The 144,179-nt window shown below is 36.3% G+C and overlaps 10 protein-coding genes and 1 pseudogene across 12 annotated transcripts; 8 read left to right on the top strand and 3 right to left on the bottom strand.

Moving 5' to 3' along the window:
• The first annotated feature begins 38,337 nt into the window (after positions 1–38,337).
• LOC110730783 lies at positions 38,338–43,617 on the top strand. 3 transcript variants are annotated; one of them, XM_021910612.1, is made up of 6 exons: positions 38,338–38,734; positions 39,146–40,604; positions 41,074–41,416; positions 41,492–41,680; positions 42,036–42,750; positions 43,145–43,617. In XM_021910612.1, exons 1-4 carry the CDS (start codon positions 38,348–38,350, stop codon positions 41,580–41,582), a joined length of 2,280 nt encoding a protein of 759 aa, XP_021766304.1. In that variant the 5' UTR covers positions 38,338–38,347; the 3' UTR covers positions 41,583–41,680; positions 42,036–42,750; positions 43,145–43,617. The 3 variants fall into 3 exon arrangements, with proteins under 3 accessions (XP_021766304.1, XP_021766310.1, XP_021766298.1); XM_021910618.1 differs by having other exon boundaries at positions 42,036–42,209; XM_021910606.1 differs by having other exon boundaries at positions 42,036–43,617.
• Positions 43,618–50,344: 6,727 nt separating this feature from the next.
• Positions 50,345–53,062, top strand: LOC110730826 (cationic peroxidase 1-like). The gene is made up of 4 exons (XM_021910651.1): positions 50,345–50,903; positions 51,619–51,810; positions 51,893–52,058; positions 52,456–53,062. The coding sequence occupies exons 1-4, from the start codon at positions 50,685–50,687 to the stop codon at positions 52,845–52,847; spliced, it is 969 nt and encodes a 322-aa protein (XP_021766343.1). The 5' UTR covers positions 50,345–50,684; the 3' UTR covers positions 52,848–53,062.
• A 3,133-nt stretch (positions 53,063–56,195) lies between these two features.
• LOC110730815 (cationic peroxidase 1-like) lies at positions 56,196–59,826 on the top strand. Its single transcript, XM_021910642.1, has 4 exons — positions 56,196–56,518; positions 58,160–58,351; positions 58,561–58,726; positions 58,990–59,826. The coding sequence occupies exons 1-4, from the start codon at positions 56,288–56,290 to the stop codon at positions 59,382–59,384; spliced, it is 984 nt and encodes a 327-aa protein (XP_021766334.1). The 5' UTR covers positions 56,196–56,287; the 3' UTR covers positions 59,385–59,826.
• Positions 59,827–59,900: 74 nt separating this feature from the next.
• LOC110730808 (cationic peroxidase 1-like) lies at positions 59,901–62,639 on the bottom strand. The gene is made up of 4 exons (XM_021910632.1): positions 62,354–62,639; positions 61,802–61,993; positions 60,896–61,061; positions 59,901–60,688 (listed from the first exon to the last, which is right to left on the bottom strand). Exons 1-4 carry the CDS (start codon positions 62,585–62,587, stop codon positions 60,237–60,239), a joined length of 1,044 nt encoding a protein of 347 aa, XP_021766324.1. The 5' UTR covers positions 62,588–62,639; the 3' UTR covers positions 59,901–60,236.
• Positions 62,640–64,730: 2,091 nt separating this feature from the next.
• On the bottom strand, positions 64,731–68,479 carry LOC110730799 (cationic peroxidase 1-like). Its single transcript, XM_021910623.1, has 4 exons — positions 67,790–68,479; positions 66,887–67,078; positions 65,537–65,702; positions 64,731–65,340 (listed from the first exon to the last, which is right to left on the bottom strand). Exons 1-4 carry the CDS (start codon positions 68,021–68,023, stop codon positions 64,883–64,885), a joined length of 1,050 nt encoding a protein of 349 aa, XP_021766315.1. The 5' UTR covers positions 68,024–68,479; the 3' UTR covers positions 64,731–64,882.
• A 9,079-nt stretch (positions 68,480–77,558) lies between these two features.
• LOC110730843 (cationic peroxidase 1-like) lies at positions 77,559–80,231 on the top strand. Its single transcript, XM_021910675.1, has 4 exons — positions 77,559–77,805; positions 78,735–78,926; positions 79,195–79,360; positions 79,641–80,231. The coding sequence occupies exons 1-4, from the start codon at positions 77,602–77,604 to the stop codon at positions 80,042–80,044; spliced, it is 966 nt and encodes a 321-aa protein (XP_021766367.1). The 5' UTR covers positions 77,559–77,601; the 3' UTR covers positions 80,045–80,231.
• A 13,828-nt stretch (positions 80,232–94,059) lies between these two features.
• Positions 94,060–97,123, top strand: LOC110730852 (cationic peroxidase 1-like). The gene is made up of 4 exons (XM_021910686.1): positions 94,060–94,351; positions 95,128–95,319; positions 95,492–95,657; positions 96,368–97,123. Exons 1-4 carry the CDS (start codon positions 94,148–94,150, stop codon positions 96,769–96,771), a joined length of 966 nt encoding a protein of 321 aa, XP_021766378.1. The 5' UTR covers positions 94,060–94,147; the 3' UTR covers positions 96,772–97,123.
• A 10,307-nt stretch (positions 97,124–107,430) lies between these two features.
• On the top strand, positions 107,431–109,884 carry LOC110730835 (cationic peroxidase 1-like). The gene is made up of 4 exons (XM_021910663.1): positions 107,431–107,788; positions 108,335–108,526; positions 108,664–108,829; positions 109,260–109,884. The coding sequence occupies exons 1-4, from the start codon at positions 107,585–107,587 to the stop codon at positions 109,661–109,663; spliced, it is 966 nt and encodes a 321-aa protein (XP_021766355.1). The 5' UTR covers positions 107,431–107,584; the 3' UTR covers positions 109,664–109,884.
• A 659-nt stretch (positions 109,885–110,543) lies between these two features.
• On the top strand, positions 110,544–113,377 carry LOC110732691 (nexilin-like). The gene is made up of 5 exons (XM_021912672.1): positions 110,544–110,723; positions 111,413–111,673; positions 111,753–112,010; positions 112,580–113,101; positions 113,147–113,377. Exons 1-5 carry the CDS (start codon positions 110,544–110,546, stop codon positions 113,375–113,377), a joined length of 1,452 nt encoding a protein of 483 aa, XP_021768364.1.
• A 12,373-nt stretch (positions 113,378–125,750) lies between these two features.
• Positions 125,751–129,068, bottom strand: LOC110730861 (annotated as a pseudogene).
• A 10,020-nt stretch (positions 129,069–139,088) lies between these two features.
• Positions 139,089–140,458, top strand: LOC110730871. Its single transcript, XM_021910704.1, has 2 exons — positions 139,089–140,229; positions 140,419–140,458. The coding sequence occupies exon 1, from the start codon at positions 139,237–139,239 to the stop codon at positions 139,954–139,956; it is 720 nt and encodes a 239-aa protein (XP_021766396.1). The 5' UTR covers positions 139,089–139,236; the 3' UTR covers positions 139,957–140,229; positions 140,419–140,458.
• Positions 140,459–144,179: the final 3,721 nt, after the last annotated feature.

Consider the following 144,179-nt stretch of genomic DNA (forward strand, 5'->3'; position numbering starts at 1 on the left):
TTGAAGTCTGGACTCTATTGTGCTGTGGATAACAACATTGTCCCATCTACTTCTCAGTCTGGTGATCATCTAGCTACTGCTGCCTGTAGTAATGCATCTTCTTTAGCTTGTACTGTAGATGACAATGTCAAGCTTTGGCATCTTAGGCTAGGCCATATGCCTTTTAGTCAAATAAGGCATGTTATGCCTTTTGTATGCCAAAAGGGCACACCTGACAATATTTGTCAAATTTGTCCAAAGGCAAAATAGTGTAGATTACCTTTTCCTAATAGTGAAATAAAGACTTTGAGACCTTTTCAAATGATTCATGCAGATACCTGGGGTCCTTACCACTACTAGAAATAGGTCGTTTTCCGACAGAATTGTTCCGACGGATTTAAATTCAGTTGGAAAATTCGAATTTTCCTACGGAATATGGTTCCGTCAGAAAAGTCCGTCGGAAAAGCTGAGTTGCAACGGAAAATCCCTCGGAAATATTCCGACGGATATTTTTTCCCTCGAAATTTACTGATTCCGACGGAATATTCCCTCGAAAAACTTCTTCCTACGGAAATTTTCGTCAGAAGCTGAAAATTCTGAAGGAAAAAAATCCGTCGGAATATAGTAATTTCCTACGGATTTTAAATCCGTAGAAATTTTCGAGAGATTTTAATTCCGTCGGAAAGTTCCGACGGAATTTAAAGCCTTTCCGAAGGATTTTGACTTTAAAAAAAAAAAAAAAAAAAAAAAAAAAAAAAAAAAAAAAAACCGGAAACCCTACCCTTTTCATTTCTGTTTTCTTTCTACTCTCTTTCGCCTCTTTTTTCTTTTTTCTCCTCTCCTCTTCTCTTCCTCCTTCCTTCGTTCTCCTCCTTCATCTCTCTGCCTCTTTTCTTTCTCTCTCCTGTCCTCCTCTCTCTCTCGCTTCTCTACTTCTGTTAGTTTCTATTCTCCTCGCTTCATAGTCGTTGAAAACCACCGTCAAAGCAAAACCACAATGCATCGTCGTCCACCATCGTTAAAACGAAGGTTTTTGGGTCAAATTCGACCATGAAAACCTTAGATCTAGAGTTTTCATGGTCGAATTTGGCCTTGTAAACTCAAATTTGAGGTTTTGTGCGGTGAAATCAAGGTATGAATCTTTTTCTTTTTCTTTTTTTTACTTTGTTTGTTGTTGTTTTCGGATTTTCTGGATATTTGTGGGTTGTTTATTCGATTTTTTCCGGAATTTTTTGGCTTTTCTGGTTTTTTGGATTTTCTGGAAATTTTCGGATTTTCTGGAGGTGGGCAATGGGGTTACGGTGGTGTGGTGGGGTGGGGTGGTTGGTTACGGTGGTGGGGTGGGTTAGGGGGTGGCTAATGGGGTTACGGTGGTGAGGTGGGGTGGGGTGATTGGTTACGGTGGTGAGGTGGGTTAGGGGGTGGCTAATGGGGTTACGGTGGTGGGGTGGGGTGGGTATGGGGGTGGCTAATGGGGTTACGGTGGTGGGTTACTGTTTTTTTTTTTTAATAAAATTTCTGACGGAAGCATAGTTTTTCCGACGGAATATTTTGTCGGAAGTTTACTCATACCGACGGAAAATGTTCCGTCAGAACCTTGCGACGGACTTTCCAATTAAGTCAAAATTGACTCCGACAGAACAAAATCCGTCGGAAATTCCGTCGGAATGGACCTTTCCGACGGAATATTGCAAAATTCCTACAAAGTCTAATGCCACGGTGCTTTCCAACGGAATTTCAGGGTTTTTCGAGGGATTTTTTCCGTCGTTGATTGGCTGTTTTCTAGTAGTGTACAAGCATAAATCACATAATGGTTTTAGAATGTTTCTTACTATAGTAGATGACTTCAGTAGACTCACTTGGGTGTATTTGATCAAACTTAAGACTGATGCTGTAGAAATTTTGGAAAACTTTGTGGCATTTTCTGAAACACAGTTTGATTGTTCAGCAAAATGCATAAGGACAGATAATGCAAAGGAATTGTGTGAGGGAAAAAACTTGACCTGTACAGGAATAAGGGCATTAATCATCAAACTAGTTGCAGTGGGACTCCACAACAAAATGGAGTTGTGGAAAGAAAACACAGACATCTCCTAGGGACTGCCAGATCACTTTTTTTTCAGTCTAGATTACCTGAAAGATATTGGGGGGAATGTGTGTTATGTGCTGATCATTTAATTAATAGGTTGCCTATTCCAATTCTTCACAACATACCACCCTACCAAATTCTTTACAATAAACCACCTTCACTTGAGCATCATAGAACTTTTGGGTGTTTATGTTTCACTTCTACATCCAAAGTTCATAGATCAAAATTTGACCCCAGAGCAGATCCCTGCATCTTTATTGGTTACAGCCCTGCACAAAAAGGATACAAAGTCTTGCGCTTATCTGATTACTCAATCTTTGTCAGTAGAGATGTTTTTCATGAACAACACTTTCCTCTCCATGTTAATGCTTCAAGCTCAGGAACACCATTTCAATATTTGTTCCATCCCAAAACAATTCCCACATCTTCATAGATCCTTTCATTGAAGATTATCCACCCATTCTTCACAATATTCCTCAAAATACTGCCAACTCACACTCTGATAACTTTCTTTCTACACCCTCCTCTTCTTCCTTTGAATTTTTTTCTTTCAATATTGATTCTCCTTCTACTTTTGTTCCTACATCTCCCAGTTCTTCTCATTCCACTTCTATTAGCACTCATGACAACAGAATACAGGATCTGTCTGTTGACTTTCCCTCTACTGATATACCTTTGCCACCTAGACCTAGAAAGCCACCTTCATGGATGATAGACTATGTGTGTAACACTGCTATTACTGATAATGCTAAGCCTAGTACTACTCATTGGTGTAATCTGGTGAGCTTTTCCAAGACATCTAAAGTCCACAAAGCTTTTGTAGCTTCTTGTTCATCCTCACTGAACCAAGAAGCTATACAGAAGCAAAATCTGATCCAAATTGGATCTCAGCCATGAACAAGGAGTTAGATGCACTAATGGTTAATCATACTTGGGATATTGTTTATCTTCCTGCTCGTAAAAAGCCTATTAGGTGTAAATGGGTTTACAAGATTAAGCTAAGAGCATATGGTACCATTGAAAGGTTCAAGGCTAGGTTAGTTGCTAAAGGTTACACTCAGAAATTTGGGGTGGATTATGAGGAGACCTTTTCTCGTGTGGTGAAGATGTCAACTATGAGAGTTGTGATTGCATTGGCTGCTTGCAGAGGTTGGGATTTGTTTCAACTAGATGTCAACAATGCCTTTCTTCATGGAGATCTCCATGAAGAAGTTTATATGAAGATTCCTGAGGGGTTGACTTCTGTTCCTGGAAAAGTCTGTAAACTAACCAAGTCCCTATATGGCCTGAGGCAGGCATCTAGGCAATGGTTTGCCAAATTGCATACTGAGCTCAAGAACCAAGGTTTTATTCAGAGTAAAAATGATGCATCTCTCTTCTTCAAGAAATTTGATTCTAGATCACTATTACTGCTGTCTATGTGGATGGCATTATCATCACTGGTAATGATCCTTCCATTATTCAAAGTTTGAAGCAACATCTACATGACACTTTCAGCATCAAGGATCTTGGCAAATTGAATTATTTTCTTGGTATTGAGGTTGGTTATCAACCTGATGGGATCATTTTGATTCAAAATAAGTTCACAGGGGAGCTTCTCTCTGAGTGTGGCCTATCATCTTTCAAGCATGTGGTTACTCCTCTGCTTGTTAACCTCAAGTTGCAGGCTTCTGATGGAACCTTATTGCCTGATTCTTCATTATACAGAAGCTTGGTTGGAAAACTCAATTTTCCGACAAATACAAGACCATACCTCTCATACACTGTTCAGACTTTGAGCCAATTCATGTAGCAACCCAGGACTTCTCATTTGTCTACATCATACTTTGAACTATGTTTCTACTACAGCTGGTCAAGGTATCTTAATGAAGGCAGGAAAATTGATCACACTACAAGCATTTTCTGATTCTGATTGGGCTGCATGTCCTGATTCAAGAAGGTCCATTACTGGTTATGTTTTGCAGTTTGGAAAATCTCCTGTTAGTAGTAAATCAAAGAAGCAACCAACAGTTTCCAAGTCTTCTTCTGAGTCAGAGTATAGGGCAATGGTTAGTGCTAGTGCTGAAGTTACTTGGATGGTTCGATTGTTGACTGAACTGGGGGTGACTAATTTGCTGCCTGTCACACTACACTGTGATAACCAATCAGCTATTCATATTGCCAAAAACCCAGTATTTCACGAAAGGACAAAACACATAGACATTGATTGTCATTTCACTAGGGAAAAAGTTATGGAAGGCTTGATTCAACTCACTTATCTGCCAACTTCTTCTCAGCTTGCAGATGTTCTAACCAAGATTCTACCTTCTCAGCAGTTCAATGATCTTCTCAGCAAACTTGGCATGACCAAGCCCTGCCATGTTTGAGGGGGGGTGTTGAGTATACACCTCATCACAGGTTAGTAAAAAGTTGTTATAACAACTTCTTACACGTCAGCTACTGCAATTAAGAAAAGCTAGCTAGTATTAAATAGCTATGCAAGTTGTATTTTCATTATTCATTCATTTGCAAACTTTATTCCTTAGTTTTCTCTCTGTAAAACTTCTTCTTTTCCATTAATGCATTTTAGTTTTAGGCCTGAGCTGAACTTCTACGGATGCAGCAATGATGGCAAAAAATATCGGTGTCCTGTTCTTCCTGTTTGCTTGATTCTGCTTTGCTTGTGCTCATTCGGTTTTTCTTCGCTGCACACTTTGACACCTATAAGCCCACAAAATGCGAAACAAGTGAACAAATTCTCAAACTTGCAGCCACCTTATTCCCACGCAAATAAAGAGCAGTCAGCAAGAAAAGGAAATGAGGATTTCCCTTTAAAATCCACGCACAAAGTCAGCAGCAAGAAATCAAGAATGAAAAGGAAAGAACTCTTCCTTTCCATAAGAGCACCAAAGCACACGCAAATAAAGAAAATAAAAGGGAAGAAATTATCCTTCTCAGAATATAATCCCACAAAATAATATGGCAAAGATTGGATCTTGGAGAGGAAGATTGAGACTACAATTATAAGACCCGTGAGGACGAACAACAGCAGGGGAGTAGCGAAACAGAGCAACAGCAACAGCCTTGGACGGTGACGGTCGCAACATCGACTCGGTGTGAAGTTCTTTGAGGCGTTTAATGTTTTCTCATATCTTGGTGATGTATGAGTAGCTAATTTCTCAATTCTAGGGCTTAGATTAAACCCTATTATTATGATTTGATACTCTAATTGTTTGAGAATTATTATTGGTTTTATGATTGTATGACTTTGTAGATAATTTTGGGTGATTATTGTTTTCCAATTTTCGTTAATAATAATTCCTGTAGAATTATCTATTGGCTTAATTGGTTGTGAATATATTAAGCATGGGGTTGGAGAGGGCATCGATGGTGGTCGCCTAGAATATGTTGGCCAAGAGTATAGTAGTATAATTAATAGTACTATGATGAACTTTGATAATGTTATTGGGAGTTCTAGCAATAACATTATTGGTGGTGGTAGCAGTGAATATGATGACCATGGGTTTGGAGTGCCCGACATTGGTGGTGGTCACGGTGAATATGTTGACCAAGGGTATGGTAGTGTAAATGTATAGTTAATACTACTATGATGAACTTTGATAATGTTGATAGTTCTAACTATAGTACTATGATGAACTTTGGTAATGTTGATAGTTCTAGCTATGATAGTACAATTAATAGAACTATGATGAACTTTGATTTTGAGAGATCTTGCAATAACATTGGTCATGGTCATGGTCACAACATATATGATGACCATGGGTGTGAATTGACAGGCATTGGTGGTGGTCACGGTGAATATGTTGGCCATGGGCATGGTGGGGTATTGGTGGTGGTCACGCCGAATATGTTGGCCATGGGCATGGTGTGGGCATTGGTGGTGGTCACGCCGCATATGTTGGCCAAGGGTATGGTAGTACAATTAATCCTATGATGAACTGAGAGTTCTAGCGATAACATTGTTGGTGGTCATGGCTTATATGATGACCATGGGTATGGAGTGGCCGACATCAGCGGCGGTGGTGGTAGTGGCCAATACGTTGACCATGGCTATGGAGTGGGAGACATTGGTGGTGGAGGTGGCGGATATGTTGACCATGGCTATGCTAGTACAATTAATAATGCTATGATGAGCTTTGGTGTTATTGAGAGTTCTAGCAATAATTATAATGATAATAGTTTACTATTAGAGTATAATGATGTATTTGAAGGTCTTCTGCCTCCTAATAGTGCTCAAGATGTTGAGTCAATTGATGAGCTTCAAGTGATGATGTATTATCAACCTTATATCAAAGAATGTATGAATGATATTTAATAGTTACACGAATAAATTGTTGGCTTTTTTAAGTGCTTTAGTTAAGTCCAGTTTATATTTAGTTTATTTGATTACTTTTACGTATTTTCTTTTGTGTCTTGGATTATTTGATAGTTCCAATTAATTAGTTTATTGTTGTCCATGCTTGTAGAATAAGGCCTATACAGATTGAGATCTTTATTTGGCAACTGTTAGATTTCGGGAAAACTCCTCAAATTGGAGTGTGTACCATTGATCACACCCCCACAGTCGAAGCGGTAGGAGGACGAACGTAGAGACTGAATCTGAAGTCTAAAAATAGCTCCCTTGATAAGCCCTTAGTGAAGATGTCCGCAAACTGAAATCGTGAAGGCACATGTAGAACCCGAACTTCACCCAACGCTACCTTTTCCCGAACAAAGTGGATGTCCAATTCTACATGCTTGGTGCGTTGGTGATGAACCGGGTTACTAGAGAGATAGATTGCACTGACATTATCACAATAAACGATAGTAGCCTGTCGAAGGGGACAATGAAGCTCCAATAATAAATTACGAAGCCAACAAGCTTCAGAAACCACATTTGCAATGCCTCGATACTCCGCCTCTGCACTTGATTTAGACAAAGTAGGCTGACGCTTTGCTGACCAAGAAACGAGGTTGTCCCCAAGAAAACAACAATAACCCAATGTGGAACGACGGGTGTCGGGACAACCTCCCCAGTCAGCGTCAGTATAAGTAATCAAGCGAGTAGGAGCAGAAGGATATAAATGTAAACCATGATCAATAGTACCCTGAATATAACGCAGAATGCGTTTTAACGCATCAAAATGCGGCTCCCTGGGATCGTGCATGAATAAGCACACCTGTTGTACCGCATAAGCAATATCTGGACGAGTAAAAGTAAGATACTGAAGTGCACCTGCAAGACTGCGATACAGAGTAGGATCCCGGAATGGAGAACCCGAATTGGCACTAAGTTTAGACTTAGTGTCGACTGGAGTGGCGGCAGGTTTACAGGAACTCATACCTGCACGCTCTAAAATTTCCTGTGCATATTTCTGTTGAGACAATAACATATAAGAGGGTGTGCGTGTAACTGCAATCCCCAGAAAGTAACTCAGTGGCCCTAAGTCTGACATAGGAAACTCTGTCTGTAAGCTAGAAATAATTTCCATGCGCAACCTGTCAGAAGAAGTGACTAGAATAATATCATCAACATAAAGCAGTAAATATGCCAAATCGTTCCCTTGCCTAAAAGTGAAAAGAGAAGTGTCACTCTTAGCAATGACGAACCCCAACTTGATCAAATAATTCGCAAAATGTTGATACCAAGCCCTTGGAGCTTGTTTCAAACCATACAGAGCCTTGCGAAGACGACAAACATAGTCGGGTTTACTCCGATCATAGAAGCCCGGAGGTTGATGCATATAAACTGTTTCCTGTAAGTCACCATGTAGAAAAGCATTTTTAACATCTAAATGATGTATGGACCACTTTTTAGCCAAAGCTAAACTGAGTACTGTGCGAATAGTAGCTGGTTTTACGACGGACTAAATGTCTCATCACAATCAACTCCAATTTCCTGCGACCTGCCATCACACACAAGACGAGCTTTGTGCCTTTCAAGGTCACCATTAGCCTTGTATTTATGCTTAAAAAGCCACATACAATTAACAACATTCACCCCCATAGGTTTAGGCACCAAATCCCAAGTTCCCGTTTTAATTAAAGCACTATATTCATCTAGCATCGCAACATTCCAATTATGGTCTTGGAGAGCCTATTTGTGATGTTTTGGTAAAGGGGATTTATGCTCAATGGTCAAGTGAGCATATTTGGGATTTGGTTTAATAATGCCATGACGGGATCTCGTCTGCATTTGAGGGGAAAAGAGAATGTTGGGTCGAGAAAGAATGGCAGATTGGCGGGCTGGGGGTGTAAAATGGGGTGGACTGTGAGCTGAAAGTTGGGAAATGGGTCGTATAAGAGGCGAGCCCATTTGCGGAGAGCTGGGTGATCCAGCGCCCAAAGGAGGGGACGCTGGACCTGGGCTTGCTCGGTCTGCCTGGGCCGCTGGGTTTCCAGCGCCCAATGGGGTGGGAGACCCAGCGCCTGTTGGCTGGGCTGCTGGTCCAGGTCCGACACCCACTAGTTGGGCCGCTGGGCTTCCAGCGTCCAATGGGTTGGGATGTTGGACTTGGGCTTGATTATGGGAAGTGGGCTGCTGCAATAACACATGGGTTAACAAAGGTGATATGTCATCAATGCCCAAAAAATCATAACCTTTTAAAGTGAACTTGTCAATGTCTTTAAAAGGGAAAAAAGACTCATTGAAGGTTACGTGTCGAGAAATAATAATTTTGCGGGTTGCAAGGTCTAGACATTTGTAACCTCGATGATTAGAGGGGTACCCTAAGAAGACACAAGGAGTGGACCTAGGAGCAAGTTTATGAGGAGCAATAGCCGAAAGATTAGGAAAACATAGACATCCAAAAATCCGTAGATGATCATATGAAGGGTTTCTACGAAACAAAGCTTGAGCCGGGGTCATGTGCTTAAGAGATTTGGTTGGCAAAATATTAAGGAGATAAGTGGCCGTCTCTAGAGCATGGGACCAATATGAAGGTGGCAAAGAAGCATGGAATAATAGAGTTCGGTTGATATTATTGATGGTTCTAATCATTCGTTCGGCTTTTCCATTTTGAGATGAAGTGTGAGGACAAGAAAATCTAAAAACCAAACCAATGTCAAGGCAGAACTTTTTGAAGGGGTCATTGTCAAATTCGCGACCATGGTCACTTTGAAAGCATTTAACAGGACGTTCAAATTGTGTTTGCACATATTGCCGAAAATGTAAGAATGATTGGAAAGCTTGAGATTTATAAGCAAGAGGGATAGCTCAAACATAATGTGTAAAATCATCAAGTAGAACCAAATAATATTTATGACCATTAATACTCCGAATAGGAGAGGTCCACAAATCAGCATGAATAATATCAAAAGCAGAAACAGTATTATTATTTGAATCATGAAACGGAAGTCTAACATGTTTTCCTATTTGACAAGAACTGAAAAGAGAGGGGTCGTGCTCCTTATTAAAAGAAATAAAATTATTGCTCCTAAGAAACTGTAAAGATGAAGGCCCGGGATGTCCTAGACGATCATGCCACGGGTTGACTGCAGTGAGAGAAGTGGCTAGACATGTGCTTGGAATATGGGTTGTGACTGGATAAAGCTCCCCCGCACTATTGCATCTCGTTATTACCCTCCCCGTACGAAGATCCTTCACAGAAAAACCATTAGGGTCAAATTCAATAGACACCGAATTGTCAGAAGTAAATTTTCGCACAGAAATTAAATTTTTGATTATTTGAGGTGCAAGTAAAACATCATGAAGCCTAAGGTTATTATTCAGAAGGGATGTATGACCATAACCAGTAATTGGAATGCGATGCCCATTGCCGACTAAAATATGATTATTAGTGCTTAAATTAAAAAGGGGAAGAAGAGTACCGGGATTGTTTGTCATATGAGACATTGCACCCGAATCCATGTACCATCCATTCTCCGGAGTTGATAAACTCATTGATGAATACGCACTACCTAGCTCGGTTGAAGTCATCGGTGGGCCATAAGTGGACGGCCCCATAGAGTAGGCCTGCTGAGGTGGCCTATTTAGAATCGGCCGAGGTTGATATTGAGGTGCTGTGGGGAACGGTGCAGGAGGAGCAGCCCATGTTTGCTGTTGTGGCCAGGCCTGTTGCTGATTGGGCCATTGCTGCTGTTTGGCCCAATTAGGCTGCCCAATAGGACTGGGCTGAGGTTGCCAATGTTGCGATTGTTGTTGATTGTTCTGCTGCTGTTGCAAGTTGGTTGGAGCACCACGACCACCAGCTTTACCTCGGCCTTTCCCACGGCCTTTACTGCCACCGCCGCGTCACTTCCCGGAGACACCACCGCCCTTGCGGCGGTTGTTTGCTGTGTGGAGTCGGTCTGCTGTCCCGATTGGTGCTGGGCAACAAATGAGGTTTGTGGTGGTGAGGAATCGTAATTCCGGCGGGTTTCTTCCAATAAGAGCCGAGAACGAGCTGTGTTGAACGATGGCAGGGGTTCGGATTGTGCAATCATGGTGGCCACCGTGTCAAAATCAGTTTTGTTCAAACCCGCGACCAAGTGAAGAACCAATTTCTGATCGGAAACGGGTTGGTCGACGTTGGCTAATTGATCAACAATGCTTTTCAATTGTTGACAGAACGAGGTAACATTGGCAAAATTATCAAGATGAAGAGTATTAAATTGATTCTCGAGGTATACCGCCCTTGTACTCTTGTTATCTTGAAAAATATCCTTGATGCGATCCCACATTTGCTGAGCCGTGGCTTTCCTAGACAACACAGTGTTGAGAAGATCAACAGAAATCGTTCCATAAATCCAGTGCTTTACAATAGCATCCAATCGAGTCCAAAACGCATCGGAGATGTCAGTGGGTTTCGGAGTCTTGGGATCGATATGATCAAGAATGTTATATGCACAAGCATGGTTCTCAAACAATTCAACCCATGTGAAATAGTGGACGTTCGCGTAGTCAAGGGTAATCGGGATTGCTGTCTTGATATTATTGACCGCGAGGGCCGGGTAAAATTCATTCACTGGTGGTTTTGGCGGTGGAGGAGGTGGTGAGTCGCCATCTTTTGACATAGTTGCAAGCTAGGTGAAAAGATCAGTGAAGAAAGGTTGGGCGGCAGTAAGTGAAGCGGAAGCAAGAAAAAAATAAAACTAGGATCGTAACCTAAAGCTGTGATACCATGTTAGATTTCGGGAAAACTCCTCAAATTGGAGTGTGTACCATTGATCACTTTATATAATGTTACCAGGCGATTCCTAATCACGTTAGGAATCTAATAAGATAATTATACAAAATATATACAAATATATCCGACAAATATTATCTAGAAAATAATATCTATCAGCAACCTTGCATGAAGTTATACAAAATAAAAAACTACATCAATTAAAATTTGTAAAGTTTTCATTATATTTTCTTCTCTTTCAATTCTTTCCTCAAAAAATAATAGTTTCTTCTATTTCCTTTGGTCTGAAAAACCCTTGTTTTTATTAAAATTTAAATTTTATTTGTCTTTTAAGGGAATTAGGATACTCTTTATCTATTACTTCCTCCGAATTTATTTAGTTGACGCATTTAATTTAGACATACATATTAAGGAGAGGAGAGAGTGTGAGAGAACGTAAGTGGGGTACACTAATAAATGCAAAGTATAAAACTTACCCATAAAGGAAACGTGTCATTTAAAAATAAACTTGTTAAAAAGAAATACGTGTCAACTAAAAAAAACAGAGGTAGTATTAAATTAAGTTCATTTTAATAAACGTATTGTGATAATTTAAAAAATTATTAATAACTATATTGTGATACATATACAATGAAAAAAAAAGATAAATATTAAAAAATGAGAACCAAATAAATATAATTCACAAATATATTAGGATTAAAAAAGATTTTTCACATATCATGTGAATTTCACTCTCTCACTTCTTCTCTTAAATAATAGAGATTAATGGTTTAAAAATCCTTTTTTGTCCTTCCCACAAACAATTAAAAATACGCTCTCGACTCGTTATTTAACTGTACTCACTCATAATTAGTGTATTCATTTTTATGTATTATCCACATTTTCCTTAAAAATTACGTGAAAATACAAGTGTTGCAATTATAATGAAACAAAAGGAGTACGTGATAAACAAAAAGACTTTAATATATAACTAATCTAATAACCAATCCAGACTGTAACAGATAATAAAGTATGTTAAACACTTAAACCTTATTAATATCGAATCTTGACTGGCAATAAAATGAACATTATGTTTATTTCTTTTTTTTTTAAAGAGATCTGGTTCTCATTATTTAAGTTTGCAAACAGAAAGAAACCATAATATGAGAAGAAAATAATGCGACTATGTATGTTCTTGCTTTTCTTCTTCGATTTGTTACTCCACCTTTTTTTCACAAGACTTCTAGTATTTAGATTTCATGATATAAATTGGAATGACTTATAATTTTAGTTTACTGTTTAAATTAGTAACTTTATTCATATTTAATTCATATAAGTAATATATATATATATATATAAAGTTGTTCAACTGATTTTGTCTGAAATTATTTTATTTAAACGTATACTCGTACTATTTTATCTGACTTCTATGAGTTTACTACATTTGTCTGAACTTATTTAAAATTATTTTAATATGTGTGAATGGAATTTATTTGTATTTGATTTTAATTTGAAATAATTTTGTCTAAATTTATTTTATTCGGATCAGGAGTTCGGATTTCAATTTATTTGGTATTATTTTTTCTATCTGAATTTATATTATCAGAAATTATTTTTTCAAATATATTATAATATAATTTAATTAAAATAAAATATAATAAATTAAAAAATTTAACTGACCTTAAAATTTCAAATAAAAATAAAAATAAAAACAAAGATTGTGTAAGTGAAATTTGGCCATCAATTTTTACTCATCCATGATTTTGTTTTTCCATAAACATAATATTAGGATAATCTTATCTCAAAATCAAAAATTTTCTCATTAATTCGATCTTATGCCGTACATTTGCATGAAAAATTGATTTTAAAATATGTGATTAACATATTCACGCAGGAACCAACCCACTACAACAAAATAAAGCTAAGGGAACAGTGAAAAACTATTGCCTAGTATAAAAAAATATTACCTTGTAGCTAAGGCAACACATATGAGGTGTAATTTATGCCCCCGTTGTCTATTCATAAGACAACAATTTTTTATTCAAAGACAACACTTTAAAAAGTCAGGGTAAAATGATACATAAGGCAACATTTTACAACAACAACAAGTAAAAACTGTGGCCACCTTAGAAAACAATTCAAAACTATCTCCTTATATGATTATATACAACCACCTTTTCACTTGTATTTGGTAGTACTAATACAAAAGCGTTGCCAAATATTTTAAAGGCAGCTGGTCTAATGGAAAGTTGAATATCAATATAGATATAAATTGATTTATAACATAATGTATATGACCTCATCAAAATCCAAAATTAAAATATTCAATGAAATAACACTACACAATGTAGCTACACTTAGAAATCCTAAATAGATTAACAATTTTCACTATTAATACTCCTAATTGTTTGTATCTAATACATTATACAAGAGGAGGATTGTAACATCCAAAGAATAGACAATTTAAAGCTCCAATGGATCAACTGTTCGTTTCTTTCTTCAATATATATCTTACTTCCATGTACTTTACACCCTGTAGTACAAATAAAATATAAAAGTTAAAGAGCTATATATTTTTTCAAATTTAAGAAAAACAATTGAAATTCTAAACAAAGATAAAGAATAAAAACCCTTGGCTAGTATGACAAAAAAAACAAACATACATCAAGATTCATAGAGCAATTTTACATTCATCCAAGATCAAGGGAAGAAAATAGACAAAAACCACGCCCATTAGTGATGTAATATCTTAGATATTCATCGAGCATAGAATATGAAAATAAAGACCACATAACTGAGATATCTAGCCAATTTTCAAAATAGCAAAAACAATGTTCTGAGCCTTAAAGGTTGAGTATTCAATTTAAAAAGTACGGATTTCACCCTAAGAAACTGGAATCTAACATATATATGCATCAAATAAAAACTTTCATAATTTGAAAAAGTTATTTATGATACTTCTTACATCCATTTGAGAGAACTAACAAAATATAATAACAAAACATAATAATATTTTATAAATCTTCCATTAATTTTGTAGTATATTTAGAGCATAACTAAATCCAACTAAATCCATCATCAAATTCACAACAGTTATTAATGCAACAATTTTCATCTCTCCTACTTATAACTAATCGCCACAACCATTCTTGAATTACCCATAAAATTATACCTTCTAATTTAGACAGCAATGATGAAAACAATAACCCTGCATCCAAATTGCATTCTCAAATAAACCCATATAACAAAAACTTACCCAAATTGCTGAAAAATAAATGGGTCAAAAACAAATCAATTAATTAAAATAAAACTGACATCAAAATTTGAAACCAAGAGCAGGATTTATACCTCAGTAATAAGGGCTTTTTTGTAGGGAGATCCACCTTTAGTAATAGAAGAAAAAATAGGAGTAAAATTGGGCTTTCTAAAATGCTTTGAGTTTTAGAGCTAAACAAATGGTGGGGTGAAAGTGAGAATGCACAAGTCCAGCTATTGGGCATGGGAGCACATCAAAAAAGGTATTGTGATTTATATGATGGTTGTCATGGTAGAGTACATTGGTATAAATAGCTTGAACAGGGACACATCCTGCTAATCTTCCACTCAAAAGAAGTACATTACCATCACAGGAAGCACTTTATGAGAAGTGGCTACAAGAATGAAACTAAATGATAGGAATAATCTTGAGGAGTGCAGAAACAGATGGGAGTATTTAGTTAACTGGAAGATATTTTGAAAGAGAGAAATAGAAATTAGATACTTCCTCTGTTCTAGTAATATTGTAACAATTGAAATTTTACCTTGTTCATCACGTTTGTTTGACCACATATTATGATTTATACGTAAAGTAAAATATAGTCACATGGGATCTTGTTAGATTCGTCATGTTAAATACTTTCACAATATCAACTTTTTATAATTTTTACTCTTATATAATTATATATATTTAGCATACAAAATGTGCTTTGGGATGCGTAATTCCATCTTTATTGCAATATTTGTGGAACATAGAAAGTATTATTTTGGAAATTAAATATACAAAACAATGCCCTTCTAGTAGGGAGGGAATTTGAGAAAAGGCATTAGTGTTAATCACACTTGCTCTCTTTGCTGCTCTAATGAACAAAACGAAAAGATAGAAACAATTGAGCATTTATTTATACTGTTTGTTTGCTAAACATGTGTGGAAGGGTGGAACTTTGGGGGTCAACTCTGACAACTAGAAGGCACAATTGAGGAAATAGAACGAATGGAATAGACTTCTACGGAGAATAGTATTAGGAAGTTTAGCAGCAACGAGGATACAGAAGAAGCCCCAGGGGTTAGAGAAAGAGAAAAGTCACAACATGATTAGACCAACAATTTATGTATGTTTGAATTCATACATTGAGGTTCTCTAGCTAGAATGCATAAAATAAAATAAAAAAAAAAGAGGTTTTCGACTTCATCTCAAACATGTCATGTATATTGGGGTGCATATAATCACTCAATTGGATGTGTATAACATCTAAATTGCCCAATTGGTCAAACAATAATTTCATGAGATGAATTAACTTGAAGTTGGCTAGCCACATAAACAAGTTTAGATAAATACGGTGTACTTCTTTTATTCTTAATTTTTTGTTGTATTTGACTTTTCATGATTCTCGAAATTTTCCTTAAAACATAGATATATCTAACACACAAAAACTATAAAACATAAATTTATTTATTTATAGTTTTGTCTAATTAAATTGTTAAAATAAATTATAAAATATCTACGTTATCAAATTTAAAATTTGAAAATAATAAAAAAGTGCTCTGTAATAAGTTTAAAGGATACTATGATAGGGCATTCACTATTACTTTAGGCACCATAGTGTCCGTAGACTTGTAGAGTCATGTCAACAACTAAAAGCACAAAAACGGAGCATTTGATTCAATTGTTACCTAAATACAAGTACTCGTATATTTTAGACTTGCTTTGTATAAATTTCTTACTCCATAAATAAATATCGTGTTGTTAAATATGGAAGAGAAATAAAGAGAGATAAGAGAGAAATTGGGGAGAGAATAAATTAGTCTACCTTACTCCATAGAGTGGAGCATATATATACATACAATATAACTAGGGTTTGATTAGATAACAATAAACCCTAGATCTAGAATATTTTGGAATGATAAAAGGAGGATAATGGATATCCACACAATATTTCATAACACTCCCCCTTGGATGTCCATTATTAAAGAGTATGTCTCGTTAAAACCTTATTAGGAAAAATCCTATGGGATAAAAACCTAATGAAGGAAAAAGAGTACAACATTTTTTGTAATAGGCTTGAGATGCCGCCTCATTAAAAACCTTACCAGGAAAACCCAATGTAGGACAAAACCATAGTCAAGGAAACAAGAGTGCAGCGCGTATTTTCTTCCCCTGATGAATACATAACTTGAGATCTTCTAGTGCCGCAACAATGAATCCGATATGGTTGGATATCTTCTCATATGTAGTAAAATATCATTCGTTGGTCTTTGATCCTCCTAAACTGAAATTGCATCTTCAAGTCTTCACGTGAACATGTGAAGTGTCTTCATTTTACCATACATGTGTTTATCTCTAATATCATTATTTCAAATCTCTATTTAATAGTTGATTTAAAAGTTAAACTTATGCGGTCATGACTTCTTCTGGAGGTCGTGAAAAATAGAAATTGATGATCATTATTTGATCAAACATTCATTAATAATAATTTGATGACAAAACTTGATATTGTTAATGTCGTTCTTCAATCTCATCTGAATTATAATATAACACATTTAATTATATATGCTAATGATGGTTCTTCTGGACCATAAAAAAACATTCTCACATATAAATATTCCATTGATATTCTTTAGACGTTTCATAATTGACACGATAGCTATCTTGCAAATACAAATAATAAATCTCACTAACTTTCATATTCTCAAACTTTAGGTTGAGATGTCAATGATGTAGTCACGTAGACTTTTCAAGAGTTTGATAATAATTGCAATATTCAAGATATAAACTTTGTAGAGCTGGATATTTAAATACATCGTATATAAGTTCTTCAGGAACTCTTCTTACATGATTCATAACATGCAATTAAATCGGCGTCATCAATAATTTCATCACAATTATAAGTCCATTGGAATATAAATATCTCTTTCTAATTTTCACATATAAATATTTATCAAAGTTGTAAATATGCCTTACTATACTTTGAACGAACATTCACATACACCACAGTTATTGTATAGAAACTAATGCATGCAATATGAGATATATAAAATATGATAACATATTAAGCAAAATATACAATAAGTAATGCATCTAACAACTATTGACATATGTAATGAACAATCCATTAACTTATGACTCATACATGCATATGAACATACATAGGACTCAAAATAATGCAAGACACTGTACAATGTGGATTTAAAAATCCATCTTTCATTGGACTTCGGTTCATGATAAACTTTTATTTATTATCATTAAGTCGACATTAAATGGACATATATATTTCAGATCCCTTATTCACTAGTTCATTTTATCATGCATATGCATATTATTTATCGGTTCCATAGTATACCGGTATTATAAAATTCAGTAAGATACAATTTCGCATGCTAATTTACTGTGATATCTAAATACATCTCCAATTGGTACCATTATAACCTTTTTTCATATCATAGGCCATCTATAATAATTCTCAGAAATCTATATATACCACTTCTATTTGGGGATTTTCATACATTATGGTATTAATATTAACTGTACTATCTTGCCATATATCACATATATTGGAACCGATCTTACAATCTACACTTCATGTGAGTGATTCAACGAAAATAGGCAAGATCCATCTCAATGTATGCACATTCTCACTATGACCAAAATATATCTCTCTATGCCTTTGAATGGGTCATAACGGTGTACAAATCAAATAATAAATGTGCAACCTATCTTGATACAAGAGTTGGCATAACTTTACAAAGTATCATTATAGGGATCAACTAATTATAATTTTGCAATTTTGCCAACTTACTCCAATTCTTCTCCCCCTAAGCTGGTAAAATATCTCAAATATTGGGGAAATTCTTCACCAACTTAGAATATAATGTCAAGTTCAACAAATTTCATCTCGCAGGATAATCATATTCAGCTAATTTTCACCTCTTCTGGAGAATAATGTAATTTCTATCTATTCTGAAGATCAATCTTAATAGGGAGTCATGATTTGTGCAGTTATCTATTTTCTTATTCTATTTCGTATGTGCTGACATAAAATAGCTCCAATCAAGAGATTAATTTACTATTAAATCACTTGTATGAAAAGTCACTATATGGTGATCTTCTAATTCTCCAAATACTTTAATAGTGAATTTCTAGTTACTCAGAATCTCTACACATAGAAGTTGTTTTAGTGAGCTTCTAGCCACTTAAAACTTGTTCACATGCAAAAGCATATAATCTATTGAAATTTCTTCAAAATAAACTATTCAATCACAATCTAAATATAGCTCAATCTCAACATTATATCTTGCCATTCAATTCATTTCATAATATTTAATATGAGAGAGCGTCAGCACATTATTTCTTTCATATCAAGTGAAAGTTCAAGTTTCCATGACGGGTGATTATAAAACCCGGATGGCCTAATTTAATTATCACATCCAATCACTTCTCTAAATTTGAACTCTGGTCAGTTTTTCAACACTAGTGATCACTTTATTAAACTTACTTTATGCATGGCCATGAATATGATGTGATGTTAGAACACTAACATGTGTTTCTTTATACAATTGGCAAGACAATCGACTAATAACTGATTCAATAATAACTCGTACTCTGCTGGAGCATTGATTATAATTTTGATACATGTTAATCTTGTTGGACATTTCATACTCTTCTAGAGTCTTTTATATAATCATGGAACATATGAATTTTACTAATTAAAAGTGATTTCTTCTAGAAATGTAATGGGATTTTCATTTCCTCAAATTTGTCATTGTCAGTAGTGACTCCTTTTCTTTTTTAAGATACTTAATTATCTTTAGTATCTATTGATCTATCACGCTTCAGGTGTGCTATAGGTTCATCAGCAATTGATGTTGTCCTTCTGAGACATCAATTTTAATTCGAGCATTTACAACTAATTTATTATCAATGACATTTATTTATATCCATCTTCAGGATGGTATCATTTCTAAATATTTAATTAACATGTGGCCACTTCTATTATATAAATCGTTGATATTTAAGTTAATGTGTGTACCAAACTGACCATCAATATATTTTATTATTTATGTGCAAGGATTACATAAAATAATGGAATAAATACAATCTCCCCCCTAATCCTTGCATATGGGGCATGAAATGAATCCAACAACCTTTAAATCTCTTCCACCTTTAAATCATTCTACCTTTTAAGGCATAAATTCTTTTAGCAATGCATGTATCAAGCATAATAAAATTATTCTTTTAAACTCGACTCGTAACGCTTGCCCAATTATATTAATCTCTTATAAGTATGAGCATAATAAATATATTTTGTAAGTAAGTTGCTTATAATGTCACGATTAACCTCTTGAACTCATAACACTATTTCTTGTTCAAATATATATATTCTTATGAACTTTTCCATGAATAATATAATCAATATAAAGAAAATCATGCAAACATGCTTAGTTTTCTTTCAATCTTGCAATTTCTCATTCACTTCTGGGAATAAGCTAGTGAGTCTAGTTAGCTGTCATTTACCAATTTGATCTCACATAGAGTTTGCTATTAAAAATATCCAACCAAAAGAAAGATACATCAACTCTTTAAAAACTTTTTATATATATATTTTAACATGGTGGATAATCTAGTCAACATACTTTAGAAACTATATTAGTCATTTCTATTTTCGTATTATTCTTGAGGGTCTTTGACTATTGCTTTCATAAATTTAGGTAACTTTAGATCCATATATATACGAAATTACATGTTTAAATAATTTTATCATTCCAATAATCTAATTTTATGTAGACATATACTATCAAATACTATTGATATTGATCACACATCACACATCAAACATCATGACAACATATTTATAATACTATAAACTTAAATAATTATATGACCATGATACTAAGTTCAATTCAATTGTAATTATAATGCATGTACGTGAAAAATTTAGAACTTCTAATCTAAGAATGATGGAAAGATGTATGCAATATATTATACTACCTCCGATTATTTTTATATGCAACTTTGGAATATTTTATATCTCATAAATAATACTCCAAAGTTGCATATAAAAATAATCGGAGGTAGTAATCACTAGATTGTAAGTTACTAGCAATACACTACATATTTTTTCCCATTTCATTGAAAATCATGTAATAGTTATTATTATCATCACAACTAAAATTCATTAATCAACTACTTTCATATTTAATTGACAAAATGAAGAATTGTACTCAAATTCATTTTTAACATTAAAAGATGATCATTGTGATTATGTAGCATAATTTCTTATCAACATATTAAAACATCCACGCGGTCAGTGTATTAAATTATGACATCAAACATAAAATAGTATGTTTCAAAATAGTGCAAAGAATTTTAATCACAGTGACATAAGAATATCACAAATCACTCACAATTACTTGTGATTCTCTATCAATTAATCGTCCTATATAATACCAGAAATCGAATTATATCAAAATTTTGTCAACAAAAAAAAATTCACATTGGACGACCCTTAAATAATAAGATGTAATAAACCAATGTAGCATATGATTACATAGTCGTATTAATCAATATGGACTATTAACTAATACGGAGAATATAATTATTAGACCAAACAGTAATCTAGGATATTTACCTAACCTTGCTTCAATACTAACAATCTAATTAACATAGTATGACAATTTAAATTAAGTAAGAAGTAGCACACTGAAATATAACTAGATATTGTAGCAAATCTTAAAATATCACTAAAGAAGTAATAGTAGGATCTTCGTCCCGATTCAAATTATTGGTGGTAATTGAAACACAAATCTATTGAATTACATCATCGACACAAGCTTTCAAAGTAAACAAATAGGGTACTATTTAATTAGATATAAAAATTATAATACTAGTATAAATCATATAATGTGAAAATATGATCATGAACATGCTATCAAGCACGCACAATATGTTATATAATCGTTAAATTGTTTTACAATATCAAAATATTAAATGCTAAAGATAAACATGTATGATCTATCATGCAAAGATAAGTATTGAAGTGGCTAAAACTGACACCTAATCGGTTTTATCATGCAAAAATAATTATCATGCAAAAATATCAAATTATGTGAAACATGTACATAAAGTTATCTAAAGCAACTGACACCTAATCGGCAAAACTCTTCATATGATAAATAATTACAAAACGAATCAATGAATGTTTCATGATAAACAATATTTGATTACAACATGTCACAAAATTATATTAGGTAATTGTACTCATAGAGTCTAATGCGAATTATTGGTAATAATTAACCTCTTGAATATTCATACTAATTTATATATCAGATCAAAATAACATAATATAGTATATGCAGATCTTTGATAGTTATTGAGATCTAATTTAATTGGTTGCGAGATAAGGTAAATAACCATAGTTCATAAACATTTTTATCATGTATAAACAAGATCCAATAGAAATTGAGGCAGTGAGTATATATTCCTATGCAAAATCATGTTCATACATTGTTTAAAACGATACTATACAATAATCAAATGATGAATAATATAATTAGCAGTGCACACAAGTCAACAAAGCTATGGAATTATATATTTTGCAAGCCAATGTCATCGTCAAACAATCCAAAATTTATCATAAAATAAGTGCCAACAAATAAAATAAAAGCCAATTACTATGTAATCAAACAATACAAAAAGATTTTACAATAATCTTTACATGACAGTTATCATCTTAATAGCTTTCAATCCTGATGCCAAACTAAATCCATAAGTATAATAGATATTATTACATAAATTATAAGGGATAGCCGCACGTACTTGTTTGGTGGTAACTAAACAAAAAAATTAATGAACAGTTCAAAAACAGAATCATATGAAGGATTATGTGCAAAGCAAAATACGAGATACAACATAATATTTCGGCCACGACTAATACGAAAATTTGTGGTAATTGTATAATAATCATATTAAACGTAACTGGTTTTAGAGTAGGATAACTTGATTCAATCGGGTAGAGCTTTGGTGCTGATAACGTGTTAAATATGGAAGAGAAATAAAGAGAGATAGGAGAGAAATTAGGGAGAGAATAAATCAGTCTATCTTATTCCATAGAGTGGGGGATATATATACATACAATATAACTAGAGTTTGCTTAGATAACAATAAACCCTAGATCTAATTAAATTGAAAGACAGAGTAGTATAATACTAGTAGTTAAATAAATTATAAAATATATACGTTATCAAATTTAAAATTTGAAATCAATAAAAAAGTGCTCCGTAATTGTAGGGAATATTTCAAACATCACCTTTGAGCCCCACTTTGATCATGCACCTAAGCATGGTGGCGTCCAAAGGGAAAGAAGTTAGAGGGATAAAAGAGTCGCCAACAAATTTTAGGAACTTGTAAATCGTTCACGAGTGTGAAGGTTACACCCCATTCACGATCACGGAGATCGTTAACTCCATAGTGGTCCAGAACCATGACTGGATATTCGGGGATGATGGTACGAATCCAACCTAAAAGAGATTCAACCCACCCTAAATAGGCCTTTACTTAATTCTTATGATATTCATGTGCGCTTTCCAATCAACATACATACAACAAATTAGCACTAAACCTGTTTAATCTACGTTGGTTGATTATTAATGCACAATCAAATCTATCATTGGTGATCACTTGAATTAAAATCATATTAGCCTAAATTCAAATTATTAATTATCTTATCAGGCGTGATTTCAAGTACAAATTCCCTTTAAACCTGCAAGAAGGGGAGTGATCAAGCAATAACAATAAATTATGAATTATCAAGCAACATAATAATTATTAATTGATACAATAATCATCATCATGATTAAATAATCATCAATATAATCATAATCTCATCAAAACATGATTAAAACATGATTAGCAAGATCCTAGGCATGATACTAAACGGATTAATAACAAACCCTAACATGTCACTAAAGATCAAAGTTTTATCCTAAACATGATACTAGAAATCATAAGAAACATCCTAACATGATACTAGAAATCATAAAAGCATCCTATCATGATACTAGGAATTAAAATAATATTCTAAGCATGATTTCTATATCAAAAACAAGGAATAAATATAGTAGATCTACTCACTTTGATGCCTCGTATCTCTTTCTATCAAAACAATACACACGTTAGTAACTTCAAGAAAGATTAAACAAATAAATCAAATAATAATTGAAATATAGATTTGGGACCAAACCCTCAAAACTATCAACCTTTCACGTCGAGGTCGAAGGCAATTTTGAGAAGGGATTGGAGTATTCAAGTCTCGCAAATGACGTATGGTGTTGGGATGTGTTTAGGCTAAGGCTAAGAAAGAGAGCGAGAGAGAAAAGCTTATAGCTTAGAGAGAGATTAGATGATGATTGTTGGTGATCAAGCATGATTGAAAATGGGGTGAAACGACCTCTATTTATAAGAAAAAGAAGGCCGAAATATCATAAAAGAGTCAAAATTTGACTCGGAGTAAAACAGGTTTCATTGCGACGCGATAGGGATATCGCAGCGCGCTGGCTCCATCGCGGCGCGATAGATAGCAATTTTTTGCGATTTTTTTTTTATCATAACTTTTGATCCAGTAATTGAAATAAGATAAATAATATATCGTTGAAAATCTCTGAAAGTCTACTTTTCAACCCAATTAGAATCAGATTGATATCTTTTGTATAATAAAAGATATGGCCGAAATAGTGGGACAGTGTCAGTTTTGGATAGAGTTTGGTATTTCGTTCATATCTTTTTCGTTGTTGCTCGGAATTGGGATTATGATATATCATTGGAAATATAATTTCAAGGGCTATCCAACCATTTAATATTTAGATAAAAATTATGAGGCACAAAAATTATATCTGAACATCTTTGAATTTGAATAGAGCAAGGACTTTCAAAAAGAGGAGTTTTATTCAATTTCAAACTCTTTGATCTTTATCTTTCAAAAAGGATAGATTAGAACTTTCTAGATACTTCTAGAAGTTTCTAACGAATCCTAATTGGTTTAGGAATGATATTAGGTTAATGGACCCTCCACATGATCATTGGGTCATAGGTAAGGTGGAGCTAGGTTTGGTTTGGGCTTGGTTTAGTATTTTGGCCATAACTTATTCATTTGAAGTCAGATTTGGTCTTGTAATATATTGTTGGAAAGTTCTTTTCAAGACCCATCCAACTACACAATAATTATACCAGGATTATGGACCAAAATAAATTGATTTGGCGTTTTTATTAAGAGGACACAAAATGAATGATTTTCAAAGACACAAAATGAATGATTTTGGGTTTAAAGGCACGAAATAAATGATTTTGACTTAAAACATTTAAGGAAAGGTTAGAAATATGGTCAAGGATTAGGAACTTCACGAGACTCTTCAACTCTTCACCTAACTCGATAATCAAAGACGTGAAAGGTACTTATCACTGGGTTTGGTGTTTAGGGAGACACAATCAGGTGTCAACAGTAATAAGTTTAAAGGATACTAGGATAGGGCATTCACTATTACTTTAGGCATTGTAGTGTCCGTAGACTCATAGAGTCGTGTCAACAACTAAAAGTACAAAAATGGAGTATTTGATTCAATTGTTACCTACATACAAGTACTCATATATTTTAGACTTACTTCGTATAAATTTCATACTCCTTAAATAAATATAGTATTGTAAAATATTGAAGAGAAATAAAGAGACATAGAAGAGAAATTGGGGAGAGAATAAATCAGTCTATCTTATTCCATAGAGTGGGGGATATATATACATACAATATAACTAGGGTTTTCTTTGATAACAATAAACCCTAGATCTTGAATATTGCGGAATGATAAAAGAAGGATAATGGATATCCACACAATATTTCATAACACGTATTAACTTTTTTTTTGGGAAATTCTCTTTGGTAACACCGTATTTTTAAGTTTTTTCATTGGTAAATCGCAAAAAAAATTATTACTTTGATAGACTTGTATTAATGATTACCAAAGCGAAGTATTATTTTAACTAAAATTCTTAACCATATAAAATTCTTAATTTTGGCTAGTTTTTAACCATTTAATAGTTATTTTATAAATAATTAAAAGAAACCACCAGCTGCCCCACCAAGCCACCTAGGCAGCCACCCTCCCTCTACCCCAAACAACTGCTGGAGCCCTCTCCATCCCCCGTCAGTCGTCCACGCGCCGGCGCCCTCCCCCTCCATTTTCCCCATCGCGAGCCGCGCCCACCAAACTTGAAACACCCACCCGAAAGTACCCAAACCCTAACGAATTCTTAAAAAAACAGGCTGCTGCAAATACCCACGAGTTCCCGGATCCGCATTCAGCTTGACCCACATCTCCAACCCAGAAATGCATCCCAAAGGAGAAGTAGAAGAACAACTGAGTCGGGCACCCCAAGAAGCCGGGAATTGAGCGTTGGAAAGCCCAGATTTAAGGGCTTCGTTGTTCGGGTCGAATTCGAAACCTATTTTGTAATCAGAATTAACGTCGGTAGAATACGACGTTTTTCTAAAGAAAACCTTTCACCGCGCGTGGATCTTTAAGGGATGGGGGAAAAGGGAGGGGTCCGGGTGTTGGGATGGGGGTTGCCGGCCGGGAAGAGGACTGGCGCCGGCCGGAGGAGGGGGACGACAGATGTGGCAGTGGGAGGGGGGAGGGGCGGCAGGGCTGGGTGAGGGGAGGAGGCTAGGTGTTTCTTTTAAAAAATTATTTATAAAATTAATTAATAATTATTAAAAGTTAAATAAAAGATTTAACCTTTTTTTTTATGGAAAAAACTTAACTATAGTTAAATACTCCCTCCACCCCCTAATACAAAGCCTCTTTTGGTTTTTGCGCGTGAATTAAGAAGGTTGTAAATTCTTTAAAACTAATGATTAAAAGTAAATATGTGCATGTGGGGTCAAAGAGAGATAGAGAGAAAAAGTAGTTTGGTATAATTGAAGAAATAGAGAGAGAAAGTGTTGGAAATTGATGTTAAAAGTACAAAAAAGTAAAGGAAAAAAGATGACAACAATGTCAAAAAAAAATACAACCTTTAAATAGAAAGAGGCATTGTATTTTGGTTTACCCAAAAAGGAAATGAGGCTTTATATTAGGGGACAGAGGGACTACTAGGTTAATCTTAATAATTAAATACTTACTTGTACGTGTGTAATATAAATGTTTTAAGCAAAACATAATAAATCGTGATTGATCCCTTTAGTTATATTTATTAAACTAAAAAATATTCTAATTAATTTCATAGTTATAATAAAATTTTAAAATGTTAGCATTCGTTTTTGATTCATTGTAGAAAATTTGAAGGATTAATAAAGATGGAAAAATAATCCAAACTCTACTATCGCTTATATATTTTGTGATTAGTCATTTAGTTATAGAAGTTTAGAAAAATGTATAGTTAATCAATAATTTTCAAACATTAGCTTTATCTTGAAAAGGAAAAAAAAAAGAAAAAACAAGGAGAGAATGATGTCACAAATAGTTTAGGAAGGAATTTTTTTTATAAAAAGGCGACACATGTACAGTGGTGATGTCAGCGTATACCAACCTTGTAATTATATCTTCAGCAACAATCGATTTGTTGCATTTTTTGCAGAAGAATGTAGTGGCTGACTTTTCACCATCATTGTCAAATATTTTTCAATGTTTTTTGTTACTTTCTTGTTGCACTGTTTTGCATGCTAAATAATACTATCCATGTTCCAATTGAAGACTTACAATTGTGGCCAATGCAATACAGTACAGTGGTTTGTCAATTTCAGGTATTTCATCTAATGTTTTTTTGTCATGCAATTAAAGAAATTCATCACTCATAGAGATTGAGCTTTGAGTTGGTTGTGTGAGCCTATGAACAGAAGCATTCTCTGCATTTTAGCCAAGTCTGAAAGAATACAAATTACATTAACAAAACCAATATACGTCTTTAATTAAAAATAGTAAAGGAAAAGCATCATATGATAAGTTTATGCATGAACAAACCTTTGCTTGAATAAACCAACATCATCAATGTCATCTGCGTTTAAAATATTCGCGTAGAAAGTAATGTGTTTGATAACGTCATTTCACCTATAAATTACCACACGACATACATTTATTTAGATAATAATATATGTAATCATTTTATGATCGAAATATAATTGAATGTTTTTTCGGTACCTCTTCATTCCTTAATTTTTCCAAATTGAAGGATAAGAATAGCAAGCATTGATCATTATTTTCAAAAAAGTTGAAGACATCTTCTGCATATTGATCCCATAAAGTGCATATCAATTTTGTAGCCCTGCATTACATGTTATATAAATCGGCAAAAAATATAGTTTGATAAAATATATCAAATGCCAAAGGTAAGAAAATATACCTAATATCATTCAATTCTATAGTAAGCCTCTTAGTTTCCTTTCCATTTCGTTCAATGGTTTCAATGGAACCAACTACCACAACTTGAGCAATAATGTCTAGAAAAAAAATCCAATGATTATTAAATTCATCTTATAATATAGTCATATTATATAGAATATCTTTAAAGATTAGTAAATAGATTGAGTTATATAGCTTACCTATCAAGAACTTATCATCCAATTTTTTGATAAAATATCATCAAATGATATGAAGTTAAACCCATGTAGAGGGATGGGTAAGTTTTCTTCACAAACATTAACAGTGGTTGAGTAAAAAAAATTAATCTTGTAAAGATAGTGTGTTGGCCTAAAATCTCCGGTGATTTCCCCAACACCAAAATTACTAATGATACGTAACTGGCCTTCTGCAAGCATGTCCGAAAATTTTCTAATCAAAGACTTCTTAATTGTAGCTTGAATTCTACCACCCTATATATGCAAACAAAAAAATTGAGTAAGATGATTAGTGTATATCGTTTACATGATATATGAGTTATTTAGTATTAGATATTTTCTTACCTTTTCATCTAAAAACACCATTTCAATACTGCTATAACTTAGCTTGGAGGTTTCCACAACCGTACAATTCTTATCTTGATAGTCATGATCCCCCTCATTGGTGTTATTTCTTCTACGAAATTGGATACTTCTGCCATTTTAATACTTGATTGTCAACCTTGCAAAATTAAATGTAAACAATAAAACAATGTAAGTGATGGTAGATAAAAGTTTTTTTAAAATCAAGTGTATGATAAAAGGAATTTATTTTCAGTTAAGAAAATAAAGAATAGAAGAGATGCATACTTATGTTTGCGAAACAATGGTACTACGTATTTTTATAAAAAGGATAAGTTATGATTTCATAAGATGCCCATCTATTTGTAGTAAACATTAGTTGATTAAAAATTTTAAATTATGGTGTTGATATTTTTAATATTTTATCAGTTCATAAAATTGCTAAAATTCAAAGGGTCGTGTACACATATACATTCTACATATTGGAAAAGTGCATTTAATGAGCCTTTTTTTGTTTTCAACTCTTTCTCGTAAATGATTAAAAGTATATAGTTTACACCCAAAAAATTGCAAATTCTCTAACTTTATTGGGATAAGTTACAAAAAAAAAAAAAAAAAGGGAAAATTCTATATGGTGGCCTCATTGTTTTGAGTTTTCTACGTGGAAGACGAACTTTTTTCCAGCTCTCTTCAGTGGCACCAAGGTTTAGAAAAATTTACATAGTGACCTTTTTTAGGTTTATGGCTAACCTTTTTAGTTAAAATGGTTAACCTTTGATTTCTTTTATTAAAAAATTATTTAAATTATATTTTAAAATAATAAAATTTAAAAAAAAAACAAAAAAATAAACAGCCACCCCATAGCTCCACCACCTGCAAGCGTCCCCTCCCCCTACGCTGGTGCCTATAACCCCAACCTACGTCCCCTCTCCTCTCTCCTTGCACCGGTGGCACCACTCCTCCTTCCCCTTCGCCGGTGCTTAGATGCACCTCCCCCATCCTCCTCCTTCTCCCCCGAAAACAACCTAATTGCCCCACCTGAACTGACGAAAACCACCAAATCGCTCCTCCTCCACTCACGAAAACCACCAAACATCCCTCCCCCACCACCAAGGAAGACATATCAAGAAACATGAGGTCCAACAATGGTGGTTTTTTGTTCAATTTGATCGACAAAAATTACAGGAAATCAGAATTTAGGGTTTTGCGGTGGGGTGGCGGTGGTTTCGTTGGACTTCGTAGTTGTTTTGGGAATCAGGGTGGTGGTTTTGGGGGTCGGGGCTAGGTCAGGTGGGGTTGTGGAAGGCCAGCCGGCCCGTTTTGGTGGTTTCGGTGGTCGGGGGTTGGGCTGGAAGGTGGTTTCGGTGGTCAGGGGTGGCTGAGAATTTTTTTGTTTTTTTTTTAAATTTTATTATTTTAAATATAATTTAAATAATTTTTTAATAAACAAAAAAAAAATCAAAGGTTAACCATTTTAATTAAAAAGGTTAGCCATAAACCTAAAAAAGGTCACTATTAAATTTTTCTAAACCTTGGTGCCACTGAAGAGAGCTGGAAAAAAGTTCGTTCTCCACGTAGAAAACTCAAAACCATGAGGCCACCATGTAGAATTTCCACAAAAAAAAAAAAAAGGATAAGTAGATTAACAACAACTACATATATCCCTTAGTAATTAGTATTCCTACTTTTTAGGAAAATAGTACTTTTACTTTGAATTTAAATTATTGATTGAGGTAAAATGTATGGTTTGGGATAAGAACAAAAATAACTATACCCATTAATATCACTCAATTTGGAAAAAGTAGTTTATTATTGTACATTTAAATTATTTTTTGTAGTATATAATGTGTATAAAGTATTATCAAGTTTCATTTTTTGTATAACATGCAATACAGCTTTGGGCGGGAAATTTTTTTATAATAAGTTGACATGTGTCCAGGTTTGATAGAAAGATGACGTCAGCGGTTTCTACTTTAGTTATAGTTAGCTTAATATAAAAATTCAAGTCTACCAAAGATAATAAGTTTTTTTGCAATTAACTAATAAGAAAACTTAAAAATACAGTGTTACCAAAGAGAATTTTTTTTTTTTTTAATCAATTTTGTTATATTTAATAAAATCACAAAAAAGTCCCTGGGTTAGGGTTTGTCGTCCTTCCGCTAGGGTTTGTAGTTTTTCGTTTTTGGTCTGGTTTTCAACAGGATTTTTCGATCTTGATCTAGTTTTTTGTGCTAATTACTCTGATGGGGACGAATTTGGACTTAATCAAAGAATGGGAGAAGTTCAAATTGACTGATGAGGAAACCACGGTTATTGGAAACTCGGGTGAGACTAATGATGGAGATGGTTCGCTGGACCAAATCAGTTTGGCTCTTGTTGGAAAGCTCTGGACGGTGAAAACGTTCAACGTTGAAGCCATGAAACGTACCTTGACTACGGTATGGAGATTGCAGGATAATCTGGTGATTAATTCGGTTGATACAAACCTTTTTGTTTTCCAATTCTTTAAGGAGGAGGATAAACAAAGAATTATTGATGGAAGCTCGTGGTTTTTTGACGGGGAGTTGCTGGTCCTGAAGAATATTGAAGGCGAAGAACAACCATCGGAAGTGGTTTTTCATAATTCACCCATGTGGATTCGTTTGATGGATGTGCCGTTCAACAAAAGGAACCAGTCAGTAATGTATGATATTAGGGAATCTCTTGGAGGTTTTCTAGAACTGGATGATTCTAACCCACTTGGTTTGGGGGAATTTATGCGAATGAAGATAATGGTAGATGTCTCTAAGCCATTGAGGAGAGGGATCTTTATATCGACGGGGACAACAAAGACAAAGTGGATCGATATCAAGTATGAGAGATTGGCGGATTTTGCTTTTTCTGCGGAAAATTGAACCACACTAATAAGGACTGCCCCGTGAAAGCTGAGGAGGGTACAAATGGTAGCGAGATGGTGTACCAATATGGCTCATGGCTTCGTGCTTCCCCATTGAAACCTCAACAAAAACCTTTTGCTATAAGGGAGAAGGAGAGAATCTGGTCTGAAAGATTGAGTTCGGTGAAAGATTGGTGAAGCACAGGCTCTAGTACTCCAAAAGAAATTAGACTAGGTCCGGTGGGGGCAGCGAGAAAGTTGCACTTCTCAAATTTTAAGGAACATAATATTGATCAGCAGTCGAAGGAGAGGGAAGCAACTTTACCCTTGGTGTTTGATGAGAGTAGTTGGAGAGATGTTCTGCGTCCTATTAGTGTGAAGGAAGGGGAGAAATCTAGTATGGGGGTGGAAGTACAAAGGGATGTAGGGGTAGTAGAACATATACGGGAGGAGATTATTAATAGTGGGATGTCAGGTGTTGAGGGGGGTCATTTTGTTGGGGATGTGAATGAAAATATATGCTATTGGGTGGGGGTGGGGAAAAGGGGGGTTCTTTTATTGATATGGGGTTGGTGTTGAATGGGGGTGATGGTAGTGGGAAGGGGATTAAAACATTGGGGAGTGAAAATAATAAAAGGGGACAAAAGTGTTGGAGGAGGGTGGAAAGAATCGAAGTGGGGTATAATGGCATGGCAGGTGGTTTGGGAAATAGTAGTGTGTTGGATATGCTCTCCGGTAATAAAAAAAAAAGAAAAACTGATAAAGAGGGTGATGAGATGGCAAGTGAAAAGAAGAGAAAAATAGTGACTGATGGTGTTCTTGGAGACAGGTTAAATCAAGTAGAGGGTAGCGGTGTTGACTGTACCCTCGAACAGTAATGAAAATATTAAGCTGGAACGTTCAAGGGGTTGGCAACCCTTGGACGGAGAGGACTCTCCGGAATTTATGTTGGAGAGAGAGGCCGAATGTGGTCTTCTTAATGGAGATTAAGATTGACAGTGGTAGGCTTGAAAAAAAGAAAGATGTGGTTATGATAATGGAGTGTGTATTAGCTGTGATGGTAGATCGAGAGGTATGAGTTTTTGGTGGCGTGATGCTAATGTGAATACTCTTTCTTTCTCTACTCACCATTTTGTCGTGGATATATGTGGTACGAGTGGAAATCCCATGTGGAGAGCAATTGTTGTTTATGGGTGGCCGAAGATGGAGAATAAACATAAAACTTGGGAGATGATGAGAATTTTGAAAAATGCTTGTGATATTCCTTGTATCATGTTTGGAGATTTTAATGAGATTGTGAGTATGAGGGAAAAAGAGGGAGGGGTAGTAAGGAGGGAGTCCTTGATGGATGCTTTCCGAAATGCTACTGATGATTGTGGGTTAAGGGATTTGGGGTATAAGGGGAGTGTGTTTACATGGCAACGAGGGAAGACGAGTGAAACGGTTGTGAGGGAAAGACTTGATAGATTTCTTGGCGATGTTGCTTAGTGTGATTTATTTCCGAATTATAGGTGCAACATTTGGTTAGGGAGGAATCGGAACACTCACCCATAATGCTTGACAATCTGAATTATTAAGAATGGGGTAGGGGAAAGAAACTTTTTAGATTTGAGAGTATGTGGTTATCAAGGGAGGATTGTGCTGAGGTGGTTACTCGTGCTTGGTGTGAGGGAGCTGGCAATGCTCCACATGTGCAAATTGCTTTGTGTGTGGAGGAGTTGAAAAGGTGGGCTGCTACTTTGTTCGATGATACAAAAAAGAAACTAAAAAACCTAGAAGGGGAATTGCAGGGTGGCCATATGGATGCGGTGATGCTCTCTACGTGTGAAAGGCTGTCGGGGGAGATTAGTAAGCTTAGGAGGTTGGAAGAATCGTACTGATATGCCTGGGCCCGAGCTAATGAGTTGCGACATGGGGATAGAAACACTGCCTATTTTCATAGAAAAGCAAGTCAACGAAGAAAGAAGAACCGCATCGATGGACTCTATAATTTAGATGGTAATTGGGTGGATGATGAGGATAGGGTACGAGGCACAGTGGCTGCATATTTTTTAAAATTGTTTACTATGGATGATCCTTCGGGTTTTGACGAAGCAATGGCAGGTTTAGGAGGTGTGGTAACGGATGACATGAATCGGGTTATGGATATGGAACCGACGGCAAAGGAAATCAAGGAAGCTTTATTCCAAATGCACCCGAACAAGGCACCTGGAATTGATGGTATGCATGCTTCATTTTTTCAAAAATTTTGGCATGTTGTCGGTACTGATATTATTACTTTGGTGAAAAATTGGTGGAATGGTTTAATTGATATTTCTGAAATCAATAAAACTTGTATTGTTTTGATCCCGAAACTCAATGAGCCGAAGTATATGTCTGAGTTCAGGCCGATAAGTTGTTATAATGTAGTATATAAAATAATATCTAAGACTATGGCAAACAAACTTAAGCTGTTTCTTAATGATATTATTTCTGTAAATCAGAGTGCTTTTCTTCTAGGTAGGTTGATTACTGATAATGCGTTGATGGCTTTTGAGATTTTCCACTATATGAAAAGAGGGAAGAAATGGTACGGTAGCCCTGAAGCTTGATATGAGTAAGGTCTATGATAGGGTGGAATGGATTTTTCTGGAAAAAGTGATGGGAAAAATGGGTTTTAGTACGACTTGGTTCAAGCGTGTAATGACTTGCATTTCCAGTGTTTCATTTTCTTTCAAAGTGAATGGTGAGGTGTCGGGTAATGTGGTGCCTTCTTGGGGTCTTAGACAAGGAGACCCTATTTCTCCATAATTATTTTTATTGTGTGCAGATGCTTTCTCGGCTTCGATTTCGAAGGCTGTTCATGAGAAAAAAAAAATACATGGTGCAAAAATTTGCAACTCTGCACCTAGAGTTTCTCACTTATTTTTGCTGATGATAGCATACTTTTTGCTAAAGCTACTCTGCAGGAATGTTCGAAGATTGTTGATATTATCAATTTAAGATTGTTGATATTATCAATTTATATGAAAGAGCATCCAGTTAGAAAGTTAACTTGGATATGAAAGAGCATCCAGTTAGACAGAGGTAGCGTTTAGTAAATGTGTTTCGAGTGATCAGAGGACTACTATTATCGGGACTCTTGGTGTTAGAGAAGTTGAGAGACATGAAAAATATTTGGGATTACCAACAATAATTGGTAAGTCCAAAAAAGCGATTTTTGCCTGCTTGAAAGAGAGAATATGGAAGAAGGCAAATGGGTGGAAGGAAAGATTGATGTCGAGGCCGGGAAAGGAAGTTCTTATAAAAGCCGTGGCTCAATATATTCCCACTTACATGATGAGTGTCTTTAAAATCCCGGATGGTCTTATTGATGAAATTCACATCCTTTTATGCAAGTTTTGGTGGGGGACAAGAGAGAATGAAAAAAGGTTGCATTGGCAGAATTGAGAGAAATTGTGCTTACCAAAGGCTAAAGAGGGAATGAATTTTAGGGACCTAAAATGTTTTAACCAGGCTCTCCTTGCTAAGCAAATTTGGCGGTTGCACACAAATGAATCCACACTGCTCCATAAGATTACCAAAGCAAAATACTTTAAAAATTCCTCCGTTCTTGAAGCCCTTAGGGGTTTTGACCCGAGCTACGCTTGGCAAAGTATGTCGGGTGCAAAAGGTTTACTGCGGGATGGTTTAGTTTGGAGGGTTGGGAATGGAACCAATATCAATATTTGGGTGGATTCATGGCTGGTTGTGGATGGGAAACCGTGTTTTATTCCTATGCCGAATGGAAGGGATGAGAATGCGGTGGTGAGGGACTTGATGGATGCGGATGGTGGGAGATAGGATGCTACACGAGTTATGAACACAGTTGGGAGCGAGTTTCAAGTTGTTGTTCTTGCTGTCCCTTTGTCTTCCAGAAGCGGCTCTGATATGAGATATTGGGGTTGGACAAAGTCTGGGATTTATACTGTGCGATCTAGATATTGGCTTGCAAAAATAGGAAATAATGAAGGGTTCAATGGAGGGGTCATTGATGAAATATGGCAGTCAATCTGGAAGGTGAAAGGGCTGCCAAAAATGCAACATTTTCTATGGAGTGCAATCAAGGGAAATATGCCCGTAAAGGCTAGGCTTGTGCAACATCACATTACGAGTGATAGCGTGTGTCAAATATATGGGGCTGCTGAGGTAACGATAATACACACGTTGTTTAAGTGTGAGGTTGTTGTAGCTATTTGGGAACAAAGTGAGTTGAGGGTTAATTTGGTGGGGGCTCCAATGGACTCTTTTGTTTAGGTGTGGGAATGGCTGGTGAGGAAGTTTGATGCCGAAGTGATATGCTCGATGGCTGCTCTGATGTAGGCTGCCTGGAGGTGTCGCAACTTGTTACTGTTTGATGATGAGAGGCCAAATTATGTCATGCTAGTTGCTAGTTATTGCAGGCTTGCTCATGATTATAACTCATATGCTCAGGAAGTGTTCAAGCAAGGGGTAGTGAGTGTGGATGGTGGAAGCATAACAACCTGGAAATGTCCCTCGCAGAGCTATATTAAAATCAATACGGATGCTCATGCCCCTGCTATGGGAAAGGTTAGTCTTGGGGTGGTTTTTCGTGATTACTCTGGGAAAATTGTTCTGGCAGCAGTGAGAAAGGTGGACAACTCAAGCCCGAAATGCCTAGAAGCTATGGTGGTAAGATATGCCTTACAACTTGCGTGTAGGATGGGATATAGGAAGATCTGGGTGGAGTCGGATGCACTGTCTGTGGTCAAGCAGGTGAACGCGAAGGATTGGGGTTTGTCTTTAATTTTTAGCATCTTTGATGATATTAATTACGATAGGGCATATTTTGATAGTTGTAAGATTTCACATGTAAAACGCTCATGTAACACAGTAGCCTACTTAATTGCTAGATGGGATGCGGGTGATCATATGGAGTATGTTTGTTTAGACTCCTTTCCCCAGAGCATAATAACTTTGGCGGAATTGGATCTCTTTTAATTTAATAAAATGCTCTGTCGGTTAAAAAAAAAATAATAATAAAATAAAGTAAAAAAATAATTTTTTGATGCTTCTTAAAAAATTTGAAATCCTTGTCCGCGCTTCCATCCTTCACTTTTTTGCAAATTTCCCCCAAATTTCCTGGAATTTCACTGAATAAACCCTAAAATGTGGACGACTGAGAAGCTGTTTGTGCAAATTTTCGACCGAAAGAGGCAGATTATCGAGAAATTGAACCACCAGAAGCAACTCTACGACCAACATCTTCTTTCGAAGCTCTTAATTCAAAGCATTCCTCCTCTTTCTTGGCTCCTGAATTCCGATAATCAATTTTCAAATTCAGATTTCACTGGTATTTCTTTGTTTCCTCGATTTTTGGTGATTTTTTGTGACTTTTCTTTTTCGTAATTTTGAGGTTTTATGCTCAAAATTTGGGGGTTTATGGTTTGCCGGAAGTGTAGTTTATAAATTAGGGCTTGAAATTTGTTTATTCTTCAGTATTTTTAGTGAAATTGTGATTATTGTAGGAAATTTTAGCTTTGATGTTACATTTGTTGCTAATTGATTAGGTTTTGATTGATTTTGTAATTGGCATCAATTTGTCGCCATTTCTTCAATTTATTGAATCGCCTGTTTTAGTACGTTTGAAATTTTAGATTGCAATTTGGAATTGTAGATAGATTTATGAGTTGTTAGCTAGGAATATGTAGTCAATGCGACTGTTAAGCAGAGAAACAGCATAACAGCAGTAAAATGTGTCATTTTGAATGTTCTTTTGGGTCATTGTCGCTTCAAGGGTTAGTTTCGGGTGTGATTGATATGATTTATAAGAGTACAGAAATTCTTTCTCGAATCTCCAGTTTTACTGCTGGTTTTATGTCCGTGTTTTTGCCAATTAACCTGCATCAAGAAAGGCAATTCACATTCTCGAGTTGATTTGTGGAGTATGTATCTGGTTAGTTTGTATCAAAATCTGAGGTTAATGACCAAATGCAAATCTGTTAGCTCCTTGTAAGTGTTATAACAGTTTAGGACTTTTCGTTATAATTGACTTACAAAATGATTCAGAAGCACTTGTCACTTGTTTTGAGAAGTTCTGGTGAAATCGACAATCTCAATTGAAGTGGAAAAATTGTTCTGAAATGGTGTATGATTGTTCACATAGAACTATTTGTGTTCTACACTTCTACCATGGTAATTGAAGTTTGAAATTATTAATTGAAGAATTAATTTGTAGCAGATGTGTTGGTATTGTTGGAAGATATTGTTCTAATTAATTAATTGCTTTCTAAATGAAGAACTTTTGGTTGTTTATCTTACTTTGCTAATGTGCTTAATTATTTTTTCAGCATTGAAAAAGGAAGATCTTATTTCAGGACTGTTGCTTCCAAGACCAGGACCTTTTCTCTCTTACATCAGTGGTCCTAGTTTTGTATATGATCAGCCAGTTGTAACAGAAGCAAATAGTGGCATACCAGTTGAAACTTGTGCTGGTAAATGTGCCTCTAGCAATGGATTTGATGAAGATAGTGTTGCTCCACTGCATCATGTTGATGGCACTGAAGACATGGATGACATTGTTCCTCCGAGTCATGTTGATGGTGCTGAAGATATGGCTGACTTTATTCCTCCTTGTCATGTTGATGGCACTGAAGATAGGGCCGGCATTGTTCCTCTGTGTCACGTTGACGATACTGAAGATACGGCTGACATTGTTTCTCCATCTCATGTTGATGATGGCATGGACACATTCAGTTATGTCCCTATGTCTCCTGAAGAAGGTTCTCAAATGTATGTAAACCTGAGCAATCTCTTGCAAGAATACAGAGATCCAGGTCCCGTCAAAAGGCATTGGAGCTTCGGAATTGTGCAAAAGCAAGTACTAAAAGCCGTTTAGGGATGGAGAATGATGTTGGTTCTTTTCATGATGGAATAATATGTAGATATGATGCACAATTTGATTTGAAAAGATCTCTTGAATTGGAGGAGCCTTCTGCAGGACCTACTGAAATTCGATCCAATGAAGAAGTAGCAATTGGAAATTACTCATTACTCAAACAAAGAGGGTAGTGTTGATGCTTGGGGTGGCTTTTTGGCACAAGCTACAGGATTTGATCATCATATTTGCTCCAAGGAAGAAGCAGTAATGGAAAATTCTACACACAAGGAGAAAAGTGATGATGCCTCAGACGGTCCTGTTACACATTCATCAGTTAGTGAGGCAAATGAGGTAGAATTGGATAGTTCTTGGCCATGTTTTAAGCAAAGGAAAATCGAATATCAGAACCCCAACAAATCTTCCAGCCCAACTTTGAGGACAAGTTCCTACAAAGCTATCAGTGAAAGTATATCCAATATATCTGTTTGGGGTGAGAAAGAAAACATCTGTCCTATGCCTCAGGAACTGTCAATTTCTCATAATTCAGGCGCCGCTTTATCAGATTGTGCTATTTTTATCAAGGTGATTGATCAGAGTGTCCCTTCTTTACTGAGTAAGGAACAAGTGTTGACTCCTCAGGTGGGGTGTGGAAAGGTACTGCTTCACCCATGCTATCTATTGTTAACCTTCTAATGTGAGATAGTACTTCATCACAACATGTTTGACATGTAGCATGTTCCATGCATTTCTTTTCTTTTTTTACCCCGATTCTGGTTGTATTTAATACACTCATCCCAAAATACATTTCTCATAAGTATGTACACTTATAAAGTAGATAGTTATTGTATTGATTTTTAAATTTAACAAATACTATTGCACTGTTATTCTATAGTGATGCATTGATATTTCAAGCGTTAAATAAGATGAGAAAGCTCAGCTACTTAAGAGGGATAAATAATTTAGAATGGAGTATATAGTAAATTACCTCTATCACTACAATAGAGTTGACATTTTGTCTAATGTTATTTTACCTTGTAGATTAATCTCTCAATGTTTATCTGGCAGGATAAAGCTAGCTTAGGGAGAATTGATCCATCCTCCATACATGAACACCAAAAACTTTCAAAATCTGATGGTTCAAATGTGAATCGAAGTACTATTGCAGAGCCATCAGAATTTTTGACTTGGGATGGAAAAGTGAAAACAAATGCATTAAGTGCTGCAACTTGCAGTGGAAGGTTGTCTCGTGGTTTGGTGAATGATCAAGATCTTGTTGATAATGACACTCTATTAAAGTTGATGGATACGAAAATGGCAGTGGATCATAGAAATTCTCATCAAAGAGTGCATGAATTTAAGTTATCTATTGGTTCTCCACTAATGGAGTGTATGAACGTGGCTAAAGTGGATCAAACTATACCGGAGTTTATGAAAGTGGCTGAAGTCGATCAAACTATACCAGAGTTTGATCGTTTTGTTATAGATGAGAACACAGTTGATGCACAAAGTTCCAGAGATAAATTTGCCCATGAAGAAGCTCCTGTTCTGGATTACAAAGTGGATAGGAACAGCTATTCTGAGATAATTTGCAAATCTGCAACTTTTGGTACCCCTGTATCTCCCTTTCCTACTGGATGCAAAATGTACTTAGTACCAGGTATCTACTCTTCAGTACCTATTGGGTTGCTGGAGAACATTGACCTACCAAGTAATCTGCTTCCCAGTGGAAGTGCTTTTCTTGGGAAGTCTCATTCCGATCTCTTTTCTTTTCCTGGTAGGCATGGGTGGGAAATCAAGAAACCTTTTCTGTCTCCAGTTGGGAAGCGCTTTGAAGGTGCTACATCAAAATCTGCTAGTTCAGATAAGCTAGGTAGCAGTAATCTGGAGCTTACTTGCTTCCCCATTCAGGAGGATCCTGAAAGTGGCGAGGAAGTGAATGATGCTGTTGACACTGGTGTGGAAAAGACCTCATCAAATATGAAAAATAGCACCAACATTGAACCACTGTTTGATATTACTTTGCAGTCAACTAGTTCTCTGGCTCCAGATCATGCGGATGAGAGTGATTGTTTAGAATCTGTGAGCACGGATGTCAAGAGAACTGATCCAATTACAAGAAGTGGTGGCTACAAGGAGTCATCTTGTGATATAGCTTTGCAGAATGAAAACTTTCTTGCTCCAGATGATGCAGACAAGAGGCGTAGTCAAGGATCTGTATGCACAGAAATCAGCACTTTTGAAACACATAATGACAGCAAGAAAAGTAGCATGGGTCAGAAAAGAAGCATGCAGACAAGGTTTGGGAAGGAGAACAATGGTTTATCAGTTGGTGCTTACAGCAGCAAGAAGCAATCAAAACCACACAGTAGCAGGTTCAGCAAACCAAAATTATCAGGTAAATCAAGTTTAAGAAGCAAAGGACAAAGTTTGTCAGAGAAGGAACAGAAGCGCAATAATATTATCTCTAACATAAAATCCATTCTGCCACTTGTTCAACAAAAACAAGCAGCTGCTGCTCTTCCAGGTAAGACAACTACACTTTATTTTTAAGTGTTGATTTAAAGGAGTTCAATGTAGTAATGTACGGTGTACTTATTCTTGTTGCATACCCACTGGTAATTAGATACTACTAGCAAGCTCATATGACAGTTTATGGTATTTATCTCTATCTGTCTTCATTTCATCTTCCCTATCCTTGTTTTTTAATGGCTTAGAAGTTAAAACTTCTTGTCCATATGTTAGTGCCAAAGTATGTACCCCTTTATCCTTCTGAAAGTATTTACTTTCGAGGCGATTAGTTCTGGTCTTTTATCTTGCAGCTGATTTTGCAATCAGGGAGTTAGGTGCTACTATGAAGCATTCTGTTATGCCTTATGCATTTATTTGCTATAGGGATCTAAGTTCTAAATAGTATATTGAACTGTTAACATTCTGACATAGGTTATTTGCTATTTTCAAAGCTCATACATGGATCTCTTTGTATTGATGTGCAGAAAAGAGAGATGTAAAAGTTAAGGCTCTTCAAGCTTCTGAAGTTGCCAAATGTGCTGCTGAAATAAGAGAAAATGAACGCAATCAGAAGAAAGAGGCAATGAAGCTTGAACGAGCAAGAGTGGAGCAAAAAAATATGAAGGAAATGGAACTGAAAAGAAAACTTAAGAGGAACAAAGAAAGAAAAGGGAGGCTGAAAATGCAGCTAAGAAAAGACAGAGAGAAGAAGAAGAAAAGAGAGAAAAGGAAAGGAAAAAACAGCGTATTGAATAAGCAAGGTTACAGCACAAGCAAGCAGAGGATAAACTTCAAGCTTGGAAGGAGGATTCAAGATGTGCACCAGAGGTTTGGCCGTGTCCTTGTATAGTCTCAAGCATTATTTGTCTGTCACTGTTGGCTTAAATATTGTTATCATTATAGGAAGGAGGAGCTCATCAGAGAAAGGACTTTAATGAGAAAACAGAAAAACTTGACAAAGGACATGAAGCAGAAGATTCAGAGAAGGCAGTGAATGATTTGGTCGCTGTTGGAAGTGATAAAAGAGAAGCTGATGATGGACTTTCAACCTTAAATGATCACAAGATGTCTACAGGATCTGCCATTGGAAAGGTTAAATCATTTTTCTGTTGCACTGTGAACTGTTTTAATTGGTTTTGACACACTCATCATTAAATACCAGTACAGTGGCATAGGGTTGATTTGGAATGTGATGGTCCATGAAAGTGAGATAATGTATTAGGGTCAAATGAATATCTAATTGCTTCCCTCACAGGCAAATGAGGAAATAAATTGGGAAATGCAATGTAGCTAAAGCTTTTTTTGTTGTAGCTAAAGAGGGGGATGCATACTGCATTAGCATAATTTTTTGGGCATATATGTAGATATATATTTGGCTCATCTGCCTTTCAGACGCCTTGGTTTGTGGTGAAATCTCCCTTTTTATAAGCTGTGATGGTCTTTACAGGTAGGTGCAGTTGACGTGGCCGAAAGTTCAACACCTAATGTTGACCAAAATGACAAGCTAACTCATAGAACCAGTGCGCCAGTCATATGATATATCACCGTACCAGTGCTCAGATGATGAAGAGGACGAAGTGGATAAAATACCAAACAAGAAGTTTGTGCCTACATGGGCCAGGTTTGTATCTCAATTTTAGTTCCTTGAAGTTGGTTTCTCTACATTGTAAGCTTTTTGGTTCTTCTTTCTTAATGGTAGAGGTTGTATCGTATGGGGAGTTGGACTCTGGTTAATCTGCTGCAGGTTGGGTTTTGGTTTGTTGCTATGGTAGTTGTTACATTTCACAGTTCACACATCTCCTATCACGAATCCATGATATGATCATTGTAAAATTAGTTTCCATTCTGAATCTTGAGGTGTTGCTTGTTGTCTTCAGTAAAAGCTGTGTATCATTGGCTGTATCGTCTTTGCAACATGTAGATCCAGATGTGACTTTTCCTCTTGGAAGTTTTTGTAGCCTGGAAGAAGGCAAAGTTCTTTATATGCCTAGTTATTGATATAGTTAATTAAATTGAGCTATTTCACACAATTAAAAAAAAAAAAAAACCTATTTTCCTCCCCCAGTTCTTATGCCCAGAAGATTACAACAGAAATTGAAGGGAGAGTCCATGTTTATATGAGAACAGAGTTGGCAGAGGATTTGCTATTGGTTTGCGAGCAGGTAAATCCCCATTCTCCGCTCAGGCCTTCTCCCCCTGTTAATATTCCTGACCAATTAGCCTTATTCAATATAAATTATAACTCTAGACTGTAGAGTTCTTTGCATATTAAGCCACAACTTAAATGAGTAGCAAATTAGCAATATTCGAATCTCTGGTACTTGTTCCAATGTAGTTTTATTTTTACACCCCCTTTTCACTGTTAATTGTTGATTAAAGTTTGGGAGTACATACATGATCTATTTAATTTTTAGATGTTTGATATGGCCATCGTCTTTACTCATCACTTTTATCTTATTACAACAGTCTGCCGTTTGCCTTTCTTCTATAAAAATTTGGTAGTAGGCTTTTTATCGTTCCTCTAAGTTATACTTAACCACTTGTGTGGTTCAGCAGATTTTTGAAGGGCAGTGTACGCCGCTACCTCCATTCATCAGCTGAAAGAAGACTTCTCGCACTCGTAAATGCATTAAGAGACTCTTGGATCATAGCTGTATATATGTCTGATATTTTACACGTAATTTTTTAACAACCCTTAGTATCTTAGCAGCTAAATGCTAAGTTAGGAACGATTGCCAGATTCCACTGGCGTAATCTTTTACATTTGAAGAGTTAAAGGAGCTTTCAAATTTCACAGGAAGCCATTAGCTCTAGCAACTAATGCTCATATATTGATTCTAAAGTCTTAGGCATTTTCAAACTTTCACCAGTCTGATTAGCAACTCTTGATGCTTTTGCTGGATTATAATAGAGAATATTGCCAGTCATCCAAGAGTGTTTGGATAAGAATAGAGTATCGCCTTTTGTTGTAGAAATTACTCTGTGCTTGTGTTATTTATTTGTATCCAATATACAGTTACGAAGTATGAGTACTTATTTAACGATTCTATATATGAATGTATGTAGTCTAGTTTTAAAATACGTAGTTGCACTTGCACAGAAATATATGACATATACGTGGTCTACCACCCCATGATATGCAGCAGCAGCAGCGGCAGCAGCAGATAATTAAAACAACAAAAGAGACTGAATTTATATATAAGGCTCTCTTACCTTCCTACTTTCTCAGGGCAACCATATAGACAGAGAGAGATCCATCATTTTATTTGTTTGATCACTTCCAAACACATACTATACAAACAGCTACTCACTACAGAAAGACAAACAAATAGATTGTTCATTGTTCTTCGTTCGATTGATCATATCTAGAGTTATAATCATGTCATCATCTAAAGATAAAAAGAGGGCTGCTTTGGAAGAGAAATACCAGCTCCTCAGTTCAGTCACCAACTCCAACGCTGTATGTGTATTGTGCTCATTTTTATTCTTTTTTCACATAAACTAGCTTAGCTCCTTTTATATGTTGTTTCTCTATCTCTGATCTTTGTTTTTTTATCTATATTTATTTTGATTCAAGTAGAAAAATAATTATTTATAAACAACAAATAATTAAAACACAAGCCCTTTATTGACATTTATTTTTTTCATCAAGTGTTTTGAGCTAATCATTTTGTGGAAGTGCGCCAAAAATTATGTAATTGAAATTGAAGCTTTGAAGAGAACGCAAAGCTTCAATTGGAGTTAGAGTACGTAGACGACGATTGTAGAGTAATGCATACGTACTCACTCTACATGTCAAAAATTGTTGTTTTTTTTTTTTTTTGCATAGCTGTAGGCTCATTTGATTATGTTGCATAGCATGTTATGTGCTACATGTATTCATTAGGTTATGAGTCAAGTGGATTTGCAATGACAAGTTTCGTTGTGATGCCTTAGCTCTCACTCACGACATGAAAGCTATGCAGATCTATCGTATGTAAGTTAAAGTAGGCCTAGTTATTGAACGGGTTGGAGATTTTCATGAATCTCTTGTTGTCCCTCCCGCGGTTAGCTTGAAATTAAGCTAAGTGTACCATTACATTATGATGTTTCAGTAATGATGAGTACTAGTTGGTACTTGCTAATTAAGTAAATGCATGCCACCAGTGCCTTAACTCTATGATTTGCTCTCAAGCCTCTCATTTGTTCAACTTATAGAACTAGTTAGAAAGTTTAAGGTGTTTAGGAAGTCTGCTGGAGGAAGTTTAAGGTGTTTAGGAAGTCTGCTGGTTTCCTCCACCTATTAGGATGTTATGTTGGTATTGTATAAGTAGTCTATTGATGATCAACAATAATGAGAGACTATGCGAGTAACCTTTACTTTGTAATTTGTACTCCTTCCGTTCTATAATAAATGATACAATTAAACTTGACATACTTATTAATGCTAGAAATTGTGAATGTTCAAGGGTGGGGTGGGTGAATAACTTCCGATGTGTTTGTGGGAAATTGTATTCTCATGAATTGTGACTTCCTTCATTTTTACGTTTTTAAAGTCAACCAAATATCATAGCTAAAAGAAAATTTATGGGAAATTAGAGTGCCTATTGGAATTAAGGGCAACCAAATGATACGCAAGTGTGTCAATTATCACGGAGGGCGTATCTATTTAAGAATGGTCGAATAAAACAAATGATGCATGAATACATAGTATAAGATTCGAAGGAATGTACTCGGTATATGTATTCTCAAAAGTTGTAATATCTCTATAGTCAAACAAACTCAAGTTGGAACCAATAAAGTCTTGACTCACTTGGTAAGGTTCTTACTTCTAATCCTAGAGATTTAGGGTTCAAATCTTACCAAGTGAGGGTACTTGGACGTAGGGATTCCCTTACCCTCCCCTTGAGTCTCGTCAGGGTCCTCTTTATCAAAAGAAAAAAAAAGAGTATTATGTTAAGGAGCCCAACTTAAAAGCCTACATGAATATGGGTCATTTGTAACGGGCCTTAATATCCAGCGTATTAGTAATATGAATGTTAGATTTTTGCATTTAATTAGATTAAAGAGTACAGCCCAATTTCAGAAGAATATGTTGGAACTAAAATAACCCAATCCTGCTCAGAATTCCCCTTGCTTGCAGCCTCCGGTCCAAGTTTTTGCTCACGCAGTGGGATTAAGAGCTGCCAAATTAGGTTATTGATTCAGGTTCAAATACGTTATGGTCTTGTGGACGGGTTGGGTCATCTTGAAATTGGATTAATGTTTGGTCAGTATTTTCATTTGGTTCAAATTAGCTCGGTTCGAGACCAATGGTGGATGTAGAATATTTAGTGTGGAGGGATGCTAAATAAAAAAAATAAAAAAAATGCTTGTATGAAGACTTGAACCTAAGACTTTTAGTTCAAACTCATTGCATTACCACTAGACAAAGTTAATTTAATGTTATTTATTGCATTAAAATTGTATTTAATCTATAAATTTCTACCTTTACCAAAATAAAAAAAAATAAAAAAAATCAATTTTTGGCGGGGCCGGTGCCACCCGAGCCCCTTAATAGGTCCACCTCTGTTCGAGGCACTTCAATATGGGTGAAACTTGATAAATTATTGTTTCAAGTTCTATTCAATTTAGTTATGGGCTGTATTTAGTTCGGGATACTCATGGTATGGCTTGAGTTGATATTGGACCGGAAGTTTTGAATGAGCTTGTGACGTTATATTTTGAGCTCGATTCAACTTTAGTTCGGTTGAATACATATTGGATTCGGATGAACTTTTGACCAAATTACTACGGGTTCTAATCAAAGTTCATATTGTATAAGTCTCGAATATTGGTCAAGTTCATATCACATAATTCTCGTGTATGGATCTAATACAGATCAGTTGATCTTCAAGTTCGGGTCAAGTTTGGATAAGACAAATCTCATGTTTAGAACAAATTTTATTAGATTGGGTCAATTACATTTTTATCAGTTTACTTTCTTATTATCAGGCGGGTATAGGTTCAGTTCAGTTTAAATGTATATTAGATACAAATTAGTGCCTAAAGTCAGTGGCGGAGCCAGGATTTTCAACTTGGGGGACAAAATCGTACACCGAATCTTCCTCTAAGTATTGGACTCATTTTCGTTGGACCCATTTTTATTGAGTTTCGTTCTTTTAAACAAGAATTGTCGAAGATCGGGTTGTTTAGTTGCCTTGGATTTGTTTGAATTTGGTGAATCTTTTGACATTTCCTAATTAAATTGAAAATTATATATCAATTTCCACAATCCACATCATTACATAATAACAAAACCTAAGATTCTAATTTCTAAATTTCTAATTCAACTATACATTTCAATAATTTAAATTCTCAAAAACAGGGGAAAAAAATTAAATACCAATAATTCAGAGATTAAACAATTCAATTTTCAATAAGTTCAATACTTCAAAGTTCAAAACTTCAATACCCACAAATCAACAAATGACAAATCCACAATCATTCTCAATCGAAATTAAACAAGTTGATATATACAACAATTTCATCAATTAAACAAGTAATAAGTTGAAATTCGTCTTCAATACCCACAAATGACAAAATCGTCAAATCCACAATAATTCTCAATCGAAATTAAAAAAGACTAACAAGTAATAAGTTGATATATACAACAATTTCATCAATTAAACAAGTAATAAGTTGAAATTCAGATTTACATACCTCCATTGATTTGGGTGAATTGGGTCTAGCGAAGACCGGAAGACCGAAGACAGCAAGACACCCGCCACCAACACCGACACCGCACACCGGCGACACGAACTGTCGTCTGTCGAACTCCAAGTCGCGAACTGGTGATTTGGGTGAACAGAACCGGCGACGGGAGCAGGGGTGGAGCCAATAAAGGGCGGAAGACCGAAGACAGCAAGACACCCGACACCGCCACTGGACGGGAGAAGACGCGAACGAACCAACGAAGTGCCGCCGACGAGCCTGACTGCCTGAGAACTCTAAGTCTCCAACTTTCGAACTTCGAAGAGAGAGAAATTGAGAATTGTGAAAGTTAGGGTTTAGTTTTGCAATTTCTTTTCTTCTTCTTTCTGTCTCACTTCAGTTTTTTTTTTAATTTTTTTTCTTTAATTTTTTTTTTTTAAAATTTTTTTTTTGAAAATGGGGGGACAAGTGTCCCCACATGTCCCCTTCTAGCTCCGCCCACTAAAGTTATAGCTTTCTCTCTCCAATCAGCCACACGGTAATAATGTAACATCAAACTTTAATCTTTGGCATAATCCGGGCAAGTTATGGAACAAAAAAACGCGTACGTAGATTAAGGAGACAATTAAGAAAGGTCCAATGATTAATATCAAGATTATTAAGGTGGCAATACACATGCGTAAGTACCCCACCAAGTGACTAAGATTACATGTTTCAGTAGATAAAGCTATCTCCTATTACACTAATTAAGTAATTATCATCTTTATTATATTTTGTAGGGATATATACTTCATTAACTAATTGTCTCAACTAACTACCCTTTCTTTCAGTCTTTCTTTTCTTAGAAAGTGTAATTAGTCTCTAGTTAAAGTCATTGACTTTGTTTCTTTCTACATGCTCAATTATTTATAGTAATCTGACGCGGTTAAGCTTACATGAATCCATTTTCCTAAATATGTAACATTATTATCCTTGTTACATTTTAGCGAGATTACCTGTTTGTATGAATTATCTCGATATTTAATACTCCATTTGTTTCCAAAAAAAAAAACTACCCATTTTCTATATTATGTGTCTCAAAGTGTACCTACATAAACTTTTATATATAATGAAAATTGTTACTCCATAATGTTTAAAATTATACATTGAGAAGCGTGTCCAAAGAAAGACAACTCTATATTGTTATACCATTCTTTAGCAAAGTTGTTTTGCATGGAGACAGTACAAATACAGCTAAGTTACAACGAGTAGGATTCTTTGGCCACATTCTCTTTATCACAAATTGATACGTGTAGCTAACTAACTTTTTAATGAAATGCTAGCTATAGATCTATTAATTAAACACGATAATAATATATTATCACTAATTAATTAGAACATGAAAAAGCTTTTCTTATGCCCCCCTAAAGATTAATGAGTCACTTAAATAATTGATTACAAGCATAATAAGTATTAGTTTACGTTATTTTAAATACAATCCTTCTCTTAGTCCATTTTTTTTTCGTTGTTTACATTTTGTAGGGTCTTTATATCACATTATTTATCATTAATATCTATATTTTCATGTTAGTATATAAAATTTTCAACTTGCATATTTACTTTCTCTATATAATTACTTCATAATACATTATCTGATCTTTAGAATTTGATACTAATAATTTGGCGAAAAACCCACATTTTTACTTGATGAGTGATGTACAATTGGTTTTGCCTCCACTCAAGCTTGACAAAATTAGACACTCCCTTCATTTCAAACTAGGTATTCTATTTTACTTATTAATGTCAAAGCTCATCAACTCTTTAAATGTATCATGAACCACGCAACATTGTAGCATACATAATCAAATTAATGATCAAATATGTGTAATGAAGTTTATAATAAGACAAGTGGGGCAACTAACTATATAGAAAGGGCCCATAAATATAGTAAAATACATCAATTATTGTTTAGAATTACAAATCATAGTTATTTTGAAATATTCATTTTATAAAAAAGGGCCGGGGAAAATAAGTAAAATAACAATACGATTAATATAGAATTATAGACTACTCCCCTGAAATTATGGTTTTGGTGAAATATCTTTAGTTTACATGTTGGAGCTTGTTAATTGGAGAAAAACCATGAAAATTGCTTACATTTATATAATGGACTGACCACGCACCCACGAAAAAAATCCTCTTTGCCTTTTTAAATTCTTCATTAAATCATCAGTGTGCGTACGTGTAAGAGTATTGGCAGGCGGCAGGGGAATATATATATATATATATATATATATATATATATATATATATATATATATATATATATATATATATATATATATATATATATATATATATATATATATATATATATATATATATATATATATATATATATATATATTTTTTTTTTTTTTACAGGAGGCAGAGGAATACAGAATCAATGGCTTTGATAGGAGGCAAAAATGCGTTATGTTGCAACTTTATCCGTTGAAGGTAATTAAGGGGGTGTTTGGTATTGGGTTTTTTATAGGGGTGGAAACGGAATCAGATTACCGTTTTTATTAGAATGTGTTTTATTAATGAATTTAGTAACAAAAATCGTTTCTTGATGATATCCCATTTCACCACTTTGTTTACATAAAAGAATTTACATGATGTTGAATTCTTTAAATTTAATTACCATAAATCTCTATTTCCAATGGGTAACGTACGTAGATAGAATTGCAATTTGATCTACTTCTTTTATAAAGTACTGTACTATGTAATGAATAAGTTGAAGGAAATGTGTTTAGCCGTGAGCCCACAATATCATGGGGATAAAAACTACATGTATCGATTTAGATTATATTAAGTCTTGATCAGTCTATAGACTTAGCGTTTGGTGCATTTCGATCAAGTTGTGTCAAATACTATTTTGTATATCTTAGGGAGACACGTTAAGCAACTATATCAGGTAATATCAAAATGAATATATGACAATAGGACAAGTATTCTATAAACCATGAATGTAAAGTCACCTTCCAACCAATCTTTTGATATGGAATATTTTTTTAATCACCCATACGCGACAAATATATAAGAAGTATATATGCGACTACAGAGTACTCCCTATATATCAATTTCGGTCTAAATTGGGGTACAGTCAGTCCGTAACTTCACTTCTATAAATATAAGCCAACACAACGTAACTTATTATTTAGCCAACCGAATAATTTCGTCTTTGCTGACTGGAATTGTTCACATCTTTATGTTGTCACCCATAATTATTGTTCAAATAAAATTAAAAAAAAAAATTATGTATATTTATACACGCCTCAAACCAACCACTGTTATCACAATCACTTAAGAGAGCAAGCAAATTAAATTTTCTTTTACACAGCTTTCTTAACTTCGTATTACACACTTTATTTATAATATACCATCTCATACCATAATACAAATGGCTTCCACATCAAAAATTTCTAGTTTTAAGCTTCAGTGTTGCATGTTTTTAGTACTAATTGGTGCAGCTACGGCTCAGTTATCATCAAATTTCTATTCAAGCTCGTGCCCAAATGCGCTCTCCACAATCCAATCCGCGGTTCAAGCTGCTGTGAAGAATGAGTCTCGTATGGGAGCATCCTTGCTTCGACTTCATTTCCATGATTGCTTTGTTAACGTAAGTCTATATTATTCAACACTTGTTCCATTTATACAAATAGTTTTTTTTTGTTTTTGTTTTATTTGTACATGCAATTTTCTGTCTTCTAATTAAGTTTATAGTTGATCCATGATCATTTTTCATGCAATTCTAAATGCTAAATTTTCGTTTTGATATGATGATACGATCATATCATTATTATATAAAATCAATAATTCAAAGAATCATTATTATACAAATTCAGTACTTCATAGAAGTATTAAGACATATATGGTTTATATAGATTATATACTTAATATAAATTTAATATTTTAAATAAGTTATTAAGATTGATTATGACATATATGGTTAAAGTATAGTTTGTACATGACACCTTGAAATGAATGATTGGAAATAACTATGACTGAAGAATTAATTATTATTGGCCAACTAATACCCCATAAAATGCTCAAAGAATCAAGAATTTCACATTTTTTTTTGTTGCTCCAATTCAGTCCATATTTTGAAATAGTTAATTAATTGACTTTTAATATTTACATAGTGATGGATAACAAATATAGTAATATCAAAATGTTACACGAATTATTATCTATTTAAGTGTTTTATATTACATTGCATGCATGTGTAGTAGGATGTTCATTGGAAGAGAATTATACTTGCTTTCTCTTTAATTTGACGGCCTTAACTTTTTTGAAACAATATATTTACTTGTCTACATGTGGATGATCAATAGGGATGTGATGCTTCAATTCTACTCGATGACACTGCAAATTTCACCGGAGAAAAAACAGCCGGGCCAAATGCAAACTCAGTGAGAGGTTACGATGTAATTGACACAATAAAATCACAAGTTGAGAATGTATGTGCCGGTGTTGTATCTTGTGCTGATATCTTAGCTGTTGCTGCTAGAGACTCCGTGGTCGCGGTAAGAATTTTATAAATGTATGTTAAAGGAAAGTGACGTACTTGATCTAATCATATTATTTACTTTTGTTCCATAATTTCAGCTTGGTGGGCAAAGTTGGACAGTGCAATTAGGAAGAAGAGATTCGACAACAGCAAGTCAAAGTGCAGCAAATGTGAATGTTCCAGCCCCAACTTTGAATCTTTCCCAACTCATTACATTCTTCTCCAACAAAGGCTTTACCACCCAAGAATTAGTGGCTTTATCCGGTATTTATTCAATTTTTATCCCCCTTTTTTTTGACACATTACTTTCTTACATTCTTTATATATTAGACACACATTTTAGAATTTTTTTTATCCTTTGATAGTTTGATTTTTACAACTGTACCTATTACGAAGTATTATAATAAAATGCTAAAGATTTAAGGCATAATTAGCAGAACGCCACACTGTAATAATAGTATCTAAGATTCTAAATAAAAACTTAGGATGTTTTGCGAGCTTCTAATACTAACAGGTGGCATATATACACTTTATAGTATTAATCTTATCAAACTTTGCATGGGTGATGAGTGTAGTATTACTTAATATATTCATCTCATATCATGTATACTTCTTTTTTTTTTTTTTTACTAATGTGCTTTATTTCTCCATCATATTGTAGGTGCTCACACTCTAGGCCAAGCAAGATGCACTAGTTTCCGAACACGAATCTATAACGAAACTAACATAAACTCTACACTAGCAACATCTCTACAAGCAAATTGCCCTAGTAATGGAGGCGACAACAACCTATCACCTCTCGATAAAACAAGCCCTACAACGTTCGACAATGCGTACTTCACCCTCTTGTTGAGCCAAGAAGGTCTTCTTCACTCCGACCAACAATTGTTTAGTGGGAACGGTGGAACAACTGACTCTCAAGTCTCATCTTATAGTTCGAGTTCTTCGACATTCTTCACGGATTTTGCCAATGCTATGGTTAAGATGGGTAACATGAGTGTTCTTACGGGCACAAGTGGAGAAATTAGAACTAATTGTAGGAAGACTAACTGATTTAAAATTTAAGTTTAAACTCAAAAAAAAAAAAAAAAAAAAATTACTTAAGAGTTTTAATTTTGTGCTTGATGTATAGTATATATATTTTTAAGAAAAATGGGAAATATTGGGGTGATTTATGATATTTGTATGGATTACTGAATTGTGATATAATTTTAATGTAATTATTGTCAAGCTTCATCATTTTAGTAAAGATTGGTTATTTTTGTGAAGATTATTTTGCAAGTTAACTCTTTGGTATTATAAATTGATTGTGGTCCAACTAGTTTGGTATGTAACTATTGTAGCTAACTACATACAAAGGCCCATTTATAACACTATTTTATTGGGCTCAATGATAAAGGCTACATGAATCATCTTGAAAAGTTTGACACTACAAGTGCAAAACCAAGTGCATTTTTTTAGGTGAAGGGTTTAGAAAATATAAGTTTATCTTCATGATAAACAAAAAAGTGTTTATCTATTGGTATATTTGTAGATAAGTTAACAATTTTTATTTATGAAAATGTCATGTTGACTGGGATATTTTATTGATTTATTTACAGAAATGATATTAGATAAACGATTTTTGTTTATCATGAACATAAATTGGGGCTCCCTCGAAGGGCCCAATACTTTTTAATGTTCCAAAAGTTGAAAAGTTTGTAGAAATAAACGAATCTATATACCTATGTTAAAATAGAGTTTTTTTTGGAGGAAATTTTACCTTTTAAACTCTACTTTTTTTTTTTTTTTTTTTTGTTAATTTTTTTAAATTTTTGCAAAATTATTAATTTTCCTATAAGTTTTATTATTTAATTATTATTGTTATGATAAACTTTTATTTAATATTTTTTAAGAGACTACTATATTTGAATTTCAATAGCATTATTTTTAAAACCGAGCATGGCTCGGAAATTATTTAGTGGAATATATATAATGGATTAACATGACGTTCTATGTTAACTTGAATGCCTGATAACGCTCTTTCAAAAAAAAAAAAATGCCTAATAATGTTTTTTTTAGCTCAGTATACACCTCATGGGAAGTAATTCTAATATGGGTAAACTTAGAGCTAGGTATACCTTACACGGGTTACATGCACATGATGCACATACTACATAGACGTATAATGAACTCTCTACACAAGTTTTAAATTGGCAAAAACATCAAGTTTTGCAAAAATCTTAGTGAAATATCTAATATCCAGCAAATTATAAATTCAAAATAACGCGTATATAAAAGAGATAGTTGTATGGGGCCAATGAATCAAGAGTTTATTAGTAAGTTGTTCAAAACATGCGTTAGAACACCACAGGTGACTACATGACATGTTTTGATTTGTTGAAAAATCTACACCGAACCTAGTCCTACTAGGCTACTACATCAATTAAATAATCTAAATTTCCAATTTTAGGAAGTGTAGTGACTTAGTCTCTAATCAAAGCTCTTATTTTACTTCTGTTTAACTACTTTTAGTAATTAATTAATGCAATTGCTAATTATAGGAAGAGTTTTTGACGTAGTACCAAAGTACTGATTTTTCCCCTGCCCAACCATTTTTTTGTAATTGATGTGACTAATCTTTATTGCCAAAATTGGTAAGAAATATTATATGAAACGTATCTTAAAGACCATGAAAATTTAAATAGAGCAAAACATATATGAATGGACGGAGGAATATATACTTCATAACATAATTTCAGAAGCTACTTTAAGTGCATACTATAAGACCGTGTTGATTATGAGTGCGTACTATGAGACTGTGTTGATTATAAAACGAAAAAAAAAAAATTAATGTATTTTTAACTACTTAGAACAATTGAAAACCGAGCGACGCATAATTACAACAATTATTACAATAAAGAATCTAGTTAAACAGTAGTATATAAATAACGAAACAATTATTTTAAAATTATAAAATCAATCAATTAATCAATCAATCAAAACCTTAATCCTATAAGTGTGGTTGATTACATGAATCAAAAGTGATAATTTCGCGTAGTCATCGACAAAAATCTTCCTCCTCCATCCCTTACGATCCAGTGCCTCATCCTCATGCAAATCCATATACTTCATATTCTTCTTAACTCCTTCCAACCAGTCATTTTCGGTCTCCAGGCCATCTCCCTCGTTTAACCCCACCATGGTCCCACTCTTCAACTCTTTGCACCGGTGCACCCTCGGGTCTCCGTCTTACATGCCCAAACCAACGCAGGCGATTTTCCCTTAGTTTGTGTGCAATGCCCTTACACACTTATATTCTTGCGAATAACTTCATTTCTGATTATATCTCTTAAAGTGTTCTTGCACATCCACCTTAACATGCACATTTCCGTAACCTCCATTTTTTAAATGTGCTCCTTTTTAGAAGCTCAACATTTTGTACCATAGAGCAACACTGGTGTTATGGCAATCTTGTACAATTTTCCCTTCAACTGTTAGGGAATGCTTCGGTCACATAACACTCCCATGGCTGCTCTCCATTTAAACCACCCCGACTTAATCCCTTGGGCCACGTCTTGATCAAAGTCACCAATCTTCTAGATGATTGACCCAACATGTTTGAAACATTCACTCATTGTCAAGTCCTTTCTATCCAAATTCACCACATCATTATTTTAATTTAAAATTATACTTTGCCTTTTATTTTCCCTTTCTTTTTTCATCTTTAATAATTTTGTGCACTTGCGTAGTGGATGTTTTTACTTTGTTGTAACAACAAATCATTCTTTGATGAGTAGAAAGAATGCTACGTGTATACAATATGTCCACTCATGAAATCCTCTTAGAAGTAAGAATTGTAAATCATTGAGCTATTCATAGTTTGCATATTGTTTGGTCGCAAATTCTTTATTGGAATTATTTTTTAAACTTTATGCTTAATATTCTACAGTAATTTTTAATTCTTAATTGAAAATTACACAGATCTACTGTAACTAAATCACAAATGAAATATTTCATCCTCTTTTGAGTATATTACTATTTACTAATTTTGGTTCCGTTAGTTACAAGTATTAAAAAATGTTTGTGGTTTTGATCATGCCTCTATGCATCATAATCTTACGTTTAGAAATAGAGGAAATTAAATAAAATGGAGATATCATGTTCAGTATAAATAACTTCAATTCAGTAAAATTAAAGTGAATAGAATATGTTCTAATTTATAAACAACTTAAAAAGAATATAAACATATAATTTGATTTGAAAGAGTTTGTCATGAATTATTATTGTAACACAACTTGCATGGTATTTATTACAAACCTAATTTAGTGAGCGATGAAATATTGACTAGAATAATTCCTCTTGGTATTATCACACACGTATATATGTACGCATTCTTCCTTCGAAATCAAGCCAACTACAGACAATAACAATAATAATAATAATAATAATAATAATAATAATAATAATAATCTATACACTTATTTTCTCTTATACACTTATCCATAACACAAATGGCTTCTCTATTGTCTTCCACATCAAAACCTTCCGGCTTTAAGCTTCAATTTTGCTTGCTTTTGGCACTTATAGGAGCTGTTACGGCTCAGTTATCATCGAACTTCTATTCAAGCTCGTGCCCAAATGCGCTCTCCACAATTCAATCTGCAGTTAAAACTGCTGTAGGGAGTGAGGCTCGCATGGGAGCATCTTTGCTTAGGCTTCATTTCCATGACTGCTTTGTTAATGTAAGTAGCTAAGTTTGAATATGTGTTTCAAGGATCAATATAGTACGTACGTTGATGTTCATCCATAAGATTTCTTTTCATCTACTACGTAGTTAAGTTTATACTACTATATGATTAGTTCAACTCTTGAGCTTGAAACAACTCTTTTCTTAACCAAATAAAAAAAAATCTCCATGGATGTTTTCTTAGCTTTTTAAGCTTAAACAAGTATATGATTATAATTAAAATTTTAAGTACTCCGTAACATCAGTAAAATTTTTGAATTGTTAATTGGTTATGACATGCACACGTACCATACTCCGTAGTTATTATTTATTTGGGTTTAGTAACGGTGTGCTTTTTTTATATTTTCTATCTGTTTTTTCTATTTAATTAGTTGCAACGATTTGACTTTTACTTTTATCTTCAAATTTTGAGATAAGTGTAACAAGATCCCACATACTTGTATATGACTATGTTTTCTCTTTAGTATAAATCACAAAAGGTGATTTTCCGGCCACAATCAAGTGAATAGTGCAAAAAACAAAAAAAAAAAAGTCGCAACTAATGAAAAAATGAAGTAACACAATAAGTTAAAAGATAAAGTAAGACACAAATGACTACACGCACAATACTTAAAATAGTTTTCCTTTTAGGGAAACGTTTAAGTTTCTGGATAGTTTTCAAATCACAACCGTTTAATTTTATTGACTAATGTGAACGGTTGATATAATTTATATTTTATTTTATTTTGAAAAAATTGTCCAAAACAAATTTTTAAAAAAAATACTACTCACGTTCTTATCGGTTATGTTTAAGTTTCTTCTTTATTTACTCTGTATTTTTTCCCCTTTACTTCTCTTCGATCGTGATCCATGTATAGTACGTGATTATAACGATTGACTCCAAGTTCAACCATTATTGTCGTCTTCACTGTAATTTTCTTGAATCCACCCTTCGCTTTACTCAATATTTTTTCCCCATTACACTAGCGAAATCGCCACACAGTGCTATGGATCCATCGTTATGAGAATTAAATTAATTAAGTGAAAATCATTGACGTACAATAAGTATAAGGATAAGAATAATAGGAGCTTACCTTTTTTCGAATTTTGCGCATAGGACTACTGGATGGCATTTGATCGACTCTATTTTAGCCTATGAATATGGCATTCAAATAGAGTTGATTGAATTAAAGAGTGCTACTGTTCGATTTTTTCTTGATTACAAGTACTTGATGCATTGGCAATATTAAAAATTACAGGAATTTGGTCTTTATACTTTAACTGACAGTATTTCTAATTGTTTGGTCAATATATTTTTTTTTTCTTTTTTTTTATTTTTTTTTTTATTTTTTAATTTAGTGTATCCACTCTTCACATTAGTCAATAGAAATAAACAGCTGTGATTTAATTTTAATTGTGGCTACTCAAAAGTCATCCTAAGTGTCTTGCATTCTAATATATACACACTAGATCAATTAAAAATCGTCCAACTATAAACTTTTAACGTATATATGTGTATACAAGTATATAGTAGAGTAGTACGTTGGAAGCGAGCCCATAACGTCATACACGCTTTAATATTTAATTTGTAGCCTATAATGATAACCTTAATTAATCAAGTTAAGAAGTTTGTTTGTCTTCTCTTTGTGATTGACAGGGATGTGATGGTTCAATTTTGCTCAACGACACTTCAAACTTCACCGGAGAAAAAACAGCAAGACCAAATGCTGGTTCGGTGAGGGGTTATGAAGTAATAGACACAATTAAGTCTCAAGTTGAGAATTTATGTCCCGGGATTGTATCTTGTGCTGATATTGTAGCGGTCGCTGCTAGAGACTCAGTGGTTGCGGTAAGTATGTGTTTCAATTGTTTTCATCGATCATAAAGAAATTTCTAATAATAATTTGATTTAGCAACTTGATTTATTTCTTTTTCGAATCACAATTATAAATTCATCCATCAACCTTATTAAACATGAAATTTCCAATTGTTGCTTTTATTATATGTGACACTCCAATAGTCCAATGACCAATCTCTAAATTATTTTTCATTTTTCAGCTTGGTGGACCAAGTTGGACAGTACTGTTAGGGAGAAGAGATTCAACTACAGCAAGTCTTAGCTCGGCTAATTCCGATATTCCTGCCCCAACTTTGAATATAAACGAGCTCATCAAATCTTTTTCAGACAAAGGCTTTACTACCCAAGAAATGGTGGCCTTATCTGGTATTTTATCCAATTCATTATTTTTTTTTTTAAAAAAAAAAAAAAAAAAAAAAAGGGTACGAGTCAACTCTGTAGGGAAATGATGTACAAAAATTGAAACAAACGTACATGCATGCATGTGCTCATGAACTTAATATTGAATTAGAATATGCAATAAGCCAATAATGGACATGTATTATATCCTATCATGAAATATATTCAATGTGGCATTACTAGTGAAATTTTATTTCATCTAAAGTTGTACCGTATTTCTTTCATTGTAGGTGCTCACACTATAGGGCAAGCAAGATGCACCACTTTCAAAACACGTATCTATAACGAAACTAATATAGACTCCACATTTGCGACGTCTTTGCATGCAAATTGTCCTCAGAGTGGAGGAGACAACAACCTTTCGCCACTTGACAAAACAAGTGCAACAACGTTTGACAATGCCTACTACACCAACTTGTTGAGCCAAGAAGGTCTTCTTCACTCCGACCAACAATTGTATAATGGAAATGGTACCGGAACCACGGACTCTCAAGTCTCGTCCTATAGCTCGAGTTCTTCAACATTCCTCACTGATTTCTCGGATGCAATGGTGAAGATGGGTAACTTGAGTGTACTTACTGGCACGAATGGAGAAATTAGAACTATTTGCAGCAAAACCAATTGATTTTACTACGTATATGGTTGACACTATGAATATTTTTGTATACTTACTACAACTATTGCATTTGAGTTGTAAGGAAAGATGATATCTTTTTTTTTTTTTTTTTTTTTTTTTTTTAAAAAGTTATGTATTGTGATATTGATTTCTTTACCTTATTTTTTTTGGCCTCAATGAATTGTGAATTATTGCTATGTATTCCTATACTCGCATTATTGGTAATTATTAATGAAACATATTAGTGTGATCTTGAACGATATTTTTTTGAAGTTTTTTGTTTTTATTTATGTTTTGGATCTATTTGTTCCTCCTTTTTTTTTTTTGATGCAATTATGTGTTCCAAAGTTACGGCCACCTAAGTGTAATTGTATCATTTAGCTATTTACATTTTTAGTTAAAAGAACACGCTACATACAAAATCGTCTTAAATAGTTTGAAGGCCTTGTACTAAGCTATTTATAAAATCGATCATTCCCTGAAACTGAAAAAACTTGCGCAACGTTGTATATATTACTCGTAATATATAAAATTATATTGGTCCATATTATTTATGATAATACTATCTTGCTTTACAATGAGTATCTACCAAGTGTTTAATACAAATCATATACCATGCATATTGGTATATATATGGATGATACCTTGGATAATACCATTGGTAGGTTATTCCTATTTCTTAGTAGCTAGTTGTTTCACATATATACATTGATACATAGTATGTCATATAGTCTTAGTTTACTAGAATACACATAGTCTTCCTTAGTTTACTAAAATACACCACACCTAAAGCACAAGTAGAATCCTTTTTATATATATATGTAAGGAAGTTTAAGTTTCTTTCGGTAATCCCATATCTCCTTAGACATCAAAGAGAGTTGTGATTATATCGAAAATCTTCTCTTCAATCAAGGTTGAAGCATCAGTGTTGGTCTTCCAACAACTGGTTCTGATTTCTCCATTTGTGCCCGTAAGAACATCTATGTTGCCCATCTTTATCATTGCATTGGCAAAGTCTCTGAAGAATGTTGAAGAATTTGAACTATAAGACGAGACTATAGAGTCTGTTGATCCGGTACCATTGAACAATTCCTGGTCGGAGTGAAGAAGATCTTGTGAACTCAACAAGTTATTGAAGTAGACATTATCAAACGTCGTTGGGGTTTTGTCGAGTGGCACGGTGTTGTTGGCCCCTGACCCATCACTAGGGCAAGTTCCTTGTAAAGATGAAGCAAATGTGGGGTTTATGTTGGAGTCTTGTGAGAGGCGATTTTGGAAATTGGAGCATTTTGCAACACCAATAGTGTGAGCTCCTACAATAGATCATCAATAATATAAACAAGATTAATCGATTGAAGTTACTCGCTTCATTTACTTACACTTGTTTCCCATTGACTTTCACGCTACATCAATATAAATGCATAACTTTGATTATTAATATATACACCGGTATTTGATAATTTACACGTAGAAAAAGTGTGAAATAAAGTAGAGATGTTGAATTATTAGTCGATAAAAACCTGATAAAGCAACCAAATCTTGTGGATTAAGTCCATGGTCAGAGAACATTTTAGTGAGCTGGCTTATATTCATAGTTGGAGCAGGGAGATTGACATTAGCTGCAGTTAAATTTGCTGTAGTTGAATCTCTTCTTCCTAGTAGCACGGTCCAACTTGGTCCACCAAGCTGAATAATAATGACGCAAAGTAATTATAAGTTTATAACTACTACGTAATACGATTAATAATAAAACAATCTCACATTACTGACTTTTGTACTATTCACATATTCTCATTTTTACCATAATTTTTTTAGGAACTAAGAAAATAAATTACCGTTACTTAAGGTAGGTTTTTAACATACTCAATATTTATCAACTTGCAAAACCTTAAGCGGAGGTAGTACACTACTCCAAGTAAGTAACATTTTTTTCATACGAAATACAAAGTAAGTAACAACAAATATCAAAATAAATGACAGCCATAATTATATGCAAATGACAGCCATGTACTTCTACTTGATTAGTGATTCGTTAGTGATAGGCATCTACGAAGTTGCAAACTACCTATTTCAAAATAAATGTCCAAATCAAAGTCATTTGACGTAGTTGAAAAATTCTCTAACTTTTTAATTTTCCCTTTACTCAAATGATATTTGTCCTCAATATATACTTCGTACATATGTATCGCTAAAAATGACAATTTTCTCTAAAGTTATGTTTACCTTGATTTATTTAACTAGATTAAATCATTCATAAGTATTTATAATTTTATGTAAAAAACATTAATACGTTATAGATGTATATAAAATTTCTAGTATTGTTAGGATGATGGAATCGTGATGATATATATTCTATTGACGACAAGTACTCAAGTAGTGAGTACAATATGTTTATAGAGAATATTACTACGAGTATAATTTTATACCTCAACTACGGAGTCTCTAGCAGCAACTGCTAAAATATCGGCGCAAGAAACAACACCGGCACATATACTCTCAACCCGAGCTTTTATGGCGTCAATCACCTCAAAGCCTCTCACGGAATTAATATTTGGAGCTGCAGTTTTTTCTCCAGTAAAGTTGGCAGTATCGTTAAGTAAAATCGAACCGTCACAACCCTGTTGCATCCACATAGAGTGCAATTCTTTATGTCAAAATCATTTGGTGTATTATTAGACGTAACAACAAAGAACATGCATGTGATAATAAACCATAAATTGAAGAGGATGGTGAAAATAGAGGGAGCCCCAGTTTCCCATTATGAGAAACACTTTTGTTTCTCATAATGACATTTTGGAAAATAATGTGATGTTTTTCACTGATGAGGACTGCATATGTGTCATGAGTGGGAGCTCCAAATCTTGACACATACCCCATGAAAAACAGAGAATTAGCCGTGAAAATATCATAAAATCACATAACATCATATCAACTGCACGTTTATATTTGTAGAAAGTGTTCGTCGATTGTTGCCTTACATTAACAAAGCAATCATGGAAATGAAGCCGAAGCAAGGATGCTCCCATGCGAGCCTCGTTTCTCACAGCAGATTGAACAACGGATTGGATTGTGGAGAGTAAATTTGGGCATGAGTTTGAATAGAAATTTGGTGTTAGTTGAGCTGAAACTCCTCCAATGAGTACTAAAAACAGGTAACATTGAAGCTTAAAACAGAAAAACTTGGATCCCAAAGATGATAAGATAAACTTCATTATATTGGAACTCTAGGAGAAATAATAGTTATTATTGTTTGCTTGAATGCAATGATATATGGGTGGATAGTAGCATGTACTTATATATATATAGACAATACAAAGTGGAGTATAAAGTAGGGCGAGTAAAACTATTCGAAGATCCGATCCAATGTTTTAGGATATCTAGTTCGATACTAATTTCAATTCAGATCAGATATTCGATCCAAATTAAAATTTTAAAAATTAGATATCTATTTGGATACCAATTTTTGGATTTTTGGATATCGGATATATTCGAATAATATTTACAATATTTTGAAATTTAGATATCAGATAGCGAATATTCAATCCATATATCCAGTCGGGTATTAGATATCTGATCCAAATATCATATCTAGAAATCTGGGTTTTATTTTATATTTTTCTTACAAAAATTCTAAATTAAAAATCATTATATAACATTTCGGATATCTCATATTTGGTATATCTGATCGAAAAAATTTCGGATTGAATTCAAACATTCGATATCCCAAATTTCGAATATCCGATCTGAAATTCCCGTGCTCACCCCTACTACTCCTTCCATGTTTTTTTAAGTACTGCACTTGATTTTTTTCACTACTCACATAATGGTATTGACTTAATTATTTTCTTAATATATAAAAAAATGTTATTGTATAACACATTGTTGGATAATGTATACTTTTATTATATCAATTTTCTTATATTTTTTACTAGCATATAATTAGATAAATTAATAGTGAAAGACGTGCCTCATCATTCATGTTTAGTCAAAGTGTAACAACATTTAAAAAAACCGACAAAAAAAGTATAAAGTATGAATAGTTCTAGTCAGCATCAATATATAGCACGAGAAGAATTGGTTTACAAAAAACCAAGAAAACCTTTTCAAGTATGTGGACAACTCGATCACAATATGATGATACACTTACAATTTCGAGTATTTTGATTCATTGTCCTATTTAAACTATCTGGCTGGTAGTTTGTTCATCATTCTGACGTTAACTTAACAAACTTGATCATGTTCATTGTTATGCAAGAAAAATAATTATATTAAACAATCAAAGTTGTTGATTGTTAAGGATACGGTTTATTATAAATTTAGGTAGGTATCAAGGATTCACGGGTCAAATCATATGACACTTAGATACTTTGTTACTTTGTAGTTTGTATACTATATATGTTAATCAAGGTATCCAAGAATAGTTTAGATACATTGTTTATTTGTTTTTTTATGTGCATAACAATAGAGCATCAAGTCATTTCAAAATATTAAATTACTCAAGTGAAAAATATTGCTTATTTTAGCTTATCACAGGTGCTCCAAACTTTTTTTTTGTATGCCTTGTGTTTGAGACTATTCTTTGAACTTTTTTTTTTTTTTTTTTTTAATAAAGTAAAATTTGTTTAATTATTGAATTAACTTTAGTTCATTAGATATGAAAACCAAATGGCCAATGTTAAAGTTAGAACATAACTTGAGAAATCTCATCGTAGAAAGTTACAATAATTAAAGATCAGAAGAGTAATGCTTACTACTACGGAGTATCTCTATATGTTTGGAGTATGAACTTGTACTTAGGGGGTCACACCATTAGTTTTGGAATTTAATAAACTCGAGGTTTCTGTGGATTATTTTTCATTGAAATAAAAAATATTGGATTTATATATCATCTATGCTCATTTTAAATTAGGTTCTTGATCTTATGCATTTGCTTTTACTAATTTTTATACGTATGGATTAGTTACGTTAGTTACACACTTACTCAGTGTAGGATGTAGATAGGTTGCATATATATATATATACAGGATATATTTAAAACCAATAGATTTTACAAAATGATGAAATTTGAAACTTATTTCATACTTTCTCTGTTTTTATTAGTTAATATGTTTCTATTATCACTTTTGCCAATGTACAACTTTAACGATTGATATATCTAATTATCAAAATTGCAATATTATAAAAAATGGATATAATTAAAAGTTATATCGAGACGATGCGATTCAAACAAGATCCATGTGAATATGTTTCATCGTTACATCGTAGATATAAATAATAAAGCACAAAAGCTGATCAAAGTATAATTTATAAATAATGCCGCAAAAGTCAAAACGTGTCAACTAAAAAAACGAAGAGTGAAAATAAATTCTCTGTATATAAAACTCAAAGCCGTTACAAGATTACAAAGCATATCATAATATTCCTTAGTACATTAATTAAAATATTTAAAAACATACTAGATTATCATAAAACACACATATATGTATTTATTTTTCCTTAGCAATACCTTACATATTAAATATAGTTGTGATTAGATCGATAATCTTACTATCAATCGCGTTCAAACCAGCTGAGTTTGGCTTCCTACAATTTGTTCTTATTTCTCCACTTGTACCTGTAAGAACACTCATGTTACCCATCTTTATCATAGCATTGGAGAAATCCGTAAAGAATGCCGTCGAATTCGAACTATAAGCCGAGACTTGATTATCCGTGGTTCCAGTAGTATTACCACTCCACAATTCTTGGTCCGAGTGAAGAAGACCCTTTAGGCTTAACAAGTTGGTGAAGTAGGCATTGTCGAACGTGTTTGGGGTGGTCGTATCGAGTGGCGAAGTAGTGTTGTCACCTCCGGTACGAGGACAATTTGATTGTAAAGATGAGGCGAATGTGGAATTTATGTTGGTTTCATTATAGATATGTGATCGGAATGTTGTGCATCTTGCTTGCCCTATAGTATGTGCACCTGCAAGCAATACACAAATGTACGATGTTTTAATATATCATACATATGTAACAATATGAACTATGCATATAAAAAGTTTATTACCATATATATTTTTTAAACGTCGTCTTCAGAGATTTTAAATGTCACTCTGATCTTACAATAAATTATTATAAACGTGTCCATGGTTGAGCCAAACTAATCAATAAGTATATACCTGACAAAGCAACCAACTCTTGGGGATTAAAGCCATGGTTGGAGAACAACGTAATTAGTTGGTTAAGATTCATAGAAGGAGCAGGAAGATTGGAATTAGCTGCACTTGCATTTGCTGTTGTGGAATCTCTTCTTCCAAGTAGCACTGTATAATTTTGTCCACCAAGCTGAATTATGGAACAAATATTTAATAATTGTAAGTATACATGCCTTCTAATGTAAGTCTTGAAAAGTAAAAGTAATAAACAATAACATAATCAAAACCTTAATTTCATTAATTATGATATTTGAAAATTGATATTGCTTCCATCGATACGAATCTAAATATTTTTTCGTTTTATTTTATTTACTCGCAACACTTTAATATTTACCAGTATTTAATTTATATATGGAGTATTTTTGTTTGCCTATCTTTAATAACTGATATGTATGACAAATTATAGTCAAGGGGATTTTATTAGATTTGTCTTAATATATATTTTTATATTGTCAACATTATTTTTTTTAATTTTTACATAATTATAATTAAAATATATAATAGTAAAAGTTATAAATCGGCAAAAACATGCATGCATGAAAATCAAATGTACTATTGCAATTCGCAGGTAAAATGTAACCGAGGAAGTAATAAATCGAAGTGTATGATTAATTAAAGAGGAGTATCAAAGAGGAGTGTTGCTTGAGTATATATGGTCAAAAGTGAAAGCTAAAATAATAATCAGTATTATATGGGGGAAGTATTTTTTAACGTAACTACATTAGCTTTAAATTTTTTTTATTTTTTTTATAACTTTATCACAAGATAATCAGAGTTCTAGCTTTTTAGTGTTGTTTTTTTAATGATACGTCAATATATTACTCGTTAAGTCATCTTTTACAGCTATTTAGCTATAATAATGTATTCCTTTCATTCTATATAATACTACTTATGGTAGTAATATTCAAGAGAACTACTTTTAACGTACACTTAATTTTTACTATTCACCCTAGCTATTACTAAATATTACTCTTCTGCCCTTCTTTTAACACAAAAAATAATTAAATAAAAAAATAATACACGGAAATTCCATGTGTTTTTTCATAATGAAGTCACCTTCATTAACACCTACTCCATAAGATTTTTAAGACTTTATTACATGATTAATTACTTTAAAATGTGTAACCATGTGAATTGATGACTTATCGTGCTTACTCTTTATTTGAAGCCTATTAACTTTATATCTGACTACTATACATGAGATTTGACAAGTTTGGTGGATGTTCATAGGTTCATGTGTCAAATTAAATGATTGATATGAAAAGTAAGGAAATTTAATTTAATTCCAAGAAGACTAAATAATAGCATTTTTACCGCAACCACGGAGTCTCTAGCAGCAACAGCTAATATATCAGCACAAGATACAACACCGGCACATACATTCTCAACTTGTGATTTAATGGTATCAATTACTTCAAAACCCCTAACTGAACTTTGATTTGGAATCGCTGTTTTCTCACCAGTGAAATTCGCTGTATCATCGAGTAAAATGGAACCATCACATCCCTGTTCACCGTATAAAGTATAATTTGTCAAATAGTTTAACATGCAGGTAGTTTTAATCCAAATGAAAGAGTATATCTCTTCCTATAAAAAATTATATAGAAATTGCTAAAATTTCATCAAACATTCACTAAAATTGAAGTACGAAATTGTCTAGGGGTGACTTGGAATGAACCTTTCTTGGTGGAGGAAAGGTGTGACCTCTATAGTCGTATTTAGGGGTGACTTGTTACGCGTTGAGAAGACTATTTATTGGTATAAGTAAAAAAGGACTATAGCTTAGTAGGACCACTTAACGTTTGATATGTAACATTTTTTTTTTGTTCTTACTATCTATATATACACATTCGATGTGACAAGTAAATTAGGTTGATATAAGCATATAGAATAATATGTAGATATTTTTCTACTTTTTCGTTCAATGTTAATAATGGTATAAACCAATACATATGTTTAACCAATTCAAACACCTTAAACCATTGAACACCTTAAACGATTGACGTCAAAATAGTTCATGACGAAATTGGACCGACAAAGATGATCAAACGCAAACTTGTTGAACATTCCACAAAAATTAAGTATACTTGGATGAAATGATCAACTAATTCAAGAACATTATTAAAGGGTATTACAAGCATACATATTACTTCATATATATATATATATATACGTACTCCGTGTACTTTGTACGAAAAGTATTCAAGTGTTACTTACATTTACAAAGCAATCATGGAAATGAAGCCGAAGTAAGGATGCTCCCATGCGAGTCTCATTATTTATAGCAGATTGAACGGCCGATTGGATTGTGGAAAGCGCATTTGGGCATGAGCTTGAATAGAAATTTGGTGACAATTGAGCTGAAGCTACACCAATTAATAGCCAAAACAAGCAATATTGAAGTTTTGAATTGAAGAGCTTTGAACTAGATTTTGATAAAAAGGAAGTCATTTCTGCTATGATTTAATGAGCCTAGACACCGTTTTTGAATAAGAGGGAGGTGGAGAATTGTAAGGAAAGCAAAGGACTTAATTTATAGTAGCATCTAGTCTAAATTAAAGTGTGAACAATTTGAGTAAATTAAATATTCTAAGAAGAATGTTAGGTTAGCTCCAAATTCCAAGCAGAACCATAATTGTAGAAGTGGACAAAATGATATGTACTGTTTTGGATTAAATCATTAAGAGCAGTTAGATTTTTTTTTTTTCTTAATTATATTATTAAGGTGGCTTTATTTGAAATAGCTAACAACTAGCTAGGGAGTAAAATATATTTTCTTTTTTTAGGAAATGGAGTAGAAATATAATAATACTTATATTAGTACATACAATACGAGTATGTCTTTTGAGCTTTGTTTAGACTTTAATCAACTAAGCTACTCTCTCTTTTTTTCGTTTAGGTGTAACAATTATTTTATTTATTATTTTTTTTACACGAAGATACAACAATTTGACTTTTACAATATTCATATGTTTTACTTTGATCATATTATTTACTAGCATATAAAAATAAATATTAGTGTATAGATGTTTTTAGATTATTTTTTGATGTATATTTTCAGCAAATTCAATTTACATAATTTTATTAACAAATAATTACAAGTATTAATTGTCAAGATACAGATATTAGTAGTCAAAATTATACATTGATAAATATATTAATTAAATTATTGCACTTAACCTTAAAGTCTTAAACAAATATTGTAAGCCGAATCCATCAAATCAATCGCCATATAATTCCTACTTGGAACTGCTTTAAGCATGTGTCTTATTGGACATCAATTAATATAATTTTTAAAAGTAAACATTTATACATTGAGCATATTTCCACTTGAATGAGTACTTTTCAAATCAAATTTCAAATCCAATAACAACGTTTTACGAAATTTAGCCAGCTAAGAATTCATGAGAAATGAATCCTGTGAAAAGTCATTACATTTGTTAGAGACTTTGAGTATTCCTTCTAGAAAGGGAGGACCAAAATATTTGATAGGGTGTGTTTTTCTCCAGGTTAGATTCCCATAGTAACATTGTTTCTTTCTATCCTTGCTTTAAATTAAACATATATTTTTCATATATTAATATAAAAGTAATATCTTTAGAATATTTTATATTATTAAGAAAATGATTAAGTTAATATTATGTAGTACATTTAGGATAGTTCCTTAATATTATCTTATAAGAAGTCTTAAAGTGTTAGGATTGTTTCCTAGCTAATAGCCGAGATCTATTAGATTATCTCTTTTATATATATATATATATATATATATATATATATATATATATATATATATATATATATATATATATATATATATATTAGATTAACTTTGCAATTGTGCGGTCTCCAATAAACATTTTTTACCATGAATAACTCGGGTTGTGTATAAGTGAAAATTATAAAAAGTTGATATTTGGATTCTTTATAATAAGGGGAATCTAATAAGATCTCACATGCTAATTCATTTATATAGTATAACTCATAAAATGTGGTCAAAGTTATTTTATTTTGACCACATGAATAGTAAGTGAGTCGAACTCTCAGAAATGGCGGTAGTATATATATATATATAGAAATGGGATCATATAAGACCACATCCCTTATGTGAGAACCCTATTATATGTGAGGACTCATTATAACCGTTGGATCAATTACATCCAACGACCACAATTAATCCCGGTCAAACAAAACAATTTAATTTGAAAACAAATTCTTGCGTTTTTTCTCTCTCCTCCTCCCTCTTTCAAGCGTTCTTTTCTCTTTCCTCATTCAATTTCTCTGTTTTCTACTCTCTTTCTTTCTGCTATTCTCTCTGATTTTTCATCACTACTTCTTCAATCTTCATCAATTCTTCATCAAAGTGAGTTTATTGTTTATATTTTCGTGTTTTTCAATTCATTTTAGGTCACATTCAGTTACATTCATTGTTGATTTTTGTTTTGATTTTCGTTTGAATTTCGCTGATTTTAGCTCACATTGTTTATTAATTAGTGTCAATTCTGTTTTACTTTGTTTTTTTTTTTGTTGATTTTAGTTTGATTTTCGTTTTTTTGAGTAGTTATTAAGTTGATTTTAGTTTTATTTGAGTTTTTACCTTAATTTTTGTTTGATTTTTTGGCTTAATTTCTTCAATTGTGTTTAATTTTTCTGCTTAATTGTGTCAGTTTCTGTCAATTATTTTAGCTTAATTTTATCAGTTTGTGTTTGATTTTTTCAATTTCTTCATCAATTTTTTGAAATTTTGTGTTCAATTTTGTTATCATACATGTATTCTAAGAAGATGGCATAATTGTTTCAGCAACTCGACCTAAATTTTATTGTTCTTTAATTTGACCACAGAATCTGAAAGTTCCTGACAGACTAAGGTAGCCAAGTGTCCTTGCAAGCTCATTTGTAACTTCAATATCTGTAAGACTTTCTGAACATAGGGTTGTGTTCATATTATGTTCAAATATGTTCAATAAACTTGGAGGCATAAGGTTGAGGAATTTGGTAGGCTTTGTCATTCGCTCAGGTTTATTCTTGTAATAAATTGTCTTTGCTAAGGGAAACAATGTTGCGACACACTTTTTATGCATAGGATTCAACGTGCCTAATAGATTGCAAATGAGTCTTGTGACTATTGTATGAATAGTATTGGTTTGTAATCTATCCTTAAAAATTATAGTTTCACTTGGAATATGAAAGGGCTTTTTTCTCAGGAGTAATGTTTAGTCTAGGACTCTGGGGGGATTGGTCTATTAGTAGTTTTCTATGACAATATTAGTTGGTTAGGATTAGTGTAGAGAGGTGTAATCAGAAAATTATGGGGAGTTATTTTACAAAGCCACATGAAGGTCTAGGATATTAGCCACTTTTTGTTTAGCAAATCACATCAAATTATGATCATCTTTCATTCTCTTCTTCCTCATTTCTATAATTCAACTTTCAGATACATTAAAGCCTAGAGGTGTGCCCCTAATATGATGTTGTGTTGTTTTCCAGCTACTTCTTTATTTCACTTTAAATAGCACATATTATCATATTGGCTTCACTCTATTCACTTTGAAACGCTTAATTAAATGTAGTAACTTTTATATGAACCTATTTTCCCTGACATGACCCTCATAACAACTTTGTTGAATTTACATTTCCTCAATTTTTAAGGTGTAAAAATGTAAAGGTAAATATCTGATTCCTTGATTTACAATGATGGACAGGATATACAAGCTCGAGGTTGGTTGACATCATACTCCACCGTTTTTACTACATCCATGATGATATTGTTTCTGCTCTTGAGATAATGATAAAGCTACAGCGTGAAATTTTATTCAAATATTAAACAAGTAGCAAGTACTTTTTCGAGTTCAGTAAACTAATCTGTTGTGCTAATATTAAACATGTTTAAGCATGATTCCATCAGCCACAGATGATTTTTGTAACTTTTAAAACACTTGCTAGATGAAGCTGTTAATATTTGTTAAGATTAGTAGTATATATCATTTTCCAATTAGCAGCCTTTCTGTTTAGAGACGTGACATGTGTAAAGAGGCATTAAAGAAATCTCCTCCTGGGAAAGCTTTGGGGAACCTCATCCCTTTCTAACTCTCTCTACTATTTTCGCCAATGATGTATGAACTTTGATGAATGGTGTTCATTTTATTTTAATTTATTCATTTTAATTTGCTCATTTTATTTTGACATGAATGGCCTATGATGATTCCTAAAGGTTTCATATGAAATGGCATTGGTGTGTCTTGAGTTGCTATAAAATTTTACTTTGATGTTTTGAGGAGCTGAGAAATTTGAATTATGTGGATTTTATATTGTCGAAGGAATTTAATATGTTCTGATTATTAACAAAGGTTTGTTTTATCAAATGAGCAAATAATTTTTTGCTCATTTATCAAATGAGCATAAAATTTTTGCTCATTTATCAAATGAGAAACAATTATTTGCTCATTTAAATGAGCATTAAATAATTTTTTGTTCATTTGTCAAATGAGCAAATAATTTTTTGCTCATTTATCAAATGAACAAAAATTAAAAATGTGCAAATAATTTTTTCTCATTTATCAAATGAGCAAACTATTTAATGCTCATTTTTCAAATGAGCAAATGATTTTTGCTCATTTTGTCAAATTAGTGCTCATTTGTGAGTGTGTTTGAATGTTTTAAATACGTTAGCCTACTAGCTCAAGGGTAGAGCATTGTGCAAATGCACAAAAGATGTGGGTTCGAATCCCACGTAGGTTCATTTATGTAATGTGGAGACACAAGTTTGTAGAGTGAGCAAAAAAATGAGCAAACTACACTCAATTAGTCTAGAAACTTAGAAACCTAAAAGGGGTATATTTGGGGATATTAGAGAAAAATAATGGGTGGTTTTGAGAATTTGAGGAAGGTTTTTAATTGATATGCCATGTTTAAACATTATAATTTCAGTTGCATATCCCCTGTTACAAGATTGGAGTTCCTACTTATATTCCTCCAAGATTATCAAAATGGGGTTGCTCCAAGATTTGAGGCTCATGTAAGGGAATTAGTAGATAATATGAAAAGTACTTCACTTGAAACTGTAATAGAAGCTACTTCAGAGCTCAAGATTGCAAACCAATAGGGTTCTTTAGCATTTGAGAAACCTACAAGCAGCTTATAATGCCAGGCAGGCAGATTGTATACCTGAAATACTGCAAATGTCGTCTGTGATAACTTCTATTTATGAATTAGCTGAGGGATACATACATATTAATTTAGTTCTTCTGAGTGGTTTAATCTTCTGTGGATATATAAAGAAAAAGTATTGAACAAAGCATAGTTGAACAGAAAAGGAGAGATGATCAAGTTTTTTTTTAAGGTTTTTTTTTATATAGTTATTTATAAATACAGCCTATGTAGGATTCGAACCTACGTTATCTATGCATTTGCATAGTGCTCTACCATTTGAGCTAATAGGTTTTTGATATAAATCAACACCCTCTCATAGAAGCAGAGGAAAACAATCACATGTAGAAAGTGAAATGCCTCCATTATTACTACAAAAGCCACTATAGCTCACAAATTACCCAACACATGCTCACCCAACACAACTACTACTAGGAAGTATTATCAATTAAATTAGTAACAAGTGAATATGCACCCCATTAAACACACTTACACACACACTCTCAATAATTAGAACTGAAATCAGATTCTTAAATAAGAATGTACACGACCAGGAGCAAACACACACACTTACACATACACTCTTACAATCACACACACAGACACACACACAATAATTTCATAATCTAAAATTAGAACGGAAATCAGTTATTGAAATCAGAACTACAAGCCGAAAGATGATGGGGCAGGGGGGATAGGTTTGTGGAGGAAAGTGGAAGAAAGGAGTTTGGTTGGTGTGCAGGAAACATACCAAGAAGAAGGGGGTGGGGCTTGTGCATAGGCAAGCAGACCAAGGAACTCAATGCTCATTTGTGAAATAAGCAAACAATTCTTTGATCTTTTGTTAAATGAGCAAATAATTGAATGTTCATTTGTCCAATGAGCAAATAACTCAATGCTCATTTGTCCAATGAGCAAATAACTCAATGCTCATTTGTGAAATTAGTAACTAAGTATTTGCTCATTTGGCAAATGAGCAACTAATTATTTGCTCATTTGACAAATGAGCAACTAATTATTTGCTCATTTGACAAATGAGAAACTAACTTATTATCGTTGCTCATCACATATTATCAAAACAAGCAGCTAAAGAAACTTATACATCACATATTATCAAACCAACTTAATTCCATTTTTAGCACTAATTATACATGGCAAACATCTAATTCTACCAACCACATTCTCCTTAATCCGAGTAATCATTTGATTAGCATTAATAGTCCCTTGTTCAATTCCATGTGATAGCATTCCTCAAACAACAAATAATTACCAAGCATTTTCTAACAAGCATTTCATCAAACACCTTGTATGCACTATCAGGATATTCAAAACAAACTCATTGATAATTACCAATTGTTCAGTTAGTTGATCAATCTCTACCCTGGCAATGAAATCACCCTTAGGCCCAACCAAGTCTTCGACACCATAGTTCTTCCTCCTGCGGACCTACAAGTCCAGCTCGTCTGCAACCTCCTCGATGGTGTCAAGGATCTTGTCTACCGTCAAAATTGAAAATCTTATTGAAAATTTTAACGAAAATCCTAAATTGAGAACACTCAAAGTAAAAAAAATCGAGCAAAAATTAGAATGTCAAACTCGAATAACCAAAATTAAGAACATTCATATTAAAAATTTTCCAGAATACTAAAATCGAAATTAAAAAATGTGAAACCCAAATTTTTGTAATCAAAATCGCACAATCTTGATTTAAAATTCAAATTAAATCATAGACAACAACGAAAATCAAAATCAAATTAATAGTAAAATCGAATCTTAATAATTAATGCAATTCGAAATTTTCAGAGCAGTAAAATCGAAATTGAAAAGTTGAACAAACCTTGATAATTATCGAGCCTTCGTATTCTTTAATCGAAGTTATTCGCACTTGTGAAGAAGAAGATGAAATCAAAATTGTCAAGCCTTCAAATGGATTAATCAGTCGCCATTGATGAAGCTTCTTGGTGGAGAGAAGTCACTTAACTGGATAGAGAGAGAAGACAGTTAAGTGGTTTGTAGGAGGTTTATGTGCTTAATCACAGCCGTTCGATTTAATACAATTTAATGGCTGAGATTTGTTCTCACATATGGGATGAGTTCTCACATAGAAGTTGGTTCTCACCGGATCCCGTATATATATATATATATATATATATATATATATATATATATATATATATATATATATATATATATATATATATATATATATATATATATATATATATATATATATATATATTGATAAATTCAAGAATACGATACGCTAACCTATTATACTCTAGACTTATCAAGACTCATTAAGCATCACTTTGTCTTATGCATTATTCAATACATTTTTTGACTTTAAAGTTTTGTTTTGACAAATGTGTCCAGTGACAAATTTTGGGTTCAAAAGTTGGGAGGTAACCTTTCACCCATAAATAACAATATTTAACCATTATGTCATAATTTGAGGGTGGTCGGGCTCGGGCCCTACCCGCACGCCCAGAAATTATCAGATTTTCATATGCTATTTTTTATTTTTATTTTTTTTGGGTTAAGATACTACGGAGTATCATACATACCATAAGTCTTTAATCTGAAGCAATAGAGTGAAAGTAGCATTTTAAAATTTGGACCAGCCTTTTGATTTTTGTCATTGTCGAGGGAACATGGTAATTTTCGAGTGCATATCAGCGTATAACACCTATTGACAAACGAAGTGTATATAGGAGGGAAAAAGCGTAATTTACCAGGCATTAGAAAACTTGAATATTTCACTTAACTGTGCTAGTGGTACATTTAATTCTCCGAAAACGTACCATTGAAATCACATTGGCACAAAGTGGTACGTACGTTTTGTATATTGAATTGTACCACTAAAAAATCAATGTCATTCTATACATTTTCTAAGCACACAGGCGCTATGCGCTAATACTTATTCATAATTTTCTTATGGGCTAACACGTGGGTTATTCCCTCAATAAAAGCCAATTTACTTGATAATTCTCGGAATCTGATCGTGACATTCATTCAAGTACTGAAAATTTCCGGTGATATTGTAGTTTGTCAAGATGTGACATCATGGGATGTGAAGATTTAATGAATATTGAATTATGAAAAAGAGAGATTAACTACTCTATCACTCGAAGTTTTTGCTTTTTGACGAGTCAAATTTACCTTGGATTATTAAGAAAAATATATTAATAGTATTTTATATAAGAGAAAGTATTGGGTGCGAACTGCCGCACGCAGATGCGTGCGACAGTTTTGGTTGATATATATTACTTATTGGCTTATATGTTTCATGTGTTGGCTGATATTTTTTTTTTCCTTTTATTGGCTGATATCAGACATCATTTGGCTCATATGTTTCTTTAGTTGGTTGAAATATTTATTTTGTTGGCTGATATGTATATTTTAATTGTTGGCTAAATGTTTCATTTTGTTGGCTGATATGTTTATTTTGTTGGCTTACCTTGTTTTTGTTTGCTGATTTCATCCTTTTGTTGGCTGATATGCTTCATTTGTTGGCTGATATGTTCCTTCTATTGGCTGATAAGTACCTTTTGTTGGCTGATATATTCCACTTGTTGACTGATATGTATCTTTTGTTAGCTGATATATTCCTTTTGTTGGCTGATATGTTTTTATTAATGTCTTTAATGTTGACTGATATCAAACATCAATTGGCAGATATGTTACTTTTATTGGCTGATGTAAAAAGTATATACAAGTACAAACTATTTTTATTTCCTTCTCTCTCCTCTTTCCCCCTCTTCCTCTTCCTCTCTTTCTTTCTATCTCTTGTTAGCAGCTCCTCTGTCCCCCACTTCCTCTCTTTCTCTCTAAAATCAGCCACAATCCTCACGTGAACCCACCGCACCCACGAACCACCAAACCCACCTGGCCACCACCACCTCTACCTTAAGCCAAACCCACCGCAAATCACCAACCACCGAACCCACCAAAGCAGCCCTAGCCACCCTCACCCAGCCACCACCAGCGAAGACAACCAACCTACTCCCCAAAAACAACCACAACTCCCACTGTCCGCAATTGAGCCTCCACCAAACTCGCAGTCCCATTTTCGATTCAAAGTGTCCACCAATCAGTCACAACCAACGAATCGCAGCCGCTTCTTCGGGGAAACAATACTTCCTGTTGAAGCAGAACGTTGATGCTTTAAAAATCATTCAATTAGGATTGATGTTTGATTTATTTTGTGGGTGTTAGTGAGAATTATGAATGGAAAAAAAAAATCGAAGGAGTACAGTAAAAAGGAGGAGAGCAGAGAAGAGAGAAAGAGAAGGGAAGAGAGGATTGAGGTTGCTGCACAAACACTTGGGTGCGGCTTGCCGCACCCAAGAGTTTGTGTTTATATAATATATTGATAACATAAGACATTGGATGAGATTTTTCAAGTTTTCAACACATACATACTGTAGTTTTTAAATATGTTGATTTTATAAAGTATGAACATTAACTTTGAATTAGTGGGCTAGACACTTTGAAATGAGATTTTGACTTATGAAAATTGAATTACTAGTCTCAAAGTTGAATTGAAAGGTATATTCCTTACCAAGCACATATTATACATAGTACTGAACTGGTTAGGTTAATTATTTCTTATTCGTACGATATTAGAGAACTTTATTAAATGAAATATGTTTTGTAAGCACAAGCAAACAAAGCTAACATTATTTACGCTTTGTCTAAAAATAAGGGATTTGCATTGCACTTTGCATGCATTACCATAGGCAATGACACAGCACCTTAAAATAGATTTTAGATCTGGAACCATGCCTATTACTAAATTATAGCTGTATATTATTATGAACTTTAAATATCTAACGTAATTTACTTCAATTCTTTTCTATGTTTCTTAGCTTGCTTTGATCTCTACCATGGCTTCCTCCTTATCTCTTCAATGTTGCTTGATCTCTATCCTTTTCGGGTCTGCATTCGCTCAATTGTCTGAGAACTTCTATGTAACATCATGCCCTCAAGCAAACTCCATAATTCAATCCCAAGTTAAATTGGCGGTAGCAAAGGAGGCTCGTATGGGTGCAGCATTGTTGAGACTTCATTTCATTGATTGCCTTATTGGTGTAAGACTTTGATCTTAGGAGTTGCATTTAAATATCAATAACTTGTGTATATCATGAATTTTTTGGTGGCTCCTAATTATATTGATCCTAGAAAAAAAATTGGAAAAACAAATTACTTGTACTAGCTAAAATTCTGTGAGGTAGAGGATTATCCTAAAAATTGAAGAAATAAAGTAAGTCAATTGTCTATGCACATCCATATGTTATTCCACATCTTTTTCAAGGCATATGGGAAAGGGGGAGAATGCATGTGATAAAGAGGATGTACCAATGAATATGTAAGAAAGTTGAGGTGGAATAATTTGCCACCTTTATATATAACAATGTTCTCATCAATTCCACTTAAAAATAATATTACTAACTTGTTATTAACATTGCTTCAAAAAAAAAAAAAAGAAAAAAAAAACTTGTTATTAACAACTCTTCAAAAAAAGACAAAAAGCGTGGTATTAACAAAAAAAAAAATAAAAAAAAAAAATTAAATAAATGCATACTTCGAAGTATTTATGGGCCATCTTTGGAAATTGTTAGATGATATTAACTAGTAATTGATGATCGATTGTGTAAGTTGGTTTGACAAACTTATTAAATTAAATAATTTAACTACTCGTAGATGATAGCGTAAGTATCATATATTCATATACAATATTATTTATGAAAACCTTTGGTATAATAATTAATTGAAAATGGCAAATGGGGTTTGTTAGTGTCCTTTCAAGATGTAATTTTAAAAATATCAACAGTTTTCATTTTATTTAATTCCTAATTTTGATTAAATTAAATGCATTAATAGCCAATGGTGTGCTTTTAGGGACTTGGAAAAGGCAAGTAAAATCAATAAATTTTAAAAGACTTCATTATGAGTTAGCTTTAATTTTAATTTAAGCTTGCACCATGTGTAATATTTTCTATATCTTTGCCAAAAACAGGGATGTGATGGTTCTATTTTGCTTGACGACACTCAAAGTGCAATCGGGGAGAGGACTGCATTAGTAAATGGCAATTCAACAATAGGATTTGAAGTCATAGATGCGATCAAAGCTCGGCTAGAAAAAGCATGTCCAGGAGTGGTCTCTTGTGCAGATATCCTAGCAGTGGCTGCTCGAGACTCTGTTGTCATGGTATGATTATCATCATATAAGTCTTTTTCAATATTCCACAATTGTATTTGAACAATTTATGTTGATATTTGACTACATATACTAATTTTTCAACCAAATATTGGGTATAATTACTGTATGAGCCACTTGTCACACGTTGAGAAAAAGATAGATATAAAATGCAAAATAGACCAAGATTAACTTCAATACATGTAAATATAATGTAGAATTGTAGACTTAAATTATATACGAAGTAATTGTTATGATTTATGTTGGGTTTTTTTCCTAGCTTGGTGGACCAAGTTGGACGACGCCATTAGGAAGAAGAGATTCAACCGAAGCACATAAAGATTTGGCTGACACCTTAGTTCCTGTCTTTCTTGGAGATGTTAATACACAAATTGGAGCCTTCGCAATGAAAGGCTTTAGTAAGAATGAATTTGTGGCTTTAGCAGGTAACAAGCATTTTCCTTAGTTACCACTCTTTCATTGCTAATTGGAACAATACTCCACATCAAAAGATAAAACTTTTGGGAATCACTCTCCGAACAAATTATGTTGGGCTTTCAAGTCTCGAAATAGGGACCTTGGTTTAGGTGAAACAGATTCTTTATCAGCTGATCCAAACACTTGTTTATAACAACTTTTATTTTCAACCTCTAATCGTATTGCATGAGTTATTTCTTTTAGGCGGATAATCTAAAGTCATTTTTTTGTTCTCTCAACTCCTCATAGGTAGCCACACAGTAGGCTTAGCAAGATGTCAATTTTATAGAAAACGTGTCTATGAAGCTAAAAACATAGACCCAACCTATGCGGCGTCATTGCAAGCTAATTGCCCTAAGGAAGGAGGGGATAACAACACAGCACCAATTGACTCTACAACTCCATTTGTGTTTGATAATGCATACTTTGTCAATCTAATGAAGCAAAAAGGTCTTCTAAACTCCGATCAACAACTATACACCGGAAAAGGAGGACCCACCGACGCCATTGTTGCTAATTATAGCTCGAATCAACAAGCATTCTTCGATGATTATGCCAAAGCTGTTGTAAAAATTGGTAAAATGGAAGTTCTTACGGGTACACATGGAGAAGTTAGGACTAATTGTAGGAGGGCCAATGGTGCAACGAATTAAAATTAATGAGCTTTGGATATTAATTTTGTTTTTTGGATATAAATTTCATGCTTAAATTATTGTTAATCAATTTTTCAATTTGATCAAGTATTGATCTATACAATTTTTATATCATGTAGACTAAACAAAATACTCCGTATGACACTCATTATATCTTCTCCTCAAATTTATATCTAGCGAAATGATTAACACCCTCTTTGTTCTTAAATAAAAATCGCATTCATTCGATGCACACGTATTTTGGAGAGATGAATAAAAACAAGATAGTGATGAGGTTTGGTTGAATGGAAACAACAAAATAAAATTAAAAAAGACGTTTGTATTTTTTTTTTTCTTTTAAAAAAGATAGCTTGGACATTTTATTAAATTTACAGCAGTACGATAGGCTGGTCACGTACCTCTAAAAAATAAACCTATTTAGACCACAAACTATGTAGGTCGGCAAGCTCAGTAAGGGTTGGATCCCAAGAGACACTAATTATAATGACTCAATAAATTACTAAGCAAGAAACCAATTCATATAATGATAATTCTAATTTAAATAACTATATATAGCACAATTATTCTGAATAATAAAATAAATCAACTTATAAAAACATCTAAGATCAAGCCTTAGCATGAATATAATTAATGCATAGTCGTTCTACCCCTCACATATAGTTCAATCAACATTAGGAAAAGTAATCCCTAGAAAATACCAAAGGTCTCTCTCGAATTATCGATGGCTTTCCTAATCACAATCAAGCCTACTCTCGTGAAGAACTTCAAACCCTTAAATGATTTATTCAAACCCGACCCCGTTAAAACCCAACTCTCGTTGTGATACTAACAATCATATTCATGCATCAATCATTTTAATTGCAATTATTATTATTAGAGAATTTAAAGAATTAATTATTACATCAATCATATTTGGGTTCCTCTAAATCTTAGAATAAGAAAACTACTCACTCATAATAATAAAAACAATAACAAGAATTAAAAAAAACATAATTAAAAATCAAGGGAATTAAAGAGAATAAGAAAATACCGAATCTTGAATTACGAAAGATAAATGAAGAATCTTATGTGCATAATCTTAAAGTACAATGAATATAAAGTCTAGAGAGAAAACTAGGGTTCTAAGATAATGAATTATGAAATAATAAGGCTAGGAAGTATTTATAATAAAGCTAAAAGATAGGATAGAATAAAGAAATAAATCGGAGTAAAACCGACTATATATATTCGTCCAAGCATGGGAATGTCACACGGGACATGCCCGTGCCTAAGATCAGAAACTAAACTTCTTTCATTTCCAGCGAGACACGGGCATGTCAAATTCTGACATGGGTGTGTCGCCTTTAGTGGCACGCATCATATAGCATCATCACTCGTAAAGGCATGGGCGTGCCTTGTTGGAACTTTTTCACTCGATGGGACATGGGCATGCCCACATTCAACATGGGTGTACCTCACTTAGAACTTCAAAATCAAACCTTTTGCTTCTCTTAAAATACACTAGCATGCCATGCCCTGTGTGACATGGGTGTGCCTAGTGTAGACACCTACTTTTAGCCTCTTGTCCCGACAAGAAGTGCGATGATGTTACAAAAACCTGTTCTTCATGTTCGATCAAAGTTGAAGTGTTTATGGACTCCGAAATGCATTATGAAGTAATATATTTTAGACCAAATTATCTTATAGCCTTGTTTGATTACTAATTAGGCCAAAAACGCGCTCATACATGTTTAATCTTGATTAATAATGGACCCAAATGAGTCAAATGTAATGATTGGATCAGAAGGATCTTACATTGTTGATAACCAAGCCAATAAGGGCAATGAACCACATAATATTCGTTCAAGTCCTGAACATATAGATATCCCTTTCAAAGAGCTTTCCAACGGTATATTATAAACCCAATTCCGAGTTAAAACAAAGAAGATATCATCAAAATACTAAACCGGGCCTGAAAACCAACACCCTTGCTCTCAAACAACCAATATCTTTTGATCCATAAGATTTTAACCTAATTCTAATGGCATTAGAAAGTAAACATTCATAGATTTCCAATGATATCTCATTTACCTTAATCCAATTCGTAATCAAAAGTTATGGAAGTTTTAATAAACGCGTTTACGAATATGGCAAACCGCGCTGCGCGCAACTTTCAATATTGAGCGCGACTGCCCAGCGCGAGTCTTAAAGTTGCGCTCGGCACCCGAGCGCAACTTTGAGAGTTACGCGCGCCCTCTGACGCTGCGGTTCTAAAACCCTAAAACTAGATTCCTACACCTATAAATAGGGGGTTTTTGCTTAGACCTAAACACAACAGAAAAATCAGAAGTTAAAACCCTAAAATTTTGAAAACCCTTATCTCTCAAATTCTCTTGGTATCATGCTACTTTTCCCCTCTCTTCCCAAATACTCTTCAACACTAATTTATTCTTTTGAAGTCTTTGGAGGTACGAATAAGGAGGAAAGTCCATAAACGCCTAAAGCGGAGATCTAGCAAATTTAAACAAAGGATAATGGTTAGTATCCTAAGCACTTAGATAAATCTCTTTTCTTTTCTTATTTTAAAAAAATTTCATTAATTAATTAGTGTTGTTTTGTCGCATTAAATAAGATTAATTAATTTATTCATATAGTATTTGTTTTGGGGTTTTCTGATGTCCTGCGGGAGAGCTACAATTCCGAGACTGGAACCGGACGCCTGTACCTGCAAAATAACGGAGACTCCTGAGAGCTCCGCCTCCAACGGTCAAGTTAGTACCTGATTAAGGAGTAATTAATACAGAAATTAAAGTAATAAGGTCTCTCTAGGTGAGAGTATTTAATGTAGGTAATCTGCTTTGCTAGCGAGATCAGCCGGTTATTAGTGTGTTCCGTAAATTATTCGGTCCCTTGATTAATGAGGATTAATCGAGTATTTATAGCCTTGGGAAGCGTGCAACTCTCTAGGTTTAAGGTAAACCTAGGGCCGATCGGGCTTCTAGACTGAAATGGGCCTTGATGGCCGGTTGTCCCATTTGGCATGGGTGGACACGTGGCGTGTCTTAAGTGGTCCGTGGAGGACGCGTGGCGGAACCTGGTTGGTCCACTTGTCAAACGGCGCTTGGTGGATAAAAATCCCCTAATCATTTGCCCCTCACAGGTGGCACGCGACTGGTCACGTGTCGCCTGTGACAGGCGTCGCACGGTGACAGGCGACGGCCCGTTACAGGTGTCACCTTGCAGACGGCCGGGAGACTCTCCCGCCCAAATTTGAATTCGGAAGCGACCCTTCGCCTTCTCATTTTGCCTATAAAAGGAAGTGCTGACTTCGGTCATTTTCACATTTGAGAATTTTTGCGAGAACATTCGGACCCCTGAACTTGCTCTGACATTTTCGGACTTTTTCTGCCTACCGCCTGTTCTGACAAGCCGACTGACCCGAACTTTCAGGACTTCATCAACTGTCATCCGTTCAGGTAACTCAGTTCTCTTACTCTTAATTTTCTTTTTATTTTTTGAAATGGCACCATGGAAGCACACGACACGCCCTAAGTTAGTGATCAGCCGGTCACCGGGGACGGCTGAATCTAGGACTAGGAGTGCCGCCTGCCCTTTTCTGGACCCATCTTTGCCCTTTATACAAAGTCCGACTGAATCTGTGTCTATGCAGAACGTGATGGCCAGAACAAAAAAGACTGCTAGAATATCAAACTCAGACGGCTCCTCCCAAAGGGTACTCCTTAGCGAAACATCTGACCAGGCGCCAGATGTGGAACGAGGCGACTGTCAAGCTGACAGTTCTGAGAGAGGGACCAAGGTGTTCCCTTCTCATCTAACCGTGGACATGTCTAATTTACCTTCTGCTCCTTCTAAGGGAGAGGAGGCGGGCCCCTCTAGGAGAGGGGAGGCGTCGTCCTCTTCGGACTCGTCAGGGGACGAGTCCGATTCCAGCTCTTCTGACCATAGTTCTTCTGACTCAGAAGAGAAACATAACCGCCTACAAGAGGCGAGAAGTTCCCATGCAGTGGAGAAGGGGGATAATTGGGCAGAGCCGTCCGCCTCTTACAGAGAGGAAAACACCCCCTACTACTGCAGGGTGCCCCGGGGCCGGATCGCAACCATGCGAGACAACGTGGCGAGCTTTATTGCTAACCACAAAATGGGCCCGGAGTATTTACTGTTTGTGCCGGATCCAGAAGATACTGTCGTCTGGCCGGCTGGTACCAGCTATGGTGACGGCTGTTTTGGCTGCTATGTGGCGGCCATCAAAGCTGGTCTGCGCTTCCCATTACATCCGGCTGTTCAGCGGATTTTAGATGGGTATGATCTGGGGTTATGGCAGTTAGCCCCCAACTCTTGGGTAAACGTACTCGGCTATGTGGCCGGGTGCGAACTGAACGGGGTGGAGCCAAGTTTTGAGGCTTTCGCCCACATGAACTATCTCAGCCGGACCCCTAAGTCGGGAGGTACCGGCTGGTATCAACTAACAAGCCACAGGGGTTACCTCATGACGAGAGGTAAGGCAAACAAATGGAAGGATTGGCGGAACACCTTCCTTATTATCGAGAGTTCAGACACGGAGCTGAACAAACGTTTTAACAAGTGGAACAGGGATCCGCCTCTTCTTGCAGGCGGCCGCAACATGCCGCCTGTTCCCCCAAAGGCTAAAAGAGAGATCCTAGACAAAGGACTCTTCAAAGTAGAGACTAGGGTGAACTCTACTTCAGGGGTACGAGAGCAAGTACCCCTACACTGCGTCCCGAGCTTCAAGTGGCTCTATGATGAGTACTTCTTGGCCGCCTGTGGCCTCGGCAGTCGGTGCTCTAGAGGTAGCCGGCCTGACGAATACTCCGTTTTTTCACGCCTTGTTTACTTGGGATTTTTACTAACTTTGCTGTTTATTTCTTTCAGCCGACGCCATGAGTAAAATAACAGCATCTAAGACTGCGGCGGCCATGCTGCGGGTTTCGCTAATGAAGCAGTCGTACGCCGACTCCCCCAGCAAGGAGGCACCCTTGGTAAGCTTTGAAAACTCTTCCCCTTTAAGTTGTATTATGCATATACTAACTCTTTTTGTTTTCAGTCTGGCACTCCAAGGGCTTCTTCCTCGCAACAGCCGGACCCCAAGGCCCGGAGAACGACTGTTGCAAGCTCTCCTGGGTCTTCCAGGAAAACAGTGGCGGCTGAGAAGCAGCCGGCCACTTCTTCAAAAACCCAGGCGGGGCCGCCTAGATGTATGGACACTTGCTTGTAAAAACTCACTCTTGCTTCCTTCTTGATTAGGTCTAACTTGTTTTTCCTTCTGCTTAATGCAGCCGGCCCCCAGGGACTTGACTTGGTTGAGGTAGCCAAGTCAATGGTTAAAGTAGTTCCTCCCTCTGACAGGGAGGCGGTCAAGGGTGCCGGCACCCTTGACCTCGATGGAATTTCGGGGATCCTAGCTGAGGTATACCCTTTTGAAGTTCCAGGACGCCTGTTAACCCTTATGATTGGAAACTGACGCCTGTTTTTCTTTGTACTTAGGCCCTGCTCCGAGTCAACAGCCTTCGCAAGCCGATTGATCGGAAAAACAAAGAGGTAAAGGCCGCAAAGGCTATGGCCGCCTCCAGCTGTGATAAAGCAATGTTTCAAATTGCCCAAAATGAAGTACTGACCATTGATCTTCTTTATTATCAGGCGCAGGCGACCGCCGCTGTTCGGGCTCAGCTAGAGGCGGCCCAAAAGAAGGTTGACGAGCTGGAGGGGACCGTCACCAAATTTAAAGCCGAGCTGAAACCCCTTCGCCAGAAAATGCACTCTTACGAAGCCATGGAGAAATCTTTGGCTAACGTAAAAGAACGCCTGGTGAACCAGGAGAAGAGTCTTACCCAAGAGCTCTCGGACAAGGCCGAGCAAGAAAAACAAGAGCTCGTCCGGGAGATGGTGGAAGACTCCGCCCAAATCCAACGCATGACCTGGGAACGACTGTTCCCCAGTGCCGACTTTGCCTCATGGGAAAGAACGTACCGCCAGTGTTCGGAAATATATAATCAACAGATCCTGGCGGCTGCTGAAGAAGAGGCGATGGACGTTGCGTTGGAGGAGGAAGAGCCGGTTGTGGCGCTTGTGCCACTTGGGGGAAAGGCATCAAAAGATGATGCAGCGAAGGCCGAGTCCAGCAAGAAGAGTGCTGACCAGGCGGCTGCTGCTGATACTGAACTGCCCCCTTCTTAAGCTTTAAGTATATTTTTTCTTTTCACGGCCTGCGTGCCGTTTGCTTTGTAATTACCCGGCCAGGGGGCCGGGGTTTTGAATATTCTGCTGGTCTTTTATGGCCGGCTCATTTTAATCAAATTTTTTGTTTTTGTTCAAATTTGTCTAAGTATTTGAAATTTGCTCACTAGACAGACTGTTGTGTATGGCCGAACGTTAAGACAGGTACAAATAGTAAGTATGCCGCCTATGCCCCTGGACGACTGGTTGTCTGTTTCCAGGATAGATGATCAGTCGGCCATTTAATCAATCGGTATTCGAATTCTTTATTCAATTTGACCAAGTAAATAGAAATACCAAGTAGCCAAGGAATTTAAGTAGGAAAACAAGCGGCGGGTACCGGTTGTTTCCCTTTATTGCCAATGTTGGCCTCTAATTTGTTATTTGTTAACCTAGCAAGAGTATTGGTTGAGAGCCTTTGTTTATTAAAAACAAGTGGACGACTCGTACCTTTTAGGCTCAGTACTAAGTTTGAGTGACTATTAAGTTAACATAGGAGTTACTTAGTCTTCGTCACAATCTTGATTGAGTAGTAAAGGTATCAGGCAGCGTAGGCCGGCTAGACCCCTTGATTCACCAATGTTTGTTGGCTATTTACTCAATAGGTTATCCAGTAGGAATAGGGGTTCGAGTGCCCTTGTTTGTATAAAACAGGCGGACGACTCAAACTTTTTAGGTTCCATACCAAATTTGAAGGAGTGACTATGAGTTAACTTTGGAGTTACTCAGTCTCCGTCACTTCTGTTTGAGAAGTAGAGGTACCAGGCGGCGTAGACCGGCTAGACCCCTTGATTCGCCAATGTTTGTTGGCTATTAACTCAATAGGTACCCCCTGCATTTATCCCAAGTAATACAGGCGGTCATCTGACTCAGATGTCAACTGCTACCACTGGTTTGGTTAGTGATAGAGTTATCCTTGTCTCAAAAACGGCTACGTGGTTGCCCTTTGGGACAGTCGTATAGGTGCCGTGTAATTAGTTTATAGAACAATGTTCCACCCAAAAGGGAGCTGCTCTCTGCGACGAATTTCATCCGAATGGATGCCGCCGGACGCCTGCTATAATGTTGGGACAGGTCGGATTAGTTTTTAAAAGTTAGATCAGTTGACTAGGCGCCTGGTCTGATCATTCGGCCAGTGGCCTTGGTATGTTCTTGGTGAACGTATGTGCTAAGTAAAAGAAGGGTAGCCGCCTGTTAGTTACAGGATCGGCCAGGCCCTAAACTTTTTAGCTAAGTATTGTGAGTAAAATACTCGAGGGAGAGTAGCCGACTGTAATGGAACAGACGGCATGCCCCTGTAAAGATAAAGAGTGAAACTCAATGGAGAGTAGCCGACTGTAAAGGTACAGACGGCATGCCCCTCGTAATACAAAATTGAATAGTAAGTGCCAACTTTATTAAGTAGCTCTTTACTTTACATCATTCAAAAGAAATATTTCTTAAGGTTATCTATATTCCAAGTTCGAGGCAACGGTTGTCCGTCTGGTGTTTCCAGACGGTAGGTACCGTCCCTGACTTCCGCATAGATTCGGTAGGGTCCTTCCCAGTTGGGAGTTAGTTTGCCAGACTCGTTAGCCCTACCAACTGCTTCCATTTTTCTAAGTACAAAGTCCCCTACTTTGAGTGGACGCCTGTGCACTTTTTTGTTGTATGATCTAGTCATTCTCAGGCGGTAGATTTCATGGCGCAAAACAGCATTGCCCCTCTTTTCAGGAAGTGAGTCTAATGCCAGGCGCATAGCTTCCCAGTTTGCCTCTTCGTCATATAGCATTACTCGAAGAGTCGGCTCGTAGTGTTCTATTGGAAGAACAGCTTCTGCACCATAAGTTAGGAGGAATGGAGTTTCTCCAGTCGCCCCTTTTTCAGTCGTCCTAATGGCCCAAAGAACATGTGGTAGTTCATCTGCCCATAGGCCGCCTGCTCGTTCAATTTTTTTTCTTGAGACCGTCTGAGATGATTTTATTAAAGGCTTCTACCTGGCCGTTTGCTTGTGGACGGCCGACAGATGCAAAGTAATGTCCAATTCCTTGGTCTCCCAACCAGCTTTTGAGAACAGGCGTCTCAAATTGGGGACCATTATCAAAAACCATAGACATGGGAACCCCGAACCGAGTGATGACGTTTTTCCAAATGAATGAAATTACATCTTTCGTCTTGATTCCCTTTACAGCCTCCGCCTCTACCCATTTAGTGAAGTAGTCAACGGCAACAAGTATATACCTTCTGCCGCCTGTAGCAGGCGTATATGGACCCAGAATGTCCATGCCCCACTTAGCAAACGGTAGTGGGCTGTGAATGGTAGTGAGGTCAGTAGCCGGACGGTGAATTAATTTGCCAAACCTTTGGCACTTGTCACATTTTTTCACCATCTCCATTGCATCTGCTTCCAAAGTAGGCCAAAAGTAGCCCTGCCGCCTTGCCCTTTGAGCAAGCATCCTACCACCAATATGGGAAGCACAGAAACCAGAGTGAAGATCATCTAGTATCTCTCGTCCCTTTTCAGGAGTAACACACTTTAAGAAGGGTTGAAGGTGCCCCCTCTTGTGCAGTTCCCCCTGTATCATTTCAAAACAGGAGGCTCGTTTTTTCAGTGATGCCGCCTGTTGAGGATCATCCGGCAGTGTACCGTTTGTCAGATATGCCCTGATTGAATCCATCCAGGTTGAGCTTCTGTCTAGAATTCCAATAGGATTTTCCTCGATGCTTCTCTTCTCCATTACTTCCCAAAACACAGTTCGAGGAGTATCGGAGGAGGCGGATGATGCTAATTTCGAGAGTGCATCTGCCTGGTTGTTTTCTGATCTCGGTACTTGGATCAGATGGAAATCCTCAAGGGAGCCGACTGCTTGTCGGACCGCCTGTAAATATTTGATCATGGCCGGATGTGTTGCTTCGTATTCGCCATTGTACTGACTCACTATCAGTTGTGAATCAGAACAGGCGTCTATTTTCCTTGCCCCGGCCGCCTTACACATGCGGATCCCGGCTAGTAAAGCTTCATATTCTGCCTCATTGTTTGAAGCCTGGAAACTGAAGCGTAGAGCATACTCGAACCTGTCGCCCTCTGGAGATTGACATACGACGCCTGCTCCACAACCGTTTGAAGTAGAGCTTCCGTCCACATATACCTTCCAGACTTGGTCTGGAACTTGAGAGTCAGGAGGACGAGTCATCTCTACAATAAAGTCAGCAAAGGCTTGCCCCTTCACTGCTTTTCTAGGCTCGAAAGTAACTTCGAGACTCTGCATTTCTATGGCCCATTTGATCATTCGTCCGGAGGACTCCATGGTGGTAAGGGGCCGTTTGATCGGTTGGTCGGTATACACGACGACTGCATGTGCCAGAAAGTAGGGCTTCAATTTTTTAACAGCCATGAAGAGTGCAAGACCAAATTTCTCCACTAGGGGATACCTCAACTCGGCATTTTTCAGTACGTGACTGACAAAGTAGACCGGAAGTTGACAGCCGTCCCTTTCAGCAAGGAGCACCGCGCTTAACGCATGATCAGAGACGGCCAGGTACATGTAGAGATTTTCTTTGGGCAAAGGGCTGACCAGCCTTGGCAAGGAATGCAAGTGAACCTTTAATTTCTGGAAGGCGGCCTCAGCATCCGGCCCCCATTCAAACCTTGCCTTTTTCTTAATTGCCTGGAAAAAGTATAGGCATTTGTCGCCTGATCGGCTTAGAAATCTTCCCAAGGCCGCCAGACAACCTGTTAACTTCTGAACCTCTCGGACGGTACGAGGCGACTGCATGTCAATGACCGCCTGTACCTTCTCAGGGTTCGCCTCTATTCCTCTCTGGTTGATAAGGAATCCGAGAAATTTCCCAGACTCAACTCCAAATACACATTTCTTGGGATTGAGCATGACATGGTGCCGCCTGAGTGTGGCGAAAGTTTCTCGGAGGTCCGTCAGATGATCTTTCTGAAGTTTAGTCTTAACAATCATATCATCAATGTATGCCTCGACGTTTCTCCCAATCTGATCAAAGAACACTGTGTTTATCATTCGTTGGAATGTAGCCGGGGCATTCTTAAGACCAAACGGCATGACCGTATAACAGTATAATCCCTGATCAGTGACGAAGGCCGTCTTCTCCTGATCTTTCTCCCACAAAGGAATTTGATGAAAACCAGAATAGGCGTCCATAAAACTCATCAAGGCATGGCCGGCTGTTGAGTCGACCAGGTTATCAATTTTGGGCAGAGGGTAACTGTCTTTGGGGCACGCCTTGTTCAAGTCTGTGTAGTCTACACACATTCGCCAGGTGCCATTCGGCTTTTTAACAAGTACCACATTTGCAACCCAATCTGGGAAGTAACATTGCCGAATGAACCCTGCATCAAGTAATTTTTTGACTTCGGCGGCGGCCGCCTGACCTCTTTCTTCACCATGGTTCCGCTTCTTTTGCCGTACCGGCTTCTTTTTTGGATCCACAGCGAGTTTGTGTACTGCCAGATCAGGACTAACGCCTGGCATTTCATGGACTTCAAATGCAAAGATGTCCTTGTATTCTTTCAACAGGTTGTGAAAGTCATCACCAAGGTTTCTCAGAGCAGTCGTCCCAACTTTGACTGTTCGGTCAGGGCGGGAGTCGTCTAATATCAGATCCGTATGCTCACCAGCCGGCTGAGGGCGGAACTCATCCGGCCGGTCCTCTGCCAATGATTGCTATTTTCTTGCCTTTCTGGCGGACTCTGTTTGGGACGCCTTTCTTTTTCTGTCGCCTGTTTCTTGAACAGGCGCACTTTCCTTGACATTGTCAAGGTCTGTTTTTTCTCCACTTGACCCAGTGGCCTTAGCAGTGGGTTTGACATCCGAGAGATAGCACTCTCGGGCCATCCTCTGATCTCCCCTTAGGGAGCCGACTGTTCCATTGTCCCTTTCAAACTTAAGCAGCATAAGTGACGGGATTATAACAGCCTTGGCACTATTCAGGGTTGGGCGACCCAGAATCATGTTGTAGGCAGAGAGTTCCTCTACAACTAGGAATCGGATTACCATGTGTCGTCCTTCCCCTTTTTCGCCCAGGCGGACGGGTAGATCAACTCGTCCCAGTGGGTGGACGACTCCTCCTCCAAACCCTATTAAAGGGTGGGAGGCCGGATGTATGCAGTCCGTCTGATATTTCAGTTTTGACAGACATTTGCTGCTGATGAGATCTGAAGAGCTCCCAGTATCTATGAGGATTCGACCAACTCTCTGGTTGGCCACTTTACATTCAATAACGAGAGGGTCGTCATGCGGCCCCCTTATTCCTCCTAGATCCTCTTCAGTGATGACAATCTCAGGAAATGTATATTTGGACGGTCGTTCTTGGTGAACGGAATTTACATCTAACCGCCTTATATTATCTTTGTTGCCCCTAATAGTGGGGCCGCCTCCTGAGAAGCCGCCTGCAATGGTGTAGACGACTGCATCATCTGTATCGGAACTGTCGGCCTGTTGATTCTTTTTGGCCGACTGCTTTTTTGAGGAAGTATTCCCCGTAGATTTCTTGACATAAGTGTCAAGATCACCTTGATCTGCCAAGCGGTCTAGGTACCGCATGAGACTAATGCAGTCGTTGGTGTGATGACCAATGTCATCATGATAAGCACAGATTTTGTCTTGGTTCCGGTTGCTCGCAGAACCCTTCATGGGGAGCGGTTTTTCAATTGAGAGCCGTCCCTTTATTTCTTTTAGGATAAACTGGTTATCCTTGTTAAACACATACTTTGGGGAGTATGGTTTGAATTCCTTTTTCTTCTTGGCCGGCTGTTTAGAGGAATCAGCCGCCCAGACCCCTTTTCTTTTTTCATCTTTGTTGGACGACTGTTTCTGTCGTCCTTCTCTATTGTCGAACCTCTTCCCGTCCGACTGTTTCATTGTACACAGATCAGTCGCCTGTATATAGGCTTCTGCTTCAATCAAGGCCTCTTGAAGAGTCGCCACCCTTTTTCGAACTAAATCAAATTTGAAGGTAGACCCGTCTTTGAGACCTCTAAAAAAGTCAGTATAAGCTACCTCATCCGGTAACCCTTGAATCTGTATTCTCATCAGGTTGAACCGCCTGATGTAGGAACGAAGCCCCTCCTTTTCACCCTGCTGAATTGTTCCCAAATCAAGAGTCGTTTTCTTCGCAGGGATGTTCATTGCAAAGTTGGAGGCAAATAAGTAAGCAAGCGTCCTGAAACTGTTTACACAACCAGTCGGCAGGTTGCCGAACCATTGCTGTGCAATTCCCTTGAGAGTTGCTGGGAAACACTTGCACCAAGTGGGATCATCCAACCCTTGAAGGTACATCAGGTTGGTGAATGCCATCAGATGGTCTTCCGGGTTAGTAGTGCCATCATAGGCGCCTACTAAAACATTTTTTACTTTGGCCGGCTGAGCGGCTTCAGTAATTTCCTTGGAGAAGGCCGACGGCTGTTCACCAAGTCTAAGCAGCCGTAGCTGCCAGTCCATAGGTTGGACGTTTTTTGCTGCAGGTCCACCAAATGGAGGTGGCTGCATAAAATATTGTTGTTGCGGCACAAATGGCAATTTTGGTACCGCCTGCGCACTATGAAAGCCAGACTGACGGGAGGTGCCGCCTGACCAAATGGAGGTGAAGGTTGTAAACTATTTAAGTTTTAAAGGAAAAGTGGATGGATCCCACCACCCGAATGTCTCCCCCAAGAAGTTGTATGGTTATGAGATAATTTAAGCACCCAGAGTTACTTGTTTCATTTAGGGTCCTTGAAAGTAAAAATTATCCAGAACTTAAGGCTAATCGGATGAAATTGGATCAATGTTGGGGTTTCGAATCCCGGTGTTAAAAAATTTCGAGATTGTAGGTCGCGACGTCATATAATATTGTTTGTGGTCAGATAAATGCTATGACGACCTTGAGTAGATTAAAAGAAGTGTAAGTAGTAAACTGTTAAATTGATGGATTAAAGGCAAAGTGGATGATTCCAACCATCCAAATTGTCCACACGAGGTGTGTATGGATTCACGGGGACGAAGTACCACAACCTATTTACTTTTCGAGTCTAAAACATTGGAAAAATGGTCAAAATTCAATGATATGCAAGATTAGATAAATTTATAGGTTTCTAAACGTGATGTCAAAACCTCTAGGGTAATTCAATTAATGTTGTTTGGAACCATTTATGACTATTAATCGGTCACATAAAAGCTCATGGAAGCCTTGATTTAATGAAATAGCGTAAGTTTTTAATGGTTAAATAAATAATTTAAAGACAAAGTGGGTTCCAACCATCTAATTGGCCTCCCATTAGAATATATATTGATTTTAATACTATATTCGTGTTTTAATTAAGTTGATCATATCTTTCCACATTATGTAAAAGTTGACGAAGTATGATTACTAACTTGTCAAATGTTATAATTCTTGTAAACTGGCAAAAGTGAACGTCAAACTAAAACTTAAAACTAAGAATGAGATTACTTTTTTTAGGGTAGAAGTACTTAAAATGAGGGAAGAAAGAGATCAGATTACTACAAAGTAGGAAATAACAGGCCTAATTAACTATCATATATATCTAGAATAATATGTAAAGATAATCTTAATATGGTTAATTTTGAATTTAAATGATAGCCATTGCTAAGGAGAAAAAAAATAGCCAGATTATCCTAAGCAATTCATTAAGCCAACACCTTTCTTAATCGGATATATGCTAAAAAAAGGCATTGAGTTGCACTTTACAAGCATAATCATTGAAACTAGGACGTGTAAATAATTTTTTAAACATTATAAAAGAAGATGCAAAAATAGAGCAATATATTACATTTTTTTTTTAGATAGTAACTTGAATAACATATATTGTTTTAATTAATATCCTTATATTTTATGTTTCTCCTTTAGTCTACTTTAAATTCTTCCATGGCGTCCTCCTCGTTGCTTCAAAGGTGCTTGATCTTTGTACTTTTCGGGTCGGCATTCGCACAATTGTCTGACGACTACTATGCAAAAACATGTCCACAGGTTAACTCCATAATTAGAGATGAAATGACAAACATCTTAAGGAAAGAACCTGGCATGGGTGGATCTCTTGTGCACCTTCATTTCCATGATTGCGGAGTTAGTGTAAGTCTAAGATCTTTGGAGTTGTGTTCAAGTTTTGGTGACCTACGTGATACGTAGCTTGTGCATATATACTAAAGTTTATTTAAGGATCTTAATTAATAGTGGTTCTAGGTTGAACAAGGAAGAGTTAATTGATCTCTCCATGCATAAGTTCTTGTGTTTATTGATTTATGTCAATATCCTCATTATTCTTATCAAAATTCAATAAGGATATGATGTCTATAATACATTAGGATGTAATTATATGTCCTTCCACATTCTCCTCCCACAAACACGTGTTAGGGAGGGGAAAATGTAGAGATGGTGATGCATTTGTCGTTTGTATCGGGTTTTCATGTTTAGGTTCATTTATTTTAGGTTTTATTTTGGGTTGGGTTGCTTTATGTTAAGTCGACAATATTCTAAATTTAATAATAGTATGGTCAAGTTAATATTAAATGGGGGTCAAGTGATTTCAGGTGGTGCTCGAGTCATGCAATCAAGGTCAGGTATTTCGAGTTGAATGATTGGCTTCGAGTCAATTCTGCCCGAATTAGAATAATGTGATAGAATGTGAAATTTCAATTTCTTATATCATGAATTTTTCACAAAATAATAAGTGATATAATGTTAAACAAAAAATTCATTGGAAAACATACAAAAATTAAATGATACCATTATAAAACATGGAGATAGTAAAATACTACTTTAATTTTGAAGTTACATTTTCTGTTGTTACATTTTGTGTTGCTAGTCAAATAAATGATTGTAGTGTAAAATACTTGTTGAATAATTAGGGATGTGACGCATCAATTTTGCTCGATGATACACCAAGTGAGGCTGGGGAGAAGTCGGCCGCACTTAATCAAAATTCAACATGGGGATATGAAGCCATCGACCAGATTAAAGCTCGATTAGAAAAAGCATGTCCAGGTGTGGTATCATGTGCTGATATCTTAACAGTAGCTGCTCGAGACTCTGTTGTTGGGGTATGGTTACCTTATAAGAATATATAAGTCCTTTCCAAAGTTGCACCAAAATTGATTATAATTTTCTACTTAGTATTAATTTATTTATAAATCTAATTATTAAGTTATTACTAGTATAATAATTTTGCTCTTTATTTGATTCATTTTTTTTTATTGATAATGAATTTTCCAGCTTGGTGGACCAACTTGGACAGTACCATTAGGAAGGAGGGATTCGACTGAACCACATAGATTTATGACTAACCTCTTAGGTGCTCTCTTTATTGGGAACTTAGAAACACTGATTTTTTCCTTCAGACTAAAAGGCTTTTCAACCGAAGAATTTGTGGCTTTAACAGGTTTTTTCCTTCTTTTATTCCCAAGGGGGCAATTCCTTATATTAATTAATACTAATCTATTAACTATTACTAAAACAAAATATTGCTGACATCATCATCACTTTAATTATCCTATGTGTCATTCTCACGTGAAAAAGTTTCCCTCCATTTCTATTGATGATGTCATTAATTATTATTATTATTTTAATCTTTTTTTTAACAATTATTATTTTAATCTACACTATACATTTTTTAATAAAGAATAATTACCACTCATTTTTACACAAATGATAAACTTAATTTTTTATGCATGATAACAAAATTATTCCATATGCATAATAACAAAATTATTTAAACCGTGCAACGCACGAGTCTAATCTAATAAAGTATAAAACATGCTTTAAAAAAATAGAGCATAAAACATATTCATGGGCCTCAACCATTAGCTAGAGCTAGCTAATGGTTGAGGCTCAAAAATATGTTTTATACTCTATTAAATACTCTGTTCAAACTAAATCATTGGTCATACCAAACTTTACACGAACTTTCCTGTAATACTTAGTACTATATAAAAAATATTAAAAGATATGTTGCAAGTATAAAAAGCACAATGAAAGTAAGTTTTCATGAAAATGTGGACGTGATGAAAAATATTAAAAGATATTGACACAAAACTATATCGAAAGAGTCATAAACTGTTACGTTTTGACTAGTGTTTATCTCGAGTACAGGTTCTCACACGATTGGCAGGGCAAGGTGCACAACCTTCCGAAAGCGTATCTATGAGGAAACAAACATAGATCCCAACTTCGCGAAGGCAATGCAAGCACATTGCCCCAGGCAAGGCAAGGATAGCGATCGTATACCAATCGACTCCACCACTCCATATGTGTTTGACAATGCATACTTCAAAAACTTGATGCAACAAAAAGGTCTTCTAGACATTGATCAAGAACTATACACTGGAAAGGGTGGACCAACTGATGCCATTGTTGCTAATTATAGTGCAAATCAAGATAACTTTTTCAAGGAATATGCCTCAGCAATACTAAAGTTCGGACAAGTAGGTGTTCTTACCGGCAACGATGGAGAGGTTAGAATTAATTGTAGGAAGGTCAATGCTCCGAAAGCTTGAAGCATGCTATAGAATGTTCAAGTTCTTGTATTTAGTTAATACGAGCTTTTGAACGTGTGTGATGCACAGGTTAAATATAAGAGAAAATATGTATGATTATTACTATTATGATTGTAATTTCAATCATCGAAAAAGGTGTACACAAGTTAATATCTCTATTTCTATTCCAAAAAAAAAACTCTTTATCTCTAGTCTATTATTTAAACAATATGTTTTATTATGAAACTCGGTTAATGTTGAGTTAATAGCTCATATAAAATTTATACATACTTTAATGCAATAATTGAATTAAGCTATTAAGACATTTGCGATACATGCAGTACATTAAAAGACGGTATACTCTTTTATAAACCCTCCCCCTTGAATAAGCAAAATGCTCCTTTTCAATGTATGTACTCCGTATTCCCCTAAAAAAAAAAAAAAAAAAAAAAAAAAAAAAAAAAAAAAAAAAAAAAAAAGTATGTACTCCGTATAAGAAGACACTTAGCTATCTTAAAAATAGGTTGCTACATATTAGGGTGTCAATTTGGGTAAACGATTCAATTTCGGGTTGGGTTTATCGGTTTCAGGTTATAACGGGTTAAAATGATTAGCGGGTCGGTTTGGGTCAATTTTGAAAATTATCGGGTTAGTTCGGTTTGGTTTTTTTACTGCGATTTCTATTCGGGTCGGGTCCTAATCAGGTCAGGTTGTAATCGATTCGGGTCATAATCATTTTGGGTTAAACCGGGTTGTTTGAAAACGAGTATAGCCAATTTAAAGCGGGTTTTGGTTCAAAATAGTTCGGGTCCTAATCGGGTCGGGTTCTAACTGGATCGGGTCATAATCAGTTTGGGTCATACGTACTGGGTCGGTTTGAAACGGGTTTCGGTTCAAAACAGATCGGGTGAAATCGGGTCAAGTCATTATTAGTTCAAGTCATAATCGGTTTGGATTAAACTGGGTCGGTTTAAAAACATGTTTACCTAATTTGAAGCTTGTTTCAGTTCAAATCATATCGGGTTAAAATCGAGCCATCTCATTATCGAGGCAGGTTAATCAGATAGTGGGTAGGAATGGGTCATGTTATAAACAAGTTAGTCTTAAATAAGTTGGGTTTATTGAGTAGTGGGTTGAAATAGATCATATCATAAACATATTGGGTTACGGGTTGTAAACGGCTCCGTCATAATGGGTTACGGGTTGTAAACGATTCGGTCTTAACGAGTTACGAGTTGAAAACGATTCGGTCATAACGGGTTACGGGTGATAAACAGCTCTGTCATAGCGGGTTACGGGTTGGAACGGTTCAGGCTTATCGGATTTTTGTCGGGTTTAACAATTTTCGGTTTAAAATAGTTCGGGTTACAATTGGGTTTGGATGTAATCAGTTAGGGTTGTTTTTGATTTCGGGTTGTAATGGTTTGGCTTGATAACGGGGTGGGTCATTCACGGTTTGCACAAATTCTGTTCAGCTCAGTTTCGGGTTGGAAAAAATTGGGTCGGGTCGGTTTTCGGTTTTAATAAAATAGGTTTTTAACGATTCGGTTTCTTTTCGGATTGGTTCGAAACAGTCGGATTTAACGATTTGGGTTAGAAACTGACAGGTCTAGTTGCTACAATTTGTAATCATAAAAAAGAGTATAAAAAGTAAAATATTATATATCTTATATATGAAAAAAAAATAACACATATCTTATAAATGATTTGAAATGTAATTGTATATGACTCGAGCCCTACAAATTATCACATTGTGTCCTTAAGAAAATTGAATTTACTCCCTCTATGATACCAAAGGTTGTTGAGAGGATATATAAAACGAATTTTGTTTTTTATAAAGTGGTATTCTAATTATAAGGAAACGGCAAATAAACTAGATTAGAGTAGTTACTACTATATGTATGTATTTAAGAGAGACTATTTCGAAATGAACACCCCCCAAAAAAAAAAAGAACAGTACAACAACTATATATAGAAAATGAAACACTACATGAAAAGTTGCAAGTATAGAGAAATAACACAACCATTCAAAATAACTAATGAAAAGTTATAATAATCCAAATATAAATTATATGTTTTTATCTGAAAGATACATTCTTTATTAATACAAATATTATTTAAGAATAAATATTCAACAATCCCCCATATTAATGAAGAATTTCTCATTTAAAAAAATAAAAATAAAAAAAAGCTAAAATCTAGTTGGCAACTATCCCCACAATAATGAGAAAGACTCGTCATGTAAACATTATGATACGCTATTTTACTGAATGAAAAATAAGCTAATTAGGATTATTAGTCAAAGACTTTATTTGAACTAACTCTAGTGAGTCTATCGAGCTTACTCAGTCAATCAGTAGTATTTTCCAACTTTATTAACAACCTTTTAAATCTAAGCTTAAACAATAAAAAAAACACAAATATTTCCTTAAAATAGTTTGATCTCATGTTCATGTCCGTTTTGGCCAAGGACACTTCTGGTTCTGCAAGTGCCTTAGGGTATTCAACCCGAACATTCGCATAGAGGTGGCCCGTCCTCACACTCACATAGGCGAATTCTAAACATCTCAATAGAAATCATTAAAAATCTAAGATAAATATATGAATAAATTATGCTTAAATTTAACCTTTTCCCATATGAGCACCGTATAACTCTTAGGAATGGGTTAGAATTTTGTACTCTATTGTGCTTTTAATATTATCATAACTTGGTTGTCCCTTTGAACCTAGATCTTAGGAATCTTCACTCAACAAGGTTGGCCAGGTAGCTGCTACAATAACTTAAATAGATAGGTCTTAACCCCATTTCCTTTGATGACTTATCCATCACTAAGCCTTTTGTTAACGGATCCACAATAATGTTATCTTTTTGACCTTACAAAGTCCATTATGATAATGCTGCAAGAGAGTAGTTGTCTAATGGAATCATGTCTAAGACGTATATGTCTAGGCTTTCTGTTATACATGACATTCCTTGCCCTTCCTATATCTACTCGACAATCCAGGTTTTGGCCAATTAGGAATATCTTCTAGAAATTTTCGAATCCACCCAACTTTATCTAAAGTGTTAGATTTCGGGAAAACTCCTCAAATTGGAGTGTGTACCATTGATCAATATATATAGAGTTTTACAAGATTCGTAATCCTAGTACGATAAGGATAAAGAATATATACAAAACATATCCTAGTCTGCGACAAATATTATCATAACTATAATATCTATCACACCTCCGCAGTCATATATAGCGGGAGGAGGTCGTACGCTAAGACTGGATCTAAAATCCAAAAATAAGTCTCGTGGTAGGCCTTTTTTGAAAATGTCCGCAAACTGATATCTAGAAGGAACATGTAGATTCTGAACTTGTCCCAAAGAAACCTTTTCTCGAACAAAATGAATATCCTTCTCCACATGCTTGGTGCGTTGGTGTTGTACCAGGTTGCCAGAAAGGTAGATAGCACTGACATTATCACAATAAACAATAATAGTAGCCCATCGAAGAGGACAATGTAACTCGAGTAAAAGATTACAAAGCCAACATGCCTAGATACAACATTTGTGACGCCTCGATATTCTACTTCTTCACTCGATTTAGATAAAGTATGTTGACGCTTAGATGACCAAGAAACGAGGTTGTCCCCAAGAAAGCAGCAATAACCCGATGTGGAACGACGGGTATCAGAACAACCTCCCCAGTCAGCGTTAGTGTAAGTAATCAATCGATGAGAAGCAGATGGATATAGATGTAATACATGATTAATGGTACCGTGTATATAACGTAGAATGCGTTTCAAAGCATCATAATGAGATTCCCGGGGATCATGCATAAAAAGACACACCTGTTGTACCGCATAGGTAATATCTGGCCTGGTGAAAGTGAGATACTAAAGAGCACCTGCTAAACAACTGCGATACAAAGTGGGGTCCCAAAAAGGTGGTCCTACATCTACACTAAGTTTAGACTTAGTGTTAACTGGAGTAGCTGCAAGTTTACAAGAGCCCATACATGCACGCTTTAAAATCTCCTGTGCATACTTTTCCTGTGAAAGTAGCCAATAAGAGGGAGTACGAATCACCGCAATCCCTAAAAAATAACTTAGAGGGCCCAAATCAGACATAGGAAACTCAATCTGCAACTGAGATATTATTCCCTCACGCAACCTGTCAGAAGAGGTAGCTAGTATAATATCATCAACATAAAGAAGCAAATATGTCATATCATCACCATGTCGAAAAGTAAAAGAGAGGTCACTTTTAGCAGCGACAAAACCCAATATGACCAAAAAGTTCGCAAAGCGTTGGTAACAAGCTCGAGGAGCTTGCTTCAACCCATATAGAGCCTTACGAAGTCGACATACATAGGAGGGTGTGCTCTTCGATCAACAAAACCCGGAGGTTGATGCATATATATTGTTTCCTGCAAATCACCATGTAAAAAGGCATTTTTGACATCTAATTGATGAATCGACCACTTTTTAGCCAAAGCTAAGATGAGAATAGTACGAATAGTGGCCAGTTCAACTGCCGGACTGAAAGTCTCGTCACAATCTATACCAACTTCTTGCGACCTGCCATCACAACAAGACGAGCTTTATGCATTTCAAGGTCACCATTAGACTTGTATTTGTGCTTAAATAACCACATACAATTAACAATGTTCACCCCCATAGGCCTAGGTACCAAATCCCAAGTCTTGTTTTAATAAGAGCATCAAATTCATCTTGCATCGCCGCATTCCAGTTAGGGTCATTGAGAGCATTTTTATATGTTTTAGGGAGCGATGATTTATGTGAAGGGATAGTAATATTAGCTTGGTAATGTTTGGGGTTTGGTTTAAAAATTTTGTATTGACTACGAGTCACACGAGGGGAAGGTGGTGGGGGGTGAGTGGGCCGAGTGGGCATGATTCCCCTTAATGGGGGGGCATATTTGAGGAATTTCAAGTAGTTAGAGTAATGGGTTGGATTGGTGAACTTAAATAATTGGAGGAAGTAGACTAATTTGGTGAGGCGGGCCCAATAGGAAGGTTAGTGGAGTTGGGTTGATTTGTGCGTAAGGGAGAAGTGGGGTGTGCTAATGATCTTATGCATGGAAAGGTCAAGGCATTTATAACCTCTATGGTTGGTTGGATATCCTAAGAAAACACATGGAGTGGATCTAGGGGCCAACTCGTGAGGGGTCGTAGCCGATATGTTAAGAAAACAAAGACAACCAAAGACTCGTAAATGATCATGGGACGGATACGAAACAAAGCATAAGCGAGAGTCCCATTGGCAAGAGCTTTGGTAGGCACGATGTTAAGAATATAGGTTGTCGTTTCTAGAGAATCTACCCAATAGGAAGGAGGAATCGAATCATGAATAAGAAGAGTATGGGAGATGTTATTCAAGGTTCGGATCATGCGTTCGGCCTTCCCATTTTGAGATGAGTGTGTGGACAAGAAAAACGGAAAACTAACCCGTTAGTGACACAAAATAGTTTAAAAGGATCATTATCAATTTCTCTACCATGGTCACTTTGAAAGGATTTAATTGGCCGTTCAAATTGAGTGACAACATAAGCACTAAAATTCAAAAAAGATTGAAAGGCTTGTGATTTGAATTTTAATGGAATAGTCCACACAAAATGAGTAAAATCATCCAATAGTACTAAATAATATTTGTGACCTTGATAGCTACTAATAGGTGAAGTCCAAAAATCGACATGAATAAAGCAGTAGAAGTAGTACTATTGGAATTATGAAACGGCAAACGCACATGTTTTCCTAATTGACAAGAATTGCAAAAAGTAAAATCATGCTCCATATTACATGAAATATGATTTCTAGACCGAAGAAAGCTTAAAATTGAATTTCTCGGGTGCCCAAGGCGATCACTACTAGAAATAGGTCAATTTACGACAGACTAGTTCCAACGGACATGAAATCCGTCGGAAATTTCCGACGGAATTAAAATCTGTCGGAAGTTTCCGACGGAATTCCTACGGAAAAAAATCCGTTGTAATTTACGGATATTCCGACGGAATTTTCCGTCGAAAACTTAATCTTACGACGGAAATAAAATCCATCAGAACGTTCCGAGGGAATTATCCGTCGGAACATTATGTTTCCTACGGAAATAAATTCCGTCAGAACGTTCCGACGAATTTTCCGTCGGAAACGTAATTTTCCGACGGAAAATTCCGTTGGAATTCAATTAAATAATAAAAAAAAAACAAACCTAAAAAACCCTACAAAACCCGGTTTCCCCTCCCACCCCTAACATTTTGGTTTTCTCTCTCCTCTCCTCCACGCCTCTCTTTCCTTCTCTTTCTCCTTCCTTCTCTTTCTCCTCTCCTTCCTTCTCTTTCTCCTTCCTTCTCTTTTCTTTTTCCTTCCTCGGCCATTCTCCTTCCTCGCCCCTTTCTCTCTCTTCTCCTTCCTTCTCTTTCTCCTTCCTCTATACGCCTATGGCTTTTTCCGGCGCATTCCGGCGTTTCCGGCAGATGGTGTGATGGTGAGTGGTCTTGGTGAAGGTATGAATGGGTTTTTTGGTCAAATTTGACCATGAAAAAGTCTAGATCTAGACTTTTTCATGGTCAAATTTGGCCTTAATAAACCAAATTCGAATTCAATTTGGATTTTAAGGTATGTTTTTGTGTTATTAATATTTTTTTTGTTTGATATTATGTACGAATTTGGTTTGGTTTTGTTGTTGATGTGTTGTACGAATTTAGTTTGATTTTTTTTTGTTCGAATTTTGGTCGATTATTTTGTTGATTTTTCTTACAAATTTGGGTTGAATTTTGTTGATTTTTTTTACAAATTTGGGTTGATTTTATGTTTTTCGGGTTAGGTTAGGATGAGGGTGGTGGGTGGGTTCTGGATGGTTGTCTTGGTGGGGGGGGGGGGTTCTGAGTGGTGGTTGGGGTGGGCCAGCAGTGGGTTAGGGGCGTGGGTGTGGGTTAGGAGCGTGGGCGTGGGTTGCTGTGGGCTGGTTTGGTGGGTGGTATGTTGTGGTGTGGGCTGGTTTGGTGGGTGGTGTGGTGTGGGTGTTGTGGCTGGTTTGGTGGGTGGTTTGCTGTGTGGTGTGGTGTGGTGTGGGCTGGTTTGGTGGGTGGTGTGGTGTGGGTGTTGTGGGCTGGTTTGGTGGGTGGTGTGGTGTGGGTGCAGGTGTGGCTGGCCTGGTGAGGTGGTGGCTGGGTAGGGTAGTTGGGGTGGTGCCGGGGTTTTTTTTTTTTTTTTAAATGCGGTTTCCGACGGAATTTCCGTCAGAAGTTTCCGGCGGATTTGTATTCCGTCGAAAATTTCCGACGGACTTTCCGGTGACCGGAATTCCTTTTCAGACAAAAATATTCCGTCGGAAACAACTGTTCCGATGGAATTTCCGTCGGAAAAGTCGTTTCCGACGGAATTGGCCATTTTACCTACAAAGGGTGTTCTGACAACTAGTTCCGACGGAATTTCCGTCGAAACAGTGTTTTCTGACGGAATTTAGGGTGTTTTCGACGGAATTTTTCCGTCGGAAATGGCCTCTTTTCTAGTAGTGGATCATGCCAAGAGGGTGTAGTGACAGCAGTGAGTGTGGTAGCAAGACATGTGGATGGACTAGTGTTAGTGGTCACAGGATATAGGTCCCCCGAACTATTGCATCTCGTTATTAACTTCCCCGTACGAAGATCCTTCACAGAAAAACTAAAGGGAACAAATTCAATTGACACAAAGTTATCAGAAGTGAATTTACGAACAGAAATAAGGTTTTTAACGATTTGAGGTGCTAAAAGAACATCACGAAGAGTAAGGGGGTGTTTGGAGTTAGGAAAAGTGGTGTGACCGTAACCCGTTACCAGAATGCGACTACCATTACCAACTAAAATATGATTTTCGGTGCTCAAATTAAAAAGGGACATGAGAGTACCTGAATTGTTGGTCATGTGTGAAGTTGCTCCGGAATCCACGTACCATGCGGAAGAGACATAGTAGCAAAAGAGTTCCCCAACTCAGTAGGAGTCATGAGCGGTCCATGGGTAGGGACTTGATAAGCCTGGTACGGAGCCTGAAATTGGTGTTAGGGATATTGGGCCACATATGCAGCCCGTTGTTGCTTAGGTGCGGGCCGATATTGAAATTGAGCCTGTTAAGGGTATGGAGAAGGAGCTGCTACCCATTGTTGAGGTTGTTGGTGGGCCCAAGGGGATGGATTGCCCCACTGGATAGGCTGATTTGGACTTTGTTGTTGTTGCTGCTGTTGTCCATTCTCTCTCCCACGACCCCTGCCTTTCCCCTTGCCATTGCCTCCTCTACCACGACCTCGCCCCCCACCTCTTCCAGCATTATGACCACTGGGACACTGCTGCTGCGATGACGGTGATGCAGCCGGTGTAGGAGCAGCACTAGTGGGTGCGGTGGTGGAATTTTGGGCAACGAAAGAAGCTGATTGTGAGCCTTGATCGTTGGAGCGACGGGTTTCCTCGAGAAGGAGGCGTGACCGGGCTGTTTTAAAAGAGGGGAGGGGTCTGTTTGTTGAATGATGGTGGCTACGATGTTGTAATTCGTGTTGACGAGGCCAGAGACGTGCCGGATCACGAGCTTTTGTTCCGTAACCGGTTGATCAACCGCGGCAAGTTGATCCTTAAGATTCTTGAGTTGTTGGCAAATGGCAATATGAACTAATGTCAGAAAAATTTAATAGATGAAGGAGATTAAATTGATTCTCAAGATATACGGCCCTTCGTATTTTTGTTATCTTGAAAAATATCACTCAATTTATTCTAAATTTGCTGTGCCGAATCTCCCTTGCAAAGGATTGTTTGAAGAAGGTCCACAGAAATTGTTTCATAAATCCATTGCTTGACAATGGAGTCAAGCCTAAGCCATAGCGATGTCGAGATATCAGTGGGGCGAGGAATTGATGAATCAATGTGGTCAAGATCATGAAAGGCATGACAATGAACCTCAAAGAGTTCAACCCAGTTCGAATATTGAACTTTTTCCCGATCAAGAATCAACGAAATTGCGTTCTTGATATTGTTGACAGAGAGAGCCGGGTGGTACTCCGTCGACGGTGGAGGTGGTGGTGGAGGAGTGGACTGGTCGTCATCCTTTGCCATGGAGAAACGCTGCTACTGGCTTTGCTAGAAGAACTCGGCTATGAATTGCAACGCACTACCAAAAAGTATACTGAAGGCAATTTACTAAAGTCAACAAATAAAATAAAAAAAAAAAACTAATTAAAGTAACAATGTCAGTGCTTGCAATCGGTGAGAGAAAGTATAATATGACAAAGCTACAATCAATATGAGAATTAATTATAGCTAAAAAAAAATAATTTGCGGAAGCTAGATCGAAACCTAAAGCTGCGATACCATGTTAGATTTCGGGAAAAGTCCTCAAATTGGAGTGTATACCATTAATCAATAAATTTAGAGTTTTACAAGACTCGTAATCCTAGTACGATAAGGATATAGAATATATACAAAACATATCCTAATCTGCGACAAATATTATCATAACTATAATATCAATCATAAAGCAATAATTAAATTCAAACTCCATGGTGAATCAAGCAATACAGGTTTGCTTAGATGACTTCCAAGACATCGCCCCTCAACCTAGTGTAAATACATATCCACTTGTGGATTTCGAATCCTTGGGGCCAATATTAAATCCAAGTTGCATCACTATATTCCTTAAGAATACAACAGGATATTTAGTGTAATGCAAACAAGTGTTTGCTATAGATAACCCAATTCACATTTCTTTTATTTTTTTTTTTACAACAAGAAAAGGATTTCATTAATAAAATATAGTCAAACAACAATTACAAACCATTCCTAGAAAATTTAAAATTCCAACACAAGTACAAATCACCTAAGAATTAGTTACATCGCAGATTCGATCAACGATTTATCGCCTTAATAAAAAAAAACTTCATCTGAAGCAATACAATTTGTGAGTTAGCACTATTTCGGCTTGAGATCCACTGATGAATAATTGTTTGTGTGAAAAAACTCATATGGTCTTCTAGATACTTCCGGATTATGAAACCCTATATGTTCAATCTTCGGCAAGACGAACAAAAAAAGAAATTAAGCCTAATCGAATAACCACCATCTGAAAGATGGGATCCATTTTTTGAAACCGCTTCCTAGTGATCTCCTTTGGATAAACGACTTAATTTGCTAACAACAAAAGCTATATCAGGTTTAGTACAATTCATGATGTACAATAAGCTACCTAAAATACGAGCATGTTCTTTTTGAGATACACTTTAATTAGGCCGTCGTTCTTGACAAGGTGTTGATCTGATTAATATCTATGGTTGTGTTCATAGAATTTAAGTCTAAATCCTTAACTAATTCCAAGTTAAGCTACTCGGAGCTTATATTTCTGACTCTTGGAAATTTTGGTTTGAAGTTTAATTATCATCATCAAAACTATATGGGTCTATAGTTTATCATTTTCATGAAACATAATTTTCGTTTTTTCTTTTGTGAAGTATTATTTACATGTATTGCATTAATCTCTTAATTGTTAGGATAGACTTGCTAGCTAAGATGCATTGCTTATATTAGTTGTTTATCAAAGATTACGTTTTATTTGTAGAGTCAAAAACGAAAAAAAAAACGCTAAATTTGACAAGTTCATAATTAGATATATGCTAAATAAGGGTTTTACATTGCACTTTACAAGCATGGTCATTAAATATTGAGTGTGTAGATAATTTATAAACACTATAAAAGAAAGAAAATACAAGTTTAGATAGATATAACATTATTATTTAAGATAGTAACTTAATTTTTTTTTTATTATTTTCCTTATATTTTATGTATATTCTTTAGTCTATTTTAATTTTTTCCATGGCTTCCTCCTTGTTGCTTCAATTGTGCATAATCTTTGTAGTTTTCGGATTGGCATTTGCTCAATTGTCCGAGAACTACTATGCAAAATCATGCCCTCAAGCTAAATGCATAATTAAAGATGAAGTTAGGAAAACAATAAAGAAAGAACCTGGCATGGGTGGATCTCTTCTTCATCTTCATTTCCATGATTGTGGAGTTGGTGTAAGTCTAACATCTTAGAAGTTAGTGTTCAAAATTTTGTTATATACATATATAAGTTGTGCACAATAAAGCTAATTTACGGATCATAAAATTGGTCCTAGGGGAAAAATATGTGAACAAAAATTGATTGATTTTTCCATGCAGTATTAATTCACCATGTCAATATCCTCCTTATTACTCTTATTAGAGTTAGAATTCTTACCATAAATTAAAATCATGTCTATTATACATTCAAATGTAATTATATAATCTTCCACATTTTCTTCTCCCTGGACACATGAGAGGGAGGGTCAACTTCTTCAAGTTTTAGAGAACGTGATATATTATTGTGAAATTTCACTCTGATATATGTAAGCTTTAATTTTTTTATTTTTTTTTTCCTTTCATCAAATCATCATATTATTATATAAATGGTAAATTTACTTCTTTATTTTATATATATATATATATATATATATATATATATATATATATATATATATATGTATCATTCTGTGTCATAAGTTAAAACAAAAGATTGTAGCTTAATATTTGATGAATAATTAGGGATGTGATGGATCAATTTTACTCGACGACACACCAAAGACACCTGGGGAAAAGTCTTCCTTAATAAATGTAAATTCAACTTGGGGATACGAAGTCATTGATAGGATCAAAGCTCGACTAGAAAAAACATGTCCTGGTGTTGTATCATGTGCTGATATCTTAGCAGCGGCTGCTCGAGACTCTGTTGTCACGGTATGATTATCGTAATATTTTTCATGTTGCACCTTGATCATTAATTTGTTTGTTAATTTATCGATAAATACTATTAAGTTACTATGATGAATTTTCTCTTCAATTGATTTCTTTCTTATTGCTCATGAATTATCTAGCTCGGTGGACCAACATGGGCATTACCATTAGGAAGAAGAGATTCAACTGAACCACATAGAATGTTGACTGACACCTTAGGTTCTCTCTTTAATGCGAATTTACAAGCTCTAGTTATGGCCTTTAAACAACAAGGCTATACAATGGAAGAATTTGTGGCTTTGACAGGTAATTTCCCTTCTCTTATTCACAAAGGAGGCAATTTCTTCAATTATGCACATAGTTTTATGTGATTAGTTATTACTTATCTAGTATTCAGTCCATCCTAATATAGTGATTTATTCATGTAACTATAGTACCTTTAATTACCTCTTTTTTTTTAATATATTAATTACCTTAATGCAAAGCTTATATGTCACCTTTTACATTTTTTTTTTTTTACTTTCCCAAATTGAAATACCTTGTAAGAAAATTATATACACTCCCTATACTGCGAAACTTGTCTCCCGTAAAAAATGATAAGTGATCCTATATAATGAAATGGAGAGAGTATACACAATGTACTAATTTTATAGACATGATGGGAGATATCGACCTAAAACTATATCAAAAAGAGTCATAAATTGTAAATTTTACTAAAGTTGTTTATTGAGTACAGGGTCTCACACAATTGGTAGGGCAAGATGCTTAACATTCCGAAAGCATATCTATGACGATAAGAACATAAATCCTGCCTTCGCGAAGGCAATGCAAGCACATTGCCCCAAGGTAGGAAACGATAGCGAACGTATACCAATCGACTCCACCACTCCATATGTGTTTGACAATGCATACTTCAAAAACTTGTTGCAACAAAAAGGTCTTCTTGCCATAGATCAAGAATTATACACCGGAAAGGGAGGAATCACAGATGCAATAGTCGCGAATTATAGTTCAAATCAGGATATCTTTTTCAAGCAATATGTTACGGCAATAACAAAGTTTGGACAAACTGGTGTTCTTACCGGAAACAAAGGAGAGGTTAGAACTAACTGTAGGAAGGTCAATGCTCCAAAAGCTTGAAGCTTGCTATAGATGAATGTTCAACCTAGCTCTTGTATATAATTTATTCGAGCCTTTGAACTTGTGTGATGTATGGACTAAATATAAAAAAGAATATATGTAAGGTCAATTGTATGATTACAATCATCGAAAAAAGGTGTACACAAGTAACTGTCATTAATATAATACTTTATTCCAATATGGTTATGGACTAATAAATTTATGAAAGGTATTTAAGCTACTCGTCCCACATTCTTTCCTCATTTCCTTTTACTAATTTCGAATTCCTTCTCGCTAATCACCGCTGCTAAAACCTTTTTCTTTTCTCACTCGTATTCAGCCATCCAAAGTTCAAAAATGAAATTTGTTGCTCCGAACTTACAGATCAACAAATTCCGCGTCTGATCAAGATAATTTTCTCATAATTTTCTTCAGTTTTCTTATTTTTGACTAACCCCCTCCCCCCAATTTTTTCGTTTTATCGCACCACCACCATAAAAAAATGGCCGGCAACCATGGAAAGCAAAAGGTGGAAGCTAAGCCGAGCATTAAAAAAGACGAAGAGGTTTCACAATTGTCTTTGCGGCGGAATCGCCCCTTGGCGATGATGCCTCCCCCCAGCGACCAGAACCCTAGGGCTAGGACTAGTGTTGCCGCCACTTTCAGCGGCTCTGCAATTAGTGTCGTTCCTTTAACGAATTTGCCGCCTCGGGCTTCGGGATCTGCTAGCACCTCCGACTAATGCGTGGCTTCAGCATCTAGGCCTCTGTCTCCTGAGGAAAGGGAATGGCTAGACCAGGTGGTGAACGTGGGCATTATGTCGTCTCCCCCTTAAGGCTGGTGGATTGGGAACGACGCCGAGTTCTACTTTACCAAGAAAATTGAGATTTGCTACGAAATTATGGAGGAATATCGGTTTTGGTGCCGAATGCCCTATTCAGATGAAAGGATTCACCGCCCTCCGCCAGGTTACATTGGGGTTTACACCCGTCAGTTGCAGTACGGGCTTAGGCTCCCACTTCATTATTTTGTAACTTTTGTACTAAATGGGTACAACAACTTGTTGTGCCAGCTAAACCCTGTAAGCATACGAAGGTTGATGTCGTATCTTTAGGTGTGTTTGCTTTTCGGGCTTACGCCGAGCGCCCATTGCTTCCGTTGCACGCATAAGCTAGTCCCGAATGTCAACGACAACAATAACCATGGTCCTAGTTAGTGGAAGATTGAGGATGAAAAAGGCTACCTTTCGGTTTGGCCGAATGATACCTCGGACAAGGACTGGAGGGGTCAATGGTTCTGGGTAAGGGTGCCCCAGGACGAAGAACGCCCAAATTATTTCAGTGCGCCGAGGTATCTGAGGCAGCCTGATCCCGAAATGGCCAGCATTGATCCTGATGAATTCTCGGAGGCGAACCTGAAGAAAATGGAACATTTCGGCCGGTCCACCGTGCGCGGGGCTGCTGGCTGAATGAAGACTGTCCCTACTTCTTGGATGCCCTGTTGCCATTACATCTTCTAAGAGAATATGCTTGTTGTTGTCGGCCTCAACCGAAGATACCAAGGCGTTAAGGAGCTCGGCTGGGGTCGAGGACTATTATTTATTTCTTTTGTTCTTCGATGATTATTTTCTTCGCCGAAGCTAACTGTTGAAAAGTCTTTTCAGTGCTGCACGAAGAGAACTCGGGCATCGATTATGAGGTGCTCGGGATCACTCAGGAGAGGGATCCAAGTGATTAGATCACCAATACTCTGAAGATCACTGATTCGAAGGATCAGCCTCTTAGTTTACACGAGAAGAGGTTTCAAAGAGTCAACGCAGCAGAGTATCAGCAACAAAAACCTTGGTGGAAGAAGAGTGACCACTTCTTTGTTCTGACTGCCGAGGAACAAGCTGCTACAGCTCGTGCTTCTACTACTGCTGAGAGTTCCGCTGCTGCTGGGACTTCTGCTCCTATTGTCGAGCGAGCTGAAACAATTGCTCCAGGAGTTGAAGGAAGTGAAGACGAAGATGAGCGTCTGCTCAATAATTCGGTAAACTTTCGAACCTAACTTCTTTGTTGTTTTTTTTATACTTATATGGCTCTTTGCCCCCTTGTTCCTTCTTCTGCAGTCAGACGAGGAAGAAGAGAAAAAGGACAAACATGTTAAAACTGTCCAGGAGTTGTCCTCAGGCGAAGAAATAACCAGGCCGAAGCGGAGGACCATTATTAGACCAGGGCAATTTCAAGCTGCCCATGTGCCTGCTAAGAAGCCTCGGACTCAGGAAGAGAAGTTGGAAGAACAGATCGTTTCTCCCGGTCCTGCTGAAAAGAAGGCTGAGTTTCTCCTTCCGAGCCGCTGGTCGAGGCTTAAGAGGTTCAGTCCAAGAGTTCGACTCCTTCTCCCTCTCCATGGCATCTGGCCGAGCCTTTTGCGGACGAGATCCAGCAAGAAGTTGATGCCCTGGACAACCTGATAGTCCATCTTGAAGGAGAGGTGTAGGTCTAAGATGGTAAGCCCGAGGGTTTCAATGCTGAAACCTTGGAGGGTGTTGAAACCGAGAAGGGAGCCAAGGTTGAGAAGGGCGGCGTGCCTTCAACTTCTGTGGACAACTCCTTCCGAACCTTCCAGTCAGTAGACATGGGGTTCGAATCGGCTCCATTGTTTCATGTCCTCGACAGCACCCGAAACATCCTATGGTCGCATCAAGATTCGACTGTCTCGTTCTTTGGCGACTTGTTTGGCCTGCCCGAGCTGGAGAGAGCCAAAACTTGGTCTCTTAGGGCAATTGCTGGGATAACCAAGCCTAGCGTAAGGGTGCCTAACCCTTTTGCTGAGACTTAGAGGCTGCTGATGCAGGTGAAGTCTCTTGTACTTAAGCTTTTCTTTCAGTTTTTTTTTTAATTTTTTTTTTCTGCAACTCTTTTACTTCGGTTAACTGTTTCCTAACCTCTACAGGCTATTCAGAACCACACTCTGGCTGTGGAGATGAATGAGAAGCTGAGGCTCAAACATGAAGAGGCCGAATGTCAAGCTAACCTCGCTAGGCTTAGAGCCAGAGCCGCCGAGGAAAAGGTCGCAAGGGCCAGGGCTGACATAAAGGATCTCCAGACGAATGCTGATATTGTCCGTCAAGACTTGGAGAAGAATTTGTTCCGACTCATGGATCAAGGAGCAGAATTGCTGAGGAAGTACGAAGTCGAGGAGATCCCTAGCCTTGAGTCCCGAACTCGAGAGCTTAAAAGCGAGAAGCACAAAATGGCTAAGGATTTTCGGCAGAAATCTTTTACAGCCGAGAAGAAGTCGTTGAAGGAAAAGACTGATCTAAGAAATGAAATTCAACGACTCTATGATCAATTAAAAGCGCAGCAAGAAGAATCCTCCAACACTCAAGCTGAACTTGAAAAGGCTCAGCAACTATTGACGGTGCGGATTTATACCCAAGCTGAGTATAACGAGGGCTACGAGAACGGGTTCAACGTAACTCGGCGGTTGGCTTTCCATGCTGAGCCCAACATCAACTAGGATCAAGTGGAGGCTTGGGCCTCAGATGAGAAGGATGTTCATCCGAGGGAGGCCAGCCAAGCTGAAGTCGACTTCCTGGCTCGTCAGGTAGAGGTTGAGGCCCGAGAGGAGGAAGAGGCTGAAAGGACAGAGAAGGAAGCAGCTCAAAAGCTGGAGTTTGAAAAGGCTTTAGTTCATCTTGCTTCATCCTCAACTTCTTCAATTTCCAGTGGCCAAGATTGTCCTCTTTAGCCCAATCTAGCGGATACTGAAGTATAGGAATTCGGGCAGTCGTCTACAGAATCTTGCGGGTCATTTTGCTGTTAATTTTAAACTATGCCGATCTGTTTTTTCCTTTTGAACCTTTTTGTTTCAGCTTGCCTTGATGTACAAACTTTGCCTTCTTTTTGTTTTTGAGTAGTGGTACTTAGTTCGGCAGCTTGTTTTTATCCGTCTTGTGGACGGCTGCCGATTAGTATTTGGTTTCTTTGAGTTTATTGATGTAGGGAATATTTCAACACTCAACTTTGAGCCCCACTGTGATCATGCACTTAAGCATGGTGGCGTCCAAAGGGAAAGAAGCTAGAGATAAAAGAGTAGCCAACAAGTTTTAGGAACTTGTAAACCGTTCACGGGTGTGAAGGTTACACCCCATTCACGATCATGGAGATCGCTAACTCCAGGCCATAGTGGTCCAGAACCATGACTGGATATTCGAGGATGATGGTACGAATCCAACCTAAAAGATATTGAACCTGCCCTAAATCGGTCTCTACTTAATGCTTATGATATTCATGTGCACTTTCCGATCAACATACAATCAACAAGTTAGCCCTAAACCAGTTTAATCTATGTTGGTTGATTCTTAATGCACAAATAAATCTATTATTGGCGATCACTTGAATTAAAATCATATTAATCCTAAAACAAATTATTAATTATCTTATTAAGCAATTCAAGTACAAATTCACTTTAAACCTGCAAGAAAGAGGGCGTGATCAAGCAATAACAATAAATCATGAATAATCAAGCAACATAATAATTATAATTGACACAACAATCATCATCATAATTATAAAGCAATATCTCCAATATAATATTAGCAAGATCCTAGGCATGATACCAAACGGATTAATAACAAACCCTGACATGTCACTAAATAAAAATCAAAGCATTAGCCTCAACATGATACTAGCATGATATTAGAAATATTAAAATAACAACCTAACATGATACTAGAAATCATAAAGACATCCTGACATGATACTAGAAATCATAAAGACATCCTAACATGATACTAGACATTAAAATAATATCCAAAGCATGATTTCTATATCAAAGTAATAAGGATAGCAGATCTACTCACTTTGATGCCTCGTACCTCTTTCTATCAAAACAATACACGAGTTAGTTAGTAACTTCAATAAAGAGTAAATCAAATAAAGTAGATTAATCAAATATGAATTGAAATAGAGGTTTGGGACCAAACCCTCAAAACTATCAACCTTGCACATCGAGGTCGAAGGCAACTTCGAGAAGGGCTTGGAGTATTCAAGTCTCGCAAAGGTCGTATGGTGTGTGAGGTGTTTAGGCTAAGGCTAAGAAAGTGAGAGAGAGAAGCTTAAAGCTTAAAGATAGGATTAGATGATGATTGTTGGTGAATGAAAACGGCGGAAATAATCCCCTATTTATAGAGAAAAAACGACCGAAAAAATTAGAAAAGGATCTGAATTACATCCGGAATTAAACAGGTTTCATTGCGTGGCGATGGATTCATCGCGTCGCGATGGGGATATCGCGGCGCGATGCTTTCATCGCTGCTTGATGCTTTTCAGAAGATAAGGCTCGTACAGAATCCGACTTCCAATGAAATTGGGTTAGTCGAATATTCGTACTTATCCTTACTTTATCAGAATTAAATCTATTAAAAACACTCATTTTATTCGAAATAAAATCCTTAATCATTATCTTTTCAAAACAGGATAATTAAAATATAAAACAACCTTCTATAAGATTCTAAAATATTAGGATAAATCCTAATGGTTTTAGAAATATAATGGACCCTCCACATGATCATTGGGTCTGCATATAAAGCTCGATTTGGGCCCAGTTTAGTATTTTTGCCATAACTTCCTCGTTATAACTCGGATTTGGGCTTATAATATATCGTTAGAAATATCTTTTCAAGCCCTATCCAAATACACAATCATTGGACCCGGATTATGGACCAAAATAAATTGGTTTGGACGTTTTTATATAAAGGACACGAAAAGAATGATTTTAAGACACGAAATGAATGATTTTGGCTAAAAACGTTTTAGAAAAGGTTAGAATGGTCAAGACTAAAGGGAACTTCATGAGACTCTTCAACTCTTCACCGAACTCGATAATCAAAGACGTGAAAGGTACTCATCACTGGGATTGGTTTTTAGGAAGACACAATCAGGCGTCTACAATTGAACTTGATTTTATGTAGCTCGGTTGCCCAAGCATAATCTGTCTGCTTGAAATGCCTTGTTTCCTTTTCCAACTGCCTTGATCTTTTTCTTAGTTCTTTTCCAACTGCCTTGTTTCCTTTTCCAACTGAGTAGAAGTCTCAGACTCCGAGAGCAGTATTCTCTCGATCCTTGAAATTTTTTTGAGGGGATGACTATCCGAAGCACAATGCTAGTGTTTGGAAATGTCTCGGATATAACTCCTCTGAAGCACAATGCCAGTGATTGGCTATGCTTTAGATTTGTCCACGGCCTCTTTTCCCCAAGGAACTGGCTTGTCCGAAGTACCGTGCCTTCATACGGCTATACTTCGATTGTGAAATCATTGTTCCCTGTTAGGTAGGTTTGGCGGAAATCCGATGTAAAGTGCCACTGTTGGGCTATACTTCGGACAGTGCAGAAGTAAAACCTTTTTTCAAAAAACATAGAAGACAGAAAATAGAAACTTGCGAAATTGATAAGAGTGGTGGCTCAGTGGCCCCTCATTAATTTCAAAAGATGTACTTACATAGATTGTTCTTCCCCCGAAGGGCTTACACATGATATTTTTTCAATACATCGGCGTTCTAGTGGTTCTTCAACTCGGTTTTATCCAACTGACAAAATCGGTAGGTTCCGGGTTGAAGTTCATCATAAATTTCATAGGGTCCCTCCCAAGTGGCTGAGAGCTTCCAATGAACGCGGCTTTTTTTGCACTGTTGCAGCATTCCAAAGAACCAAGTCCCCATTCTTGAGTGGTCATGCATTGACCCTTCGTTTGTAGAACTTGTTGATACTTTGTTTGTATACAGTCATTCTGTCTCCGGCCAAACCTCTGATCTCATCCACAAAATCGAGGGACTCTTTCATGAGTTGTTCATTTTCTTCGGTTGAGAAGTGGTGCACCCGCAGACTTTCTGTGCCGATTTCCACTGGAAGAACGGTTTCGGATCCATACACCAGCTCAAATGGCGAATGTCCCGTAGCCTCTTTTTCGGTTGTCTGAAGTGACCAGAGGGTTCCTAGGAGTTACTCTATCCACTTGGACTTTTGATCCTCAACCCTCTTCTTGAGTGCGTTGAGAATCTTCTTGCTTGCTGCCTCGGCTTGACCGTTACTTTGCGGATGGCAAACCGCAGAATAGGCCAACTTGATAACGAATTGGTCAGTGTAACGCCTCAGCGGCAGATTGTCAAATTGCCTCCCATGATCAAAGACAAAGACCTTCGGAATTCCGAAGCGAGTAATTATATTCTGCTAGATAAATTTTTGAACAGTTTGCTCTGTGATGTTCGAGGCTTCCTCGGCCTCGACCCATTTGCTGAAATAGTCGATACCGACTATCCGCCATCTTTTCTGGTACGAAGCATCGGGAAACGGCTCAAAATATCCAGACCCCATTGAGCAGATGGAAGAGGATTCAGAATCGGCTGGAGATCTTCGGATGGCTGATGGATAACTAGTGCGAATTTCTGACATTTTTGCATTTTCTGACCAGCTCCTTAGCATCTAGGATCATGGTGGGCCAGTAGTGTCCTACCCTTAATGCCTTGTGGGCTAGTGCTCTCCCCCTGATGTGGTTTTCGCAAATGCCGAGGTGGATTTTCCCGAGGATGTAATCAACATCTGTTGGTCCCACACATTTCAGCAGTGGCGTTGAGAAGGATTGTTTTAGTAGCTCTCCTCTTAAGACGATGAATCTTGAGCTGATTCCCTTCAGCTTGGAGGCTAAGTTTCTGTCTTCAGGAATTTCTCCCTGAAGTTTGTAAGCTAGGATGGGATCCATCTAGCTCGATTTATGTACGACACAACAGACTTCAAGTGCTTCGTCGACACTTCTTTCTTGCCGCACCTCCACATAAATAGATCGGTTCAGCTCGGTTAGAGTTGAACTTGTAAGTTTGGAAAGTGCATCGGCTTGTGCGTTTTGACCCCTTGGGATCAGCTCGACTTCAAAAGTTCTCAACTTTGCAATTATCGTTTTGATTTTTGCGAGGTAAGCGATCCTCAAGAGCTCTTTCGGCTTGTACTCACCTCGGATCTGATTTGCAACGAGCTAAGAGTCTGTTTTCAGGCAGACATGCTCGGCTTCCAACAATATGCACAAATCTAGGCCAGCGATCGCTGCCTCATATTCTGCTTCGTTGTTCGAAGCTCGCAATGAAATTTAAGTGCATACTCAAAGGACTTGCCTTCAGGAGAGATAAGTACTATCCCCACCCTCGAACCATTTACACTGGAGGATCCATCTGAAAAAAGGTCCAGGTCTTCTTTCCTTCGTCTAGAACTTCCTAGTAAAAGCATTTGGCCAGAAAGTCCGCTAGAGCTTGTACCTTGATGGTTGTCCTCGGCTGGTAGCTAATGTTGAACTTAGTGAGATCAAAGGCCCACTTTGCCAGCCTACCAAATTTTTCCACTTTACAGAGGACATTTTCCAACGATGATCAGTTAAGACCACTATTTGATGATAATCAAAATAGAGCCTCAGCTTCCGAGCGACTACCACTACTTCATATGCAACTTTTTCGAGCAGGGGGTAGCGGGTCTCGGCATCCGTTAGAGTGTGGCTACCGAAGTAGATCAACTTCTGGACTTTGTCTTCTTCCTTCAACAGAACTGCGCTTATGGTGTAGGGCTAACTGCCACGTATAAGTATAAAGTTTTCCCTTCAGCTGGGCGAGCCAGCGTTGGGAGTTGAGTCAGGTGCTCACGAAGCTACTTGAAGGCTTCTTTTTGCTCATCTTTAAGATAAGCTCTTTGGTTTTTGGGAGCTTCAACGCTTTGAAGAAGGGTAACCCCTTATCCGAGGCTCTGGAGATGAACCTGGACAAGGCTATCATTCTCCCAATGAGGCACTTAACATCTCTCTTTGTTTTTGGCTCGGGAAGATTGAGCACTACTTATACTTTGGTGGGATTGGCATCAATCCCCCTTTTGCTGACCATGAAGCCTAGGAACTTTCTTGACTTCACTCTGAAGACACACTTCTTCGGATTTAGCTTTATTTGGTGTTTTCTAAGGGTGGCGAACGTTTCGGCCAGGTCTGCGACATGGCCCTTATCCTCTTTGCTTTTGACGATGGAATCGTCAACATAGACTTCCATGTTGCGGCATTTTTGCTCGGCGAAGACCTGATCAACCAGCCTTTGATATGTTACCCCGACATTTTTCAATTCGAAGGGCATCATTTTGTAGTTGTACACCTTGGCGTTCATAACGAATTGTCGTTTTTGCTCGATCGTGAAGTCAACGTACATTCTTCAGGTGCCATTTGCCTTCTGAACCATCACCACATTCGCTAGCCATTCTGGATATTGACAGTGTTCGATGAAACCTGTATCCAGAAGTTTTTTTTATTTCGACTACGATGTCTCGATTCTTATTAGCTGAGTAATTCCGCTTCTTCTGCTTAACCGGTCGACAGGTAGGGTCAACGTTTACCTTGTGGGAAATGAGGTTTGGATCAATCCTAGGCATATCTGCTGCTAAGAAAACAAACACATCTCTGTTATCCCGAAGGAGTTAGATAAGTTCAACTCGGATGTTCGGATGAAGCCCGAGCCCGATGCTGACACATTTTTCTAGGTCTCCTTCGGTCAATTCTATTAAATTAGTTTGCTGGTCTAGTTTTGTTGTTTTGAAACCAGACTCTTCACAATTTGGCCTGCTATCTATGTCGACAGGCATTCCAGACTTCAACTGGCTTTCCGAATCCTTTGGTTCGGGTGAGGAGCCAGCCTTTCCTTTTCCCTTAGATTTTTCTTGGGCAAGGGTCACCTAAGCGGAAGCACTTAAGCCTTTCTGCTTCTTGGTGCTTCGGTCTTTCTCCTTTTCTTTTACCTCATCATCCTTGTCTTCACGACGCTCGTTGGATGGCTTAAGGTAGTTGCATTTTCGGGCAGCCTCTTAGCTTCCCTGAATTCTTTCGAAGTGGCCTTCGTCAGAAACATATATCATCATTTGATGGTACGTGGAGGCCTACCACTCCTTGAATATGATGGATCATGGGTCTCCCCATGATCACATTATAAACAGATGGAACGTCCATGATTAAAAATTCGGCAATCACGTTCCGAGCTGCTCGATCTCTGCCGATGGTGACGGAAAGTGTGATTTTCCCATCTGGGTATGTCGCAGAACCGTTAAATCCAGTTACCGGGTAAGGTACTGGACTTAGGTCCTTAGACCGAAACTTCAGTTGGTCGAAAGCATCCCGAAAGAGGATGTTTGCTCCACTACCACCGTCGACGAAGGTCCGCCAGACATTGTGGTTAGTAATCCCAGTGATGATTACCAGCGGATCATCATGGGGGTATGCCATCCCCCGACAGTCTTCGGCTGTGAACGTAATGTTCGGCACCGAAGACTGCGGACCTCGGATGGAGGCTTGGTTAACTTGATGGGTTAGACCCCTCAAGTGGCACTTTTGAGCGTTTCGGGAGCTCGTCCCCCCAGAAATGACAAGGATGTCAGGGTGCTTTTTATCCTGCAACTTATCCTTTTTCCGGTTGAAATCCAATTGCAGCCGAGAGTCTTGCTTGGCTTTTTTCTTTTCGCGGCGATCCGCGAGATATTTTTTCAGGTAACCCTTTCGGACCATATCCTCGATCTGATCTCTCAGCTGGATACAGTCCTCGGTGTGATGTCCGGAGACTCATGAAAGTGGCCTCTCACCATTGGTCTTTATTTTTATTTTGATGCCACGATGGAAGTGGCCTCTGCTTCTTTCACTTGTCCTCGTTCTTCGTTATGCTGTAAATTTTAGCACGCGGAAGAGCGAGAGGAGTGTAGGATTTGAATTTCCCTACGAATAGGCTTTTTTCTTTTTTTGGCTCAGTCGCCTAGGACGGTTCTGAGGCTTTCGTCTTCCCTTTCCTCTGGCCCTGGCCCACGGACTGTTGTCCTTTTGCCTTACTAGTCCCAGTTTGAGATAGGGACTTGGTTTTGTTCCACTCTTTGGCTTGGATGTACTTACCTGAAGTGTCGAGAGCTTTCTCCAGGGTCTGCGGGGTATGCATGACCATGAAGTCTCTAGCCTGTAGCCCGTTCCGCAGCACAAAAACGGCTAGCCCTTGGTCTAGACTTGTGATTCTAGACGACTCGTTGCTGAAGCTAGTCAGATAGTCTTAAAGGCTTTCGTCCTTCCCTTGCTGCAGACTCATCAGCTTAGTAGTTGTTTTCTCTCGGAAATTTGCCATAGAAAACTTGCTCTTGAACTTGTTGGAAAGGTCTTTCCAACCAGTTATTGAACCCTCCTTCGCTCCTTTGGTGATACACGCTTGTGCAACACCCTTTAGAGTGGTCGGGTTTAAGTACAGGTGCCCCTCGTACAAGGCAATGTGGTCCTTCGGGTCTGAAGTACCATCATTTGTGATGTGTGCCGAGACTTTCATCGTCGGCACATGTTCTTCCATAATCTAGCTTTGGAATGGGGAACTGGAGGGGACCATCATTGCCTTCCCCTTTTTCCCAGCTGTTGGGACCTCGCTTCCCACCCTCAGAAAAGTAGAAGTGGTTTTCATCCTCGGCTGGGATGGTGCAGGGTAGGGTGCAGTACATTCGGGGTAGGTGAGGCGATTGTGTGCGTTCCCCTTCCTGGCGCCAATACGCTTGGGACGTTTCGGCAAGAAGACTCTTGTCATGTGGATGCGGTGTTGCTGCTTTTAAAGCTACGGGGTTCGATCCTCTCGAAGAACTGTGGGTTTCTTTTCCTTTCCCGTTCAGTTCTCCAAGTATGTTCGTCCCAATGCTCGAGCTCCTTGAAAGATGGAACTCGCTCTCATTCCTCTTGCTCTGTTCTCCTCCTTAGGCACCTTGGCTGCTCTATGGAGTCAGCGTGTACCGAGAGAGTAGGAGGTGGGAGATGTTGATTCGCTTGAGCCTTCATGAAGTCCATGAAGGTAGAGATGGCTCTTGCTATTTCCTTCGAAGTGGGACCCGTTTGGAGCGTCCCCAATGAGCAACACTGGGAATGGCAGCTAGGAGTTGGACTCTTAGCATTTGACAGGATCAGCCGCCAAGAGTTGGACGACTGACCCGTGTTGCGAGGTGACCTGTTCGAGGCAGCGTGCCCCGACGAGGTAGCCTCGGAAAATGATGAAGAAGGTGGTCCTTTCTTCGAGGGTGAAGATGGAGTTGGGACCTTCTTCGAAGAAGAAGGACCATTCTTTTTGGTGCTCTTGGCACTCTTTCCGCTCTTAGTCATGCTGCTAAGATTGTGGATTTTGGCTTGTTTTTTGAATATCTTCGCCACAGACGGCGCCAAATTATTTCAGGTGAAAACAATAGATCCTTTGTTTGGACCTTACTTATGGGCTGAAAACTGGACTCGACCCAAGTGATGACTGGGACGAGGGTTTCCTGCATAGCAAACACACGTAAAATGGCCTCGGGGGTTGTGCCTAGGAGCCCCTCCGATGTCGAAGTCAGTATAGTGTTTAGAGAGAGAAAGCTATGCAAGAGAGTTAATGTTGGAGGCTTGAAGTGAATGAATTGAGAGAGAGAGCATTCAAGGCTTTTATACCTTACTCAAATAGATAATTTGGGTCTTGAGGTCAAATGGGTTTGCCATGTTAACCGGGCCTTTAACTGACTTAGTATGTATTAGGAGAGTTGAACCTTTTTTTGGGCTTTGTAATTGAATCATTTGTGGACCGGCCCAATAAGAGTAGATTGGACCCAAACATTAATTATATATTCTTCCACATTATTGTCGATTTTCTCCACAATGAACTAACACATGAGAGGGAGGGGAGAACATAGAGGCAATGGACCATCTGCCATCTGGTCATTCGTATCAGGTTTGGATCTTGTTAATTCGAGTCGGGTCATTTTAGGGGTATATTTGAGTCAATTTGTTTTTACTCTGTCACTAATGTATCCTTAATTTGATAAAATTATCATTATAATATAAGACACTTTGTGATTTAGTTAAATAGGTCTGGTTAGATTAGAATAAGGTCATCCCTCAAAAAAAAATAATAAAAAAAAAAAGCTTAAGCCCAATGCTATATCCACACTTCAATCCCAATGGGCTCTTATATGAGAAGGCGTGATAGAGTATATAAACCAATCTTGGGCCTCAACATTTAGCTTAACCTTTTGGTTGAGGTGGTTCTTTAACATGGTATCGGAGCCAGCGTGACACAAAGGTCACGGGTTCAAATCTCATCCACCCCCCACTTTCAAGTAGAATATTTCGCACAGGGTATGCGGAGAGCCCATGCTGCATCCACATTTCAAGCCCAAAGGGCTCTCATGTAAGGAGGTGTGATAGACTATAAAACATATTTTTGGGCCTCAACCAATAGTATTTAATATAATAATCAAAGAAACCGTTTGTTTAAGACAACAGGTCTCTTTGACTATTAATTTTTTTTTCCAGATTAGGGGTACAGTTGTACCTCTGTGTACCCTTAGATCCGCCACTTATACCAAAAGAGTCAGAAATTGTAAGTTTTGACTAGTGTTGTTTCTCTAGTGGTGGAGCCACATAGGAACATGGGGGGACAACTGTCCCCCCATTTTCAAAAAGAAAAAAAAAAAAAATTCGTTAGCATAAACAGATGCTGTAATTAAGCATAAATACATTACGTAAACAACTTGTATCACAAAGATTAAATATGGTCTTGAATAAGGCTTGTTTCTCCCTTAGTTCCCAGGTCAATTATATACCCATACACCTTTTGTTTAATTTTTTTTCTTTTTCCCCTCATTAGAATTTATTTTTATTTCATTTTATAGTTTATACAAAGTGCTCCCATTTAACTTCATTTTTCTTGTTTTTGGATTTTCCCCCTTTTTTTTTTTACTTGTTTTTGGATTTCATTTTATAGTATAAATTATTTATATATTTAAAGTATTATAAGTCTTCAAACCTCTAACTACTCTCATTTATCTATTTAATCAAGTACCACCTTGTTGATAATGAAATCTAATGTGTTATTCAACTATTTGTAATGGATACATATCTCCTTTTTTTTTTGTCTCTTTAATTATGTGTGCCCAAATTCCTTTTTTTTTTTTTTTATTAATTGTTTGGAACTAAGTTTCAAATTTTATTTTTACAAAATACATAGTAATAATTTCATTAGTCAAAGAAAGTTGTGTTTATTTTTTTCCGAATATAACTCAAATCCCTTTATATCTATTATCTATTTGTTTAAATGCTTATTATTTGATAAATCGTATTTATCAATTATTGGGGATTACATAACTTAAAATTGGGGTTCACCAACAAAAATTTATTTATTTTGGTTGATAATTTTCTTAATATGCAATGAAACTATTAACAACTCCTCTTTTACCATATATAATTTTCTTAATTTATATATATATATATATATATGAATAATTGTCATATTTTATATGCAATTTCAAATATATATTAAACAATTTATGTGATAATTTTTTTCTTAAAATGTTTGTCGATTTATTAAACATCTTAAATTTGTCCCTCGGATTACAAATTTTGGCTCAGCCACAATTTCTCGATCGAGTGCAGGTTCTCACATGATTGGTTGGGCAAGGTACTTAACCTTCCGAAAGCACTTCTATGACGATAAGAACATAGATCCGGCCTTCGCCAAGGCGATGCAAGTACAATGCCCCAAGGTAGGAAACAATAGGGAACGTGTACCAGTCGACTCTACCACCCCATATGTGTTTGATAATGCATACTTCAAACTTGATGCAACAAAAAGGTCTTCTTGCCATAGATCAAGAATTATACACCGGAAAGGGAGGAATCACAGATGCCATAGTCGCCAATTATAGTTCAAATCAGGATATCTTTTTCAAGCAATATGTTACGGCAATAATTGTTTGATTGTAATTCCAATCATAAAAAAGGTGTACACAAGTTACTATCTCTTATTAAATATTTATTTAAATATGGTTATGGACAAATAAGTTTTACATACTATATATGATATTCTAGGTACATAATCAAGTCATAATAGCTCATATACGAAGTGGGTCACTAAGACAAATGCTATATTAACTATACATTTAAAAGACATTATCTTCCTTGAACCTCCGGTCTAATAGGGAAAATTAAATTACTAAAATATTTATGATAGAGTATATTCACTTAACATTTAAAAGACATTAGCTTAAGCAGATGGTTGAAATTCAAGATCTATTTATATACTCTATTAGTTATATTTATAGCTAAAAAATTAAAATGAAGAAAACATTAAATCCTTAAGGTTGTATTTATATGTTAGTTGCTATAAGTGATCAAAAAATTCTTTATTACATTGTGTGAAACTAAACAAAGTCATGCGTACGTGTGTATGATGAAGACTACAAGTATAAAGAACTTGAAGTAAGCATGCAACAATAAAGGATGATATCACATAAATGACTATTTCTAATTGTTGAAAAGTCTGCTAATCAAACTAAATAAGATTTCAATTGTTAAATAACAAGTCGACATTGGTTAACTTCGGTTACTTGGGTGGCAAGTTAACAATACGTAGTCCGTAGTACTGTAATTTTTTCTCATTTCACAAGTTGAGGTTTCTTATTGTGTGGGTGCAAAACTCGTAGTTGACATGTAGTTAATAATTAATGTAGTTATTGCAACCGGGTTTTGTCTTAAGCTTATGTCTTCTCTTCTAAATTTTAACTTTACTTATCTGGTCTGATTTGACCTAGTAAGTTATCAATAATTGTTTAAGAATTGAAGATTAAATCTTAACATATTACGCTTGATCCTAAATTTAATGTCCAAATATTAACAACTTATTCTATACAATTTATTCCATAAAGTTAATACTTTTTATACCAAATAAGTAGAAGGATTCAAATAAACCAATGAACAATTAAATATTAAATTCAATTCATTGGATATTTAACTTTACGCTCGTTAATCTCAACTTGTTATTTATCCATCTTTCATCTGCCACTTATGTCTTCCCTAATCCATATCTGTTGAAGACTTAATTAAAATATAAGCTTTTCAAAAGATACATGTAAGTGTCCCACATTAGAAAAAAAAAAAAAAGATATTTATTCACTTTATAAGATTAAGAGGCTACTCCTATCACCATGTGATTTGGATTGGAATGTCCTTGAACTTGTAAAGTGAACTCTTCCTTTCTTAATTGCAGGAGTGGCCCAGCAGACCCATGAAAACGAGTAGGACATAAAAGAACGGGGGGTAGTGTATGTATATCAATAACTAACAAAAAAAAAAAAATCAAAATTATTATACCGTAGCACATCAAAAGTTTGTTATCGTCCATCAACGACAAATTTAATACACTTTTGATTCACTCGTTTATTTTCTTAGCCTAATTTGCAAATTAATTTTGTGCATATAAACTTCTTTATTATTTTCATACACAACTTAAATATATATAGATAATATTATTTTTCAGATAAAAAAATAGTGAGTCCTTAACGTAGAGCCCTACAGTTACTTTTGATTGTTCCTCTATTGCCAGTTTGAACACCAAGCCTACTCATCTTCAACATTGCAGCAGCAAAATCATTGAAGAAAGCTCCCTCGTTAATCGCATAGAGTTGAACCGTACGATCAGTTTGGCCTCCACGTCCAGTGAATAGTACTTGGTCTGAGTGAAGTAGACCTTCAAAATTGGTTAAACCCACAAAGTAATCATTGTTAAAGACGTTCGGACTACGAACATCCAAAGGACCAAGGTTGTTATCACCACCATTTAGGGGGCATATACTTTGCAAGAATTGTGCATAAGCTGGAAGTATGTTTCGTTCGTTGTAGGCTCGATCACGGAACCTTAGGCACCTAGCTTGCCCTAATGTGTGAGCACCTGATCAAACAAAAACAGAATTTGTGTTAGCCAACTATACATAGATTAATTTGAAAGTAATTAATGTAAAGTTTTATAATAGGATTTATCCCACTATTATATATTATACTTTCTCCGTTTTTCTTAATGCAACATTTTGACTTTTATGTTGTTCATATACACCACTTTGATTAGTCTTGATAACAATGAGAAAATAAATATATAAACTAAATACGCCTCGATTTATACTTTATTAATATTTATTTTTTATAATTTTTACATATTAATATAAAAGATATTTATAATTAAAATAACGTATTATAAGCGTGAAATGATCTGAGAAATGTTACAATCAAAAGACAACAAAGGAAGCGTTACATATATAGTTTCTAATTTCTGTTTATATAAAACAAAATTTTGCTTTAGGATAAAAAACAACTAATATTATAAACACGCATCCGTAATGGAAGACTATTTCTAAGAGTAGACTGTTGATTGTATTAATTTATCTGTTTAAAATTAAGTTTCAGAGTTGAAATTTGATCTAATTAAAGAAATCGGACCGCTGAATTTTTATTTTTTTTTAATTTCATGTAATGTTGTTATGTATTAGCTAGTTTAATTTAAGTCAGGGCCGTTTAAGAGGGTGTGCAAGGTAGGCCTTAGCGCAGGGCCCCCAAACTCAAAAAGCCTCTTGTTAAATTGTATATTGATAATCTAGTGCAAACAAAAGTTAATACTTGATGAATGTTGTAGTGGTTTTCATTGAATTTTAGAGTAACCAACTAGCATTTGGTCACATGTTTGATTCCCATAGTTTTCATGAAGATTTTTTTCCCTCTCACGCATAAAACTTTTTTTATCCACAATAAATTTTCAACAATCACCTATTACAATTAATTGATTAATTATGTCATTAATATTTCACCTATTTTCCAATTTAAAATTACCCTCTCATAAAACTCATCATTGTTTTAATTCTCCCATCTTCAATACGGATTAATATTCTATTTTTATTTTTCATAGGGGAGAGAAAAAAAAAAAAAAAAAAAACCCCTAAAGAAATTGTGCCACGCTATGTTATATATATGGCTTGTAATTTTTCAATACTCTGAAAATATACCCATGGCTTTTATTTTTTCTACTTTTCCTTTTTGTAGGTTTATACAATCATATATATGCAAGGTTGCAACTTTGCATTACAAATCAGACTAGTTAGTGATTATATATCTTCATAGTAAGGTTCAAATTTAGCAACAGTAGTAGTATACACTGAATGAAATTACTATTACTACCTCCATTAATTATTATGTGTAACAAAGAAATATTTTATATCTCACAAATAATACCCCTTTGTTGCACATAATAATTAACAAAGGTAGTACTTGAAACTCCATTGGTTAAGATCAACATCTAGTCACCTAGGTAAACCTTAATAATAAGAGAAAGAAAATTTGCCGACTTAATTTATTAAAATTTGAAGGGTCTATTTCAAAAATTAGCACAGGCTCCCAAAAATGGTTAAGACGGCCCTGATGTAAGTATCTATCTTTGCCAAAATAAACTAATTAATTATCATTAGAGAATTGAAAGGGTTAAAAGAAAAAAAAATAACCTGAAAGAGCAACGATTTCTCGGACAGAAAAAACCTTTGCGAGAGAACAAGGAGACAAGGTCACGGACATTATCAGAACCAAAGGGAAGATTAGTATCAGCTGCACCTGCGCTTGGTGTCAAAATTGAGTCTCTTCTTCCAAATTCAAGATTCCAGCTTGGACCTCCAAGCTATAAATTCCAACAATTAATTACTATATTAGCCAACATAATTAGTTAGATCATTTATTAATTTTCAATTATGTATCAGTTGTATTATATGTTACATACGTTATTGTTTCTCATATTGTGGGAATGTCAATATAAATCTTTAGCAATTTTAGGAATAAAAAACATAATAGTCCTTTTATTTTAAACTTTTTTTTGTCAATTTTATTGAACGTGTTAGGTAGGGTATTAATTAGTAGCTCACCGCAACAACAGACTCTTTAGCAGCAAGTGCCACAATATCTGAGCAAGATACTACACCGGGACAAGTAGCCTCAACTTGTTGTTTGATAAAGTCTATCACATCAAATCCTTGCAAAGAGCCTACGTTGTGAACGGATTGTTTTTCGCCACCTTGGATATCCACTAGTACTGATGCATCACATCCCTGTATTTAAAAATGAACCACAACATGATGTTTTCAATCTTAAATAATGGAAGTAATAATAATGCTATTAAAAATTCAAATAATCTAGCTAGTTACTTACACCAACAAAGCAATCATGGAAATGAAGGCGAAGCAACAAAGCACCCATGCGTTGATCATTGGCAATAGCATTCCTAGTGACAGATTGAACGATAGTATTAAAATTAGGGCATCTTGAATCGTAAAAGTTTGTAGACAACCCGCTTTGAGCATGAGTTGTGGTAGTGAAGGATAAGAGAAGCAAGAACATGCAAAGACTAGTAAATGAAGCCATGTAATTTTTGGACGAACTCATGGAAAAGGAATTTAAAATAGCCTTAACTTGAATTATGTTACTAGTAATTAGCATTTGCTAGCTAGGAAAGCTTGTAACAATAAGAAACTTTGAGTTCGAATTTATATGATTTTTGTTGACTTATAAACTATAATTATATTATTGCAAATTGAAAACTGTAGAAGAGGTCCATGAATTATTATTTTCTTCCCTTTGTTACCATGTCCACGAAAAAAACCAGCAACTTATCGTATAAATTTTTATTTGACATTTATATAATCCATCAAATTGTAGGTTAGAAATCAATATCAAGAAATATGTAAAATAATGATTCCTAAGAAGTTAATGAGCTGTATTCATGCGATTGATTGAGAATAATTCTTGCCGAATTGGTCAAGCACCGTGTTAATTAATATATAATTGTCGTCTCTTTATAAATTTTTTTTGAAGGATCGTCTCTTTATAAATTAAATATAATAATGGTAATTATCTTTACTAGATCTTTAATCAAATTCTTCATCAACTCTAAACTTAGCTTTCAATGAGATAAAAGCCAAAGAAAAAAAAAGTCACGAAAAAGTACGAATATAAATGGAGTTATTTTTGTCATTCGTATAAGCATAAATAAGTGACCTGGACAATAATATGTTGTTTGAATACACCATTTGTCGCTAGGTCCAAATGAGTCGTAAGGCATTATTAAGAATGGAAGAGATGGATTTTCTAAGACCTCGTTCTGTTCACATGGATAGTTTAATTTATTTAAATTGACAATTTGTTTTAATTAAAAGAGTCAAATTTGATTACAGCAAAGAACAATTTAATCAGTAATATAAATTAGATTTGATTTTTTTTTTTTTTTTGGTAGATAATTTTTTTTTTTTTTACTTTCATTCATTGGGAAAATCGTTGTTCAAAAGAAAAACAATACAAGACGGAAAGTCAGTCAACCAAAAACTACATAAGCATATGAATTATGAAGTATGGATTATATGTTAAATGAGTCAATTGCCAATGGGCTTATTATGTCGTACGATGTACGAATTAGCAAAGGACATTTTTTATATGTATTATACAACTACATTTGTTCTAATCTATATTTGTTCAACAAAACCATACAAAACGTGAACGTTTAAAAAATAATAAAACTAAAAAATGTATGGGCAGAAAAAGTCCTTTGATATAACATTTACAAGTATTATATAGATTTAAAAATAAAAAATAAAAAAAGTTAGCCATCACTAAACTCTGCACCAAATTGCTAATTAGACTATTTGTTAAAAAATTCAAATGAATAATATAAAAGTCAAAAGTTTTTCTCTCTCTTCCTCCTCAAAACCTTAAAAACCCAATCCTTCTCATCAGCCGCAAGGGGCTGCCATTATCGTCTCTTTGATGGTGGTAAGCTCCAAATTTGTCTTTAATTTATTAGTTTTTATTGTTTTAGTCAATAATAATCCTCCTCTCTCTCTGAGAGTTTTTTACCCAATGTTTGGGTTCTTTCTCTCCTTTAATGGGAGTTTAGGGTCTTGTCTTCTTCTCTTCCCTGGTGGGAGATTAGATATGGGTTTTTTATTTTTTATTTTTTTTTTGGTGTAAAGAGAGCCACAAGGACGGGTGTTGAGAATCGATCCCAAGATCTTTTGGAATCGAGAAGGGAGTTCTAACCACTTGAGCTATCCCTCACTCTCAGATATTGGTAATAATAGTTTGGTTGAAAGGTTCAATTCATTGGTGGTTCATCATATTACTTTACAATCGGTGTTGCTCGAATTTCTGGATGCGATCTACTAGGTTAGTTAATATTCTTTATTCTCAAAACTATGTCAGAGTGATAGACTCTCTCACATAATATAAGGTCTCACAGAAGGGTCCATGATCCAACGAACACATGGGAGATGGGCTGCATTGTTAGCTCTGGTTCACCGTCATCATAGTATTTTTGCCGAGGAATGTTAATTGATTTGGTTGGATTGTATTTCAATTTTCTTGAATACCTATGGCAATTAATTAATGAAGTTATCTTTCTCCTCAAAATAAATAAATAAATAAATAAATAAGTAAGTAAAAATAAAAAAATTGTTGATTAGACGTCATTAGGTAAGGGATCAATTTAGACGTTGTTAATAAGAAATGAACAAATAAAATATTAAGCAAAACTTAGGAGTCGTTTGGTTCATTATAGTGGAATGGATTGGTATGGGGATCTCATATTAGGGAGGTATGGATTATAAACCCGATACTTGCCTAAACTTGTTTGGTTTATGTTCTGGAATGGTTTTTACATTTCAAAGTAATTGATTGTGAATCTTAGGGGGGTGAGGTGGGTATAAGATTCTAGGGAAATGGGGTGGAGTCAGAAACCTCTTGGTATGAGATTCCATACCTAAATTGTCTAACCAAACAATAATATGAATGGAATGGACTCTAACTCCATTCCAATTCATTCCAAAAGTTTCAACCAAACAATCCCTTAGTAAGCTAGAAAAAGTCAAGTAATATCAGCAAATTTGAAAGAAAAATCTAATTAATTAAAATAAACAAATACCAATGATAATGCAAGCTGCTTAATTATCTCGTTTCTATTCTCGTGATTGTAGCTTTTTGTTAACATTTATTTAGCTCGTGATTGAAAGTAAGGGATATCTTAGGTGGTTAGAACTTTGCTTCCGTTTTTAGGGAATTCTGCAATCGATTCTCACCACCTGCCCTTATAGCTCTTTATACATCTAAAAAATATAAAATTAAATAGCTCATGGTTGTAGATGACTAAACAAACTAAACATGCCACTTCTTTAGCCTAATCTACTTTGAGATTTTCTTATATATTTGAAACATGATTTTTAAGTTAAATTGATATTTCATGTCTCATCTTATCAAATAAGTCAAATTTTGTTTGCAATATTTTTAGACAATTAGAATTTTTATTTTATTAATTAAAATATAATAATTGATGAATGTGTGGCACAAGACCTAATTTGTTAAAATGCAAAAAGGTATACAATGGTATATTTGGCTTCATATTCTGTCAATCTCCAAGCCTCCTACATCAACTCAAGGTCTTTTTTGGTAAATCCCGGACCTGCTACATATTAAGACTACTAATACTATGTTTTTTTATTCTACCTTAATTATTGTATGTGGGCTGCTATAAGTGTAGTTAGCCTTTTATATCTAAGCCCATTATTCTTGTAATTAGCTTGGTATATATGAGCGACCCACTGAACTAGAAGGCAATAGAGTATATACTTCTCTACGTATTACAGCCCAAGTTGAGTTGAAGTGTGATATGTGCTTGTATTATGGACAATTTACATGTGACCAGGGTGTTGAACCCATGAACAAGCCCGCATAAGAGTGGAAGTATTGTCCCACATTAAACAAATTCGGAATTTTGGGATGTGTATCTAGAGGTGTCAATTTAGATGATCGGATCGGGTCTGAGGAGGTCAGATCGGATCGGGCTGAGGAGGTCGGGTCGGGTCAATTTTTAAAATTGAGTCATGCTAAATTATCATGTCCACACGAGTCCAAATCTGAATCGGATATTTTTTAGGTCGGTTTCGGATCGGGTTGGGTCACGTGTGGTTTTAACACCTCTGTGTATCCCATATTGAATAAAAGAGAAAGTCTTGTCCACTTTATAAGGTTATTAGGGGGCTAATCTTTTCTTTGTGTAAGTAACGCCCCCTTTGTTTTGTACTTGTTGCAATAGGCATTGTACAAAGTGAAGACCAAAGAAGGAATCATTACATTTCTACTTTCATCATTGCCATATGGTTTTGAGGTAAAACCTTCTTGAACTTGTGAATTGGATTTTTGTGGTGGGTGCAGCACAAGTTCGTTTAACATAGTGGAATTGAGTACGATTACCCATTGCATGTGATACTAATATTCCTTTTAGTTTTAACGTAAATTATTGTATTTTCAAACACTCTATGTACAACTTCCATTTCATATTTTTTACAACTTTAGAATATTTTTATGTCACAAATAATACCCCAAAGTTGCAAAATATGAAACAAAGGTAGTATACAATTTGCTAAATGCATTTTATCGAATCTCCAAGGATTTTTTCAGGGCTTAACGCATTAACCACTAAAACAACAATAGAAAATGTGAATGTAATGTCGGGGAGTATTCAATAGATTTACTCACCAGCGAAAAAAAAAAAAAAAATCATAGTAAAATTGCACCTAACAAAAAGCAAATTATATGACACTTTATTACAATATGACCAACTATTCACTAAACTTGAATGCAATTGCAAAATATAACATTTTATTTCTTAGCCGATTATTACATATGTGTGCAAATATTCACCAATGCACATCATGCGTGGTTTTATACTTCCGTTACACCCTATTGCATAAGCAACCACACAAACGCTAAATGTTTACGATGTTATAAAATTGAAATAAATCAAGATCAAATAAACCAACTAACCAATCTAAAATATTGAATACAAATTCCATAAAATCATCACTAAATTTCTTCTCTTCGGCTCCAATATCCATAACCTTCACAAGATTTTCACCCGCACTAAAAACCATTTCAACCAAAAAGCCAGTATTTTGATTTCTTTTACTAATTTCTTGAAATAAACTTGAATCCAAAAACTTGTTACAAACACCTTTTTTCATATTAATTTCACATTTTTTAATCTCATAAAGTGCTAATTTTTTAATATTAGTAAAAATTTTACTGACATTGGCTAAACTATCAACATTCCTAAGATTAATTACCTTGTTCCTTGCATCTTCAATTCCCACCTTAATTTCAAAATAATTCCTCTCACAAATTGTAACAATTTCCCAATTAATGCTCTCTTCTTTTTTAATTTTTAGCGGCATGATCTTATTCTTCACACTTTGTAAGTAGTCCACATTTTCGTACAATGCTTCTAAGAATTGATCAATGGCTACCCATGTCAATTGTTCGGGGTCGGTTTCGGATTTGGGTAAGTTATGTATGAAAATAGACTTGCAAGTGTCTGGATTTTGGGTTATGTTACATATGGTTTGGATGAAATTTTGTGTATCTGGGTCAATTTCATGATCAATATTGCAAAATAATGGGGGAAGAAAAACTAGTAGAATTAGAATAATTAATATATGATTAGAGGAGAAGAATGCCATTTTTCTTTGTTCTACAAATGAAAGTTGTTTGGGTCCAATTTAGTCCAATTGGGCTTCGGCATTAAATGATCCAATTAAAAGCCCAAGGTCAAGGTTCATCTCTCCAATTGTGCTAAAGTCAAAGATCAGCCCTCAAGGCAAGCCAATTGGGCTAAGGCCCAACTTCTCCATGAATGAAGAGGTATAAAAGCCATCAATATTACATTTTTACATAGACTCTCATTAATTCAAGCAAAGCCTCAAGCAACTAATTCTCTTGCATAGTCTTCTCTTTCAACACATTGTACTGACTTTAGCATCGGAGGGGCCTTCCTCGGCAACACCCCCGAGGCTAGTTTACGTGTGTTTACTGTGCAGGAAACCTTCGGCCCAACATTACTTGGACCGAATCTAGTCTTCTCCGTTTCATCGGACCTTCGGCAAGGTCCCATTGTTTTCACCCGAAACAATTTGGCGCCGTCTGTGGGGAAGACTTTCAAAAATCTTTAAGCCAAATTTCTAACCAAGATCATCTTGCAATTATCTTAGTAGCAATGGCTAGGAACCGCAAGAGTAAAGGCCTCCGTCAAGGAGCGGGCGAAAAGCCTAAACCCCTACACCATCACCCTCGCCGGACCGGAACTCTCCCAAGGGTGCCAGCTCGGGGGGAGGATCATACAAGGAGGATTCCCTTTCTCCCGTAATTCATGACTCTCATCATAGGCCGAGTCACTCTCGGTCTAGTAGGGGTGAGTCCGATCATAGGACACATTCAGTGCCCCAAAGCCAACCATCGATTGTGCGCCCTCATTCCCATACTCGGCCGAGGACCCCTTTGACGGGGCCCAGCTCGGAGGAGGTGGCAAGAGCGCTGGCAGTGCTCATGGAGGCAATGAGGGCACAAAATATGCCACCACCTCGTGATCGAACTCCTCCGCATACCCGGCATCAGCGGAGGAAGCTAGACCATGATGGTGGGAAGCTTCCTTCCTTCCGGGAACTGGAAGAGTGGGAAGAGGATACATGGAAAAATGAAAAAGAGAGGAAAAAGAACCCTCAATTTTTAAAAGGATCCTCATCCTCCCGACCAGAAACGCATAAGAGCAGCAGCTCAGCTTCTCGGCCAGAATCTACTCACCGAGAACCTGAGACTGTTCGCCGAAGCGTCCTCGACCGACTCGGCGGCAAGGAACCGAGCGTGCGCAGTCGCCTCTCGTTCCCTGCGGCCGAGGCCCAGACTTCCCAGCCAAGGACGAAAACCACTCCTACCTCTCTAAGAGGGCGGAGCGCGGTCCCTTCGGCCAGGAACAAGGGCAAGGTCGTTATGCTACCCGCCAGTTCGCCATTCGAGCAATGGATACTGGAAGAGCACGTGCCCACGGTTAAAATACCGTCGCACATCACATATGACAGGACCTCGGACCCGAAGGATCACGTGGCCTCGTATGAGACTCATATGCATCTTTGCCCCAGATCCGAAGCGACTTGGTGCAAATATTTCCCAACCACTCTCAAGGGGGTCGCACAAGCGTGGATCTCCAAGGGAGTAAAGCAAGGCTCCATAACAGGGTGGGATGATCTGTCCTCCAAATTTAGGAGCAAGTTTTCCACGGCAAACCGCCGAGAGAAGACTACTGCAGAACTCATGAGTCTGCAACAGGGGGAAACCGAAAGCCTCCGAGACTATCTGACCCGTTTCAATAACGAGTCATCCAGCGTCTCTCAGCTGGACCAGGGGCTAGTCGTTTTTGCAATGCAGAATGGCCTTCAGCCCGAGAAGTTCCTAGACTTCATGGTCATGCATACCCCGCAGACCTTGGAGGAAGCTCTGAATGCCTCGGATAAGTTCATCCGAGCCGAAGAATGGAACAAAGCGAAAACCCAACCTCAATTTGGGGGAGGGAAACAAAGACAAATACCCTTGTCTGAAGGCCAAGGCCATAAGGCAAAGGGAAAGTCAAAGGCCTCGGAGCAATCTTCGGCCAGCGACCCAAAGAAGGAAAAATCTGCCTCATACATAGGCAGATACGAGTCCAACACTCCGCTCTCTCTTCCACGCGCCAAAATTTACAGCGTGACAAAGGAGTAGCAGAGTTACCGAAAGCCGAGACCACTCCCAGAGTGGTATCAGCGAAAAAATAAAAATCAGTGGTGCGAGTTCCACGAGTCTTCGGGACACAACACTGAGGAGTGTATCCAACTGAAGTACCAGATAGAGGACATGGTCCGGAAGGGATACTTGAAAAAATACATCGCGGATCACCGCGAGAAAAAAGAGTCCGAGAAGTCAGCAAAGGACTCTCGGCAAGACCTCGACTTCCCCCGGAAGAACAGTAAAAAACCGGAGGGGAAGTTCTCTCCGATCAATGTTATCTCGGGAGGAATATACTCTCGGAGGGAGCACAAGCGACACCTTAGGGCTTTGACTCACCAGGTGAACAACGCTGATATCCAATCTCCCCAATCGCCGGTGCCGAACATGACGTTCACAGCCGTCGACTGCCGAGGGATAACGTTCCCTCACGAGGATCTGTTGGTGATCATCGCCACGGTGGCCAACCACGACGTCAGTAAGGTCCTTGTTGACGGTGGCAGCGGAGCAAACATTCTGTTCCGAAAGGCCTACAATCAAATCAAGCTGAAGCTCAAGCACCTTACGCCGGTACCCTACCCGGTATCCGGGTTCAACGGGGCTTCAACTTATCCAGATGGGAAGGTGACACTTCCTATCACCATCGGCTGCGATGAGGCAGCCAGGAACGTCATGATTGAATTTTTAGTCATTGACGCTCCTTCAGTGTACAACGTGATTTTGGGGAGACCCATAATTCATGAGATCCAAGGGGTCGTCTCAACTTATCATCAGCTGATGATTTACGTCTCAGACGCCGGCTTCCCCGAAAGGATACAGGGCAACCAAAAGGACGCCCGAAGGTGCAACTACCTCAAACCATCCAGTAGTCGCCCAGATGACGACAAGGATGAGGAGGAGAAAGAAAAAGAAAGAGAGCCAAGCACAAAAAAGACGAAAGGCCTAAGTGCTTCGGCCCAAGGATCTGTACCCAGAGGTAAAGGGCCCGAAAGGGAAAAGGCTAGCTCTTCAGCTGAACAGCAAGACTCAGAGAGCCAGCCGAAGAGCAAAAAGACTGGGACACCTGCTGACATAGGCAGCAGGCCAGATTATGAAGAGTCCAGTCCATCAGCAATGGACATGGACCAACAGACTGAAACAGTTGAGTTGGCCGAAGGAGACGTTGAGAAATGTGTAACAATCGGGATGGACCTTGATCTGAACACCCGTTGTGAACTTATTCAGCTCCTTCGGGACAACAGAGATGTGTTTTCTTTCTCGGCAGCTGATATGCCCGGGATAAGTTCAGACCTTGATAAGTCCTATTTTGCACATGTTTTAGGTGGGTATCTAAGCTCATTTTATTACAAAATTAGAGATCTTTGGTGCATATTTGCATTATTTGCTTAAGTTGTGCTCTACTACTCTTCGTTTGTGTGTTTTGATGAATTTCAGGTGATTTATATGCAAATGGAGTATGGTTGGCTAATATTGAGTATAATAATCATGGAGTATGAAAACATATTGCTTAAGAATATCAAATCATGTGTTCGAGACGAACTTGAGTGAAAATGAAGCAAAACGTTGATGAAATACTTGACAAATATGACACCTGTTCACTATTATGCTCATAACTTTTGATATACAAATGATAATGGAGTGATTCAAATTGCATTGGAAAGTAGACTTGAAGACCTTTCCAACGATATATTACACGCCTCAAACAGAGCTCCGGATATGAAGTTATGACTGATTTAAGATGAGTTAAATACAAACTATTTGCTGCAGCCTCTACGTGCCCGATCGGGCATGGTCCGCCCGGTTGGACCGGGCACATAGGAGTTAGATGATTTTTGGTATTTTCGAAGGTAGAAAGCAATTTATGAAGACCGCCCCACGCGCCCGATCGGGCAAGGTCAGCCCGGTTGGACCGGGCACGTGGTGGAAGAAGTGCTACGAAGGAAAGCAACTCCGTACTCTCACCGCCCGATCGGGAGGTGCTTGCCCGGTTGGACCGGGCACAGTTATGCGACACTCCGTATTATTATTTTCTTATTTTTAGGTCATTAAGGGTATAAATACCCCTTGTAATCTTCATTAGAAAGAAGTTTTAAGTTTTCCATTATTCCTCTTTCTCTCTCTAGAGTTCTAGTTTATTACTTTGAAGCAATTTTAATTCTTTCCATTAGATTTGAGCATTGTTTTTCAACAATTTAATTCCTTTCAATTGAAGAATCCTTGGTATTCACTTCTACTTCATTCTCTTTCAATTATAATTGCTTTTCAATTATGTTTTCCATATTCATGATTGTTATTGTTTCTTTCAATATGTGTGAGTAGATTTTCTATTCCAAGATCTAGGGTAGCCCAATTATGATTGATGCATGAATTAAAACTTTAAATTTCCCAATAATAATCCCAATTGACATGCTTAATTGATTGTGTTTATGCCAATACTAGATTAGGAATAATTAGTATTGTTATCATCCCTTTGTTCTTATTGCAACGGAAGTTGGGTATTAACGGGATTAGGTTATTCCAATTAAGGGTTTGAAGATCATCACGGAAGTAGATGATTGAATAATTAGGAATCTAGGCATGGTGTTTAATGTCCCTTATTCGCTTGATTCCACGGAAGTAGGCTTGATAGTTAATTTGGGAAGCCATTGATAACTTGGAAGAGACCTTTGGTATTATTATTAGGGATTGCTTTTCTTCTTGTCAATTGATTTATATATTGGGGGTAGATTTATTAATTTATCAATCATAATCGTGGTAATGCTTGATCTTGGATGCTTTAGTTTATTGATTAATATTTCCTCTAGTTAATTGTGTTATTTAATATATTAGTTGATTATTATCATCCATTATTGATTGGTGACGTGCTTAGTGATTAATTGAGTCTGATTAATTGAATGAACCATAGTCTCTTGGGATTCGATCCTTACTTGCCCTACTACACAGTTAGAAGGAATAGTTAGGTTATTTTTGTTAGGTACGCGATAAGCCTATCAAATTTTGGCGCCGTTGCCGGGGACTAACGGTTTTCATCTAATTATTTGTGATTCGTTTTTGCTAAGATTTTGGTTTGTTGCTTTGGCTATTATTAACTTCTTTTTCTCTTATGAGTTGATGATATACATGCCTTGGAGATGGATGATTTATTGTCACGTCTTGCATCTGGCCATTGTTCTTGTTATTATCTTTATCATGAAAACCCTGATTGCCCTTATAGTGAGTATTTTGTTCGAGCTCCGGATGATTTTAGAATCTTTCCATTCATATATGATTATTCTAAAAAACGGTTTGTTCTAAATGAAATTTATTGGAGGATTCATGATGAATATTATCATAATTTGTATAATACGTCGGAGGAAGAATCATTTGTTGAAAAACCGATGGTTAAAGAGTCATTGGTTATAGAATCAGTGGTTGAGGTATCATTGGTTCCAATAGAAGAAGAATCATTAGTTGTAGAACCATTGGTTGAAAAGTCATTGGTTGTAGAACCAATGGTTGAAAATTTTTTTTCTTTTGCTAATGAACTTATTCGTGAGCGTAAAATAATAGAGACGTTATTGGGTGATGATAAAGAACAAGACTACCTCCATGTTCGTTCTATTAATTCTAAATTTTTAGCGGAGGAAGCAGAAGGTTGTGGTGTATCTTCATCTTTTTCTTTTGATTTTTCTTTTTACCTTGAGTTATCTTTGTGTGCTCCTAATCTTTTCTATGTAAGGATTACTGTGCTTGCAATTGAGCCCTATATAGTGCTTAATGAAATGTTTGCAGGAGCGTATGATAAGTTACTCAAGGCGTTAAATTCTTCTGATGGAAGGAGAATGGTCAAGCTTAAGACCTTGATAAACTAGCGCTTTGCGGGAGGCAACCCGTATTTCATTATTTTTATTTTAGTCTTTTCTAATTTTTGTGTGTTTTCATTTTTCTTTGATTCTTAGAGAGGTAAGGAGAGTACATCTTATGCTTGTGGGAGTTCTCTTGGTGCAGATTTTGATCTAAAAGGCTGATTTAAAAGGAGAAGAATTCGCTGGACTGCGTTCGAGTTCGATCAGGAAGAGCTCGCCCGATCGGGCGCGCGTATGGATCAGCAAAACTGCTCAATTTCGACAGGCCATAACTTTCTGGTTAATTATCGGATTTTTTTTATGTGACCTATCGTTGGAAAGATCTTTAAGTATACTTTCCAATGCAATTAGAATCACTGCATTATATTTTATACATCAAAAGTTATGATCAAAACAGTGCACATGACTCAATTTTATTCTTTTTCCTACTAACACTTTGTTTCGTTTTTGCTCAATTTTGTTCCAAAGAGATGCATTGCAATCCTCGAGGCTTTGGTGACATTATTTTGGGTGATGATGAAGATGAGGTTTGACTACAAGTTTCCCTTTAAGACAATGAGGACATTGTCTGATTTAGCTTGGGGGGAAGTTCTTGTGTACACAAGGTACATCTTTCACTCTCTCTTTCTACTTTAGTGTGTTTTCACTAGCAGTAAGGTTTAATGCTTTCTTCTGGAAAAAGAAATGAAAAATAAAAGAATCATGATAATGAACGGCCAACGGCCATTGAACTACTTCCCTGTGCCCCTATCCTTTATGCCAAAAGGTTTTGATTTATTTTCGATTGAAAGACTTGCATAGTGGACTAAAAGATCATGATTTGACCTTGAATTTGTTGATCCCTAGTAGGAGTCAAGGTTATTTAACTATGTATGATTCAGGAGCTTGACTGTGTTAACCGTGAGGCTTGAGCCTTATATATTCATTCTTGTGTGTGTTTAGTTCCTGGTGTAGCATTGATCTTAGTTTTGACTTTAGACTCTTAGTAGTGTGTCGTAATGCATTGCACGTGCACATTGAAATGACGAAGGCCATGTTCATTAGGTAGCCTCCAGACAAAATTAGAACATCAGTTCCCTTCTTGCTTACCCATGTTGTAGCTTGACTATATTTTTCATTAACTCCACAAAAATTACCCCTTGGCCCCAATTTGATTACTTTTCCCAAGTCTAGCTTGGGGGAGCTATTTTATGCGGTATTTTTGCGTGATTCTGTTTCAAGTTGCAATTGATGCGAAAATATTGAAAAGAAAAGGAAGAAGAAGAGAAAAAGTGAGAAAAGGAGGTTTGATTGAATTACTTGAAAAAAAAAAAGTAACATTTCTTGAAAAAGAAAGAGAGAAATAAAGAAAAGAAAGAAAAATATTTGGAAAAAGTTTCAAATGAAAAATTGTTGGATTGAAATAAAAAAAAATAAAAAAGATAAAAAAAAAAAAAATAAAGAAATGAAGCAAACAAGTAAAAGAAGGTTGAAGAGTTGAGAATGTAGGTGGATGAGATGATGGTTGTGTTTTCATTGTAATTGGGTTTGTGTTTCATTGATCGAAGTTGATGAATCGAGGTGTGACTCATCGCATTTGATAGTTCCCCCCGGTTAGACTATTATAGCTCTCATTCCCCAAATTATTGTCCTACCCATTCTTATTCCCGACCTACGTTACAAGCTTCACAAAGTCCTTCCGATCTTCGTGCATAGCATTGCGTTCATGTGAATTGAGTCTTTTGTCAAAATGCTGGAGTATATGTTGCATTTCAAGTCGACATTGACTAGGTTGAGCGTTATTATAACCCTCTAAACACGCGAGTGTTGTGAGATGGGGGGATTGCATTGTTGGTGGGGATGGTGAGAGATCGAGCTCATTTTTAGCTCGCCACATAAAAAGTGTGTTGAGTGACCACCGATGTGAGATACTCTAGTCTTCGATTCTTGAATTATAAATGGTTGGTCTCATTTGACGATTAATTAGGTGGATCGACGGTTTGAGTAATTTGATTGGTTGATTAGGATGCATGCTCGTTTGATTTCGATTTTGAATCCTTGTTTGATTTTGCATTATGGGGTGAAGCATGTTGTTTGGTTGTTGATTGTTGTTGATTATTGTTAATTGTCTTGCTTGAGGACAAGCAAGAGTTTAGCTTGGGGGAATTTGATAAGTCCTATTTTGCACATGTTTTAGGTGGGTATCTAAGCTCATTTTATTACAAAATTAGAGATCTTTGGTGCATATTTGCATTATTTGCTTAAGTTGTGCTCTACTACTCTTCGTTTGTGTGTTTTGATGAATTTCAGGTGATTTATATGCAAATGGAGTATGGTTGGCTAATATTGAGTATAATAATCATGGAGTATGAAAACATATTGCTTAAGAATATCAAATCATGTGTTCGAGACGAACTTGAGTGAAAATGAAGCAAAACGTTGATGAAATACTTGACAAATATGACACCTGTTCACTATTATGCTCATAACTTTTGATATACAAATGATAATGGAGTGATTCAAATTGCATTGGAAAGTAGACTTGAAGACCTTTCCAACGATATATTACACGCCTCAAACAGAGCTCCGGATATGAAGTTATGACTGATTTAAGATGAGTTAAATACAAACTATTTGCTGCAGCCTCTACGTGCCCGATCGGGCATGGTCCGCCCGGTTGGACCGGGCACATAGGAGTTAGATGATTTTTGGTATTTTCGAAGGTAGAAAGCAATTTATGAAGACCGCCCCACGCGCCCGATCGGGCAAGGTCAGCCCGGTTGGACCGGGCACGTGGTGGAAGAAGTGCTACGAAGGAAAGCAACTCCGTACTCTCACCGCCCGATCGGGAGGTGCTTGCCCGGTTGGACCGGGCACAGTTATGCGACACTCCGTATTATTATTTTCTTATTTTTAGGTCATTAAGGGTATAAATACCCCTTGTAATCTTCATTAGAAAGAAGTTTTAAGTTTTCCATTATTCCTCTTTCTCTCTCTAGAGTTCTAGTTTATTACTTTGAAGCAATTTTAATTCTTTCCATTAGATTTGAGCATTGTTTTTCAACAATTTAATTCCTTTCAATTGAAGAATCCTTGGTATTCACTTCTACTTCATTCTCTTTCAATTATAATTGCTTTTCAATTATGTTTTCCATATTCATGATTGTTATTGTTTCTTTCAATATGTGTGAGTAGATTTTCTATTCCAAGATCTAGGGTAGCCCAATTATGATTGATGCATGAATTAAAACTTTAAATTCCCCAATAATAATCCCAATTGACATGCTTAATTGATTGTGTTTATGCCAATACTAGATTAGGAATAATTAGTATTGTTATCATCCCTTTGTTCTTATTGCAACGGAAGTTGGGTATTAACGGGATTAGGTTATTCCAATTAAGGGTTTGAAGATCATCACGGAAGTAGATGATTGAATAATTAGGAATCTAGGCATGGTGTTTAATGTCCCTTATTCGCTTGATTCCACGGAAGTAGGCTTGATAGTTAATTTGGGAAGCCATTGATAACTTGGAAGAGACCTTTGGTATTATTATTAGGGATTGCTTTTCTTCTTGTCAATTGATTTATATATTGGGGGTAGATTTATTAATTTATCAATCATAATCGTGGTAATGCTTGATCTTGGATGCTTTAGTTTATTGATTAATATTTCCTCTAGTTAATTGTGTTATTTAATATATTAGTTGATTATTATCATCCATTATTGATTGGTGACGTGCTTAGTGATTAATTGAGTCTGATTAATTGAATGAACCATAGTCTCTTGGGATTCGATCCTTACTTGCCCTACTACACAGTTAGAAGGAATAGTTAGGTTATTTTTGTTAGGTACGCGATAAGCCTATCAGACCTCATCTCCCATAAGCTTAATGTTGACCCAACGTGTCGACCAGTTAAGCAAAAGAAGCGGAATTACTCCGCTAATAAGAACCGAGACATCGCAGCCGAGGTCAAAAAATTGCTAGAGGCAGGCTTCATCGAACCTTGCCAATATCCAGAATGGCTGGCAAATGTGGTGATGGTTCAGAAGGCCAATGGTACCTGGAGGATGTGCGTTGACTTCACGGACCTAAATAAGGCTTGTCCGAAGGATTTCTATCCCTTGTCGAGGATCGATCAGCTAGTCGATTCGACAAGTGGCCATGCCTTGCTTAGTTTCATGGACGCATTCTCGGGGTATCATCAGATCTTCATGCACCCCGACGATCGAGCAAAGACAACATTTGTC

The sequence above is a fragment of the Chenopodium quinoa genome, unplaced genomic scaffold (assembly GCF_001683475.1).
Source record: "Chenopodium quinoa cultivar QQ74 unplaced genomic scaffold, ASM168347v1, whole genome shotgun sequence".
NCBI lineage: Eukaryota > Viridiplantae > Streptophyta > Magnoliopsida > Caryophyllales > Amaranthaceae > Chenopodium > Chenopodium quinoa.

Bases quoted from the DNA above. Each gene is read 5' to 3' on its own strand.
- LOC110730808 (XM_021910632.1), bottom strand. From the start codon at position 62,587: ATGAAGTTTATCTTATCATCTTTGGGATCCAAGTTTTTCTGTTTTAAG. The intron at 61,994-62,353 runs GTAAGGCAACAA...TGGATGCAACAG, and splicing joins TCCATGATTGCTTTGTTAAT to GGTTGTGACGGTTCGATTTT. The intron at 61,062-61,801 runs GTATAAAATTAT...ATTATTATTCAG, and splicing joins CTAGAGACTCCGTAGTTGAG to CTTGGTGGACCAAGTTGGAC.
- LOC110730826 (XM_021910651.1), top strand. From the start codon at position 50,685: ATGGCTTCCACATCAAAAATTTCTAGTTTTAAGCTTCAGTGTTGCATG. The intron at 50,904-51,618 runs GTAAGTCTATAT...GATGATCAATAG, and splicing joins TCCATGATTGCTTTGTTAAC to GGATGTGATGCTTCAATTCT. The intron at 52,059-52,455 runs GTATTTATTCAA...ATCATATTGTAG, and splicing joins AGAATTAGTGGCTTTATCCG to GTGCTCACACTCTAGGCCAA.
- LOC110732691 (XM_021912672.1), top strand. From the start codon at position 110,544: ATGGAGGAATATCGGTTTTGGTGCCGAATGCCCTATTCAGATGAAAGG. The intron at 110,724-111,412 runs GTAAGCATACGA...ACTGATTCGAAG, and splicing joins TGTTGTGCCAGCTAAACCCT to GATCAGCCTCTTAGTTTACA. The intron at 113,102-113,146 runs GTAACTCGGCGG...AACATCAACTAG, and splicing joins GCTACGAGAACGGGTTCAAC to GATCAAGTGGAGGCTTGGGC.
- LOC110730835 (XM_021910663.1), top strand. From the start codon at position 107,585: ATGGCTTCCTCCTTGTTGCTTCAATTGTGCATAATCTTTGTAGTTTTC. The intron at 108,527-108,663 runs GTATGATTATCG...TGAATTATCTAG, and splicing joins CTCGAGACTCTGTTGTCACG to CTCGGTGGACCAACATGGGC. The intron at 108,830-109,259 runs GTAATTTCCCTT...TATTGAGTACAG, and splicing joins AGAATTTGTGGCTTTGACAG to GGTCTCACACAATTGGTAGG.
- LOC110730815 (XM_021910642.1), top strand. From the start codon at position 56,288: ATGGCTTCTCTATTGTCTTCCACATCAAAACCTTCCGGCTTTAAGCTT. The intron at 56,519-58,159 runs GTAAGTAGCTAA...TGTGATTGACAG, and splicing joins TCCATGACTGCTTTGTTAAT to GGATGTGATGGTTCAATTTT. The intron at 58,352-58,560 runs GTAAGTATGTGT...TTCATTTTTCAG, and splicing joins CTAGAGACTCAGTGGTTGCG to CTTGGTGGACCAAGTTGGAC.
- LOC110730843 (XM_021910675.1), top strand. From the start codon at position 77,602: ATGGCTTCCTCCTTATCTCTTCAATGTTGCTTGATCTCTATCCTTTTC. The intron at 77,806-78,734 runs GTAAGACTTTGA...TGCCAAAAACAG, and splicing joins TCATTGATTGCCTTATTGGT to GGATGTGATGGTTCTATTTT. The intron at 79,361-79,640 runs GTAACAAGCATT...AACTCCTCATAG, and splicing joins TGAATTTGTGGCTTTAGCAG to GTAGCCACACAGTAGGCTTA.
- LOC110730871 (XM_021910704.1), top strand. From the start codon at position 139,237: ATGGATGATTTATTGTCACGTCTTGCATCTGGCCATTGTTCTTGTTAT.
- LOC110730852 (XM_021910686.1), top strand. From the start codon at position 94,148: ATGGCGTCCTCCTCGTTGCTTCAAAGGTGCTTGATCTTTGTACTTTTC. The intron at 94,352-95,127 runs GTAAGTCTAAGA...TTGAATAATTAG, and splicing joins TCCATGATTGCGGAGTTAGT to GGATGTGACGCATCAATTTT. The intron at 95,320-95,491 runs GTATGGTTACCT...TGAATTTTCCAG, and splicing joins CTCGAGACTCTGTTGTTGGG to CTTGGTGGACCAACTTGGAC.
- LOC110730799 (XM_021910623.1), bottom strand. From the start codon at position 68,023: ATGACTTCCTTTTTATCAAAATCTAGTTCAAAGCTCTTCAATTCAAAA. The intron at 65,703-66,886 runs GTAAAAATGCTA...TCCATAATTCAG, and splicing joins CTAGAGACTCCGTGGTTGCG to CTTGGTGGACAAAATTATAC. The intron at 65,341-65,536 runs GTATATACTTAT...TATTGCTTGCAG, and splicing joins AGAGTTGGTTGCTTTGTCAG to GTGCACATACTATAGGGCAA.
- LOC110730783 (XM_021910606.1), top strand. From the start codon at position 38,348: ATGGAAAATTCTACACACAAGGAGAAAAGTGATGATGCCTCAGACGGT. The intron at 38,735-39,145 runs GTACTGCTTCAC...TTTATCTGGCAG, and splicing joins CTCAGGTGGGGTGTGGAAAG to GATAAAGCTAGCTTAGGGAG. The intron at 40,605-41,073 runs GTAAGACAACTA...ATTGATGTGCAG, and splicing joins AGCAGCTGCTGCTCTTCCAG to AAAAGAGAGATGTAAAAGTT.